This window comes from Mirounga leonina, unplaced genomic scaffold (genome assembly GCF_011800145.1).
Source record: "Mirounga leonina isolate KUSES-001 unplaced genomic scaffold, KU_Mleo_1.0 Mir_93, whole genome shotgun sequence".
NCBI lineage: Eukaryota > Metazoa > Chordata > Mammalia > Carnivora > Phocidae > Mirounga > Mirounga leonina.
Genome location: NW_023270854.1, coordinates 25,654,140 through 25,798,318, shown reverse-complemented (window position 1 = coordinate 25,798,318; position 144,179 = coordinate 25,654,140). Strand labels below are relative to the sequence as shown.

Here is a 144,179-nt window from a genome sequence, read left to right as displayed (position 1 = left end):
ATGTTCAAATTAGTGAGTGAAAGTTTAAGGAAAAAATAGGATATAGCTTCAAAATATCTTCCTCAAAATATTTCTTAATTACTGTGGTGGCATATATTCACAAATTCTTTGATACTCCTCCCTTCAGGAGGTAGACCTTAATTTCTCTCTCCATGAGTGTAGGCTGAATTTAGGCTCTCCTCTAACAAACAGACTATAAAAAGAGAAAAATACTAACTCTATAGTATAGTAGAGAAACCTGGCAGACACCACCTTAACCAAGCACTCAAGATTAATATTACCAGTAATAAGACATATTGACATCATATACCCTGTGATATGATGCAGTGAGAAGGACATGTCACCTCTGGGGATTCTTCCCCCAAATCTATAATAGCAGGCTACTTGTGAGAAAGCATTTTACTAAATGAACTTCAGGAAATTCTACAAAATACCAGACCAATAGTCCTAAAAAGTGGCAAGGTCATTAAAGAGAAGGACAGAATGGGGAACTGTCACAGATTAGAGGTAACTAAGGTAAATGTGAAGATTAATGCAATGTGGTATCCTGGATTAGAGCTGGAACAGAAAAAGAATATTGGTAGAAAACCTGAGAAAAATCTACCTTTAAGATGTAAAACATCTTGAGCATCAGGACAGAGTTATTCTACATCCAAGAGCTTAGTATAAAGCTTTCAACACTGACTTCTGGATGCATTCAAGCCAGACATAACCATAGTAAAAATAGCTGCCACTTGTTGCATACTTAATGTATGTCAGATGCTCAGTTCGGTGCCTTACGTACAATTGATCATTTAATCCTCTCCACAACATCATCAACTCCATCATAAGGGTGAGATGTTGAGCACAGAGACACACAGTAATTTGCCCAATGTCACACAGCTAGTCATCGCAGGAGCCAAGACTTGAACACAGGAAGTTTGGCTTCAGCACTCACACTTTCTATCATGCTTGGTCTGGGGGAATATTTACCAAATTATTGCCTTCGGGAATTAGGTAGCTTAGCTCTGCTACAAGACTACTTTGAATCATCAAAAACAAGAACTACAAAATACTGAAGGATGAAATATTTAGATAATTCTTTCCAAAGTGGCACAATCTATATCCTAATTTCCCTGGCTGTAGTCAGCCTCCAGCCGCCTCCTTGATTCCGCCCTCACTGCCGTAACCTGTACTCTTAGTCATTTAATATCTTTTAAATCAATCCAATTGTTTTGCTTAAGTAAATTATTTTAAAAGGAAAGTGACCTCATGTCACTATTGTAAATGGAAAAGAGTATCATTTACCTTAAGTAAATGGTAACCTAAAAATAAAGACCATAGAAACAAAACAATGTCGATAAATTACAGTTAGATGTTAGTGCCTGCCAAAGGCTCTGAGCCTCAACGAGTGATGTTCTCTTGGCTGAAGCAGGGGAGATTTAAGCAAGTGTTAGAGAGGTACCAGCACCAGAAGTAATCAAAAGAATTAACAAAAAACTGAAAAAAAAATTATTAAAGCTTTCTCTGTAATTTGGGATAAGGAGACAGAAACCCCAAAGGAACAACGGCTTAAGCAAAAATGGAAACTTACTTCTGTCTCACACAGAAGTCCAGAGGTAGTTGGACTGGGACTGGTGTGACACCCCACAGGGTCATGAAGAAGCGCGTTCTATTTTGTGGTCCCACCAGGTGTGGCTTACAAGGTCACTTCAAGGCCAAGATTGCTGCTCTGATACCAGCCATCACGTCTACCTTCCAGGGAGCAGCAAGAAGGAAAGGGGAAGAAAAAGGAACACTCCTTCTCTTTAAGAAAACGTCCTCACTGTGGCTTGCATCCTGTTGGCTAGGACTTAGTCACATAGCCAGGGAGCCAGGGAAAAGTAGCCTTTGTGAGGTGCAGCTAAGTGCCTAATTTTTAAAAAAAGGGAGGGAATTCTATCACTAGAGAAAAAGAGGGAAGTGGGTGGACAATAGCAATGTCTGTGATTTCATGGCTTTCCATGCTGCACCAGTGCGGACCCCTGAGTCAGCCCTCGGCCAGACTTGAAGCAGACTGCTCCACCTGCCTCTAAAGTTGGCCTTACCCCTGCTGCTCCTTTGGACACCCCCTGAGCTGAGGAAGGCACTTCTCTTTCCCCACGAAGGTTATATTTTGTTACTAGGCCCCTTGAAGCCAGCCCTGCCCTCTGGGTCCACCTCCTACAGGCATGGCATGATGCCACCACAGAGAAAGGAGCACTGCTTACAAAATCAGTCGGGCCAGGGCTTGCTTCCCGGCCGGGCCCCCGACTAGCTGCACCAGCCATCACTGATTCACCCTCAGAGACTCTCCGTCACTGAGCTTGACACCACAGTGCCAGAGGCAGAGGTCCTGGCCACGGGCTGGAAGAATCCATGGCCCCAGATCCAGTTACAGGCCGTAAGTAATTCTATCCCGATGCTCAAGGAGTCACACTTCTTACGGGGAAGGTACCCACGTGTGACACAAAGACATATTCAAAAGTCATTCTCAACACGAAGATATATACAGAAATTGCCAAGGATGATCTTAGCAACTGGCAACAAATTGGAGATGGAAACCCTTTCATAGCAGATGACCTTCAGTTATAACCCAAGGAGGGAGGAGGATACGGCATGACCAGGGGAGGGAGGGAAGTTAGGGGACACAGCAGTTGACGAAGACGGATCACAGATGCTGGGCTCCCACCACCTGGATCACTGAGCCTGAGGGCACCAATCCAGTGTAGGGCTGGGATCACGGGCTTTTAGAGCAGGCAGCAATCTGGGGGCCTCAGCCCAGTTGTTCTCCACCTTTTTAGAATCAAACATGCCTTTTAATAAGACCACCCCAAAAGACTTCTATTTGAAGAGTTGCTTGCCAATTAAATTGTACAAATCATAATTAATTCATGTTTCCTGCCTTTTTCACCTAAGAGGGTCCAGTGAGCATGGGCAAGATCACAGGACCAAGCTGGACTGACGGATGCCTGACAGGTGGGTGTCCAGCTCAGGCTCATGTTGGAGAAAAACCCACCACTTTATAAGGAAGTTTTAAACACCAAAAATAGCTGGTCAGCCAGCCCCACACTTGGCCTCTTTTACCTTCTTTGCAGATCACCCACCTCCTCCCAGTTTGGAAAGAGCTAATCCTCCCGTCCAAGCCCCTCAAGTTATTGGTGGGAAAACGAGGGCACGAAAGGGGATGTGGCTTGGCCAAGGCCACACAGCTCTGGATGGACAGCTGGCGTTGGAATACGTGTTTGTGGACCCCAGGGGCCCTGTCCTTCCCCCCTCGACATGCTCCAGCCAACAGCACAGCGTGGGAACCAGCTATGTCAGAACCAGAGTCTCAGGAGCGGGGGGGTTGCTCCCAAGGCAAGAAGTTGAGAATCATCCACACCCAAGGATACAAAGCAGAAAGGACGCCTGGATCAGAAGGCCAAGGCTGTGCCAAAATGCCGAAGGTGCCGTAAATTAAGCCGCCAAACATGCCAGGCTCGTTCTAATTACCCAGCGTGCTGACAGCGTGTCTGAAGGCTGCAGGCACTATGACGAGTCCCAGGACATTAACTTGGCTTGTTATATGATCTCGTACAGGTGATAAGTGGAAAGTATTGTTTTCCCCAAATACCGTCTAGATCCAGCTCAGAACAGACCACCCAGAAAGCAGTTGTCACCGGTCATGCTTAATAGAAGAATAAATTGCAATATGTTTTTCCTCCCAGCCCCTGACTCTCTCCTATAAAGCGCCAAACGTCCCGTGACAGTGTCGAGGCAATCAAGTGTTAGCTCGGTTTTCTTAGCAGCTGTGTGACCTTGAGCAAGCCCCGCTCTCGGGGGTCCCCAGTGCCTCCGTCATAAAGGGGTAATATTAGTCCCTGGATTAGTTCGCTGCGGCTGCCAGACAGACGGCCCACAGACTGGGGAGCTTTAGCAACAGAAGTGCACTGCCTCCCAGTGCTGGGTACCGGAGTCCAAGACCCAGGCGTCCGCAGGGCTGGTTCCTCTCGGGGGCGGTGGGGCGTCTGTTCCACGACCCTGCTGCGGCCTCCAGCGCGGTCCTGGGCCTTCCTTGGCTTGTCAACACATCACTCCGACCGCTGACTTCATCTTCACATGTTGCTCTCCGTGTGTGCACCTGTCTCCACGTCTCCCCTTTTTATAAGGACCTCGGTCATCTTGGAGAAGGGCCCACCCGTCTTAACCCGTTCCATCTGCAATGACTCCATCCCCAAATCGGGTCACATTCTGAGGTTCTGGAGGTTAAGACTTTAACATATGAATTGGAGGGGGGACCCCACTTCAACCCATAACTCTCCCCCTTCCCCCATCTCAGCAAGGCCCACAAGCATCACAGAAGGCCATGCACGTGACAGTATGTAGGGGTAGATAAAGCAGACAGGATGGAAGAGACCATGGGGTCTCTTCAGGCCACGGGCACCCCAGGGATGCGGCCGTAGCACCTCCAAGAGGTGGGAGCCTGGAGGTGCCAGGGGTTCGTGGCCATTCCGGAGCGCTCGGCAGAGAGCGTGGGTGGGCAGCGTATCCATGCTTCCCTGAAACTCTTGGTGTAAAAAGGGAAACCCATGAAAGTGTTTTCAGAGGCAGGGCCTGTCGGTTGGTCTGCAACTGGCTGGGGAGTCTTTGCTTTCTTTCCTGCCCCAGCCAAGGGTCTGCTGCGATCTACAGCAAATTTGCTTCACATAGACTCTCTTGGTGTCCCCAGTGAGCATGCACACACGGTAGGACTGAAACGGAAAGGACTGCTGCTAAGATAACTCAATCCCCCATGTGGCCCTTTCCTGCCGCCACAGAGAAATATGATTTGGTCCGTCTGTGCCAAGTAGCCCAGCTCAGCAGAGGGTGAGGGTCACCTGCCCCCCGGAGCTGCCCCTGCTCCCCTCTCCAGCCACCTGGGCCACCCTCTCTGCTGGCACTCCCTCCCTCCTGGCGCACAGAGAGCCGAAGGAACTTGTCCCAGGTCCCGCAGACAAGTGGCAGAGCCAGCGTTCAGACCCGGCCAGTGCGGCTCCTAAACAGCATGCTTGCATCAGACTGACACTGTGCCCTACGCAGACCGAAGGTCCTTGGTGTAGGATGTGGTGTTAAGGAAAGGACTTCACGGAGGGGCTTAGCCTGGGAGAAGTGTGGAAGTTTCCACTTTGTGCTTTAGATTCTTCCAACTAAGCTCCTTGAAGAAGAGGGGGCAAGTCCTGGGGAGCAAAGACTGAACGCGGGACAGGTGAGTCATTTGGAGTGGGAGGAGCTTTTTTCATTAATTGATCAATTTTATCGGAAATATCAAACATACGGACAAGCACAGACAATAAAAATCCTCCCACCACCTGGCTCTATCAGATTTAACACTAAGCCATATTTACTTCATATTTTCACTCCTAAGAAATGGAACAAGAGCTGAGCTCAGGTGCCCTGTGGACCCCTCCCGCCCTCCTCCTAAAGCATCCGCTGTCACGCAGTGGTCACTCCCGTGAACATTTTCATCCTTTCAATGCACACTTATGCATCCATACGCATTTTGTAGTACTGATCTGCAGGTCCTCAAGCTTGGTCCCCGTGGTGCCATACCGAACATTCCTTGCATGAATTGTTTTCTTCACTCAGCCTATGTCTTTGTTTGTAACAATGTTGATACGTGTGGCTGTGGTTCATTCATTATCACTGTTACATAAAGAGGCCACAAGGTCAAAATTTTATTTTCTGGTTGTTTCCGCCCCCCCCCCTTTTTTTTTTCTGTTGCACATGATCTTAGAAGAGGATTCTCTTCCTGACCAGACTCCCGTGCTCCCCTGTGGCAGAGACCGAGAAATGATGGATGCCTGGGGCAATGAGGCAGGGGCATCTTCAGCTCTTCTGGCTATCGCCAAACTGCTCGGGAAAGTGTTTCTCCAATTTAGACTCCCACTGGCAAACGTTTGAACTCACCACATCCTTGCCCACACTTAGTATGAACAGACTTTTCTGTTTTTACCAAGCTCATGGGCATGAAATGGTGACTCACGGGGATTTCAATTTGCATTTCCCCTTATTAGCAGTGAGATTGAGTGGCTTTTCACGGTTTTACGTTAAGGGCCTGAATCTTTAGGTATCTCCCCCTGTGAGGTTCAAGGGGAAGTGCAGAATAGCCTGAACTTAAATCTTTGTCCGGGTGCTCAGTAACTCCAGAAACTCTCCCAGCCCCTAGGTAAGATATTCCCCGTTGCCTGAATAGCCTGGCGTCTTCGATCTTGCGGAGGCTGAAGGGGAGGAGTGAGAGAGGAGAGGAGGCCCGTTCCAACCCATCCATTCACAGAGGCTGGGACTCCAGTGCAGCACCCATGGTGTTTGGGAGGGCAGACCCCTGCAGAGCTCCTCAGTGATGTACAGGAGCCCACGACAGTACCGGAACCTTCTGGAGAGAATGTAAACAAGAGAAATGGATCAAGAGACTGCTCCCCCCTTGAGCAGAAACCACAGGGAAATTCTGGGTGATATGCTCTAAGTAAACTCTAGGGAAATATAACAGAGGCTAGGAAAGTACACAATTTTAAGTGCTCGGCCCAATTGATTTTCATAAAGTCAATGTATTTGTGTAATCACCACCCCGATCTAGAAGAGAATATCACCAGCCACCCCAAAAGTTCCTCTCATCTACCCTCCCATCACAATTCCCTCTCCCCTCCAAGGTAGGGCTACATATATATTTTTTAGTCTGTTAGTCCGGCTGTTGGAGGGTAGGAGAACACAAGTTTTCTGGATCTTCCCTTGAATCCCACTAGGGGAGGTACCAAAAGTCTTAGGTCATCATAATACCATATGAATTTTTAAATATTTGAGCACAGAGCCTCCAAGGATAGCAAGGTCTCTGAGGTCCCTTGCTGGGGCCTACCGGAGGGAGGGAGGTTGGTGGTTGGGATAGGGCTGGAGCCCTGGGCTGGGGAGTGGCTCAGGGCAGTGATAATTTACTAACTGGGAGGACAGATAGTTCTTCTGACATGGACTTGCTCTGTGTGTAGCTGAGGCTCAGCAGAGGGTGCAAGTGAGAGCAACAAGGCCATTAAGAGGCCTCCGCAGTGCAGGTGAGGGAGGGCAGTGGCTTGGCATGACTGTGTAGAGAGAATGAGAGAAATGAATGGCTTGTCAGGATATATTCTGGTGGAAGAATTCACGGGATCTGGTGATGGATTGGAGGCGGGGGTAAAGGTGAATGAAGGAGGTGTACCAGGGTTCTGGTACATTTGCCAAGACAGAGTTGGCCCAGAGGAAGAGCAGAGTGAGGGTGAAAATCATGAGCTCTGTCTGGGACACATTACATCTGAGGTGCCTCCAAACCCAGCATGAGGAAATGTCAAATAGAGAATTAGAAATAGGGTTTTGGAGCTGAAAGAAAGATCTGGATTGAAGATTTAAGCCTGGAGTCATTGGCTTATGAAGATTGCTTAAGACCATGAATGTCAATGAGATTCCTAAAGAGAGAACCCATGGACCTAACCAGTTATTGTTAAATAGACTTGAAGTGTGTTAATGATATGAAGGCTATGTTTTTAAGAGTCCTTATCTTTTAGACAAATATACCAAACATTTACACATAAAATAATGGGTAGTATGGTACTTTACCTCAAAGTAAACCAGGGGAAGAATGACTATTATGAATATGTAGGCCTTAAGTTGGTAATTGTTGAAGATGGGTGATGAGTACCTAAGGGTTCATTATACTCTTCTTTCTATTTTTATCTATGTTCGATCGCTTCTCGGCCTTTTGGCTAAGATCAAGTGTATTTTTATCTATGTTTGAAATTTCCTATACTGAAAAGATTGAAAGAAAAACAAGGATGCAACATAGAGCCTTGAAGACCTCCAGCATTAGGCAGTCCAATGAGGGAACGTGGAAAAGCCTGTAAAGGAAACAGAGGAAGAAAGCCAACCAGTAGAACGGGGTCCCTGGAGTTAATGAGAGGGAGGGACCGGAGAAGGAGCGAGATGGCAACTGGCCTATTAGGGACTCAGAGGGCAAGTCGGACAGATGTTTGGTTGTGTCTGCCGGGTTTAACAACATGGAGGCCACTGGTGACCCCAGCAAAAGCAGTGCCAAGAAAGCAAGGTGAGGGTCAGGACCCCCCCTGGAGTGAACTGAGGATCAGGAGACATGGGAGAGGGCAGGAAGATGTGTGGAGAGCTCTTTTGACAAGCCTGATTGGGAATGAGAGCAGAAGGCGGGCAGCTGGGAGCAAGGTTTTCTTTTGCAACGGGAGCGACTGAGCATTTTGATCCAAGAGAGAAGGAGAAATCAAGACGCAGGGTGGGGTCAGCGAACCAATGGAGTGAGACTCCAAGGGACCCCTCGCCGCTTGTTACAGGAGGGCAGGGGAGAAGCCGGTGTGGACGAGGCAGGCTGGAAGGCTCACAGGCCAGTGCCCAGCTGGTGGCTGTTCTTCCCTTTTCCGGGAGCAGAACACTTGGTCCTCGGGTGCCTAGGAAGGAAGGGCACATAGGGAGGTTGGGGAGAGTGAGGTCTGCTTGAAACGGTCGTGGAGAATGCGCCGTGGGCAGGTTAAAGGAACCCTGCCAGACTGTCTCCCCCACCCTCCAGTCACCACTTGTGAATGCAGATCTTAATTCTTGTTTCAAACTCAGAGGGCATGACTGCTCACCAATGTTGCAGGAGGACCAGGAAGAGGGAGGGTCACTGCACTCGGGTTGGAAGTCACTGTGACACCGAAGAGAGGGGACCCATGCCCGAGAGCTGGAGGCCACCTCCGAACAAGAGACAGGGTCAGAACTGACTCAAGACAAGGCTCCAGGAGTGACGGATGTCCCCACGCTTGGCAATGATGTGTGAAAACACCGTAACTCCAAACCTGAGATATCAAAGAGCAAAGTAGCCACGAAGATCGGCTTGATTCCATATTTCAACAACTTGCCTTCTTCTGTTTATTTCACAAATAAACATTTTACTTTTTTCTCTTTTTCCATAAACTGTGTATTCATATAATCTGGCGGAAGTAAAAGAGATGGGTGACAGTTTCTGGTTAACTACTAGCATTTATCTCTGGCTTTTTCTCTATTGCTTCAGAAAATTGATCTTGACTTAAATATTTGTCATCACCTCCCCCTTTTAAAGGCTGATACATTCCGCAACTGGCGTCTCCCCCCAGATGGCAATGCATTTATTAAACCAAAAATGGTTTAGCAAGCCCGCGTGCGCACAATGCCCTGCACTTTCTAAGCCACGTCTTCAGCTGCAGCGGGTTGGAGCTTCATACAGGCTCATGCTCCATGCAGTTGGCAAGACAGGGTGGTGGTTCTTTTTATTTTTCATTTTAATCTCTACTTGCCAGGTGAAGAACATGGGGGTCCAGGGGGAGACATGATTTGCAAAGACGACCCGGCTTGTTAAAGGCAGTTTCCACTGGAGCCCATCATTGGGCTCCCTGGTCAGGGCTCCAGGAGTCAAGGGTTGGGGTCCGAGGGACGGAGAGGCTGGGGGGCCGGGGGCTGGGTGGCGGGAGGGACCCCAGGATGAGAGGGCTGACTGGTCCTCGGGCGCCCTCTCCTGGTGTCGCATGGTTAACCAGCCGCAGCGGGTTTGAGCAGGAAGTCTTCTTGTCCCCAGAGACAGCAGCCCTCCCACGGCCGAAAGCTGTGAAAAGCTCCTTCCCTGCCAGAGAAAACCAGCAGCCTGCCAGGCTTGGGCCATCACTTAGACGTGCTCCAAGTTAGAACAGAACTCTGCTTTTCTTGAGCCAGGAGGAAAGGGCCAAAGAAAACCCTAGTGGGACCCCCAGCCCCTCACTGCAGCCTACCCCTCTGCAGAGGGACAGTGACAGATCTAGTGACTCACCCCTCCCCAGGGAGCAGCCTGTGGAGGAAATGGCCCGGGAGTGCATGGGAGGAGCTCCGTATGGACGCACTCAGGAAGGTCCTGGTCTCCAGGAAGGAAAAACAGAAGGACTGAAATCACCATAGTTGGCAACAGTGCTATCTCCAGGGTGTGTGGGTGCCTGGTGAGCGGCTGACAGAAGGACGGCGAGGGCCTCGGCTGCACTGGGAGCCCGCTTTCCTGGCCACGCTGGGACGCCCCCTCTAGCTTGGTGGCGGGGACAAGGACAGACCCCCAAGGGGCCTGCCTGCTTCTACAGGCACAAGATCGTGGGACCACCGGGTCTGGGGTGATTTGCTGATCACACCTGTGGACAGAATCATTTAGATTTCACTTGTCCCAAGGCTAACATTTCTAAGGACTTTCATTTTGGACTTCTTACCAAAAGAAAAGTCTGAGTCCTGATTCTTCTGTGTCTCAAACCCCATCTTCGCAGAGAATAAAGCCTAAAGTAAAAATACAAACAAGGAAACAATGCAGACATTCAGAGTCATGCTCCCTTATCGCCGGAGCCCATGGAACCTCCGTCCCAGACCCTGGGAGACAAGTCTGTGTTGGCTCTCGCTGTTGGCAGGGCAGGACAGAAGAGCACAAGGCCAGCTGTGTGGGGCTCCCGAGACGCTCCGGGTGGTCAGCTTCTCATCCAAGACAGGAAAGTTCCAGGATGGAGCTCCTGGGAGGGGAGCACTCTGTCACCTTTCCTGGGGCACGAGGACGTGAGTGGACGCGGGGAGACAGACGCTGCGGTGCCCCGCACATGTCCGGAAAGGCACTCACCTCTTCCTGCGTTCGCACAGCCATTCCTTCTGCCACCTGAGGGCAGGTGCCGGGTGCCCTCAGGTGCCCGACGCCGGGCTGGGCTCCGGGGGAGATGCAGAGAGCAAGGGGACGGTCCTTGCCCATGAGTGGCTCCCGAGGCCAGAGCAAGCAGAAGCTTGAACAACCACCGCTCCGGCAACATGATGCAATACAGGCCCCAATGTTGTCCCTGGCCCTGGGCCGTGCTGTGGGAACAGCCCGCAGTTGCCCTGCCACTGGGGTATCTGCTCCCCCACCTCCTTCAGGGGCTGTTCCGACTCCTCTGTGCTGGAGGCCTTCCCTGACCACGCCCCACTGCCCCCTGTCCTCTCCCCTGAGCCTGCTCTATGTTTCTTCAAAGCACGTATTCCCACCTCCTGGGCTCACACTGACTGATCATCTCGCCCAGAATGCCGGTTCCATGAAGGCAGAGACATGTTCGCAGCTTGGAGTCCGCAGCTCCTGTGACGGGGCCTGGCACAGAAGCTGCCCAGTGCCTATTTGTTGGAAAGAAGGAAGGGGGGGAGGGGAGGCGGGCAGGGGCCGTGACTCTTCAACCCTGGCAGATCTGAGAAGGGCTTCCAGGAGGAGGTGGCCGAGGGCCGGGTCTTCAAGCAGGAGTGGGATTTCCCTGGGCGGAGAAGAGAGGCCAGGCAGTCAGGCGAAGGGAACGGCACCTCCAGAGTTAGGGAGACTGGAAGGAGCCATAGGCCAAGTGCGAAGAGCTTGGAGCAGAGCTGCAGCAAGGGAGGCCACAGACATAGATGGGACAGCTCCCGAACAGTCCGGAGGGTCAGGGCCGTGTCCTTGGGCTGTAGGGAATTGTCTAGAGCAGTTAAGCAGAAGACAAGGAAGGGCGGGGTGTGCTGGAACGGAGAGCTGGAGCCCGGGACGGGGACTTGTTGGCAAAGAACTACTTATTTAGCAGCTGTCAGCGCCAGCAGAGCGGGGGGACATTCAGGGGGCCGGAGGGTCCCGAGCACAGAGGCGTAGCCCAGGCAGAGCCTGGGAGGCTTCGTGGAGGAGACATGCTCTGTGCAGGCCTCCGGAGGCCCCCGGACCACACCAGAAGGAAGGTGACCTCTGGCTCAGGTGGGTCCGGGTGCCACTCGGTCAGCAGGGTGGGAGGAAGAACGAAAGGGCTGGAAGGAAGGCACCAGGGCAAGCTCTCAGCAGCTGACAGCCTCCCAGATGGGCATACTCACCCCACCCCGCCAAGACGGCTAACTCTTGCCAGGAAACCCCTGTGTAGACAGGCCCACACCCCAGCCAGCCTCCCCCTCCCTCCGCCTGGGCTGGCCTTGAGAAGCCTCTGCCCACCCCTTGCCTGGTGCCATCTCAAGGCTGGAGACTTGCCCCAGACACAACTCAGCCAACCACCCTGCTCCCAGGGCCCTCCTTGGCTCTGTCCCAGGCCAGGCCCTGCTCCCCACCCCACCCCCCCACCCCCACCCCCCCGCCATTTGGAGGACGCTGTGCTTTGGGTCTCTCCAGGCTAAGCGGAGCCTGGGGGAGAGGAGGCACAGGGGCTGGGTCTCCTCTTATCTTTTGTAGCTCCCTTAACTGTGTTGCTTTCTCCATCCCCTCCTTCCCACCCCCACACAGGAGAGCGGGGCAAGATGCACCCCGACATGGGCACCTCCCCCTCAAGACCCACCCACAGCCAACATCAGGCTCTGGAGGCCTTGCAGAACGACACAAACACTGACAATTAGCAAGTCCACAGACGTCACCCCACCCAACTTTGGGGAGTAGGGGAGACACATTATCTTATATATAGCACTGCTCCTTATAGCTCTAAAGTCACTTTTTGGTGCAAAAACATAAAAAATGTATTATGTATGACTTGATATCACATTTGTTATATTTAGATAATTTTTCAGAAAAGAAAACCAACAAAACCTCTCTGGGAAAAAGAAATTCTGTGTTCCCCCAATTTTCCAGGTTATTTTGGGTGCCTTCCTGGCTCTCCTCTGGCGAGCAGAGGGGTCGGGCCCCCTCTCCCAGCCCCAGGAGCCCGGCTCCGGGGGGAGGCGAGCGAGCAGCTCTTCCTCGGGCACACACGCCCCACCGAGGGGTGTCAGATTGATTAACTTCTTGACGGTAGAGAGCTCCCTAATGTTTTTCTTTGCAATGTCTCGGCTCTAAACGATCGTGACCCAAGGCAATTTACAGTTACTTCCATTTTTTGTAATGAAGTCTGATTTAATAGTTGGAATGGTTAATGGCCTCGTCTGTCACACATAATAAAACAGAGCCTAATTGTATTTTAAAAAGGCCCTTTTGGTATGAACAGAAGCAACAACTTGATTGCATTCTGAGAGAGGGTTTTGGTGTGTGTTAAGATGGCTTTCCCAAGGGCACCAGACACGTCGCCCTGGGTTGCCATTCACCCTCCCTCCCCCTCCGCTCCCCTCACCCATAGGCCTTGCTTCTAAAGGAATTTCTCAATTCCCCCAGCCAGTTAAAACCCGGGGCCATCCTACCAGCCTCCTCAGGACACCCGTCCTGGGCTCCCAGGGCCTTACACACCCTGCCATAATTATAGCCCTGCAGGCCCTCCCACGGAAGAAAATGGCCTGACACCCATTTTATACCTGGGAAAACTGAGGCTGGCTTGCCCCACTGGCCCCAAGCCCCAGGGCGGTGAGTCAGTGCCTCTGGTAGGCTCCGCCGTCAGCTCTGACCACCGACGCTTCCCGCCCCCCCCAGCCAGACAGCCCGCTGGCTCTCCTCCCTGAGGCAGCGTGGGGCCCCTGGGAACCAGGGGGGCCGTCCGCTCTGCATCCCTGTGGCTGACCCCCGAATGCAAAAGCCACAAGGACACAGAGGCAAAGAGAAGTGATTTACCCATGAGCACAGAGCTTGTTCAAAGGGACCTGAGGTGAAATTTGGGGTCCCTGAGCAAATAACACCCTTGCCTTTTATAAAATACAAAAGAAGGCTCCCTCCTTCCTGAAAGCCTGGAGCCAGGGGCTCATGCACCAGCCCACGGAGGCAGGTTGTCACAGGGAAGGGCCTGCACCATGCTGGGTGCACAGTGACCCTCTCCCCGGGACTGAGAGATAGCGAAAGGAGGACTGGACCCGGAGTCATGAGGCCACGTGACCGTGGGTGTGTGTTCCCTCCCCGAGGGCCAGCTTTCCCTCTGGAACACACGACCTTGCTCTTCACGCCTGCCCTTCCCTACCGCCCGGCCGCGGGGTTGTCCCCTCCAGGCCCCAGCCTTCAGTGGGAGCATGGCCAAGGGCGGATAAGGGTGCCAGGCGGGCCCACAGAGTCTGTCTGGAGCGACACCAGATTCCTGTGGAAGAAGAGCCCGGCCGAGGGGGTGGCTTGGTCTCACCGAGGCACGCACCCTGCGGTCCTGGAGATGGGGACTGTCTGGATATTCCCATCCTGCGTCCTGTCGCCTCTCTTAAGTGCTGGTGCCCAAGTGGAGGCTGAGGAGGAGCGTGGAACATGTGGGCTCTTGTCCAGTGTCTTTGGCCAGAAGGGTGGGTGGCTGGGAGAGTCATCCGGGCAGGACCACCGCTGTTCCCCAGGGCTGGCTGGGCAGAGGGCCTGCAGGCTGGTGCCAGAACCTGCAGATGTGTCTGCGGGCAGAGCCCATGGCTGCAGGCTCCCCTGATTCTCTAATAAGGGGGAGGGGGTCACAAGGATGGGGAGCCTTCTAGCCCCTTGCTGCTACTACGTATAGGGGGAAAAAAATGGGCTTGGAGTCGACCAGACTGTGTTCCCGCCCGCCCAGCTTCCAAAATGTGTGTTTGGACAGCCAGTGACCAGGACGTGGAGGGGATGAGCAGACCACACAGGACCCTCCGCACCTAAGCAGAAAGCCCTATGGCTTAGGGGCAGGTAACAAACACTTGGGGGAAATGGGGAAGGAGCATGTGCTCTCTCTCCCTCTCTCTCCCTCTCTCTCTCTCTCTCCAATCTTCAAGCTGAAAAGGACAAAACAAAAGTGAGTAGCAGAAATGGCTACAGCAAAGACTCTGCTGGAAAGAAAATTAAAATGAGCCCTTACGAAGAGAAAGCTTGATGACTCTCAATATTGCCAGAAGTTTCAACTGGGCACGGGGACAATTCTCCTCGGGGACATGAGAAGGAAAGATTTCCTCCCGATTGTCTCTGGCAGCCCTCCGGCAACTCTAAGTATAGTAAGGAACCTCAGGATGAATCTGGCATCTCCCTTCCTTCCCTCCTCACCCAGCCCCAGCCTCACGAAACACACCCGGTGTGTGTTGTCCTTGTCCCCTGCCCCCTGTAGCATGGCTCTCTAGGGAAGTCCCAGTGCTGGGTAAATCCAGCGTCCATCCTGTCTGCTCCTACACTTAGACAGGGAACAGAGCTGGAGAGAAGCACACAACCAGGCTAGATCAGTCAGCATAGGTCACGCTACGGTAACAAACAACCCCCAGACCTCAGGGCCTTGCCACTGCAAAGGCTCATTCTTCCCTCCGAGAGAACAGGTGCACTGCAGGTGGCTCTTCCCCGTTGCCCTCGCTCCGGCATCCAGGTTGATGGGGCGGCCTCTGTCTGGGACAGGGCCGGGCTTGAGGCAGACAGAGAAGAGAACATGGTGAACACTCCTGATGTCACAGAACTTCTGCTTCCCCTCCCAGGTCCCTGATGAGTGCAAGTCTCCTGGCCAAGCCTGATGTCATCGGGGCAGGAAAATAGGAGTTCTCCCCCAGGGAGTGCTTGTGACTATTTTTGCAAAATAATACAGCCTAGCCCACGGTGGGAGAACAGTCGCACTTGCAAGGCAGGCCACGCACCTCGAATGGGCTCTGGTGCCTCCAACGGGCCTCCATCTGCCCTGTCCATTCGTCCCCCACGCCCCTAAATCTCTGTTGGATGCCTTTTGCACGCTTCTCAAATGCCCGAGCCCCCTCAACACACACAATCCCGCTCTAGCTGATGACTGTCCTTAAATCGCAGAAGACACCTTTCAATGCTTTCAGCACCAAAGCGACCAACTTAAAGGCCCAAGCACGCGCTCCCCGCCTTCTCTCCCCTGTAGTCCTGAGCTCTCTGTGCGTCCATCCAGAGACTCTTCCACTGGGGCACCAGACTTCATCCCCTTCACCTCCTCCCGAACACCCCTCCGTCTCCCTGACACCCGCCCCCCAATATTTCCTTCTCCGCTGCATCATTCTCCTTAGACTCAAACATGCTGCTTCATCTCCATCTAAAAACACTCTCTTGACCCCACCCCCCCCCCCCAGCTCCCACCTCACGTCTGTTCCTTTTTATGGCAAAATTCCTACAAAATGTTGTTCTGCTCTGTCTCCAATTCCTCAGAGGCCCTTCTCTCTGGGCCCGCTCCACCACCCACAGAAACTGGTCTTCCTGGGCACCCAGCCCACTCCACATGGTTAATCCGATGGTCAGTCTGTCCTCCCCTTTCTCGGCCACCAGCAGCATTTGACACAGTCCTTCTGTCTTCCCTGAACCTTGCTCTCAGGGACAACGCTATTCCTTGCTTGTCCTATTCCACTGGTCACTTCCATTTGACCTCCTTACTAGTTTCAACTCATCTTTCTGACCCTTAAACTTCAGAGAATCCGGGACTTAATCCTCACCCCTCCTTTCCATCCACACCGGCTTCCTCTGTGGGCTCACAGACACACCACCTGCAATCCTGATGGTGTCTCCACGGACATCCCTGGCCCCATCAGCACCCCTGAACTTCAGATTCATCTGTGCAGCTGCCTGATCAATAGCTCCATTTGGACACAATTAAACATGTCCAAAACCAAACTCTTGATTTTAACCCCAAACCCATTGTTCCCGCCCCTGCTGTTGACTTAACCGTTGTCTCGGTTATTGGCAGCTCCATTCTTCAAGTTATTCGGGTCAGAAATGACAAGCATTCCTTGACTCCACATCCTCTAACTGTGCTCCCTGCTCCTGTCCTTGTCCTCCTCCAGGAGGGAGTGATTCTTTAAGTCGAAGTTAAAGCAAGGCCTTCTCTTCTCAAAATCCCCCAAGGCTATCACCACAGAGTAAAACCAAGTGTACCCACCATGACCAACAAAGGCCTGTGTGATCTGGTCCATTGCTCCTACCTCTCTGTCCCTCCAGGTCTGCACCTCAGCCATCCTGACATCCCAGAACTCACTAAGCAACTCCCACATGAGGCCTCTGCCTTGCTTTTCCCTCAGCCTAGAATGTTCTTCCCCCAGATATCCCCATGGCTTGCTTCCACGAGTCTCTGCCTAAATGCCTCTATATCAAAGAGGTCTTCCCCGATCATTCCATATAAAATAGGCTCCTCACAACTTCTGTCACTTTATAGTCCCCTGCCTGGCTTGATTTATTTTCATATCATTTATTACATGGGCCCCCCCCCTTTTTTTTTTGGCCTCTCAACTCTCTCCCCAAAATAGAATGTAAATGCCAAAAGAGGAGGTTTTATTTGTTCTGTTCATTGATGTAGTTCCAGCCCCTAGAGCAGTGCTTGGCATGGAGTGGGCCCCCAATAAATATTTGTTGAATAAATGAATGTGTAAATGAATCCACGGGGAAGATGGCAGAGCACAGAGACAGGAAGCAACTCACTCCCTTGCCACTCAGGGCCTAGGCTATTTTGAGACTTCTTTTTTGTGAGACATTAAGCTTCTTTACTACTTAAGCTATTCTGAATGGGGTTTCTGTTCTTTTCAGTCAACAGCATCCTAACTGAACTGCTGCCACATAGACCACTGGACAGGGAGCAAGAGTTCACAGGACCCAGGCGGGAGAATCCTGTCAGCAGCCAAGCTGAGTACAAGTCCATCCATGGCAGCATGGGGTCAGGGAGCTGCCACTTCGGATATGGTTTTAGAGGCCTCTCCCCCAGCTTCACATCTAATATGGTGGGACGGTGCCTCAGACTCCAGCACTATGCTAGCAGGGCACTGCAAAAACCCACAATCACCCAGAGCTCTGGGACCCTGGGTAAGGAGCTTGGAGAGAGAAAAGGTCACACTAGAACTCTGGTACTTTCCCCCTTAACCCCACAGAGCAGTCCCCTCAGCCCTGGTCCATTCTACCGCAGGGACAGATCAATGTCAGCCTCCTTCCAGAGAGAGATGGAGAAAGAACCAAGTAGTAGTAGGCCATCTCTATGGGCCAAGCATCCTACATGCATTTTACTATTTGATCCTCACCTGAAAGGGGGCATAGAGCGTGGGTTATCTCCTGACACTATACTTCCTTTCTGTACTGTTAAAATTCTCTTAAACTCACTCTGATCAGGCCTTCACCCCCAGCACCCCACCAAATAAACTCCTGTCGCATTTGTCAGTGGCCTCCAGGTTGCTAAACCCAGTGATGCCTTCTCAGTCCTCATCTAACTTGACCTCATAGCATCAGCAGTATTTGACAGGTTGACCATTCACTTCCCCCAACACCACATTCACCTGCTCTTCCTGTTTCCTTTCAGGCAGTGCCCCGTCATTCTCCTTTGCTGGTTCCTCTTCGTTTTCCCAACCTCCGGAAAGAGGAGTACCCAGAAGCTCAGTCCTTGTATGTCCTCTCTCAATATTCATACCACTTCCTTGAAGATCACATCCATCCCATGACTTTATATTTATCTACTGTTATAGACTGAATGTTTGTGTCCCTCCCCACCACCCAAGTTCATGCTGAAGCTCTCATCCCCAGGTGTGGTGCTATGTGGAGGTGGGGACTTTGGGAGGTGATTAGGTAATGAGTGCGGAGCCTTCATGATGGGATTAGTGCCCTTATAAGAAGAGGAAGAGACCATGGCCCTCTCTCTTTCTGCCCTGTGAGGATATGACAAGAAGGTGGCCATCTGCAAGCCAGGATGAGAGCTCTTACCAGAACCTAACCCTGTGGGCACCTTGATTTTGGACTTCTTAGCCTCCAGAACTATGAGAAATAAATTCCTGTTGTTTAAGCCACCCAAACTATAGTATTTTGTTATGGCAGCCCCACAAAGGCACCTGCATACTTACCCATCCAGTGTTCTTCATCCCTTTCTACATGGTATCATTTCCATTCTGATATCATTTCCTCTCAGCCTGAAGAACCTCCTTGACTATCTTTCCTTGTGTGGGTCTTGCTAGCAACAAAGTCTCTCAGCTTTTGTTTATAGGAAAATGCCTTTATTTCATATTCATTTTTGAGAAATAGTTTTGCAGGATATAGAATTCTAGATTGACAGGATTTTTTCTTTCAGGGCTTTCAAGATTCTTTCATTGTCTAATAACTTATTTTTCTGATGAGGAGTCAGTCATCATTCCTACTGTGGTGTGTCTTTTTTTTCTCTTGCTATTTTTAAGACTTTTCCCCCTCATCTTTGGTATGCTCGTTTAGCAGTTTAACATGTGTATCTAGTACTTTTTAAAAATATTTATCTTGCTTAGGATTCATTGATATTCATGGATTTGTGGGTTGCTGCTTTTGAGGAAACTTGGAAAATGTGGACTACTATTTCTTCAAATAATTTTCTGTCCTATTCTCTCTTCTGGAATTCCAGCTACTTGAAAGGCACACTTTTTGATACAGGTCACTGAAGCTCTATTCATTTTTTTTTCAATATCTTTTTCTCTGTGTTCTTCATTTGGATATTGACTGGTCTTCAAGTACATGGTTGAATCCAATCTTCTAAATTTTTGATTGCATATATTGTATAATCCAGTTCCAGGGTTTCCATTTGGTTCTTTTTTAGAATTTTCATATTTCTCCTGCAATTTCCCATCTCATTACCAACTAATCCATTATTCCTATTGGTTCTTCAAAAAACTTACCACATTTATCTTAGAGTCCTTATCTGCTGATTTCAACACCTGTGTTATATCTGTGTCTGCTTCTGTCGACTGATTTTTCTTTGACTATTGGCTATACCTTCCTATTTTTAAAAATTCCTTGTAATTCTGGTTTGTATGTTGGACATTATGAATGATTTATTGTAAGGCTGTAGATTCGGTTATCTTCCTCTGAAGAGTGTTGTGTGCTATTCTAACAAGCTGTTAAATTACTGGCACATCATCTTAATCCTGAGATGGCTTAACTTTAGGATCTGTTATGGTGGGTTTATATCAGTTTTGTCCTTAGTTGTAGAGTGAATCCCTTAGTCCTGGGATATAGCTTTACTTCTAAAGTGTGGGGCTTTCTGGAGTTTCCATGGAAAGTCTGAAACCAAAACCCCAGTAACTTGAGTGCAATGGGAAGCTGAAATTTCTGCTCAGTTCTTTCAGCCTTCCAGTTGTTGATTTCCTTGAGGCACCTTGGGGTTTTGAGCCCCACAAACACAGTTAAGGAGTCAGGCAAGGATTTGAGAAGAGTTTATATACAGATTATAGGGCTCCCTGCCCTACAACTCCCCCTTTCCTCCTCAATTTCCAGCTTCTCTAAAAGCCTTAGCTCAGTAAGAACTCTGCTTGAGTTCTTTCACTGTGCATTGTGTGGGCCAGTGAGTACCCTCCGCAAAACACTTGTATAAACGTGGTCTCATTCAGTGTGTTCCCTTCTCTCAAGGACCGAATCTCCTCTAGTAGCTGTTTGCGTTAGGTCACTCTCCCAATGCCTCCAGAGTTATCATTATCATCAGCACAAGAGTTAGTCTGCTACAGACTACATTACCAGAGGCTGGAGGTTCAATCTCTTGGCTTTAGATACTAGCTATTATCTGACAACTCTCAAATTTATATCTATACCCTTGATATCCAGACTTGTATATTCAGCAGCTTCTATAATGTCAAATAGGAATTTCAAACTATACATGAACATAAGTAATCCCTTGATCATTTCCCTCACAAAATTACTCCATCTATAGTCTTCCCCCATCTCAGTAAATGGTACCTCCATCCTTCAAAGCAAACTTTGGAGACATCTATGTTCCTCTTTTTTCCTCACATTCCACAGCCAATCCATCAGCAAATTCTTAAATGCATATCCAGAATGAAATAAAATACCTGAGATTTGCATAAAAATAAAATGGAAAGGGAAAGGGGTAAGAGTATAAATGAAACAAAATCAGCCACGAGTTGGTAGTTGTTGCAGCTGGTTGATGGGTATATGGTTACTTGTTATTCTAGTCTATCGTATAAATGTTTGAAATATCATATATATAATCAAACCACTTCTCACCACCTCTATCTTTACCACCCTGGTCCAAGTCCTCACCATCTCCTGCCTGGATTATTTCATATGGCTTCTATCCTTGCCTCCATACAGATATGTCACTCTCAACTCAAAACCCATCAATGGCTTTCAGGCTATTTACTTTTTAAAAAACCCACGAAGACTTAGAATAGTCTACAAGGCTCTTTGTTACCTCTCTGTGTTTATCTTACTCTTCTACCTTCTTGTGATAATTAGTTTGTAGAATGTCTCCAAATTTGAGTTTTTCAACTGTTTATCATGCTTAGATTCAGGTTATGTATTTTGGCAGAGAGCTGGTGGTGGCCGAGCCTGGGTGGCAATGTGAAAAGTCATGTGTCCTCCAGAACTTCTGTGTGCTACTTTCTCTCAAGAATGTGTCTGAAGAAGAAACCATGAATCCATCCCAGTGAAAATGCCTTTGTCAGGCCCAGAGAGGAGAAGGGTCTTGCCAAGACCAAATAGCTATCGGTGACAAGTGGGTATGAGACCTTAGGTATCCTAGGTTCCAGCCCAGTGCTGACTCATTTTTAGTTATTACGGTCTTGAAACCAAATCCCATCTGCTTCCTGTCCCACTCTCCAGGACTTTACCCTCCCACCGGCCCCACCTGTAACTACACAGGGAGGGGCAACACAGGTTCCATGACCTCTAGGGTCTTTTCTCTCTTTAGCCTTCCTTCTTGCCTGCTTTCCGCCCCTGCTGTGAAACTCAATTATCCCACCCCTCCTTCTCTGAGATCCCCCTACAAATATGCACATACATGGGCGCACGTGCGTGCTCACACACACAGCACTAATATTCAAGCTCTCTCCAGGACCACCACCACAGTGTCTCCACCCATAGGACCTCCCAGGGCGACCCGTTAGACCCCTAGCCTCTCTCTCATACACTCACCTACATCCTTTTCCACCCATCAGGCTCAAAAGTTGCCCATCCTATGTCCCCATTACTGTGAGTCCCTTTTGCTAACGGATCTAATTAATAACAACTCCAGCTTGCCTTGGTAATGGGGTGTTTGTTTGATCACTACCCTGGGTGAGAAGCATAAGGGGCAGGCTTTTCAAGCTGTCCCTTTCAGATCCACTGAGCACAGGTGTGAGGGCACTCCCTACCACCCCACCACTGCCCCTTAAGACTCCCAGGAGGCGACCCGGGTCTCTAGACCCTATGCTAGTTTGATGCTCCCTATCCTACTCATTCTTACTCTGATATTAAACTAAGAAGTCCATGGATGAATCCTACCTTGGCCCATAAATATCTGCATGTGAACCAGAGACTTTGGGAGCCACTAACAAGAATGACTAATTATGGGAATGACAGTCACTTGGCAGGCAGACGGGAGTGTTTTTCCTGGGACAGGCTTTCACCTAATTCCAAGGATATCAAACACATCTCTCCACTCTTTTCCTGGAATGTTGCTGGCTAGAGGGGTCTTGGGGCTTAGGTAAGATTTTGTACTCTGGGAATCTTCTCGTATAGATTCTGTCTTGCTCATGCACGGACAACCTCTCAATCCCATGACACCATGTACTTCGACCTCATGACACCATGAAGAAAAGTAGAATGAACAGACCTCAGTGCGGGCGAATAAGAAGCCACAGACCTCAAGGTGGAAATAACTCGCTGTGTGCTCACAGGGGCTTGGGCTCTGAGCTCTAAAGTCCCCTTCCTTTGTTCAGTGTGTTATACAGTGTGGTCACAAAGTAACACAGGCAACTATACCGAACTAAAGGCTTTATTAATAATTCAACACATGATATGTTCAATGACATTCCATGACATGTTTAATGTGCTGTTCTTCATTAGCAATGCACAGTTCAATGTGCTGTGCAAAGTCACAACCAACACCCTGCTCTAATGCAACATTCCCATCCACCCTTCCCAGTGTGTTCGTGACATATTGCCTCAGATAGTTTGTATCTCTGATTTTTCCTGAATAAATCTGTGGCTATAGCATACCCCAAAAGAGGCAGTCTCAAGAGGGCTCAATCTGGAAAAATAAATGAATGAATGAACAGATAAATAGGTGACATTATCTACATTTTCCAACTTGATGGCCCTTTTCTAGTCTCTAAAGCACTTGTGCAATCATTATCCGTTATTCTTGGTGTTTCTCTTCCATCAGCTATAGCCCGAGAAGAGAACCCAAGACTCACCAAAGAAAGTGCCCCGAATACAACAGCCCAAAGTGCTGCTCTGTCCGAAAAGAGTAGAAACCATGCAGATGTTGCTTCCTCCTCCTCTCTACAAAGCCATGTCCATCCTCCACCCTGAACTTGAGGCTGTTCTGATCACCAGCTAGCCGCATGTCTCTAAGGGAGATGAAACTGTAGAGCAAGGGAGGCTAGGGGAGCAGTGGGCAGGACTAAGGAGATGGGGAAGGGGTTCCTACAGGAAGACAGCTGGGAAAACACACCTTTTGACCCTCCACCCTTCCCATCAAACAGGGGCCAAATCCCCCAGATGGTAGTGAAGGGGCTGAGCAGAGCCAGGAAGCTTCTAGTTCAAATCCCAGGTGTGTCACTCAAAACCAGGTGACTTTGGGCAGTTACTTGACCTGGATGAGCATCTGTTTCCACACAGCTCCGTAGAGATACAAATTAGAAGACAACCTCTGCCCTCATGGAGCACAGGCAGTGTGACTTGAGTAAAAGTTCTTAAATCAATGGATCTGTTATTTTTCCATGAGAGATGCCCCTCAAAATAGAGACAGGCAATGCAGTGTCAGGATTGAGAGCTCAAGCTCTGACATCCAAAAGTCCTGGATTCAAATCCCCACTCCACCATTTACCAGCTGAGTGGCCCTGGGCAAGACGCTTGATCGGTGTGTGGCTCAGTTTCCCCTTCTGTGAAGTGGGGCCATTACTAGGAGTGTTGTAAGGACCAAGGGAAATCATGTAGGCAAAGCCCTTAGTACAGTGCCTGGCACACTGGCTACACCTAAGACTTATCTACATATCCCAGTGAGCCTTGCTCTCTGAACTTCTCTTTAAAGAATGGATATCAAATCAATTTACAAACCACAAGGAAAAACAGTTTCATTGCCTCAGTTCCACCTTCACTGCTAACACCAAACAGCACCTTATATGGTAATCAACCCAGTCATTTGTGGCTGCTTCCAACAGTCTGCCGCTGGCCCAGCCCGTGTGAAGAATGACTAAAGGTGTCAACGACAAGGCTTGAGGAAGAGTTCTCAGTAATGTTCTCAACGTTAGCATCACTCCACGGTACCAAGTACTGTCCTCTGGCCCCTCTGCGGGACACGGTGGTGAGTGGGGTGGAGACGCTCTGCACGGTCATGGAAATAGGCAGACTCTACGCTGCAGGTTCACGACTTCTGCGGTCTAATTTCCCTAGTCGTCCCTCTACCCCCGCCCTCCCCTAAAGCCTATGGCAGATGTCAGTTTGGTGGTAAGGGGATGTCACAGTGCTCCAGCCCAGAGGTCGGCAGGGCCAGTGGGGGTGGGGCGGCACTGTATTATCCCTCCAGTCTGGAAATCGAACCGGGCTGAGGGTGAGAAAAGCCGCAGGGGATTGTAAGTGAGCCTAGCCGGTCTAGCTTGGTGCACTCATGAAGAATGGCCCACCCCTGGCCCCCTTTCCCAGGGAGCTAAAGAGGATCCAGAACCAGAAAGACAATTCAGCACTTTTGTGTCTGTGCCAGGTCTCCCAGACTCCTCTTCCCTCCAGGTCAGAGCTCAAGAGCAGGGCAGTGACTCCAATCTTTTAAGAGCTTTGTTGGATGGCGTCCAATGTTCAGCCTTGTCTGGCTGTAATTCTCTTTAAATCTTCTGAGGTTTCCCCATTACTGAGCACTCCCCTGACCCTCTCCTTGCCTGATGATTAAGCATGAAGGGAGATGTTATTATTTTTTTTTTTCCCACCACCTACCTGTTATTTGGGTGGAGATTTCTTAATTCTTCAGCCCAAGAGAACAAGCTACCTACTTCCTTTTGATTCACGGTCTGAGACATACTTGGACGTGGAGTGGAGCAGACTTGCTACAGAAAACCTTTTAAAGAGAAGACTGAGTATAATTTAAATGTGTAATAGATTTCTATCCCATTTGCCAAAAGCCATCCTAAAAGGGCTGATACAGTCTGTTAGATGCTGCTAATTATACAGTGGAAACACATACCCTTATAGACATGAAGTCAGAGGGCTCCTGCCATCCCGACCTCCTAGACCAGTTCCCCTGAGCAGGGTCACAGAGAGGCCACTGCAAAATACCCCTGGCCAGGTAAACAGGGCCTATGGGATGGCCTATCATCCTGGAAAGAGGTTACCTGACCCAGGAATACCAGGAACCAAGCATATTCCAAACTGTATACTCATGAAAAGAAACCAAGTGGTCAACCATTCAAGCCCTGTCCCTGTTCATTCCAGAAGCTCTTGGGCTTTCTCCTTTTCCCCTCCTCCCTCTTCTCTGCCACTCACCCCTGCACCCAACTTCCTCCATGCTCACATTCCCACCGTGCCTCTGCTCAGGCTGTGTTGTCAGAGTCAAATGCTACCTCTCTCTGCCCACTTTGGCTTGACTTAATTTCTCCTGCTGGAACCCTCTGGCACTTTGTGCCACAGGCTCTGCTTTCAATCTTCTGATTCCACATGGCTTTATAACCTAAGTGGTTATATCCATGACACCTATCAAGGTCCTCCCAAGCAGGTAGTGCCTTTCTCTAACAGTACCCAGAGTGCTAGGCCCAAAATCAGTGCTTAAAAATGCTGGTTGACCCACCAATATATTTGATTTAGAAATGTAAATAATAGGGGCGCCTGGATGGCTCAGTTGGTTGAGCATCCGACTCTTGGTTTTGGCTCAGGTCATGATCTCAGGGTCGTGAGATGGAGCCTGGAATCGGCTCCGTGCTCAGCTTGGAGTCGGCTTGAGATTCTTGGCCTCGCCCTCTCCCTCGGCCCCTCCTCCCACTCACCCGCATGTTTTCTCCACCCCCGCTAAAATAAATAAATAAATAAAATCTTAAAAGAAAGAAATGGAAATAATATAACCCCATGCATCAGCAAGGGCAGCCATTGGGCTAACCCTTGAGGCTCTCACACTGTCATCTGTGCTCGGCATCATCTCCCTTGCAGGTGATCTGGGGGATGCAAATCTTGGTTTTCCTATGCTGAGACAACGTCTGTGCCGCCTTGTTCTCTAAAGGCAGTAACTATTGACCCAGAGGTTTTTCTGTTAGGATGAGCACTACCATCCTCCAAGAATCGTTGCACCAAGGGGCGCTCGTTAGGACCCCTGTGCAGTGTCTAGAGCTTCAAGTGAGACCAGTCTAACCTCTAGCCCCCAGACCCAAATGTACAACAAAGGAGGTAAGAACTAGTTGCTGTCTGCCTGACTTTCAGGGGCAGGGTGAGAACCACAGAGCTCACGGCTGCCCACGTGGGAAAGCCTCCACTGCTGACAGGAGCTGTCTCTGAAATCCGCAGGAGTGTTTCTGCACCCTGCACCGGGCCACTTCCCTTCCAGGCGCTAAACTGGGTTGGTCCCCAGTCCTGCCTCTCCCCACTGCTTCCACCCCAAATGCACATTTTAAGGCTTGCCAGAAGATCACAAAACAGAGAATGAGAGCGGCTGATCAAGACGGGATCTTGTGGAAGGCAAAAAGAAGGGGGTGTTGGCGGGGGGCGGGGGAAGCACACCGAACATTTCAAGGAAAACAACCTAAAAATTAATGGGCTCTCAGGAAAGGAAGGCATCGCAAGAAAGTCCATCGGGCTAGGTTTTCTGAGCACCTGTCAGTCGATCAAAGACATTCACTGGCTGCCTGCTATGCATAAGGCACTGCCGGAAATGCTGAAGTGGACGCAGAGATGGAGCATATATATAAAAAAGAAATGTTTGGGAAAAACTGATTTTAGCCTCTGCCCTTCAGGAGCTTTAACTCAGGTGGAGGCATCAAATCTAAACCGCTCTTCCCGAAGGCCCCTATACTTACCCACTCGCCGCCCGGGATCCTTTCTCACATGCCCGTGCCAGCGTCTCCCAGGGCCTCCCGTCGCCCAGGGCTCCCTGGCGAGTTTCCGTGCATGCGTCTCATGAGCATCCGAGCGCGCGGCCCGTGACTGCTCTGGGGGCAGGTCATTTCCAACAGCGATGGTTAGGGAAGACTTCACAGAGGAGATCAAATTTAAATGGGGGTCTTGAAGAACAGGTAAATTTGAAAGGCCGGAGAGCTTTCCAAGGCAGAAAGGAGCTCACGATTTCGCTATATGTTAGGCGCAGATAGGCCTATTTATAATGTGATAAATGCTCTCTCACCGGGATAAACAGATTCTGAAGGAAGTGCTGGGAAGGGGCCTCGAAGTGAGGGAAGAGCCGGCAAAGGTCCGTGGTGGGGGTGACATCGGAACACGGCAAGCTGTCAGGGGAAGGACTTTCAAGGTACTAAGACCAGAACAGGCAAACACGGAGGCTGGAAAGAGCAAGTCCGGGGCAAGAGTGTCTACGTGGGGCCAATACTTTGATAATATTAAAGACCCCATGTTCCTTGTAGATGTCTCTACCCACCGCCCCCAGTCCGTCCCCTAAAGCTAGGCCATGAAGATTAGTAATGGCATGAAAGGAAAGTAGGTATAGTAGGGTAACAACAGTCACTATTTAGCTGTGACCCTCAGAGTCTTTTATTATTTTACTATTCTTTGGCATCTCTAGGAAGATGATAAGGAGTCTTGAAAGTCAGGTCTTATTGAGAATGAAAAGGAAGTTTTACATTTTAAGAGCCCCATTCACATACTAAATGTAAAGCTTGGACGGCTGAATGTGCAGTTTGTCTCTAAGCTGTAGACAGAGGGAACTTAGCCTATGATAAAAGCAGAGCCCCTTCGTTAGGGAGAGAGTAGAATGACTCCTAAGACAGGGAGAGAGACACGGAAAGGAAGAGTAGGTTGTTAAGTTAGGACACCTGTGACTGCACCTGCATTCCTGAGGCCAAACCTGGAGTATGCAGTGGGGGGCGGGGAGGGGGGCATGGGTAGGGATGGAGAGTGAGACAGAAGTTGCACGCTGGGGTCATGGATTGCCTTCCTAGGCACACCCAGTATGGCACAGAGACACTAGCTCAGCACTGGTAGAGGGGATTGTCTAATTAGTCTGAGAAAATACTGTTGGCTTCCCCAAGCTTGAGCAAGATGTTCAGGATGTTCCAAAGTTCCAACCTCCTTCCCCACCCCTGCCCCCAGGGGCCACACTGATAAATGGTCCTAACGTTGGAAAATGGAGGCCGTCAAAAGTGGAGACCTCAAGACCAAAGGTGATGGCAGAGTTGTGGTCAGTGGCAGAACACGCCAAGAAGTCACCGACGTCAACCAGGAGATTCAGCAAGGACAGAGCCCGATGACAGAGACTGCAGCAAGACTGTCCAAGGACCTGAGCCCAAGCATTGGAGAACCCACTTCCCATAATCTCTACCCTCCCATCTGTCAGATGCCATCTCACGGAGGAAAAGAGGAAGAGGCTCCGAGAAGCTGAGCATTTCTTCTAAAGAGGCAGTCTGAAGCCCAAGACAGACTAAGAGAATGAGTTATCTTTGGTTTGCAAGTTTAAGGCCGTCCACTTCTTCCCACCCCCTCCCAAAGCTTGATGGTGCTCATGAGAGATTTTAAATTAGTGGCATGAAATGAAAAAACTGCAACTTTGTTTGCACAGTCTGAGTCTTAACGTGTGGGAGGTGGGAAAGGGAGCAAGGTCTGAAAACCCACAGGGAACACGGTCTCATGCAGTGGTTTGCTGGCTGACAATCACTTGGAGCTTTCTAAAAATGCAGATCCCACTGTCTCAATTCCAGACCTGCACAGCCAGCCAGAATCCTGTAGGGGAGGCCAGGGAGGCTGCATTTTAACAGCTCTCCTTGTGACTCCAATATGGAAAGCACAGTGAAGGAACCAGCCTGGGACAGAGCATCTCTTCCTCTGACTCTGAGGGAAAACAAGGGCAAACCACAGCAGTAAGGTGGAGGTGAGTGCAGTAAGGGGGGGTGGGGGAGGGGGGAAGGAAAGGGAGCCAGCTGGGATGAACTGGTCTCAACCCATTGGATCGCACACAGAAGAGACAGGAAGTAGTTTTGCAGGTTGTGAAGGAACTTTGTTTTCATTTTCCTGTTGTTTTGAAGTGAGAGTCACGGAGGCTGTGTAGGCTGTGGGGACAGGCAATGGCAGGGAGAATGAAAATCTGAGAAGGAATGTCTGATCGGCAGTGATCTAGAGAAGCCTTGCAGAACTAACTAGGGCTCTGAGCACATGGCTTAGCCCCGACATAAGACACCTTTTGCTCTGCCACCAGGCTGAGTAGGGGAGCAGGAAATGGTGGTGAGGAGGATGGGATTGGAGAGTCACTATGGGAATAGCAGGGGGTCACCTAGGGGATGGTAAAGACCCAGGTCACAGGGGGGCTTCTCAGAACCTGGAGACAAGTTCAGCTTCCTTGGAAAATGTTAGCTCCCATTCCACATTTAGTACTAAGATAAAAATACCAAAAGGCATTCTTCAGGGAGGGCAGTAGAGATGGGCTGGAATGGAAGGAAATTTAATTTCTTCTTTAACTGTACCTATGGATTATTTAGAAGTTTTGGTTTTTGTGAAAAAATGTTCTTATATAACCATGTAGCTTAAAAAAAATACCCAAAGCATATCATCACATTTTGGAATTATATGTGGAATGTATAATACTTCTGGGTAATACATTTTATAGGTTGGAAAAAAGAAGACAGATCTTGACTAAGTGCCTAACAATTTATCAAAATGTTACAAGGAAGTAATCACAAATGTTTTAATGTAATATTACTATCTGATCAACTTGGCATCTTTAATACTCCGTATGTCCACTATACTTTCTATACTCATTATATCTGAACACTTAATGCTAGCTGATCAATAAATCCTTTGGTTCCATTGCACACTTTTATTTTAGAATACTTAGACAAGACAAAGGAATGTTTTCTTCCAAATACAGTAATCAAAATATATACTCAATTTAGGTACATTAAAAAAAATCATGCATGAAAAGAATGTCTAAAATTTTTATATTTAATTTCAAACTCCAAATTTTTTTTTAGGATGCCTGGGTGGCTCAGTCAGTTGGGCATCTGACTCTTGATTTTGGCTCAGGTCATGATCTCAGGGTAGTGGGATCAAGCCCAGTGTTGAGCCCTGAGTCGGGCTCCATGTTCAGCGGGGAGTCTGCTTAAGATTTTCTCTCCCTCTGCCCCTCCCCACGTGCTTGCTGTCTCTCTCTCAAATGAATAAATCTTTAAAACAACAAAAAAAAAACAAAAAAACAAGCTCCAAATTTTTTTTAAAGACTTATTCATTTGAGAGAGAGAGCACGTGTGCTTGTGGGGCAGGGAGAGGGGCAGAGGGAGAGAATCTTCAAGCAGATGCCTTACTGAGCTCAGAGCCGAATGCAGGGCTCGATCTCACAACCCACGAGATCATGACCTGAGCCAAAACCATGGGTCGGATGCTTAATCGACTGAGCCACCCAGGCGCTCCACAAACCCCAAATTTTAAGTGGACCAACACAGATCTTTTGTGTTCCTCAAAGCCAGTAAAAAGAAATTATATTACATGTCCATTATGGCTTGCTGAATGGATTAATGTGTTTGAGAGATTTTTTCTTATGATTTCTAATAGCTTTCTCTAATTGAATGTGCTGTTAGAGAAGCTTCAAACACTTCCTATTAAATATATCTGCACATCCGAAGAGTGGAAAAAATATACACCAGTGTTTTTCCTGATTGTTATAATCCGGATTTTTTTTTTTTTTTGGTGGTCTTTTTGTATTTCACAAAAATATTGGGTGTATTAGGGGAAAAAAAAGATTTAAAAAAGTCCCCTTCACCGGGTTGCCAGTAAGACTACAAAATACCTTTGTGTATTTACATGAATGTGATAATCAAAAGGACTCCTGTGACCATTAAAGAGGAGTGTGGGGAAGGGGAGCCCATTTAAACATGTATTCAAGGAGAAATATTCAGTGCTCTGAAAAATGTAAATAAATGTTGGGCACAAAAATGCTGAAGGCTGAGGTCAACTCCACTTTCTCGGGCTACCAAGCATAGCCATACCACCGAAGAGATGCTCACTTCCTAACTTCCTCCATAGCAGAGACTCAGACTCTCCAGACTATTCTTGATTCATAATATAAAAATGTAAGATGGAAACAGGGCACGGATAATTGCAGTGTTTCCTTCTTAAAAATCTGTGTCAGAGTTACAACATACTGTGATCGTTGCTGGTGCATGATCATTGGTGAAGCTTCCCTAAAGCACTCCCCGCTCCCAAAGACGGCCACCACGGAGTACAGCAGGTGTATAGATACCATCTTTGCACTGAAGAAGTCCCAGAAATGTTCTGGAAGTTACGGTACTAATGAACGTAAATGCTTATCATGAAAATTTTCTCTGAAGTGAATGCTTCCTTTTACCTCATTTATGAAGTGGACTCTTCACATGCGAGGCTGAGCTTAGTGGGTGTTAATTCCAGTCATGGGATAGTGGCAGGAGCAACCCCAATGATCAACCTAGAGCAGACAGAAAATATACTCATTTGGTTCTAACTCACCTTCATGGTGTATGTTAAAATAGGCTTCTACTGAACGCTCCAGAAATTAAAAAACAAAAAAAACAAAAAACACTTGAACCAAGCAGACCCCGGCTTGGGATCTGTTCAGCGTCTCACACTTCTCTTCCCTGGCAAACAGGTTCACCAGTGGGACGACACAAAGCCCGGGTGTGGTGGATGGAGTGCACGGAGAGCCCCCATTCTTCATCCTTCCGTGTCACCGGCCCTTGGCCACTCCACTCCGCGGCCGAGCCCTGCGGCTTGCTTCTGGGGGGTGCCGGTCAGCAGGCAGCACGCAGACTTGCAAGGGGCCGTGGGCTAGCGGATGGAGGACGAGAGGGACATGGAAGAGGGCTGAGTCACTCCAGGCAAGGCCAACTCCAAGGTGAGCCGGGCAGGACAGGAAGGTCTGCCCAGAGCCACCCGGCCCAAATCACGGACCGGACTCCCGAACGAAGTAAACGTCTACTGTTGCACGCCACTGTTCTTCCTGTTTGTCCTGCATTACTTTAGGGGCAACAGAGAATTGCTACAGTAGGTTTTCATTGGACACCTCAGAGTGTGACATCTGTTGCAACTTTCCTGCGAGAGAGAGGAGCTCTCACAGTTCCCTGCTCCTCCCTCTGGCAGGCCCCGCAGATTCAGTCATCTGCGCCCGAGCACCGACTTCGTGCTGAGGGCTCCTGTTTAATCCTCACAGCCGCCCTCAAAAGTCACTTCCTCATTTCGGGGGATCTGGGGAAATGAGGAACTGGAGGCAGTCTGATGGCATGGTTTATCTAAAGTCACCATCCCCTGGCAGAATCAGGGCGCAAACCCAAGACCTCGGATTCCGAGTTAGTTACATTTTCCATGACGTCAGAAATGATAACCAAGGCTTCAAACCAGCAGAATGTTATTCTGTCCAAAGTCATTAAAGACAGAAAAAGTTTGTTTAAAGAACGCAGCGGGGGTTTTTATTCCATCATCCAAGATAACCGAAGTATTTGACCGTGACAGGGCGGTCTCCTTCAAGCATTCCACCCTTACTTAGCATTCCTGTGGCTTAAATGACCCTCAGGATACTGCTATTCCCAGCTGAGAAACACCCAGACCACCTGAATTATACAGAGCCTCTATTTCCCGCTGTTACCTTAAAGGATTTTATGTTCAACACCCCTCTTCAGCCAATCACTAAATCTGTAAATTGTAAATCTGAAGATCAGTTGTTTCTTGGCGGTAGTACTGATGAGGAAAAAAGCACACCCACGGGCAAATGTTAAATGAGGGAATGCTGGACACACAAAATAGGTACCAATTTTCACAGGTGATCTTTTAAAGAACGTAGTAACCACCCAGATTCTTAGACCTCTCTCCCGTTTGTGATTTCAGTTCTTAAAAAATATAGGAACAAATCAACGAAATATTCTAAGAGAAGGTAGTTTTTTCTAAGGGTTTACGTGCAGGGATTATAGGGGTAGAGCAGAAAAGGGGGAAACAGGACACAGAGGAGAGAATGAAGCTGACATCTGGCAGATGAAAATCACACCACGAGAGGTTATATAGACATTGCTAGAAACTCCAAATTTAGTTTGCCAAATCTCACTTGGTTTTATTAACGTGTTCGATTTTATATTTATGTAAAATTTAAGCACCTGGATACTGAAATGATAAAAGACAAGAAAATAATGCTTTAGTTAATAAAATAGTTAAGCTCTTTAGAGTATAACAGTTTGTCAGTGGTTGTCATTTAGAGTTTAAAAACTGAATTTCCCCTGCCTTATACTTCTTTATGCAAGTTACTTGCAGTGGAAAAGTCCCTTTTGACAACTTCAGAGCATAGGAAGAAACCAGGGCGGTTTGCAGGCCACTAATTCTGTTACAGATGAAAGCATTCAATTAGCTCTATAAAATTCAATTCCTTAGAAAATGTGTTTGTGATGGACTAAATACGTTTTTAAAATGTGCTACCACACACTATTATTCAAGATCTTGATTTAAAAGTTGGGACGATGTAATTTGTGGTTCTTGGGTAAAACAAAGACAACAAATCTGTTTTTTTTCAAGATAAAGATTTTCAATATAAAAAGGCAACCTAGAATACTTTTATTCCAGATGTTAAGCTAGGCTCGTTTAAATCTTACTTTTTCCCACTGCAGTCCAAACAGACAAGCTTCAATCATTTCAAAGTAGGTCATCATTTGCATTAAAATCTTATTTATATGGCATTTATATTTAAAAGTGGGATCAAGTCTAGTTTAGAGATAAGGTGTCTCATGAATAAAACTTGAACAAGATTTAAAATTGGAGTAAATTCTAGCTGAAGTTCAAGATAGGTGGTCTCAATGGAGAATCACTGTTGGGAAGTGGTTAAGGCCTCTGATGATGGCCACTTCTCATCAGAAAAATCTACATATACACAAAATCCTGCATAAGATTCCAAAGGGTTCTCCAGATTAATAATCTCTAGCTGTACGTGAGCAAAAAGCTGTTCCATCAATACACACACACACACACGTGTTTCAACACCCCATGCCAAACAAGCATCCCCTCTTTGGCTGGGGCCATGGCCGGGACTCTCCCATCCTTTGCCCCAGACGGCCTGCAAGGTGGCACAATCTCACTGTCGATGATAAAACTCAAGGTGCTGTACAGCTACCTCTGGCTGTTACCTCCTGGGACCCAGGCTCTATTACTAGGCGTGGGCTTGCAGCTGCCTAGCTTGTGGCTGTCCATTTTCTGCTCACCGTACACAGCAGTAGCTCAGCGGGGTCGTCCGGCTTTGGTGCACATTCAAAGCCGCAAGCATGTTTGGCTCCAAGAGTTCTCGAGTCCTCTCCATCCGTCCACAGTCAATGCATTCTTGAATACCGTGCTTCGATGGGATTTTGTCCATCCTCTTACTGCACATTATTCAGAAGCACCTCCTTCCTCGGCGATCATCCTTCCTAAAGGGCTTTAAACATTTTTTAAGCAATCTTACTTCCTCTTAGCAATAAGGTAGGTGCAGAGGCAGCTGACAAAACTACTGAAGACAGAAGGTAAATGTGGTGGTCAGTCACTATCTCAAACTCCATCTGCCCCATAACCGATCATAAGGTCACGTAGCTCACCCTGGAGCACAGGAACGCATTCTTGCTGCTTCCTAAAGGCAGGCTTAGTCTGTTGTGGCTTATCCCTGAACTTGTTACCCAGATGTGATTCAATGTTCTTGCCTTCTAGTATTGTGGTTGATTTTAAAAATGTAATTGTCTTCCTATGTGCAAACCAGCATGACATTTGCTTTTTTACAAAATAACCATTAGTTAAACCAATTCTACAAATATTCCCAAACCCATTCATCATTGCAGAAAATAGCTTTTAAGTAAGCCTTTGACTTCTTTTGGATTCCTACATTTGTGAATTTTTAATTTTCACTTTGGGCTCATCTTTATATTCTGATGAAAAGGATGAGTCTGTTAAAAAGGAAGCTGGACAACTGCCTGCTGCAAATAGGTTCTTGAGTAGCAAATGAACACGGTCTTCACCTTGGACGTATCAGGCGCTTAAAATGACCACACCGGAATACATCAGTTTGATGGTAACAGGACTGCTTCCAAACTAAAGGGCTTTCAATCTATTTTGAAGCAAGGGGGAAAAAAGGATTTGCCAAATGGGGATAAAAACCCAAACGTACCACATACATCCCCCCTAGTCTTCAGCCCCTTGATGAGTATGTGCAATTATGGACACTGGTTCTAATGAGAATCTCCTGGTGCAGAAAACCAGTTTCACAACAGGTTAATGAGCAGGAATGTTCCCAGGATGAGGTGACGGTGGAAAAGGATCTCCTCTAGCCATCTGTCAAGTGCAGTGATGCTGTAAGGTTCCTTTTGGATTGTTTATATAGAGTTCTATGGTGTGGAAATGTAAGTAGGGTTTGTTTACATAGGCTTTTACCAATGTACCATGGTTGATGAAGCCATGCCAGTCCCTGGGCCATTCAAGGCCAAGCAGGGCAGTGGATTTCAGCTTCTGAGGCTCCTTGTGTTGCATCCTAAAGTGTGTCTGTTTTCAATGATTTGAAGAAAGCAGTCTGCTAACCAGAGAAGTACTGATTCATCCAAGGAGCTGAGCTCTTGCAAGGCACAAAGGAATTGGCTGATCTAAAAAGTTATTTAGCGTTTTCAATTATTCATGTCAATATAACTAATTATGAGTAAGCTGTGTCTTACCTAAGATTTTTCAATGGAAATCTTACAAAAGTTTGTTTTGTTTTGTTTTTTGCTAAGAGTGTATTTGGAGAGTAAGTGTGAATTTCACCTTCTAGTCTGTTTTTGTTTGCAGCACAGATGATGTGTATCAGAGACCATTAATTTGGCACAAGCAGGCTCCGGAATAAACTAAAATGTGTAATTTACCAGCACTGTTGGGTGGCATTACCTGTGTGTTTTGGCGGGGGGGGGGGGGGGGGGGGGGGGTAATTAAGCAGTACTGTCTGTCTGCCAGGGAGGGGAGTAAACTTTTTATATAACACTAAACTTAAAAAACTTAAAAAAGATGATCCCTCAATATCATACTGCCAGTATGTGAAATACACACACATTTCTCTGTTTCCGTATCATTTAGGGCATGGACAGCAAAATGTAACCCCCTCTAAAAAAGATCAGTTTAAATTAAAATCAATTAAAACAATTAAAATTTAATCCCATAATAACATGGTAAACAACTCAAATGGCTTTTTCTTTTTAATGCTAGGAAAAATGTTCACCTTTCAATGGTGAAAGTACTGTTAACACAGGTAGAGAGCAAACAAGGTAAAAAGTGAAAGCACATACAGACAACACACAAATATATATATAAAAATTGACCAGAAATCACAGGACATTTAAGCAATGTTTCCTTAAGTAGAACTATTTTTTTTTTTTTTTTTGTACTTTAAATAGACTAAAATATTTGGTGTGGGCGGGGGGAAGGAAATCAGTATTTCGCAATTTTAACTTGAAAACCAGCTGCAATAAAGCCTCAGCTCATCGTTTAAAAAAAAAAAAGTGGAACCACGTCGTACTTTTGACAACCACAGGATTAAAGCTTACAAAGAACACATCTACCGTCTACATCACAGTGCACAGAGGATGCAGGCTCTGAGGACCACAGGCAAACAACAACAGACTCTGCATCCGGCATATTGCATTACAGAATTAATGCTCTATTAGAAAAATCTCACCTCCCGGGGTTGGTGTCCTAGCTGGTAAGCACCTGAGGGGTCGGGGGCCACCAAAACTGAGGGCACTGCTCAGTCTGGATCAGGACACCCAATTCCTTCACCTGCCATTGGCTGATGCATTCGGTAATCTCAATACAACATTCACTGAGAATAAACACTACATTCTGGCTTCCTGAGCAGGACAGTCTGGGGAATGTAGCAGAGGACAGAGCATGAAAGGCCAGATTTTCCCTCAAGCGAAAAGAAATCCACAATACCACTCAGTTTTTGCTTACTGTTAAAAAGTCAAACTTCAGATGAGATTTAACCCCATCAAGACATGATTTGTACTTCCATACACACACAAGTTCTGAAGAACTTCGCTATCTAGTTGCCTCTTCTCTGTTTCATTAAAGCCCCGGTTACCTTCCCTGGATTCCTAAGTGTTTGTCTTACCACCACGTTGGGTCCACAGCAGTTATTGGTTACGAATCTCACATTCCACCCACAGTAATAAGTGATTGGAGGACGCCTATCCAAATATTGGAAATGTTGACAACCCGAACACAGCTGAACGTAATTCCAACGATTACAACGTTTAAGGGAGTAAGGGTCAATCACAAAAACACCTAGGGTGACCCTTCCTCCCGGTGTGCCCAGGACTTCCCCTGGTTTGGAACAAAAAGTCCTGCAGCCAGGGAATGTCTCAGTCCCAAGCACCCCGGGGCCGTCGGTCACCTTGGGCGCACCACTCACTCTTCCCTTAGGATCACTAGGGAAAAGAATTCTCAAGAGCAGAAAGCTACCTATGCGGGCATCAGCTCAAAAAAATTTTTGAGGATGCTTACTAATGGCTAGCTCCTAGGAAGTCCACTCATACCTTATTTAACGGTGTCGATTTTAATAGTCGGTAGTACCCTAAGCAAATGACTGATCAGTGTATATAAAAGTTCATTCCTGAAACCTGTTTTCAGACAAATCCTCTAAAGGTCCTTCTGGTTTTGTCCAGTTATATAGTATTTCACTGAATCTTTTTGAGATTTTCAGAGCTAAATGAATAAATCAGTTTTATATGTCTTTTCATTCTCTTTTTTTAGGTGAAAACACTCTTTGCCAAGTATTTCCCACATTCTTGCTTCATATACTGAAAAGACTGCCAACTGGAGATATTCCCCTCAGACTATAAAGGCCCTGAATTGTTACTTTTAACAGCGTTCTGCCAGCAGGTCTGGCCTTGGGAAGAGATGGCAAAGAGTATTCTCAGATATGAACACTTTTATTTTGCCTACAATGCTGTGATCTAGTTCAACAACTGCACAACTGCTTTCATCTTACCCTTTAGTTTTTCTTGTTTTGCCCTCTTGTATAAAAATGGTTTGTGTCACAGCTTCACTATCACTAATAAAAAGATACAAATATTTATGCCTTAAAGGTCAGGGTCAGAAAACCAAAAATGAAGCCTGAGGTAAAGTTGGTCTAAAAGTGACCAATTTGGGTTCTGCATTTTGCCAGAAACAGGATTAAAAAAACAAAAACAAAAACAAAAACAAAAAAACTTATATCCATGCAGGTTACCGACTTGCTACATATGTGATTATTTCCCCCAATTTTCATTAATCTGTATGTATATTAGTTACATAAACCAAAAAATGACTACATTCTTAAAGCAGGTACATACACTCACCAGAAAAGCACCCTATTCTTTCTCACCAATGTATCTTTTTTTGTTTGAATAATCCAAGAATGTGAATGATGAGACTGACATATCTCTTAAGGGACTTACTGAAAAAAGGAAAATCTCTTTGGGAGAAAAGACTTTAGTAAGACTTCTATCCCTACAGACAGATGCTGAGAATCAACTTGCTGCTACGGCATTGTAAAGGGTAGAACTTAATATAGAACCAGAAATGTGGCAAGTTATCTAGTGACTAACAGCATAAAATAGCCAAGAGCTTTAAAGCCACAGAGAGAAAGAAGAAAAGTGGAGTGTGAGATGGAAAATACATAGTGAAGTATTTTTAGAATTCTAAAACTTCACTTTCGTCCTTTTATCAATATATTATGGATTTCATGGTTCAATAAATTATCTTTAATTAGAAATAGGAAGTAAATGCCTAACCCCCCACCCAAAAGAGCAAACTGAAAATGCTGGAGAAACTAAGAGCTTTTTTATTCTTTCCTCTTTTTTTGGAGAGTAGGACATCATTTTCCAGGAACTGTTTTGAAGAGAAATCTAAAAGCCCTTTGTCTGATATTCACGAATCCTTCTCACTGCCATTAGCCATTAGCATTATTCTTCCAAGGGCCCTTACATCTCAACCAGTGGCTGAAATTTGGGGTCTATTATGGATCTCATGGCAGCAAACCAATCGATGCTGAAGTTAACCTAGGCTAACACACTCTGGTCAGATCCTCTGTGAATCAGAGATGACCCAAAGAACTTTGGGAAATCCATTTCTGTTGAGTACAGCTAAGAAAATTAGATCTGAACCACCTTCGGCCAAAACTACAGGACAACTTGACTTGGTGGTGCTACTTCCCACAGTATCTTAAGCAGCTTAGCAATCTTAAACCAAGAGGAAAAGAACAGGGAGAGGCAATCCAACATTTAAAAAAAAAAAAAGTTAATGCTAAACTAGTACCTTCCAGAGACCACTGGATATGTAATAATTTAATGAGTGGGTGTCTGTTGCCGTTTTGATGTTCATGAATTCCAGTTATGATTCTTAATTATCAAGCTGCCTAAAAATGGCATACTAACTAAACCACCAAATCACGACTCTGGCAGAATAAATAAATTACTCTGTGAAGATCTGAAAGGAAAACGTCTGCAAGCATATTAGGAAACTTTTACTGAGATCAGAGATTTAAACAACAGAACCATTCAACGGTGTTAAAATGTAAGCAGATAAATGACCCCTACTGTTCAGGTTTTTCTAGGAGTGTGTATGTATACATAAATCCATACACATGTTATACAATTTATTTCCTACTAAAAAGATTTAAGGCAGTTATGCTATATATATAAAGTTACCTATAATATCAAGAAATTACATGGACACATTAGACAAGTTATCATAAAGGCTATGATGAGGCTGTCTGTCTCTAGTATACCTGACATTTCCTGGTTGAGGCTCCAAACACAGGAATGCCACTCCAGGAGATGGTTTACCCCTCAATCCCCACGCATAAAAGGTAGTCTGAACAGATAAAATAGTCATGAAAACTTGAAAAGGAAGATATAAAAGGAACTCAACAGTAGGATTCTGACTACCTCTGGAGACCACTCACTACCTTCATTACTCTTGATTGTACTAAACACAACAATCCAATATGCTCCAAGGTGGAAATGGGCTAGTATTACAGGAAAATCATTAGCTGCAACTGCTGGAAAAGTTCCTAATCCTAAACATAACTTAAAATACAATCTATAATTCATGCCCTTTGTTAAGTCACAAAGACATTTAACTGGAGGGAATTTCTGAGCCATTTGTAAGATTTAAGTGACTGACCAAGTGGAACAACATCTACCTTCATGGTGAAGAAATTAGGACCCTGGGTATGAAAAGCACCATCCTTTTTGGTCTTTAGTAAAGTTCAATGGAGAGAAACATTCTGATGTCTGCAGATAAAACATGGTTGGCAAGGAAGAGGGCAACCAGCAAGACCACAAGGGATGCAGTCTGTTATGAGAAGGGGAGGAAGAATACAGTTGTTGATGAATATCAAGAATTTAGCAAAGTAAAGCTCATCAAGCAAAGAAACTGGGCAATAATTTGTCATGTCTGAACCATCGATGAGTTAGAGCAGAGTAAGAGAAAGGATCATGTGTTGCTTATGTCCACAGACTACCTAGTTATCTAAAGAGATACAGGAGAAATGGTGTGGAAGGGGGGCAGTCTGTGAAATTATCATGTGCAGCTACGAAAATATCTGAACATAAAGACAAATTTTAAGTAAGGTGAACATTTTCTGTGTTACTTTATAACTCACCATCAACCAGACCAGGAGAGTACTGAGTACTGAATAAATGCTCAAGTGTTTAATTATTAAATAATAATTTAAAAAAGACAGAAAGATCTTCAAGGTGTATTTGGACAGCTTTCGGAAGAGGTAGAGAAACCAACTGGGCATATATAATCTTTTACTTGATTTCAATTAGCAAGAGACCAGACTGATTGTTTTTCACCTTCAAAGTCTTAGTCTTGATTGAAACCAACCTAAAAGGCACAAATAAATTGAAATTAAAATTATTTTGACAAAGGAGGAAAATCTGGTAAGTTCGAAGGCAGATGAATCAAGCAAAACTGATATGGTTTAAGGTTAAGAAAAACGCTAGATATTAAACAATTTGCAATTATGTACTTAGAATAAGAGTGCCGAATAAGAATATTTTTTCAAGAAAAATTAGGGAGATTTCCTTCTGGCAGAGTGAAAGGTCCTGAGAGAGGAGTAACCCCACAGCTTGAGGGCCAGGACTAAATCCTAGCCATCTTTTCATTACTCAGCACCTAGCACTGTGGCTGGGTAAAGGGCAGACATCAATAAATGTTTACTGAATGAATGGATGACATAATGTATAATTAGTATAACTGGTCTAGGTCGAACCTCATCAGGAAGGTTCCCTGAAGCAGGAGAAAAGAACACAAGCAGGGTTGTTCCAAAAGGTGGGCCAAAGTCCACTCATGTGTTTTAATCCTAAACAGTGCGTACACAGACTTTTCAAACTTTTTTTTTTAAGCCGTAAAACTCTTTTTTAAAAAGAAATCTATATAAACTCCATTACAGAATAAAAACGAAGCTGCCACTGGTTAAACCAAAGTCAATGGGAACATCACCAGCCTCCGATTCCCTACGGCGGCTCTCAACGGACTTGACTGCAACCACCGTCCATCTTAGAAATGTGATGGAAAAACGTGTTCACTCAGTTCTCACGTGAAACCAAGAAAGTTACCAGCCCGGTGGAGGGGGAATTCTGCATAATGCTGCTCATTTAAATAGAGACAAAATTCAACATGGAGAACTTATCACTCAGAAGAATGGAAACAACCCCAATAACGGTGGGGGGGGGAGGGGAATCAACAAAATTTAAGCTGCAGTAGACAAAATAGAATGCAAGAAATAGCGTCTCCTAAAAAGGCATGTAAGATTACTGAACACCAGTGGAGTCAACTGCTGGACAGGTGTTAAGTGCTCAGTATAACAGGTATTTCCAAAGAGCTGAGTCCCAGTTTAATACTGTAGGGATGAAGCCCAACACAGTTGTAGGGGCATACCACCGCTGGAATGCTGTCCTCGGCACTGCTTCGCTAAACACCTCCATCCAAGACTGACTAACTGCCAGGCCCTTCTGCCACTTTCAGAGTTTTCTCCGCCCCCAGCACTGTTCCCTGACATCACTGCAAGTTCTCGAGGAAGTTAAAGCCTTCCAAAGGGCAGAGGCTGCACTGGCTCTCTCCAGCCGGTCTGACAGTAGTTATCCGTGGGACACAGGAAGCCATCTATCACGAAGTAAGGCCACCCTCAACTATTACATATTGTAGAACCCTTCTGGTCCCCAAGTTTGGATCTGGGCAGAGACTTCTGTGTAAGCATGAAGACCTAATAGCGAGTTTCCTTCACAATGAACCTTGGCATTTGATGCCTTTCTCCTTGCCGGGAGTGCCAATCTCCCAGGCTCTCCCCATGGCCTGCTCCCCTTCTCACGTCAAATGTCAGCTCAAGCATCACTTCCTTAGAGAAGCCTTCCCTGCTATGCTCCACCACAGTTCCCTGCTTATCTCCTTCACAGACAAGTGAGCTGATTAAGGGTTATAGTAACTGATGTCTCAGCCATGGCCGGAACCGGATCGAACTTGTTCACCTTGACCCAAAGCAAAGAAAGTTCCTGGCGCACACAAACAGGTGAACAGTAACTATTTGTTGAAAGAATAAAAAATTACTATACCAAGTCTGCATGACCACATACATGTACACACAAATATAGGAAAATGGGGGGATACCTAGTAGAAAACAATCAAATGCTGAGAGTACTGAAAATGATACAGTAGAGACAGCTGAATATGGTTTCAAAGAACAAGTACCAAAGGTATCTATCTCCAAAAATCTGAAAATTTACTAGGAGGGGGTCAGGAGTGGCTATTTCCCTTTTCTCAAGAGATGAAAACAAGAACTATTTAAACGGCAGAGTCAACATCAGACATAAGGATTATTTGCCACCGAGTGGACTACCAACAGAGCTTCTGGAATCTCCTCTAGCCACAGAGCATAAAATGTCATTGGTTATAATAGTCAACCACACATTCAGGATTAGTTAAGAACAGCTCAGACTGTAGGTAATTATAGGCTAAAAAACTTGCTCAACTCCTTCTCCCCCAATGTTTAAAATTCTGAATTCATAATTATGTAAAATAACATAGATTTTACAAATTTAATACAACATACTTTAAAAACAGATGGCCCTTATCTGCTGATCATACCTCAGCATCACTTTTGTAGGTATTCTGCAGAAGCAATTACATTTACAAAAGGTCCATTTCATAATACAATCCGGTAATGGAATCAAATGAAAACTCAGAGAGCACTAGGTCTGCTATTGAAATATTTTAAAATAGCTTTTAAAAAAGACTGTTTATATCTATAGATTGGCTTTAAAAAAAGGATAAATATACTGAAGTAATTGTAGCATTTCCCTGAAAATAATTATACTGCCATTTGTGTTTTGACGAGGTGTCAGGATCAATCGACAGACTGCTTGGTTACACAAGTCTATTACTATCCGTTGAAATCTGATGTGAGACAAAGGGACTTACCCCGGAATGAACTCGTACTGTGCCCCAGAACTAACTGCTGCTGGCAGTATCCGAGCCACCATGACTAGTGATGGATGTCATGCTACACGGTTTTGGTTATCAGGGCAAAAGTGGGAATGGAGAAGAGGTCTGGAAAGATTTTCTGCAAAGTTTCCATCTAGTGAGATTTAGCAGTAAATAACACAAAATGAATGTTTAAGACCCACTGAACACATTGAGGTCAAGGATTTCAAAAGTTAATCCACTTTTCTTCCCCCAAGGGTTTATTTTTGGTAAAAGGCAGAAAAATTAGTTTTTCTACAAGGGAAATCTGCTTCTAAATGATAATTTGAAAATCTTGATATATATTATATATTAAAAAAGACGCACAAAAAGAACGGAGAAGTGGGAATAACAGATTAGGTACTGTAACTTTATAAAGGCTTGCCTAAATCAAGAAGCAGCACACACACACACCGAATTTATGCGAACTAAAAATGTATATAAACAGCACAATACCGTGATACTGGATCATGATACATTACCTGTACACAGAACTACTACTGTTATTAATAAACCTTTGGGACACTCAGTTTTATGCCCAACAAGACATCCGTGAAGTCTTTAAAATCTTCTCTTTCTGCTGTATGGGAGGGTATTTCTAGACACTAATTTTCCCATCTAATATTCGAATATAGGAAACTGATTCCACAAGGTGCTTTAATTGATGAGACCTCAAGTGCTGTTTTCTCTCTTGAATTTTTGGACAGTAAACAGTCCATGGGGACCACACACAAATACTATGACAGAAGAGTTGTTACATTAAGTCTTTTGATGGGACTTGAGTGGTGACGAAGCTTTATGACATGCTCGAGCAACGCACTGAAGGGGATCCCATCTGAGTTAATACTTTGTCCAACCACTGTAGAGGTCCATTCAGATGAAGCTCAATCCAGCAAGGAGTGCTCGTTACCGTCTGCCTTCTATTTAAAAGAATAATACAAGAAAAGAATTATGAAATTAAAAGACCATGGCGATGTTTAGCGACAGGCATTAAGAATTTAGATAAATTAAAAGGCTGTATATACTAAAACCAACATTCTTTTGAACAAGTATTAAGTCAGGATAGCTATTACTTTGAAAAGTATTTAATCCTCAAAGTCTAACAAAATATTTCTAATGACTTTTTTTTTTTTTTTTGCTTTTAAAGAAATTAACAAAAACATTCTCTTCTCCTCAAATTAAAATTAGGAGGGTGACCTGGCTACTTACCATCCAAACTGACACACCTTTAAGCGTGAAGAGAGTCACTAATGATAATCAGGCTAGGACAAGACTCAAACCAGGACTGTCCTAAGCAAACCGGCAGATACAGTCACCCTACTTACTAATCAACCACAGAGCAGAGGATACTCAAATACCAAGTAAAGTCTAAATGGAACAGGGTTCAAATTTCAAGCATACCAAAAAAAAAGAATTCTGACCGAAGCTTATCACAGAATGTTCAGAGCTAGAGTTCGGCTTTCCCTGACTAAGCCAATGAGCAACATCCCCGGCTTTTAATAAGAAACACCTCTAGTACTTCGACATAATGTGACTGTGGGAACTACAAACTGTTCAATGACATCCTGTCACTTGCACGTACTGATCTGCGTTCTGCCTTATTACATACAGTAAGTCGGTGAGTCAGCTTGCTTCTTCAGTGTGACAGCCCTTCAAGCAGGAGAAAAGGCCATTATCAACTCTTCATCTCCAAGTGACACATGTTCAATAAAATTTAAAACTGTATTTCAAAGGATGTGGTTTTCTCTAGTCAGCGCCCCACTATACCCTTCAGAGTTTTCAGTGTTCTCTAGCCAACTTCCAGTGGTGCGTGTCTGACTTTCTGTGCCTGAGAACTTCTCTGCTCTGGCCACGTGTGTAGCAGACTACAAGTGCTAGGAAATGAAGCTCCCCGGTAGCAGCCCCCACCCAATGACACGGGAACTGGCATTTAAATGCCCAGTTTCCTTTCCTTCTGGGTGGGAGAATTCTGCATGTTCGTTACTGTTTCCCATGTTTTCTTAGGGGAATAGCTCTAATGACCCACCCAATACAGCAGATGGCTTAATAATGCTTTTGGCTGCCTTCCCTCCCCTACCTCACTTCCCTACTTCCTCCTTCCTTACCAGTGCTTCCTCCATTTCCTGAATAAACTCCTTGCATTTGAATCCTTGTCTCAGGGTCTGAGACATACACTGTGAGACATGCTGATATGCGATCATTTCTAAAACATGATACGTGGAACATAAAAGCACAACCTCAAATCTGACCCGCACAAACTCACTACCTTATTTTGATTTAGATAGTACACTTTGGTTTATGCAGCTTAAAATTGCACCAGCACATTTCCCAAGTTAACTCACATCATCCAGGAGGCAGAGGCAAGACTGACCCTTATCCATCTTCCCCTTCTCTGTTCGTCCTGTTGCTCCTCAGAGAAAGTTCCTCCTGCCTTCTAGCTCTCCCTCAGATCAGGCCTTCTGCGGGCTTTTGCCAAGATCGCTTTTAATTCTGATTCTGTCATTTGCTGAATTCTGCGTATTTCTCAGTTTGTCTTCAATCAGATCATTTACTACTAGATTAGCTGAATCTTCAGGACTAATTCTTAATCCAGGCCACTGAACAGGGGAGTAGGTTTCAGAAGGCTGTCACTCTTTTTATTTGGGCACACAAATGCACCCGAGACATTATTTATCCCCTACCTATTTACTCATTTCAGTACTGACTCACTTAACTCAGGTATCTTTCTCACTTAAATATAAATTCTTGCACATCTATATTTCCTGTTTACTACATTTCCTGATCTTTATATTGGCAAACATGCTGGTATTACAGAAACTGAAAAATAGTTTTAGAAATCTACCCATTAGCTCTACCTCCTCCGCTCCAGTGTCATTAAGGACAAAAGGTTCCTGGCAACCACCAAGAGTTCACAGATCTAGAAGTACCTGACATTATTCAGATCTGTAAATGTTAAAGGAAACTAGTTTATTACCCAAAGTAGATATATCTCTAACTCTGTATACCAATAAAAACATATTGTATATTACTGCTTCTCATAATTACAGATTTTAAATTCTCTCTGGCTTTAAGAATGGCGGAGTCTGCAGTGCACAAAGGGCAGCACCTCTCTCCACCAATTAAAACTGTCCTTAGCAGGAGAGCTACAAACAGACGTGGAATTCTCCCCGCAGTTCATGTTTAATTGCACTAAATTTCTACTACCATGTTCTGTAATATTCTCATCTCGTGAAGAAAAAAAACAACGTGTGACCTAAACGCCTGGTATCAGATAGTACCATTTGAATCTAATTTTTAATATCAACTCAGGCCAATTCAAGTCCACGGCAAAAAGCAACTCTGCATTCTTTAAAGGCATCATACCTCAAAAGGGAAATGATTAAATGAATTATTCCACTAATGTAACATCTATATTCTTGTAACTTGGACAAAATAATGACAAGTCTTCAATCTAGGATAAAAATATATAATACAATATATATTTTTATAAAAGTATTCAACCAGCAGACCTCAAGTCTCACCCTCTCAAGAGGCACACACCTCCCAAAATTTGTTGAAGATAGAAAATCGAGTCCAAATGAAATGAAATACATTCTGAAGGGCCCAAACTGCCAGATGAAAGAGGAATACTATTGCTCTGCCTTCATATGCAGCAGGTGCCCAGAGAGTAGCAGTATGAGCTGGAGAAGGACTAAGTATTTTATTTATAGTTCTGGCCTTAAAGATGCTAAGGAAGTCTTCCCTTTCTCTGATGTGGAATCCAATCCATTGTTTAATATGGCACTAACCTAACCTATCTTATCCCCTGATGACAAATTAGCTTCTGTAGAACTCAATTATGTAACTGTTACTACTATCCTTGGAGAGGGTGTTAAGAGTCAAGGAGAGCTTTCAAGTCCCAACCCCACCACTCACGAAGTGTCCTTGGGCAAATTATCAAATCTTTTCTAAGCCTATTTCCAAATAAGTATTAGTTTGAACCATTTTTTGCAACCGTATAAAAAAAGAGAGCACAGAAACAGTAATTCTTAGCCAGGCTGAAATGCATGATGTACTGCATTGAAAACACGGCCCAGTGCCTGACGCGGGACAAGTACGCCCTTCTATCTACCTCTCAACTTTATAGTCAGCTGGTCTCAACTCAGCTGTCCAGCCGTATTCTTCTTTCCCTTCTGAGCTCCAGTCAAACTGAACTGCATTCTCGTGTCAGGATGGTAGCTTCCCAACCCCTCCTGCCTAACTGAAATGCCACGCATCTTTCAGAACCTAGATCGTGTGCCGTCTCTACCAGAAGCCTTCCCAGAGCCCCAGTGAAGATGTCTCTCCTTGCATGAACTGACATACGCCTTCAAATATACCCTTTGATGGTATTTCACACCCTACATTACGTTTCAGTAATGCACGTCTGAACAGGTCTTAAATCTGCCTTCCGCAATGCCAGCCCAGGCATTTGCAGGAGTTGTGAGTGCAGAGACCTCCAACTCCCTTTTGTTATTTTGCATAAGCTCTGCTGACTCCATAACCTTAAGGAAAACAGATACATGGGAACTTCAGGAGATGGAAAGAACTGAAGAAAAAAGAATTACATTGTGGAAATTTAAGAACTGAATATGTATTTCATACCGGTATTCTGCTCCCCACCCTTTCACAAAACTCATTCTTATGGTGCACATTCTAGTTAGCTGATACACGGCTTCAAAACCCTGATTAACAGACTGAGCCAGAAGAGCAGCAAATTCCTGGTTGTTGAAGATCTTCAGATTACAGCCTATGATTGAAAAAAGTAAAAACTGTGTAAAAAGAATATCATTGTAAGGCAGTAATTTTTAAAGGGCAACAGATCTTAAAAAATGAGCATGCAAATCATCCCCCGATTCCTAAAATTAACTGCAACTAGAAAAGCTCAGCAGGTTGACAGGATGGGTCGACTGACACTGGTGTATCCATACCTGGTGGAATTTTACACACTGTTGCGGGGTGCCACCCGTATCTCTGATTGCAGTTGGGGCTCTGCACAAAGATTGCACTATCACTTAGGCACTCAGCAAAAACTTCTCCACCTATGTAATATAAGCGCACTCCTCTCCCTAAAACAAAATACATACGGGATTAGTTTTATAACATTTCCTGTTTCAGCATGACTTTGGAAGAGTCTCTTCTTGGATGAGTATTAAAATGATGGAAGCTATTTTGATAACCCTTCCCATAGCGATGCTTTTCTGAAGCCTAACTGTGAAACACACCACTCTATATTTTTCCAAGTGTTTTTTAACAAAGAGTTTATTGATTTCCAAATATAACACATGCTTATCAAAAGTATTTTGACAATGCAGAAAAGTACACAGCTAGTAAAATAATTTCATACAAATTATGTATTATTTTAAAATAAGTAAAAGAAATTGAGTTAAGTTTAAAGGAATTAACTCTTTGGGTAAATATGCCTTCACTATAATAAATACTATTTCCTTAACAATCCCACTAAGGTTAAGAAAAAAAGCAAATAAAAATCAAGACATTGGAATCATTTGCCCTTTTTAAAATTACATATTAAGGTGACAACTAAATCCCTAGACAGATAAGCAGAATTAGGTAAGGAAAGAATAAGCTGGAAGATTTTAACAGACTTCTTTCAGAATCTAACAAATCAAATACATACAAAATATTAGAGACAAAAGGATTTAAAAAAGCCAACCATGAAAGGCAGAGATCTAAGACAGCACCTAAGGTTCTCACCCCTGGTGTGTATACATCTCTATTAGTCAGTCAAGCATGAATCCAGGTGCCGCTGTTAAGGAGTTTTTCCAGATGTAATTAAGATCTCAAATCAGCTGACCTCAAGAAGAGGCGATTCTCTCTTGGTGGGCCTGACTTAATCAGGTGATATCCCTTAGAAAGGACTGGGCTGTCCCTGGTGAAGGCGGATTCAAAATGTGAGCGAGCGGGTTCAACAGCAGAGATTCTCCGTGGCTCACTGTGAAGACTGAGGGTCCATAGGGCAAGGAATGCTGGTGGCCTCTAGCTGCTGAGAACAGCTTCTAGCGGCCAGGCTGCAGGAAATGAGGCCCTTGGGGCTACAACTTCAGGGAAGTGGACTCTGCAACAATCATGAGCTCAGAAGAGGACCTCAAGCTCCAGACGAGAACACGGCCCAGTCCACACCACGGTCTCCCTTTCTGAGACCCGGAGAAGACTCCTAACCCATGCCTGGACTCCTGACCCGCAGCAACTGTGATATCACAACTTTGTGTAGTTTCAGGCTGGTAAGTGTGTGGGAACGTGTTATGCGACACAAGAAAACTAACCTACAGTCCAGATTTAACACATAAACACAGAACCTGACACCCACCTCTCCTGACCACAGACTATTGTAAAACCACCAAACATGTCCTTGACCATCAGGAAAAGATTAAATCCAAACAGGAGAGATTTTCCAGGCTATAGTCTCTGATCAAAACCACCCGATAAGTTAGAAATCAAAAGTAAAAAGACAATCCAAGAATTACAGCAATCTAAGATTGTGTAGAGAAGTATATATGGAAGAGAAAACCTTCTGTTATCTGTATGCAGAACCCCAATTAAAACACAGGCAGAAACAGAACTATTTTAGTTAAGGGTCGGGTGAGTATTCGGAAGCCCTCCTTACCCACAAGACACCTAAGATTACATAAAATTTACACACCACACAAGATCTGAGAAATTCCACACAGAGCCACATCACAGCCCTGCGTAGAATCACACTTGCTGTTTAGTGACCAGCATTATTTCTCACAAGAAGCGATGGTTAATTCATCAGAAACAGAAGCAAACTACGGTTAAAAGAGGTTCCTTTAAGGTAATGAGAACTATGTTCAGTTATATTAGTGGCACTCAAACTTTTTTTTTACCTCACTGCCAAAAAAATACTGGAGACCCCAAAGAGTCGCTGTTTATGTGGATTGCATCTATGGAAACTTACCACACTTGATATTAAAACTGAGATTCAAAAAAAATGTATTAATTCATTTAGAAATCTAAATAATAAACCTATTACATATTCATGTAAATAACATGGTTATGAAAAATAACAATTTCCCCTCCCCCCCAAAACTAGTGAGAATAGCAATGCTTTACGTTTTTGCAACTCTAATGCCTGGCTTAACAGAAGAGAGTTGGATTCTCGGCAGATCCTACATGTAGTCGCTTGCAAAATCACGTCTTGTAGCTTCTGGAATATTTCACCGTACATTCACGAGTGAATGAGAGTGAAAAAGGCTAATAGGATCTTAGTAGCATTATGAAAATAGTTTTGACCTCACAAACGTGCTAAAAGGATATTGGGACTACTACCTTTTGAGATCCCCTGATTTATTTTTTCGACTACGTATTAAATAGCGGTTCTTGTTTAAAATCTCTTGCTTCAGATTAATGGTGAGCGGATTTAATTACTTAATATATGAACTCACGGGAGGGAGAAATACTAGGAGATGTCAACAAGCTGAAAAAAAAAGTCATGATTTGTTAAAATTATTATTCTGAAATCTGAACACGACAATCCTAAGACTGGTAGAGACTCAGCAAAGTAATTTTAACACCTTTTTTTAATTGACGGACCTCCCAGTATCAAGGGTGCCAAATACACAGAAGCCAGCGGCAAGAGTGGGATCTGTGAAAGCAGCGAAGCCGTGCACGGACAATGACAGACGAGGCAGGCGACTGCACACAAGCCCTTGATGCGGTAAACCACATGGTGCTCCCACTATGAGTATGCGGCATCGGTTCTTCACACAAGGGAGAAACACATACCTATATGTCTTCTTGTCATTTCTACAGTCGCATTTCGGTTGACGTTGGAGAGCAACCCTAGGCAGAACCTCTCTGAATTGGATGGATCTGTGAAACCGTCTACAGTGAGTGAGGGCTGTGACGCGTGGAAGGTCTCGCCGACCCTCTGGTTTAATTCATAGTATGCTATTGAACACCAAAATGCAGGTTCTGAGTAAGTAACTGGCTGCAAATCTGGGGAAAAAAACCAAACCCATAAAAGCAAGAAATGTTGTGTGAACAGTTCAAGCCAAGAAGAGACTGAATATCATCAGCTATCTGTACGTGCTCTACCCCAGATTCCCCTGGCTACTGCTCAGGAAGCTGACTTAACATCTACACCACAAACTCCGGTCTCCATTAGATCATACCAGATTTCCAATGTCTCAGATTTCCCCCAACTCATACAGTCATCTAATCTTCAAACATCTTCTTTAGACTTTACGGTGGCTCATGTTCTACTAGTAGTTTTATCCAAGTTCATGTTCAAATATAAAACCATCGCAGGCAAAGTACATCAACTTGCATAATAAAACTAATTTTGGGGTAGGATGAAGTGGAAGAAAGCTGGAGCAAGGACTGGACTTAAAAGCCAAAAGATAGAAGAAAAATTCTATCATAATAATAGGATACAAAATACGACATATTTTTGACACTGTCTATTTTAACAGGAGATTCTCTGTGAGTTACCCTAGTTACAAAAATAGAAAACCCACGCATACACAAGAAACAGCAAGTAATAAAACACAAAAAGCATGCAAGTGAAAACAGAATACGGAATCAAAAGAATTTACATATTTAATGGGAAAACTAGGGCCACATGAATTTAACTTCTATAATTTTGATTAAAAGACACAAGGAGGGGTGCCTGGGTGGCTCAGTCAGTTAAGCGTCTGCCTTCTCAGCTGGGAGTCTGCTTCTCCCTCTGCCCCTCTTGTGCTCTCTCTCTCTCCAATAAATAAATAAAATCTTTTAAAAAAAGACATAAGGAATATCATGAAAAATATGAAAATTTTTCCTAATGTGTGTAGAAACCGAAGAGACATTGTGAAATACTGAGGTAAACTGAAGGCCAAGAATTAACTACACAACGTATACACACACACACACACACACACACACACACACCCCTCTCCCATCCCCCATACACATGTGTGTGTATACATACATATACACATAGATATACACTTCATATTAATAACTGCTATTACAAAATACATCCTAAAATAAACATACCCATATAAATCTAGCCATAATAGGTCGTAACACTTTCCATGAAGAATATGATTTCCACGAATAGAAAGATTAGGTCTGTATGCTCATCTATGCCAGGAGAAAACAGTTTTAATAGTATTAAGGCAAATTACCATTTTTAAAAAGCACAAATTTGAACAATCATTTGATTATTCATTGGGATCCGCTTCTCATATATATGAAAAGTAATTATCAGAGAAGACATATAATTTACTCACATAGTGTAAACCGGTGGGGGGAAAGAATTTGCAACTTACCCAAACTATGATTAACGGGGGAAAGAGTAGTAGGAGATAGTTCTGCTGGAGATCCTGAAACAAAAGGATTCGATCTTATAATAGATGTGCAAGTATTTCCAGAACTTCTGACCAAATAATAAATAAATGAATAAAATGAGGATACATCTGGTTGTAATTAATGATCACAAATAATACAGATAAGTTACATCCTAAGAATTCAAAATACGCAAGTGCTATATGGGAATTTAATTTTGAAGGTTTCAGTATATACAAGGTACAAAAGAATATAAACAGTCCTGGCTTCTAGCCACCCAGTTCCCCTTCCCAAAGGCATCCAGTGTTGCCAGTTCTTTGTGTACTCTTCCAGAAATATTCTATGAACCACACAAGCAAATGTATTTTTCTGTACTCCCCCACCTTGCTTTTTATATACAAACAGTAACCGTTCTGAACTTTGCTTTTATTCTACTTACTGATTCAGGAATGCTGATGTGTCCTTATTTCTCTCTCCCTCTCTATATTAGCCACATAAGCTTAAATTATGGTGTATTATGATCCTATATTGATAGATACTCAAGACTATTTTCAATCTTCTGCTTTATGAACCAAGATTGCAATGACTAATCTTGTACATTTTGCATACTTTCAATCCTATCATTCTCTTAACAGAGAAACCGCCAGGTCCAAGGGCTATACAACCGTGATTTTGATAGATTTTGCCCAAACTGTCATCTATAGGGGTTGTACCAGTTTGCAGTCCCAGTAGCAACTGGTGTTACCAGGATGAATGGTGTTAGCTCATGTGTTAGCACTAGCACTGATCGGTGAAAACATGGTTTCACAAGTATAGTTTTAATTTGTATTTCACTTATAAATGACATGGAGCAAGCAGCTTTATACTTCTTTATATTGCAGTTCCTTTGTGTGAATAGTCTCTTGGCTCACGTTTCTATAGTGATGTGGATCACTCTTCTCACTGATTTCTAGAAGGCTCTTTATGTACTGGGGTTATTGGTCCTTTTATGTTATGGGTTGTTCATATCTCTTACGACTCTCTTCGTAATTTTGATTAAGCAGAATTAAAAAAACCTTTCATGTACTTTATCAATCATTTTGGGGTGTCACACTTTGATAAAACGGTCATGACAGCTGGATATTCTTGACTGACTCTTAACTTTAAGGAGATACTTCTAGTGTTTTCCCATTAAGTATGACGTGGATTTGGGGATGAGAGATAAAATTCCTTATTTAGCGTTTTTGCATCAATAATCTCAAACAGGGGTGCCTGGACAGCTCAGTGGGTTAAGCATCTGCCTTTGGCTCAGGTCATGATCCCGGGGTCCTGCGATCAAGACCCGCATCGGGCTCCCTGCTCAGGAGGGAGTCTGCTTCTCCCTCTGCCCCTCCCCCTGCTCATGCTCTCTCTTCTCAAATAAATAAATAAAATCTTAAAAAAAAAATCTCAAAAATACTGGTCTACAGATTTACACTGTAAGTGCAATGTTACGCTGCCTCAAGATGACAATCTAGAAGCTTTATGTCTTTTTTATGTTCTGTAACAGTTTGGCACTGTAATAAAACACTTTTTAATAGTTTGGTACAATTCTGTGCAAAACTGTTTGCAGTGAGTAATTTTCTAGGGTTTACCCTAGGACATTGCTCTACTTCTTCTATGAAAGTTCACTGTTAAGATATTTTCTGGAGTCAGTTTTGGTAAATTATATTTCTTAGAAAATTACCCATTTCTTCCAGTTTTGGGTAAACAGGTTAAACCTAATCAAGAAAGTAAGGGGAGGGGGCAGAAATACATAAAATAAGAAAAAAGAACAACCACACACACAGAGAAAAAATAGAATTATTCAGAGACTACTTCACTCAATTCCATGTAATTAAATTTTAAAACACATTTGCAGCAAATGTTGTTAATTAATGTAATTACAGAATACATTGTTTTCTGATCATCTTTTCTACCTATCTTCGGAAAGTTATGTAAAAAAGCATGCATACTTCAAATATCACAGCAATGGTGTGGCTGTAGACTAAGACAGGTCAGACCCCCACCGCTACGCCCACACTGCAACAACCATGACGTAAAATAGCAGGTGACACAGGTGGAATGGCAACCCCCAGATAAACAGATGAATCAAAACTACAGAACAGGTGATAATCAGAACAATCTTCCATAAGAAAATTAAGTTCTTTTTTTGTTCTTCAGTTTGAAAAATCTGTTGGCAAGTCACAACAGGTCCAACTAAGAAAGGTCAAAATATATTTAGAACAATGAACTAAAACTCACCATTTCCTGAAGCTGATATAAAATAAACAAAGCTACTGTGAGAAATGGAGGAAACTGCCCAATTATTCACATCTCTTAACTATTGATTCCTCTACTAAATACTTATCACTTCGCAGAAGTGACCAGTTAGAATTACAGATTTAGAAGAATGGTTCATTATAATCACACATAAAATTTTAAGAAGTTAAACAATTCATTAGAAACTTTTTTTACAGATGCAGGATCTAGTTACAATGTAGCTGTTAAGTGCTGCCTTGTCTTTGCCCCCTGCTCAAAATAAAGCTGTTACCTTTCTAGCCCTGTCCGCCATGGTGCTTAGCAGCCAGGGATGCATGGTCTCAGACGTGTTTACCAAGTAAAACACTGACTTGAGGGGCGCCTGGGTGGCTCAGTCATTAAGCGTCTGCCTTCGGCTCAGGTCATGATCCGAGGGTCCTGGGATCGAGCCCCACATCGGGCTCCCTGCTCAGCAGGGAGTCTACTTCTCCCTCTCCCACTCCCCCTGCTTGTATTCCCTCTCTCGCTGTGTCTCTCTCTGTCAAATAAATAAATAAAATCTTTTAAAAAAAATAAAAAAAATTTAAAAAAAAAAGAAACTTTTTGTACAAAGAGGCAAATTAACTGATAATTAACCTATTAGTTACTCATATATTCATGCAGCTACTGAAGTCTGCAACTTCTGGTTATGAGGAGTAAGAAATACCCTAGTATTCAGGCAGCGATTACTAGAATATTGGCAGTTAAAACATCTAGAGGAATCCTTGTGTATTTTTGTATACAAATTTGCATATAGTTGTAGAATACATTTTTCTTTTTTCTTTTTTCAAGATTTTTAAAATTTCTTTGTCAGAGAGAGAGGGAGAGCTTGTACAAGCAGGGGAAGCGGCAGGAAGAGAGAGAAGCAGGTCCCCCACTGAGCAAGGAGCCCAACACAGGACTTGATCCCAGGACCCTGATGAGCCAAAGGCAGATGCTTAGCTGACTGAGCCACCCAGGCATCCCAGGAAACATTTTTCAATGAGGAAACTTTAGGTCAAGGGGAATGTGTATTAAATTTTTATAACTGCCAAAGTACCTCCCCAAAATGTTTAGTTCCACCAACAATTTATGAGCTAGTGTTTCTTCACACCGTGTCACTAGCTTCTGATATTTGCCTATTTGACTGATAGGGTGAAAGAGACTACTCTGCATTTTTTAATTTTTATTTTTGTTGTAAATGGTACATTCATATAGTTTTTGTCCATTTTTCTATTATTTATTATTTTTCTTCTTAACTTGTAAGTGGTTTTAAATTTTGAAATCAATTAGACTGGCCATTCGTTTGCAAGTATTTCCCCAAGTTTTTGGTTTCTTTTGATATAGCTTTCAAGGGGACATTAAATTTTTTAATCAAACATTACTTTTTAGCAGTTTTAGGTTCACAGCAAAAGTGAGCAAAAATTACCAAGACCTCTCATATAGCCATGTACACATACATGTATAATCAATCTCCCCTGCAATGAGTACCTAGCACCACAACGGTTCTTTTATTGTTATCAAGGAACTGACATCGACACATCATTATCACCCAAAGCCCATAGTTTACATGAGGGTTCATTCTTAGTGTTGTACATTCTATGGGTTTTGACAAACATGTAATAATACCTATTCACCATGTAGTATTATACAAAATAGTTTCACTACCCTAAAAATCCCCTGTGCTCCCCCTATTCATCTCTTCCTCCCCTCTGACCCTTGGGTATCACAGATCTTTTTATTGTGTCTATAGTTTTCCCTTTTCCAGAATGTCATATAGTTGGAATCATAAAGCATGTAGCCTTTACAGACTAGCTTCTTTCACTTGCAATATGCATTTAAGGTTCCTCCACGTCTTTTCATTACTTGGTAGCTCATTTCTTTCTAATGCTGAATAATATTCCCTTCTCTGGAAGTACCACTGTTTATTTATCCACTCACCTACTGAGTGCTTCCAAGTTTTGGCAATTATGAATAAAGCTGCTATACACATCCATGTGCACGCTTCTGTGTGTCCATACATCTTCAACTCATTTGGGTAAACACTATGAGTGTGACTGCTGGATCATACGGTAAGAGTATGTTGAGTTTTGTCAGAAGCTGCCAATGTGTCTTCCAGAGGAACTGTACCATTTTGCATCCCCACCAGCAATGAATGAGAGTTCCTGTTGCTCCACATCCTCACAAGCATTTGGCATTGCCAGTGTTTGGATTCTGGCCATTCCAAGAGGTGTGTTGGGGTAACATTTTAAATTTTATTTATTCAAATTTGTCAGTATTTTCTCTGATGGTTTTATATGTTACATATTTCTTGCTCAGTTTATTTTAAAAATTCCTCATTGTCATGTACTAAAAATTATAGGGTTTCATTTTTTACATTTAAGTGTTTGCTCCAAATGGAATTCATTTAGTATGAGATGAATTACATGTTTAGCATTTAATTTTATAATTTTTTTGAGGAATTTTAAAATTAGTAGGAATTTCCTAAGCAAAATTAATGGCTAAAAATATATTAAGTTTGAGTAAATTAGCCAACCATAAATTAATAGCACACAAGTGAAACAATAAAAAGAGAATTATTCTTTCAAAAGGCACATACAAAAGGACTTACAGGTCTTAAATTCATTCCTTTGCTTTCCTATTACAGAGAAAATCCTAAAGAACTGAACTTATCTACTATTTTGTTCTTAGACCAAAAAGGCTTAAAAAGCAAGCTTTAAAAAACCTAATTTACTGAGTAGAGACCCATCGCTTTCACAGACCTTTCAGAAAACTGGGAATCATGCTGGGGTACTCCTTCAACCTTGCCCTACCTAATCACCAAGCAAGTCCTACACCTCAGCAATGTATCTCAAAAGCATCCAGAAACCAGCCAGAGAAGTCTACTGCAGTAGTCAGGAATAGGGTGTCCAGAATCTCACATCCTAGGTGCAAATTTCTGTCACTTTTTAGCTCTTTTTCTCTGATGTCCACTGCAGTGTTGTGTTTTTATTTTTAGTTTTTATAAACACTGACCCTTTTAAAATTAAGAGTATAGTTATTACTAGATGAAGGAAATTACATGGAATGCTTATATTTCTTTGTTTTACCTAACTTTAATTTTTTATAATAAACATCCACTTGGTATAGAATTCAAAATGTTGCAGCATAATTTCATCTGTAAAATACTCTTTTATTTGACGTAGAATGGTAGAAATATTAGATAAAGCAAAAAAAGAAAAAAGAAAAAAAGACGTTATATGTAATATGTCAATTCCAGCTCAAAAAATATACATTTTCCTCATGTTTCTTTATTACGTGCTATGCATTTTCAAATTTTCAATGAGCATGAATTCTGTTTATAAGAATAAAGGTACTTTTCTTTTGCTTTTATTAATAACTTCTACAGGGTTTCCCTTATAATTAGAACGTAGAAGACTGAGAAAAACCCTGGCTCCCAAAATAACCATAAGAAAATACTGGAAACACTAAAACAATTTTATTTTTCTTTAGAGTTACCAAAAAGCTGTACATCTATTTAAGTCGAAGTGAGCTAGTTTGCAGAGGGGGATGAAGTCTTCCTATGGAAGCAGGGAGTGGGGACCATCTTCATCACTGAGAGCGCCTGCCAAGTCTGGACACAGACACACAGGACTGGGCTTGTCAAAGGAAAAACCAACTAATATTCTAATGGCCAAGCGCAGGCAAATGGAATCTGAGAAGCCCAAGCATGGGCATAGTCCTCCTCTTCATCAGCCAATTCTAACCTGAGTTAGCCAATTCTAGCTGAGTACAGGGTAGCACAGGAAGTTTGGGGAAAGGCTGGAAAGCAGTGAGAGATCCTGCAGTCTTGCCATACCCGTATCTAAAAACCTGCTGAGGTAGGAGGCTACCCCTACCTTCAAGCCTGTGGTGATCTAACATTAATTAAAACATCAAATCATCACCCATCCAACTCAACTCCTAATCATGTGGAAGAGATCAGATTAAAAGGGGAAGGCTTTCCAGGGGAGAGTATTATCTATATTACTCTCTAGTATTATTTTAGACGTAATACCCAGCATGCAGTTAAAAAAACAAACATGAGACGTGCAAAGTAGTAGGAAAAACTGACCCTTAATGAAAAGATAGAAGTCAACAGAAGCAGACTACATATGAAGCAGGTACTGGAATTACCAGATAAAGACTTTAAAATGGAAATTGTAAAATTAAAAAATAGATAATCTGACATGAATTCACTGAATTGGCTTAACAGCAGACAAAAAGCTAGACCCACATATAGACAATGGAGCCAAGGTAAATCAATGGAGAAAGGAACGTCTCTTCAACAAGTAGGGCCAAAACAACTGGACACATGTCTAGAGGAATGGAAGAAAGGGCAGAAATGGTAAATATGCAGGTCAATACAAAAAGTTACTTTTTAATCCTTTAAAAATTAAAAAAAAAAAAAAACCTCAAAGTCTAAAGCAAAAATAAGATACTCTGGGGTTTATACACACAGATAAGTAAGACAAATGACAAGGGCAGCACAAACAGGCAGGTGGATGGAATTAGTGTCATCAAATTCTTACACTGTGCATGAGGTTGTAAAAATATTACAACTTAACAACCTAAGCAGTCGATGATGAAATTGGGATATACGCTGTAATCATGAGAACACTCACTGAGAGAACACTACTAAGTGGTACTGTTAAAAAGTCAAGAGAGTAAATAGAATGGATTCAAACATAAATATATTTGATTAATCTAAAAGAATTCAGGAAAATTAAAAACAGAGGAACAAAAACCAGATGGAACAAATAGAAAAGAAACAGTAAAATGGTAACCCAAACTCAATGATATCAGTAAAGACACTACATAAAAACAGACTAAATATTCCAATTAAGAGAGATTGATAAGGACATGCGATGCTGTCCAGAAAGAACACATTTTACATATAAAGATACAGACAGACTGAAAGTATAAGGACGAAAGCTATAGCATACAACCACTGAAATAAATAAGATATGGTGATGTGAACAGGAGATACATTTTGCAACAAGGGTCAATTAATCAGAAGGACATCATCATTCTAAATGTGTGCCAGTTAAAGACAGAGATTCAAAATACATGAAGCAAACACTGACAGGACCAGAATCAGAGCTGGAGACATTAACGCTGCTCTCCATTACTGAGTACAAGTAGAAAAAAATGAGAGGATTAGGAAGATCTAAACACCACCATCAAACATGCCTTAAGTGATGTAGAGAACTCAGCAAGTGCAGAACAGACATTCTTTTCAATTACACATGGAACTCTTCTCAACACAAATAAGACATATTGTGGCATAAAGTAATTTTTAGCAAATTTCCAAAGACTCACATCATGCATAGTGTATTTTGGACTGTAAGAGAATTCAGTTAGAAATTCATGAAGTATCTAGAAAATCCCCACAATTCTAAAAAACCAGAGTTTAAAGAGAGTTCCATTTTGTTCTAAATTGGGGTCCTACATCAGTTAGAACTTTCTTGCCATGGCACCGAGAGAGGAATGGACAGCAGGTAGAAGACTGGTAGTTAAACCAACTTTTAGCATCTCATGAATCAAATATGCACATTATCACTGTAAGAAATAATTTGTATGTATCATTTTGAAAAAGTAACAGAATTAGAAATATTAGGTTAGGTTCAAAGCAAGCCCCCAAACACTGAATCCATTTTAGTTGAGTCCACTTACTCTCCCCTTCTCAAATTTGACCCTTTATCATAACCACTGATTATCTCCACCTTATTGCTCCTCCTCTGTGTCAGCTCTATGATCAAGTAGGGATTTGTGCACTAACTGGAATCCTTGTGGCCTTCCACGTCTGGCTTCTTTCACTTAATACAATGCTTTTGAGGTTCATCTATGTTGTACCATGTATCAGTACATCGCTTTTTTTATATGGTTGAATAATATTTTGACATACAAATATACCTCATTTAATTTGTCCAGTGATCATCTGATGCACAGTTGTGTCGCTTCCACTTTTGGACTAGTATGGGTAATACTTAAGTGAACATTTGTGTACAAGTTTAGTGTGGAGGTCTTTTCAATTTTCTTGGGTATATACCTAGGAGTGAAACTGCTGGGTCATACTGTTTTTCTATATTTAACTTTTTAAGGAACAACAAACTTTTCCAAAGCAACCCAACCATTTTGCATTCCCAACAGCAACACATGAAGACTCCAACTTGTCTACATCCTCACCAACGCTTCCACTGTCCTTTTCTGATCACAGCCATTGTAGTGGGTGTGAAGTGCCCAAGTACCCAAGTGAAGTGGGCACTGTGGTTTTGATTTGCATTTCCCTGATGGCTAATGATGTTGAGCATCTTTTCTTGGCATTCACTTTTAAATGTCACAGTGGCAGTGGTCCATCAAAAAAGGAACATGGTTGGTTCAGGAATACCGATCTTTGGCATATACGGGTGTATTAGGAAGATATATTTAGAAAGCCAACTATCATTTGCAGTAAGACATCTGCATTAAGATGTACATGTTTGATTTCCAGTCATCATTAGATTATCTACATTTATTGGTTATTTACTACTCTGTACAGTTACAAGTATGATTAGCTACAGCAGAAGCTTCTTAATCTGGGAGTCTAATAATGGAAAGATTTAAACAACAGAATTATTGTAAAAGCCAGTCCCCAGGCCCCCGCCCCCGCCAGTATTAATTCATTTAAAAATAACTTAGATTATCATAACTACAGAATGCTTTAGTATAAACTGTGTAGAAAAGCTGATAGTGTAATTTGACAGGCTGTGATATTCAAGTATCCAATCCTTAAGATTATAGACAGTGTGGAACACAGCAAACCAGACAATTACAGTGACACCACAGCTACCTCACTGGTAACCTAATTAGTTCTGGTGGATTATACATTTTATTAGATAATAACTGTTTTAAAGCTTTGACGTGTGTAATATTTATTACATGCTAAAACTTTTTCTCCACTGTGTCTGGAGTGGATAGCTAAAAGTTAGAAATTAATTGAATTAGGTCAGGTACAAGGTATTTTGTGAAAACAATCTACTATCATTCAGAACACACTATTAAGTTAAAGGAGCACTGAAAATCTGATCCTTATCCCCCACCTCCAAATTTCTCAGAAAATCTGTTATTGGGCTCATTATGGTTTTTCATCACAAAGACATATTTATTCATCGGGTAACTAAAACTTTGAACAGAAGCACACAATACTTAAACAGAAAACTACTGGAGTGCTCTCAAACTTTCATTTAATCTAATGAGAGAAAATCATAACAATTATTCTGCAGAGTAGCATGGGTAACTTTTTCATTGATAACAGGGCCCTCCTTTGGATGGTTCAAATATAATTACGTCAATATAGAAGGTTCTTTTTATGATATATGTCCCAACTTCTCCACACTGAAGACTCAAAATAATACTTGTGGGGTTTTAAAGAGGGCAAAAATGTCTATGTCATTACTGAGGAATTTTGAAAAGTTAAGTTTTACCTGTATCCATACTTTGGTTCAACTGCTGATCACTTGTTTCTCCATCCTCACTGATATATCCAGGAGGTGGCGTTTCTACAAAAGTTTAGAACAAATCAAGCACAGGTGCAACTGAATGAATCTCACCACTTTCCTCCTAGCTACCAAAGATAACCAAAGAATCACTCTGAATAATAAATATGAGTATTATATAACATTATTATAAAACATAATATTTGGTACTGAGGACTTATGATCCAGGTTCTGATCCAAATCTTACAGGTGAGTCCTTAAAGCCTACTTGTAATATAATCAAGCTCTCTAGGCATATTTTCTTAGCTATTATTTACATATCTGGCTCATTCCCATATGTATATTTTCTGGAGCAAGAGCCAAAAACAGAACTTCCAAGATGCCTCGGTTCTGAATCAGTATGCTTCAAAGACATTAGTACCTACTTTTTTCTTTTTTTTAAACTAATGGCCATCATGGATGGGTACATCTAGGAGATGATTAAAGAACACACAACGCACATGAGATTTCGGATTACAAAGTAAATCGGGCTTACCTTAGGTTCTATGGGGCAAAATATGGTAATATGTTTCAGGAAAGGTCTAGTTTGAATTCCACCTAAAAAGTACATTTCTCCAGGGATTTCTAACCACTAAATCCTGAGTGTTTGAAGGAGAAATTTAAATTCAAACACGGACTACTGCACAAACCTGAGGCAAAATACTCCCTGAAAAAAATACTCTAATGTGTCATTTCCAACATGCTTAATGAACAAAATGTTTATATTCAAGAGGCATCTGAACAGCTGAATAAGCTTCATGTAAAATAAATACATGTATATAATTTTACCAGTTAGAATCTCAAGGAAGAAAAATAAGTGATTATCAACAGTTTAGCATTTTCATGGCTGGGCAGTTTGAAGCAGTTCAAGGTAATGTAATTACCAAAAGGGAGAGGGAGACATGTGGGTGAAAGGGCTCATTCGCTGAACCCTTCACACTCTCCCTTCAATAAGCTAAGCGCAAATCTGAACCTAAGTAGGGAACTCTTCATTCAGTGTCAGTACCCCAAAATTGTTACTGAGGAAATTCTAGGAATAAAATAAAATACCTTCGTAGACTCAAACAATAAAGAACACAAAAACAAGATTAATATGTATCAATATGTACTATCTTAAAGGTTAAAGCTAACAAAATTAAACAGGGACGTTTTGTCAGTTTAACCACCCACGTCTCAAAGGTCTAAACAGGAAGAACTACTGAACTTTTAAATACTTTATCCTGTTTTACTTTTCTCTGTTATTATCTGTAAAATAATAAAGCTATTAAGCACTTTGGAGAAAATATTAAAATTTCTCTTGAAGTGGAACAGAAAAATGAACCCTTGGCCTGAACTGTCAGTTGACGCTGGGTAAAGCCCCATTGTCTGGAAAAGCAAATAGGTGTGACCCACTTTTGATTTTGTACTTTATAAAATAAACCAAATCTAAACAAATAAAGAAAGGAAGATAAACCCAAACATCTCCACAAGTAAAAGCCACTAGCCACTTTGATTAACATCCTTCCATATAATTATTGGGGAGGTGTCTTACAAGACTGTGTGCTGACACCTTGGTTTCCTGGTATTGTTGAATAACACAAATTCCCACATCAACGACTTAAAGTGCACCCCCCACACCACACACACATAACTACCTCCGGCTAAGGCTTCTCCCGAGCAAGGGCCTGTTTCAGTCCTGCCCCCCACCCCGTTAGTCCTCATACCCCACCTGCTCTATACCCTTCCCTCCTAACTTCTCAAAAAGTTTGTTTCCTATCAACCAAAAAAAAGTCTTTAACCCTCTTTTGGAATAAAATAATAGTTAAAAAAATGCACATTAAAACAATCAGGAAACACTTTCTACCTTTAAAATTAGCTATTTTAAAAAATCCTTTTTCTTATGTTTTTAAAATTGTCTTCAATAAACAAGCATTATATCCATGAGACACATTAACAAAATCTTTTTTTAAATGTACTTGAAACTAAGTTCCTTATATATTTTCTGTCATATTAAAAAAAAAAAAAAAAGAGTGGGGTGGAGAAATATTACAAAAGGAGAACAAAATTGAGACACTAAAATATCCAACGTATAGCTCAATCCTCATCCTAGTATTTTATCTTTAGTTTCTGCTAGGAAAAAACCCAAAAAACAAAAAAGGGAAACACAAAGTAAGAAAATATTAGTTGTTCTTCTAAAAAACAATAGTGAGGGGCGCCTGGGTGGCTCAGTCGGTTAAGCGACTGCTTTCGGCTCAGGTCATGATCCTGGAGTCCCAGGATCGAGTCCCACGTCGGGCTCCCTGCTCAGCAGGGAGTCTGCTTCTCTCTCTGACCCTCCCCCCTCATGCTCTCTATCTCATTCTCTCTCTCAAATAAATAAATAAAATCTTTTAAAAAAAAATTTTTTTTAAATTAAAAAACAATAGTGAAAACTAAAACTGCATCATGGAATATTATTACTAGGTCACATAATATAGTAATTAGAGCCATAGTAATAGTAAAGTATAGTAATTTGAGAACCATGTGGTTGAATTCATTTATTTTTCAGCAGAGGTTCCTGAGGCCCAGATGAAAAAACTAAATTAGAGGATTTCTGATTTTCAGTACAGCAGTGCTGCTACATCTTAGGAATTCTGTCTCCTATGGGAATGCTACATTTCTCTCAAACATTATCAAACTATCTATGAAAATGATTATTGGGTCGATTTTCAGTGACACTTGTTTTAGGAATACTTTTTTCCTGTACCACTTATTGTGCTTACATTCTGCCTCTCTCTTAGCTTCAACAACTAAGACAAACTTACTAAGACCTTTTCTTTTCTGCTTCTCACAGTACTTTGATTAAAGCCACTGCAAAAGAAAATGAAATACAAAGTAAAACTTTTCTCCAGACAAAAGCGTTTAAAGTACGACGAGGCTCATACGTGTCACAAAATCATCAACCCACAAAGTAGATTTTTCTATTCAAAATCCAGAAGCCCTTTAAAAAGTCAAACCACAATTTACGAATACTTGACTGTTTAGGAACAAACTCTGTATCTATCCCAATTTTCAGGAGATTCGGAAGGCAAAAATACCTGGGATGTAATTGCTCTGGGGCTCGATGCCCGCTGGGAAATTAGTGTTTTCTGGAATGGAGTGGGTATAATCGTCCAGAGGAGGCAGTTCTGTCAGGATCTCAGGATGCCGCGGCACCAGTACTGGAGGCAGAACTGGAAGAGGCAGAGGGGTCCACGTCAGCAGCAAGGAAGCAGGGATGGGCGCTGGGGGTGGGGGACAGACCAGACCTTCGTCGCAAAACTTCACACACACACGAAAAGAAGAAAGTAGCCTGCTTAATTTTGAAAATTTAGGGCTCACCACTTTGGCATTATACTAGCTACTGAGAAACTGACAAATCTGATTGGTTTTAACTTGCCATGTAGTCCAGAATCTAAATTTCCCATTTATCCTGTACTTTGACGAACAAGGTCATTCTGGTGATATTATTATTACCCTAAGAGTTCATAAATCCCCGCTGGAAAAGGTGCAGAAAGAGCTGTGAAGTCCGATTTAGGCCATTTCTAAAAATATAGCTGTCTTCTCTTTAAAAGTTTCAAGTACACAGCTAAGTAAACTAAAAGTCTTGCCATGAACTTCACTAGGCTGCTTAGATGCAATCAATACCATTAAAGTACTTCAAAAAGATGCTCAAAGAACAAAATGACTCAACACAGCTCAGGCAGCAGACAGGTAAAGAGGTCTATCAGTTTAGTTCCAAGCAGACTGGGAATCTGGGGATTAGAATTTCCTAGATATGTAACTCTGAGGTCAAACAGTATGCTCTCCCAAGAAACGGACATATCTGACCCTCTAAGGGTTTATTTTTCCCTATTTAAAACATTTAAGAAGTACTTTTAATGACTAGCAAATCATACACTGTATTTTTAGGTAATTTATTAGAATTTTACACCAAAGTTTCCCAGGGGCAACTGCCTATGAGTACCTAACATACTTAAGGTCAAGCATTAAATTTAAAACAAGGAAAAAAAGCCCCAATTTTTCTACCTGGTGTCTCAACTCTCTGGTAGTGGTAAGGGTTTACACATACTTCATCCTTTTTAAGATTAAAAGCATATTCGCAGTTTTCGATCGCTTTGAGCTCATGGTGACTGTGAAGGTCAGGCCAGCGCCACAATCGGCAATATATGACGTGTGGCAGTCCTTTTCGATGAGACACTTGTAGACGGCCATCCAGAGACCTGTTGAGAAGCAAGGGGAAAGAAAGGTGGGAACTTTAAAAACAAAATAGGCACAGTCGACCGGGCTAAATTAATACAATAAGAGCATAAAGAAAGGAATGACAGACATCTAGTTAGTTTCAGTGAGTACAAGGAAGAAAAATGCACTATTTAATGGGGCTGCTAGAAAAGTAAGCAGCAGCCCTAGCAGATGTTTCTCATAAATACGCTACATAAATGACTCGGACGTCAATGAGTGGCTAACCACTTGGGAAGAAACTGATGTTTAAAAAAGGATCATACAGTATACTTGAAAAACTTTTTGCCAACTTCTATCTTGAGTAAATCAAGCTCTTACTTAGGGATGCTCTGGAGGGCATTAATACTGTAGGTGACTGAATTATCAAAAAAAGGAACTAGTGTGAAGAATGGTAAGTACCAACAATGATGTAAAGTAACTTACTCAAACTAATGTAGCCCATTACCCACTTGTGATTGTTTTGAGTACCGAGGTGTAGTTCTATAGCTCACACAGTAATGCAGATGGTGATGAAATACAATGAGATGAAATGGACAAATACCAATATGCTCCAAAAGAGAATAAGGTGATTTAAAAAAAAAAAAAGAGAGAACATAAAATGAGTTAGCCTAGCGTTAACTGTGATATAAGGGGTTTAGTAAATAACTATGTATTTATTAGTATAAAGAAGAGGAGATTTAGATGACAGCAAGAAATTTAGCAAAAACTGGTTATAGATCTACTTCAAAATTAGGCCAACAACAGATTAAAATCTAATCTCAAACTCAAATGAGAATATAGTTATCAAAGTTCCTATTTTTTAGGGGATGCAGCAATTTAAAGAAGATTCAAAACTAAAATTTCATCGATCAAAACATCAGCTGACACATTTAATATATCGTTAATACCGGCAAGCAGGTATTTTAAATGCCATGCCTTATTTACATTAAGGAAACATCCTAGGCAAAATGATACTGAGCAACCCATAACAGGTCTTCCAAAACGGCCCCCCGCCCCAAGATTGCTAGGATTCCATAGAGGGCAGAATATTCACCTGGTTTGTTCAGAGAAGCTGTAAAGGCCTGTTGTATCCCACTGATCTATCGTATTTGGTGTACTCAGTCCCCAAATTTCAGAGCAAGTGCTGTGCATAAATTGAAAAACAAAAAATTGATGTGAACATGGAAGCATGGTTATTCAAAATACCATGATGTAAAACATGGAAAATGTACAGAATACTTCCTTCACCCAGAAAATATATATATCGCTTCACTTTTTCACGGGCTTTTAGTGCTAGTTTCTATATTTTCCATATGAAGGAAGCCAATAAAATGGAACATGTGACTCCAGATAAGTTATGATTATGTTTTAAAAATGTGAACACCAATGCTCTCTAGCTTCATGAAATCATACCTATAATGCCCTTTCCAATTTCCTCTACTCACGACAAAAGACTAATACCTGTGCCTTTGGCCCTACTGAGAGTGCTTCATTTAATAATCTTGTTTTTTTTTTTGTTTTTTTTTTTAAAAAACTTATCTAAAACTGGATGTCAACTGGTCTTTTCAATACAGGAAAAATTTCACTTAAGTTAGATTACATATCCACAGTTAAGATTTTCACATCATTTGTTTGAGAAATTTATCTATTCAGTTTTACTACTACTACATAGGAGAAGGAAGTGCATTCTGAAGTCATTCAAACATAGCATACCACCTTAAAAGCTTTAAGAAATTGCTGTGAGGACTAAAGATAGGTGAAAGCACCAAATTCTTAAAAAATGACATGAATATGAAAAATCACCTATATCTAGTTTTTCAAAATTCAATACACCTGAAGGACACAGACCAGGAAGACCTCAAGCTTTTTCTTCCACATCTCATGCCAGACCATGGGCTGCCCTGAGAAGATTCTCCCTACTTCCCTGCCATGGCTTTATGTCACAGTCACTTTTCATTGTGGGAGAAGGAAAGAAGGGCTTCAAAGGCAGTCTGGAATGGACCTTTTGCCTCTCAACAGGTCTCAGGTCAAAAGTTGCGCTTTTTACAATTAAAGTCAGAAGGTAATTTCTGAAACAAACTCAAACTCCATTTCTTACATCTTACAAAATCATCAAAATTTCAAAGAAGAAGAAGAACCATTTCAATTTTTGGAAATAAAATCAAACAACTGATTAAACTCCAGATGTACACGTTGCTAATGAACTGAGTCAACATTTCATAGGACACTGTGGCAAGAGCTGTCTTCCTGTGGCCTGGCAACACACCTCGAAGGGGCTGCTGGGCCACCGCAGAGCCACCGGGCTACAGACACATTTCATGCCATGCCCTGGCGGCTACAGCAGCCAGACTGGACGATTTTTACAAATGCATTTGCAGACACTACCCAGCATCCTCTTAAGGTATTTTATAGATTCTCTTGCTTCTTAGGCTGTAGAAACCTTTCATTTCCCAAACAACAAAAGTCAGAAAAATCAAGAAACTGGAGGATAATGTAAATCTTTTCTTTTTTCCCCAAAGATGTATTGACTAAAAAACCCGTAACATACACGGTTCTTTTATTTAAGATATTTATCAATTATCTACCGAAAACATAGAGCACCAAGTTGTTTAAATCACAATAAAATCAACTACATTCTAGAGTGTTATGAATCTGAATTTAAACCTCAGAAGGGAAAGTATACAGCTTACTCTTCAACCTTTGAAAATAATTCGAGGAAAATGACTAACAAAAGATTAGATCAAGGGGCTATTCTGCTCTTATGAACGTTTAATGAAGATTTCACTCAAGTAATTCTGACACGGACACAGAACCAGAATCTAAAAGAGAGCACAAAGAGCTTAAGTTGGGCTTGAATCAAGCCTTGAAATATATCAGACAATAATAAACAGTCCTTGTTCAGAACATGCAATCAATCTAGAGGCAGGCTGACCTAGATCCCACCCCCAACTCAGCCACTTTCCAACTTCCATCACAGGGTATGGATAAGCCTCAGTCCTACTGTTTACTGTAACATCCCTCTCCAAATTAAAAGAGTTACTTAAAAATATTAAATTCGCTTCTAGCTAGTAAAATTTTTGCTTGTTTATTTAAGAAAAATGTCTTTTTTTAAAAGAATAAATTTATAACAAAATACACAAAGCACCTGGAATAAATGAAAGTATAAATGTGTCAAAATTACCCAAAGAAACATTTTAATTATTACTAAAGAACACAAAGGCAAAGTAAGCCAAGAGAAAAGCATCTATCTTCCTATTCAGGAAGACATCATAGTGATATCAATTCTGCCAAAGTTATGCATTTCATGCAATCTCAATACAAATCCCAGACAAAATTACTCCAAATATAACATAGCAAAATAAATAAGAATGACCAGGAAAACTTTAACAAAGAAGAGTAGAAACTGGCCCTACCAAATTCTGAAATGTTATAAATTCTCAATAAAAACAGTATGCAATTAGCAAGAGTACACAAACAAAACAGAAGTCCTGCCTGTAGAGCAGTCTCAATTAGGCGAATCTTCCTTCAGATAAAAATGACAGCCTCTCAACAAAATATAATAAAATCAACTATTTGAAAACAGTGGAGAGAGACCAAAAGGACAAAAATCAAAAGGAAGTCAACCTTTGTAAGGGGGGAACTATACTGGATGAGCCACATTTAGGTGGCTTTGTATCTAAGGACAGCCCACAGTCGGGAGCTTGGCAGGACATCTAGACCTTAAGCAGAAAACTGCAGTTTGACTGACTGGCACAAACAATCAGAGAATGGACATGGGGCTGCCAAAGAGGCTGGAAAAAGAAGGAGAAAAATCTTGTAAGAAGGAGTGACAGGGGGAAAAATATCAAAATATGAGTGTGAACACTGCCCAAATCTTTGACTGACCTCTCAACTACATATATGGGAGAGACTATACAGCCTGCTGAAAACTAGCACTTGGAAATCTAAAAGAACAAAATCCTGAAATCTCAGCTGTTGCTTACATCAGAGGCAAACAGTTTGGAGTTTTGAGGCTGACCAAAACTATCTGCTAGAACAAAAATCAACTCTTCAGAGGAAGATAGCAGTTTAGAGTCTCTAGAATATTTCATCCCAAATTATCCAGTACAAAAAGTACAAATTACTAAACATATGCAGAAATAGGAAAATGTTACCCCCTAGTCAACAGAAAGAATAGCCAGTAGAAACAGACCCCCAGAATGAAATAACAGACAAGGATTTTAAAGTAACTACTGTGAATATGTTCATGGACTTGATGAACAGATGGGAATCTCAGCTGATTAATGGAAACTATAAAAATGAATCAAATGGTAATTCTAGAACTGAAAATTATAAAATCAGAAATTAAAAAATTAACCTGACGGTTGGGGGAAGACAGAAGAGTCAATATGAAGATGAGTCAACAAAAATTACCTAAGCAGAAGAAGCAAAATGAAAAAGATTGAATAACAAAATGAACAGTCTCAATAATGTACAGCCCAAGAGGAAGCAAAAACAAACCAGAAGAAATATTTGAAATAGTGACGGCTGAAACATTTTCAACTTCAGTTGAAACTAAACTCATACTTTAAAGAAACTCAGTTAATACCAAGCAGTTTAAATACAAAGAAAATCACACTTGGGCACATCATTGTCAAAATATTAAAAACAAAAGATGAAAAGAAAATCTTCAAAGTGGTGAGAACCACAAAAACTCTTGGCATAAAGGACTCCATCTAAAGCCCTGCACTAAGAGACTTGATTAAGCTCTAGCCTGGCTTCTAGGAGCCTAAGGTCAAGTCCCTGGTAGGATCCAGACCCTTTTGAGTTCCTGTTGGGGAAAAGGTCAAGACGGCCAAAAGAATTTACCATTTGTTCCTGCCAACACTTGTCCATAGACCCCTGACCTCCTTTTTTAGCATTTACTTAAAACACTTGCACTTGTAAATCCTTTCCCAGTCTCTTTGAGATGTACTGTATGTCTCCTACAGCTCAGGAGTCTTTTCTCAAGTACCTGAAATCTGTTCCTTTGAAATGTAATCAGTCATCAGAAAGGGCAGATCTGTCTCCCAGATTACCCTCAGAGGGAGGGCAGAAGCCTAACTTCGAGAGAAACGCCATTTAGCAGACACAGATGGCCCAATCACACTGATACTGACCAACCCTCTTACCCATTTTTTTGCTAATTTTTCTCTTCCATGACTCTGCTCAAGCCTCTACTCATTCCCCCAGCCCCACTCCCATATTTTCCCAGTCACCTCTATGCAAATCAAAATTGAGCTCAGCTCTTCTACCACCATGATTACTGAATAGTCTGTTTTTACCACCTTTAATCAATGTCTGGCTTTAACTTTGACAGTAGCCAGAGTAGAACAATCCACATATGCCGAGGAATGGATACATGAGTATCAATTTCTCATCAGAAACAGCAGAAGCCAAAAGACAATGGAACACCTTTAAGGAGCTGAAAGGGGAAAAAACCAAACTCAACCTAAAATCTATATCCAACAAAAATATCCTTCATATAAGAAGTCAAAACAAAAACATGTCCAGGTAAACAAAAACTGAGAATTCATTTGTAGCAGACTATGCCCAAAGAAATGCTAAAGAAAAGTTCTTCAGGGTAAAAAACAGCAATAGATGAAAACTCTTAAGTCACTGAGAAAAATTAAGAGAACTAGAAAGCATTAAGTATGCAGATAAATGTAAAAGACAGTATTTTTCTCTTAATTTCTACAAAAAGGAGATGGCTATTATAGCAAAAATTATAACTCTAAAAGTATGTGGATGCAATTTGTATGACAACAGCCAACAGAAACAAAAGGATGTGTTAAAAACAGCTACACTGTTGCAAAGCTAAGGATTCATATTGTCACTGAGAAAGCAACCCCTGCCCAAAAAAAGGAGGAGGGACATAGCAAAAAAAGCATAGAGAAAATTAAAATGAAACACTAAAAAATAATTAACCCCAAAGGAAGGAAAGAAAAGGGAGAAGAAAAATCAGATGATAACAGAAAACAGAGAATCAAGTGTAAAGAGTAAAACAAGAGTAAATCCACCACATCAATAATAACATTATACATAAATACACCACACATTCCAATAAGTGGCAGAGACTTGTCAGAATGAATACAAGATGTAAAATATCTACAAAAAAGATGTACTTCAAATAGAATACATTAGCTGAAAATATAAGAATGGAAATACACAGTTCATGCAAGCAATAAGCTTAATAAAACATAGTATCAGAAATAATAAGGCTTTAAGACTAAGAATATTACCAGAGGTAAAAAGAGACATTTCCTAAGAAGGTCAATTCATCAGAAAATATTAACCATCCTGTATGCATCTAAAAATACATTTCAAAAGACATTAAACAAAAACTAACAGATCTAAAGGATGAAATGAACACATCAATAATCAGAAACTTCGGTAACTCTTTGGATAATTAGACTGCAAAAAATAAAAATCCATCTATCATAGAAGAGCTGCACAATACAATCAACCACCTGATCTAACTGACATAAACAGAATCCTTTTCAAGTATACATGGGACATTAAGAAAAAGAGAACCAGATATTGGGGCCATAAAAAAAGGGTCAATTAATTTTAAAACTTTGGGATCTTATAGATTCTGTTCTTTGGCCACAAGAGAAATTAGAAACCAATGACTGAAAGATTCTTAGAAAAGTCCCAAATATTTGGAAATTAACAACACATTTCTAAATAACCCATGGGTCAAAGAAGAAATCACAAAATAAATTAGGAAATACTTTCCATGATAATGAATCTACGATACAAGAAATTTGGGAGGGGATGCTAAATCTAAACTAGTGCTTAAAGGGAAATTTATTGCTTAACAACTACATTAGAAGGAAGAAATATTTTAATGACCTAATCAACAATGATATGATTCTAATTAACATTGTACCGGAGGTCCTAGCCAGCACAATATGGCAAGAAAAAGTGAAAAGCAAAATTGGAAAGGGAAGAAATGAAACTACTTTTCACTTTTCTTTTTTTGAAAAAAGCCAAACTCAAAGAAACAGAGAGCAGAATGTTGTTTACCAGGGGCTGGAGGGTGGGAAAAATGGATATAGCTGGTCAAAGGATACAAACTTACAGTTATAAGAGTTATAAATTCCGGGGATCTAATGTACAACATGGTGACTATAATTAACAATACTGTACTACATATTGGAAAGTTGTTAAGAGAACAGATCTTAAAAAGTTATCTCTCCCCACACAAAAAAACGTTATGTGAAGGGATGGAGATGTTAACTAACTTTACTGTGGTAATCATTTTGCAGTATATGTATATCAGATCATCACATTGTACATGTTAAACTTACATGTTGTATTGGCAATAATCTCAAGAAAGCTGGAACAAAAGCCCTGCTTTTTTTGGACAATGATATAATTGTTTATATAGAAAATCTCTGAAGCAACTTCTAGAACTCATTAGTAAATTTAGCAATGCTGCAGGATGTAAGGGCAACTTATAAAAATCCATTATATTTCTATATACTAGCAATAAACAATTTGAAAATTAAAATTTTAAATTCCATTTACAATAGTGTCAAAAAAACAAAATATTTAGACAAATGGTTTAAAGCAAAATATACAAGGCCTATATACACTAACATCTGAAAACTGTGCTGAAAGATATTAAATAAACCTAAGTATACAAAGAGATACACTATATCTAAATATTAATTACTTAAGATTTCTATCTTCCCTAATTCCCTAATAATATTTGGTCTATTTTTTTTCCAAATCCACTGCAATCATGATTTCAGCAAGGTATTTTTATAACAATTGACAAGCTGGTTAGAAATGCAAAGGATCCTGAATAGCAAAACAATCTTGGAAAAGAAGAATTACAACACGGGTGAGATGTATTTATCTCAGAAATACTTAGTTGGCTAAAAGAAGCTGAACATAAACGACTAGATATTGAATGATTCCATTCACATGAAGTTCTAGAAGGGGAAAAAAAAAAAATTGAAAGCAAAAAAAAAATTCAAACAGTGGTTGCCTCAAAAACCATTGGGAAAGCACAGGAAAGAATGTTCTGGATGATGAAAATGTTCTATTATCTTGATACACTGTAAACGCATTTGTCAAATATCATCTTATTGTGCACTTATGATTTATGTACTTTGCCATTTGAAAACTGTACCTTAAAAAACTAACAACAAAAACCCAAGAAAAAAACCCAAAAGAACTCAATTAGACAAAACTCAGAATGAAAATCAGCAACAAAAAAATATTCATATAATAATTTAGTATATGATAAAGCTCCCTATGAACTTATAGGGAAAAATCTCTAAAAATCATATTAAGTGAAAAAAGCAAGCACAGTATGTATAGTAAGCTACTCTCTTAAAAAAAAAAAAAGAAGTATCTATGTATATGTGTATGCCTCAGGACACACACACACACACACACACACAGACACACCATGAATGGGTTATCTGAGGTGGAGGAGGGGAAGAAGACTTTTCAATGTATGTTTGTTCTGTTTGTATGTATGCATGCATGTCTATATGTGTATACATATACAGATTTTTAAACCATGTGAATATATTGTCTTTTTCCAAAATTAAACAAATGAAACAAAATACTGCCACAGAATTAAATGCAAGTCAAAACATCTTGACATTTCTATAAAAAGATATGCTTCTAACCTTAGATAACTAAGCATAAGAAGTACAGACTGTTATTTCCTATTCTGCGTCATTTCAGCTCACGTTGGGCATTACTGTAGGAGACGATAAAGTGCCAGTGAGAGTCCTGTTCATTTTCCTCTGGCACAATGTCTTCTCTAACATAGGCCTTTGGAACCCATTTTCTTCCACATGCATTTATGTCAATAGCCCCTTCCTAGCCACCTTTTGACTTAACTACTATTTCTTTAGGTATGCCTACCAATTCAGGGCAATTTTTAAGACCTAGCAATCTAGGGGATTTAAATCAGGTGGTTTTAATCACCCCCTCCTTCCTTAAGCATTGATTTTCTATAACCACATTTTATTTTGCCCGTAAGACCCTGAGCTCCCAAAGATGTCTGTATACCTACCAATGAGCAACAAGGAAGACTAAATTAGTATTTGTTGAGCATAAAAACTGGATCACAATACTCCTAGTCACACTAAAGCATATATTTTAAATAACAGTGCAGAAAAATGGCTCTCTCAGGTTTTCAGTTTGTTAGTAAGGAGGGGCAAGTTACAATTTCAAGTATGGACAGTTCCTGAAAAATATTAAAAGAAACAAATGCAGGGCACCTGGGTGGCTCAGTCGTTAAGCATGTGATCCCAGGGTCCTGGGATCAAGCCCCGCATCAGGCTCCCTGCTCTGCAGGAAGCCTGCTTCTCCCTCTCCCCCCCCACCCCCCCACTTGTGTTCCCTCTCTTGCTTATCTCTCTCTGTAAAATAAATAAATAAAATCTTAAAAATAAATAAATAAAAAAATAAAAGAAACGAATGCAGGAAAAATGTTAAAGAAAGAGCACTAACTGTAACAACTATATGAAAGCTCTTTTATACATTCCCTATTCCAATAAATCTAGAATATCATCTATTTAAAATACATTATTTTGTGTTAATGTAAAAGAAAACACTTCTAATTTTATTTACAAGATGCATCCCAAAGTGAAAATATGTTCATCTTAGACTCAGTGAAATATGTAGTAACAATTACTTTCATGCGTTAGCGACTACGTGTCAGGTACCGTGTAAGACTTTACATCATGGACCTTTGTAATAACCTGCAAGCTATGTATTACTATTTCATTTTAAATTTGGGAAAACTCAGCCTCAGAAAGAAAATAAAATACCCTCACCAAGGTCATACACCTAACAAGTGGCAGGGTCAGGATTCTAATCCACATCTTACCAAACAATGCTTTCCACTCTACAAAGAGCTTTCTGAACTTTTACTTTAATACCAACTACACCAGCATTTCTATGACTAAAGCCTAGGGATCTGTGGGCACCTCAAATATAATACTTTTTTCAAGGGTCTGTCTGGTTCCTACAATAACTTGATACATTTTTATTGTGAGAAAACAGTAACTTCCATATCCTTCCGTATCCTGGGTCACTGGATAAGCACCAGTCTTTACTGCTTCATCACGGCAGTGTCTGGGCTTGGGTCTGTTACAAACACCTCAGTGCCAAGGGTAAGTAGAGAGATTGACTTAACATGGAAATGATGACATCACACCATTTGAAAGGCCAAATGAATCAGGGTGTGTGCTATTTAAATGTTTAATAGTAGTTGCAGAGAAAAGAAGTAGAATTTAGCAACACAGAGCACAGGGTAGTACACGGACCTCAAAAGAACCCTAGTCATGGATAGCATGCAGTACCACAATCACAAATGGAAAAAGAAAATCAGTATTAACAAAAAAGGCATCATTTGTTAAAATGACGTTAGAATTTTCTTAGTTACAGAGCTCAGTATAAACTAGCCTTTTCTGATAAGCTTAAAGTTTACACTAAATTAGTTTTTTTTGTTTTTTTTTTTAGAATTTATCTGAGAGAGAGAGCACAAGAGAGCTCAAGCAGGGGGAATGGCAGAGGGAGAGAGAGAAGCAGGCTCCCCACTGAGACAAGGGGCTCAATCCCAGGTCTCTGAGATCATGACCTGGGCCAAAGGCAGACGCTTAACAGACTGAACCAACCAGACTCCTCACTAAATTATGTTCCTATATATTTAAACACTATTAAGGCAAGCCACAGAAATGTCTGTACATTACTTGAATGTGAAAAGCATCTACATGCATATCAAACTGTTTACAAGTAAGAATAATAGAGGATAGGTCTGAGAAAGCTAAACTAATACACACACTTGGTGAAATCAACAATATATCCCGAAGAAAGTACTGAGTTTTATTATTAATATTATCTTAGCACTATCCCAAACACATTAGCTCAACACTTCCTAAATTTATTTGACCATCTGACTTCAAGACATTCTAAAAATTGAGTACTAAAAAATATCATATTAATGGTTAAAAACATGAACTTGTCTCAGATAAATTCTGACCGATCAAAGCTTGATATTGTTCACTAATGCAATTAACATAGAATATTGCAAACATGTTTAAATAGGATGTAATAGACCATAAATCATCTACAATGCTGTCTCTGCATCAATACACAGATGAGCAAGCATGCCCATTTGAGAATCTCATGCAAAGTCCTGCAGTCTTTGTATGGAACACAATTTCTTACAGGCAGATTATCCCCTAGCAACTGTGTAAGCTTCTTGCATATACTGACTGAATCTTAAAAAATCTGGAGAAAAGAGGTTAAAACAGCTATTACAATCATCAGGACACTAAAGTGCCAAAAAGTTTGCGTGGCATACAATGTATTACTGATCACTGGACTAGTCAGATAATTAGCTAGGTTTACTTGCTAGTAAGTCTGGCAGAAATTCTTACAGAATTTCCCTAGTAATCACTTTTTTTTTTTTTTAAGATTTTATTTATTTATTCATGACAGACAGAGAGAGAGAGAGAGGCAGAGGGAGAAGCAGGCTCCCGAGAAGCAGGGAGCCCGATGCGGGACTCGATCCCAGGACCCTGAGATCATGAACTGAGCCGAAGGCAGATGCTTAACCATCTGAGCCACCCAGGTGCCCCTTAGTAATCACTTTTATAAATAGCAGTAAAATTAACGCTTAATGCTTTTCTTCATCTAAGAATAAACTGACCTTTGAAAACCGAAGTTAAAATTTTAAGTCTAGTGTACAATTTACCAACTATATACATGCAGAGGTATTTTCTATACACATCTACATTAACATTTTGTACTTCTTTCAAACAGACATTATGTTTGTTAATATACCGTCTATATTAAGGACATGTATATTTATTTATATACTTGTTATCAGGAGACAAAAGAGAAATGATGAAAACTAAGTTCACGACTGAAGGCTCAGACCACAGAATCCTATAAACTATGAGTTTTACTGTTCTTGTCATATTTGCATGACTTACTGCAGCAGTTCAACTACCAGTGTCAAGTAATAAACCTTACACTGTTTTACCAATTTATTATTTTTCAATACCTCCTTGCCTAAAGAGTATATTTCTTCTACAAATCAAAAGGAGTAAGAATCCAGCTTGTCAAGATTATAAAGCATGCTGAACACTAAAATTAAAGGGGTTAACAAATTAGCAGAATGGTATCAGCAAAAGAAACTTCACTCGAGGCTCCAGCTCTTGATTACAGATATACTCAAGAAATATGGACTTCATGGAACAATCTGTAACTACCCATCTGTAATTATTTCTCCTTACAACAAAACACCCCTTTCATTTCATATGTAACTAGCAGGGACTAACATTTATATTTTAAATAGCTCAGGAATCAAGAACTGATCGTTGTAATAAAAAGACCATGTGTCTCTGTAATTACACATACTATAACTGTGTACTTCATCACCACTCTGCAGCTAAGGGGTGGGAAACAGAAAAAAAAAAAAGAAAATGCCCACCTCCAGATTTTTTTTTTTTTTTTGCCTTCCTTCTATCAGAAGCTTTAGGAACAATCTTGTCCTTAACAAATCAGCAAAGGGTCCAAGTGAACAATTAAGAAATTTTCATTGGTTGGGGCGCCTGAGTGGCTCAGTCGGTTAAGCGGCTGCCTTCAGCTCAGGTAATGATCCCAGGGTCCTGGCATCGAGCCCCGCATCGGGCTCCCTGCTCAACGGAGAGCCTGCTTCTCCCTCTCCCTCTGTCTGCCGCTCTGCCTACTTGCGCTATCTCTGTTAAATAAATAAATAAAAATCTTTAAAAAAAAAAGAAAAGAAATTTTCATTGGCTACAGAAAACTTTAAAAATTGCCAACACTTAGGGGTGCCTTAATTAAGCATCTGACTCTTGATTTCTGCTCAGGTCATGATCTCAGGGGTTGAAAAATCGAACCCCGCATCTGGGTCCACGCTCATTGCAGAGTCTGCTTAGAGATTCTCTCTCACCCTCTGCTCTTCCCCACCACACGCATGCGTGCTCTCTCTCTCAAATAAATAAACCTTAAACAAAAAAGAAAGAGGGGCGCCTGGGTGGCTCAGTCGTTGGGCGCCTGCCTTCGGCTCAGGTCGTGATCCCAGGGTCCTGGGATCGAGCCCCGCATCGGGCTCCCTGCTCAGCAGGAAGCCTGCTTCTCCCTCTCCCACTCCCCCTGCTTGTGTTCCCTCTCTCGCTGTGTCTCTCTCTGTCAAATAAATAAAAAATCTTTAAAAAAAAAAAAAAAAAAAGAAAGAAGAAAGAAAAATTGCCAACACTTATTTTAAGCATTTGCTATGTACCTAGCATATCAAAGTGCTTTACATATACTATCTTTTATACTCATATCAACCCTATAAAGTGAATTCACATTACCATTATTTTCAAATAAAGAAATAAATGTGAGCAGTTAAATAACTCAAAAGGTCACAGAGCTATTGAAGTAAGAGCCAGGACTTATATCCATTTCCGGCTGGCTTAAGAGCCTAAATTTTTCAAGGTACACACTTTTGCAGAATTATAGTGTAAATGAATGATTTCAAACTTTTACAGTAGTATGTACTGAGTATATTTTCTTCTTTTCTGTATTCTTAATACTCTGGCATTTGGGGCCTTGATGGGGAGGTTGTTCCTCCCAGGGCTAATTCCTAGAGATAGCAAGAGACTCCCTGGGGAGTGCACCTTTCTCACATAAAAACCAACCTCTCCAGAGCCCATACCCCTAATAAACTCTCACACATCATGCCAATATTCCTCCTGCCATAAATCACCCTAGAGCTAGGTACTGGACAACTAGGAGTGACCCCTAGTTCCAGAGCCTGATGAAATTATTCAAGCTACCCAAACCTAATCTCTCTCAGTATATCTACCTGGAATTGCCCATTCCTTCCCTGGAAAATTCCAACAAAGGTTCTGGGCTATGCTTGGTCCTTGCCCCTCTATTTATCAACCCACCTTATTTTTTGATATATTAAAATTTAAGTTGCAGATTCCTCAAAAATAGACACTTAAACATACATATATTAACTAGAATTCATTGCTCACTTTTTTTTTTTTAGGTAAAATTACCTAACATGAAACAAACCTTAATGGTGCCATCTTGTTTTATCCGTTGCATAAAATGTGTTAACCCCCAACCCTGACAAGAATATCCACCCAGAAAGCCCCTAATGCCCTTTTATCAGTCAATTCCTGCCATCCCCTCTCCCATCCTGAGGCAATCATGGATCTGTTTTTTTCACCATATCTTTAATCTCTTTTAGAACTTCTGCATAAATAGAATCATACAGTATATTCTCCTTTGGGTCTGGCTTTTTTGACTCAGCATAATGATTTTGAGAGTCACCCATGTGACTGAATGGTGCTTGGACTTTCCATTACATAAACAGACCACAATTTGTTTAGTTATTTTTTACCAATGGACACCTGACCTGTTGCCAGATCTGGGGTATTATGAATAAAGCTGCCATGAGCATTCAAGTAAGTGCATGCCTTTTTGTGGACACATGTTCTGTCTTGGGTAAATACCTAGAAGTGAAATTCTTAGAGGTTATTGGGTAGACGCATGTTTAGTTTTAAAAGAAAGTGCCAGACCTTTTCTCCCAAGTCTAAAGTACCATTTTATATTCCCTCCTTCAATATATGAAAAGTTTCTGGTTGTTCCACAGCCTCCGCAACATTTGATGTGGTCAGTTTACTTAATTATAGCCATTCTGGTGGCTGTGCAGTGGTATTTCATAATGGTTTCAATTTGCATTTTCATGATGACTAAAAATATTGCACACTTTCCACTGGTTTACTGGCCATTGGTATGTCTTCTTTTGTATCTAAATTTTTTCCCCATTTTTAAAATTAGATTCTGAGTTCCAGAAATTCTTTATAAATTCTGGATACAATCCTTTTGTCAGAAATGTTTTGCAAATACTTTCTTCTATTTTGTGATTTGCTTATTCATTTCTTAATGTTTTCTGAGATCCTTTTAGTATTAATGAAGTCTAACTTATCAAATTCCTCCTACCGCTTTCTATATAAAAACCACAATAACCTTTGCCTATCCCCAACTCACGAATATATTCTCCTATATAGGCTTTTAGATGAGAACTATGATCTGGAATTTTTTTTTTTTTGAATGGCATAAGGTGGCATCAGAGTTCATTCTTCCATATGGATATCCAGTTCTTCCAGCATTATATGTTAAAAAGACTTTCCTGTCCCTATTGGATCACTTTGGCATCTCTGTCAAAAATCAAATAACCTTATCTCTTTGGGGTTATCTATTCTATTTATCTTTTTGTTTTTATGCCAGAACCACACTGTACTGATTACTGTAGCTTCATGGAAAGTCTTAAAGTCAGATAATTTAAGTCCTCTTTGTTTTTTCTTCTCAAGATTGCTTTGGATATTCTAGGCCCTGTGCATTTCCATGTAAATTTTAGGGTAAGCCTGTACATTTCCACACACATGAGGAAAAAAAAAAAAAGCTCTTTAGGGAGATTGATTTGGATCAGACTAAATTAGAAGAAATTGACTTAATATTCCTGAGTGTTCCAACTCATAAATATGTCAATTTATTGCATGGTAGTTCCAACATGTAGGTCATCTCAGGGTTGGTCTCCATTGGTCTCCTATTGAGATAGGGTCACATTTTCTTCGTTCTTCATATGTTGAGTAATTTGGGACTATATGCCGGACACTGATTGGTATGTGACAGAGATGCTAGATTCTGTTATTTTTCTCCAATAAGGGTTAACGGTTTTTGTTTTGGCTGGCAATTAATTTGTTTGCACTTAAACTGCAAATTCTGTCTTTGAACAATTCAAATCCATTTTTTACCTTTAACTAGGCTGCATGCACTAAGTCTACCCTACAAATGTGTGGGTTCAGGGGTCAGCCCAGTGATTTTGGTGACGTTCTTAAGCAGAATCTGGGACTCTCGCATTCTGTTCTGTAGCTCTTTCCTTGCTAGGATTTTCCCCTCACTCTTCAGCCATTATGGTTGTCCCAAACTCCAACCTCTGGTTTATCAGGACAGAAAAAGTGGGTTTTGGAATGAAATTTTAGCTACTCTGCACATTCTGCATGGATTTAAAAAAGCTTATTAAAAACAAAATTCACCTTTTCTTCTAAGAGTCAAATCTCCTCCAAAAGAAGTCTATTTTTGTTTACTCTCTAGTGCCCTATGTTTTTCTTTTTATCTTGTGCAGTTTCTAACTGTAATCTGAGGGAGTGGCATTCTGGTAAAAGCCTGTCTATATAAGAATTCTCTCTCCATTCATCTTTAATTTCCCTCATCAGGGTTTTGAAATTTCAGTGTAGAGATCTTGTGTGTCTTTTAAAAATTTTATTGAGACTATTTTTAAGTTTGATACTATTCCCAGCACTGGTTTCTTAATATCACTTCCATATTTATGAAAAAATGGATTTTTAGACACTGGATCTGTAAAGTGCAGCCTTGCTAATAAATTTAATCATTTGTTTTAGATGTTTTTGTAGATTGCTTTTAAAAGGTTTCTTACATGATCATGTCATCTACAAAAACCAAGTTTGACCCAATCTTTCAGATCTTTATGCCTTTTACATTTCATATTCCACTGGCTAGGTCCTCCACTAAAATAATGAATTGAAGACACAAGAGTGGACAGACGTCCTTGTCCTGATTCTGATATTGGGAAAACACTATTTTATGATTCTCTCAGCTGTCAGTTTTTCTTAAATGTCCTTTATCACACTGAGGAAATCTCTTGACATTTCTAGTTTGCTGGGGGTGTTTATCATGAATGGATGAATTTTGTCAATTGCTTTTGACCAAGTGGGGTGATCTTATGCTTTTTCTCCTTTGTTAGTGCAGTGAATTACACTAATTTTTGAAATTTATAAATTAAACTTGCATTTTTGGGATAAATCTCACCTGTGACGTATTCTTTTTATATATTGCTGTTTATTTTAACAATTTTTTGACAAATATTAATCCATAAATTTTCTCCTTTGGATGCTGTCTTTGCCAAGTTCTGGCATTGGGGTTATGTTGGCCTCATAAGAGAACTTTTTTTCTGAGTTTCTGTAAGACTGATATTATTTCTTGCTCAAATGTTTGAAATTACCAGGAAAGCCACCCACACCAGTAGTTTTCTTTGTGGTAAAGATTTTAATTATGAATTCAGTTTTCTTTTTTTAAAGATTTTATTTATTCTTCTGAGAGCGAGCGAGCATGAGCGGGGCGGGGGGGGCGCACAGAGGGAAAAGCAGACTCCATGCTGAGCAGGGAGCTCGACATGGGGCTCGATCCCAGGATCCCAAGATCATGATCAGAGCCAAAGGCAGATGCTCAACCAACTGAGCCACTCAGGGACCCCATGAATTCAATTTCTTTAATTGATACAGAGCTACCCAAATCTTCCATTTCTTCTTTCATCAGCTAGGATAACATTTTTTAAGAAAGTTGACCATTTCAAACTTAATAGCATAAAGTTATTTAAAATATATGCATATTAGGCTTTTAATGTCTGTAGGACATTTCATTTCTAACAGAGGTAATTTATGTTTATGGTCTCTATCATGTTCTTTCTCACCATTAGTCTAAGAGGGGTTTACCAACTTACCTCTACTGTCTTTCTTCTAATCACGGATTTCTTATTATTTTTTTTCCCTTCTACTTACTTTCCATTTTCTTTGACTTTTGTTTCTACTTTCTTACATGAAGTCTTAGGTAAGTTTTCTAATATGGTTATTTAAAGCTATAAATTTCCCTTTAAGCACTGTTTCAGCTACATCCCACATATTTGATATGCTGTAATTTCATTATCACTTAGTCTGAATTATATTCTAATTTCTCTCATGGTTTTCTTCTAAATAACCCATGGGTCAAAGAGCTGTGTCGTTTAATCTCCATTTTTTAAGATGTTTTATTGGTATTGATTTCTAATTTCATTCTGTTGTTGGCAGAGAATATACTTTTTTGATTCAACCTTTTAAAATTTATTGAGACTTCTGCCCTGCAAATAGTCTTTCCTGGTATAGTTACCATGAGCAATTGAAAAGACTGTATTATACTGATATTAGATTTAGTAGTCTATAAACATCAAGTCAGTGGTTAACAGTGTAATCTAGATCTTCTATGTCTTTACTGATTTTTTGGGGCCTAACTGAACTCTCCAACTGTAACTGTGGATTTGTGATTTTGACCCATTAATTCTTCCAAGTTTTACTCCACATATTTTGAAGCTTTTTTATTAAGCAGGTACACATTTATGTTTATGGCTTCTTGATGTCAGCACTTCAGAGAGGTCATTTTACAATGCACGTATCAGCACTAAGCCCTTACACATATTAAATCACTTGACCTTCCAACAACCCACGAATCAGGCACTGTTATCCCCACTGGACAAATGAGGTAGTGGAAGCACAGAGGTAAAGTCACATGTCATCATGCAGCCAGCAAGTGGCCAGAAGAGGTTGCATTCTTAATTACCAACGCTATTCTGCCTCTTATATAGTTATTAAAAACAAACAATAAAAACACAGCAAGACAAAACTAAAAGAGTAACTTTAGTATAGTATCCCAGATAAGTAAAACCTTCATAGAATGTGCTTAATTATAAAAATTAGAGATTTTGCGATGAGTTAATTTTCTCAGGAAAAAAAAAAAATTTTTTTTTTTTTTTAAAGATTTTATTTGTCAGAAAGAGAGAGAGAGAGAATAAGCAGGGGGGAGCGGCAGGCAGAGGGAGAAGCAGGCTCCCTGCTGAGCAAGGAGCCCGACACGGGACTCGATCCCAGGACTTTGGGATCATGACCTGAGCTGAAGGCAGATGCTTAACTGACTGAGCCACCCAGGCGTCCGGGGGGGGGGATTCTTTAGACAAGTAAATTGGCACAGCCACTCCCAAATCAAAATAGGAGGAGACAACAGAATCCCTATGGTCAAAGTCCTAAAAGGATAAAATTGGTAACTCTTATTCTTCTTTGGTTTGGTATAGCTCTTAGAAGCAGAAGGACCAAGTAAGGACTGAAAAAATATTTCACCTTTACCTCTAAATGTTATATTGAAAACACTACTTTGAGACCTTGCTAGATGTTCCAACTGCCTTTGAAAAACACCTCCCACACAAATAAAATAGTCCCTATCACTGAAGTCCCTACAATTGATTTTAAGTATCAATTCTAGGGGGGCCTGATTGGCTCAGTCAGTTAAGGGTCAGACTCTTGATTTTGGCTCAGGTCATAATCTCAGGGTTGTGAGATCGAGCCCTGCATCTGGGTCTTCAATCAGTAGGGAGTCGGCTTGAGATTCTCCCTCTCCTTCTGCCCCTCCCCCACCCCCTCACATTCACTCCTGCTCTCAGATATATAAATCTTTTAAAAAAATTTTTTTTAATTAGGTATCAATTCTAAAAATAGTTGCTCAAAATATTTCAAGTTCATCCAAAAACAAACTTTTCACTTACGAAAAAAAAAGCTAATAAAATGGGCTCAGAATATTTATTTTAATAATGTAGCTAACAGATTTTTGAAATTTTTATATATTCTTTTAACAATTAAAAATGTATCCTAAATGACAAAAAAAAAATCCTAATGGAAAATATAAGTACGTATCATTCCAATCTTTTAAATTAAATAGATAAAACAAGAATTAAAATACAGAATAGAATTCTGTAAAAACTCAACTTTCTAAGTCATACATTTTTGTGGTGCTTGTATTTGGTTGTAAAGAAAGGTTTTTTAATCTGACATTTTTAAAAATTAGCATCTATAAAATAAAAATCAACTCACATTTGTAAACACTTTGAAGTGGACAATATGTTTTTACATGAAGAAGTTATAATGTATAGGTAATACACATAGACAAATGTATTACTTATAACTGTTAATGCAAATTATAAGAGCCATCACATAAAAACAATGAGGAAAAAATTCTCTCAAGTTCTTAAAATATTTTTCTTTATAAATTTTGTTCAGTATCGAACTCTGAACTTTCACACTGTCCTTAACACAAATATAGCCTCCCTTCACCTGCTCTCCTGCATTAGCCTAGCAAACTTGGAAGTAAACCAAGTCAGGGAGAAATTATATCTTCTTACAAACATATAAAGTCATACAAAGAAGCAAAGCTCATAAAAGAAAAAAGTATGGGAGGAGGGAATTAATCAAAAATCTTACATAGTTCTAATGTAACATTATGCATGATCAGTTTCCTAAGGGCCTGAAGACCACCATTCCGCAGTGCTTCCCATAATGACTCAACAGGAGAGCTACAGCTGGATTCTGAAAGACTAGTATAACTGTTTAAAGGGGGGGAAAAGATGGTAAAAGAAGGAAACTCCAATTATAATAAAATCGCCTCTTGGGAAATAAAGCCTCATTGGAAAATCTGACAGGTATCATGGTCAATTACATTATGTTCAGAAAAGAAGTTCATGCATTGTGAAAATGGTAATGTACCATCCCTCCACTCTCATATATTCTATCCATCGCCAGCCCCACTAACCTTGGACTCCCAAAAGTTTTCAAAAACAAGAACATAGACGGCTTCTTCGACAAGCAGACTCGGTGAACCCCGCCCACTCTCACGCCCTTTCATACTCCAAAAAGCTCTCGTCCACCTGCTCTCCTTCCAGCAGTCACACTTTGGAATGATCCTAGGGCTGCTCGAGTCCTACTCAGATGTATGGAGTAACAGTAGATCTCTTCAGAAACTAACATGTTACCCTGCTCAAAACGAAAACTTTATCCTCCCAATCTTGCTAACCCCACCTCCTCCGGGACTCTGCAGCTCTTATTTTTAAGAGGGGGTTTTAGAGGAAAAAGGAGCAGCCTTATGGGGCCGACCAGATTGAGAGCTGATGTGACAGCAATGTGATGCTGACGTCCTGTGAGGCTCAGAAGGCCAGTGCTGCCTCTTACCTGCAGTCAGCTCCTGGTGCAGGTACTTCCCTGGCTGGTCTGCCTGGGCCACTGCAACACTCCAGGTTGGGCCTCTTGATCATTTTGAGACAACTTCAACTACCTTAGTGTAAAGTCTGGACCTTGGGAAAACTGGTGCATCTCTGCTCCATCAAACTCTGACCATGCTGGCTCTTCTCACTGTGCCTGCTCTTCATTCTACTGATGCAGGGGCAGCTCTATCTGGCCTCTCACTTGTTAGCCATTTTCAGGTGGAAGGCAGGTACCAGTCTTTTTATTTCCCAAACCTCAGCAAGTCAAATGGGTACGTTCTCCTGAAGCCCCTCAATGTGGACGAAAGAAAGGGGAAATGCCACAGCATATACTGCGTTCTGCAAAGAAATTCTCATATGGGATCCCTCTTACAAGCTCCTGCATTTCTTCTATATAGCCTAGAAGTGAGTGATGGGTTAACCATAGCCACAACTGTCTCTGGAATCCCGTCTGCAAGTCCTGCCGCTGAATGGTCTACTGCACCTCAGTGTTGAATATAGGTTACTTGCAATCTACTGATCTCAGATTTGGGGGTCTCTGAATAAATACCAGAGGCGTCCCCATTTGAACATTCTGTTACAATTCTACTTCCAGGGGTGCCTGGGTGGCTTAGATGGTTAAGCATCTGCGTTCGGCTCAGGTCATGATCCCAGGGTCCTGGGATTGAGTCCCGCATCAGGCTCCCTGCTCAGAAGGGGGCCTGCTTCTTCCTCTCCCTCTGCTGCTCCCCCTGCTTGTGCTCTCTCGCTCTGTCAAATAAATAAATAAAATCTTAAAAAAAAAAAACAAAAAACAATTCTACTTCCAGGTAAGATAAAAGGTCATAGCAGGCTAATGTCACTGTTGCAACAACTAGAGGAAAAAAATAACAACAACAACAAAAATTGTGCAAAAAGACAAGGAGAGCTGCTAACATAACCAGAACAGAATGAATCAAAGTTGTAAGAAGAAGAGGGCACCTGGGTGGCTCAGTCGGCTAAGCGTCCGCCTTGGGCTCAGGTCATGATCCCAGGGTCCCAGGATCGAGCCCCACATCTGCCCCTCCCCCTGCTCGTGTTCTCTCTCTCTCAAATGAATAAATAAAAGCACACACACACACACGAAGGAGAAGGAAAATATTCTAGGTGAACTGAGGACCTCCTGTCATTCCTTTCCCAGAGCTCATATGCAGATTCTAGGAATAGGATGAAGGTCAGGCTTGGTCTGGGAAGAGAAACTCTACTGAAGAAAGTAACAAAACTTTGAACAATCACAGGATTCTCCTCCCTCGAAGATGTTTGCCAGGGGCACCTGGGTGGCTCAGTTGTTAAGCGTCTGCCTTCAGCTCAGGTCATGATCCCAGGGTCCTGGGATCGAGTCCCGCGTCGGGCTCCCTGCTCTGTGGGAGGCTTGCTTCTCCCTCTCCCACTCCCCCTGCTGTGTTCCCTCTCTAGCTCTCTGTCAAAAAATAAATAAAATCTTTAAAAAAAAAAAAAAAAAAGGTTTGCCAGATTGTAAAGATGTAATCCATAGGAGGCTCAAGAGCCAAACTCAAACCATGGAAAGAAGGACAAAAGTGAATCTCCCATGGTGTTTGTGGCAGGTGACAGAGGCCTGCCAGGCTTTCAATCACAATCCCAGGGAAGCCCTATTCAAGGAAAAGGTACGAGCCAGTGGTAGACTGAATCACAATAAATGGCAACCGAGCCCCAATCCTGCTCAATCCCCACTTAGATTAAGGGGATCAGCCCCTCTATCCACCTGACATAGGAAAGGTCAAATACTTTTTGGGGAAAGCATCACTTGCAGCACCTGTCATTCCCTCATATGCAATAATATGCCAGACCATCAAAACGACACGGCACATGAAGAGGCAGGGAAATACAATAATCAAAAGAATGAACAGACCATGATGGAAGCGGGTTAACAGATGATCCAGGTATTAGAGTTGGCATACGGACTTTAAAATAACTATCATAAATATACTAAAGAAAATTCAGGAAAACAGAGATGACGAATTTCAAATGAGAGTTGGAACCTACAATATCAAAGGAACATACCAAAACAGAAAAATACAGTATTTTAAATTAAGAACTCACTGAATGTGTTTAACAGCAGACTAAACACAGCATAAAACAGGATCAGTAAATGCAAAGTTAGGTCAACAGAAAATATCCAAATTGAAAAAGGAAGGAAAAATTAGAGTGAAATGAACAGAACATAAGAAACATGTGGTATCCAGTCATTTTAGCCCAAGTACCACAGAGGATTTAAAACCAGATTGCAGGATATCCTAAACTGGTGTTTTACTATTACTTTCCATCTCCATGGTCCATGTGTGGTGCTTTCTATTTCAGGTTCCTTAGCTGGTGGTACATTTACTTGTGAATCACTAGTGGGGACCACAGAGGCCTGGAAACACTCTACCGCAAGACAGGAAAGAGAAGGAGTAAACAGTACGGTTAAATGTTGTCCCCAATAATTACGATCTTCCCAGAATGTGGTTAGTAACACAGAAACGGTCTGGGCAAGCTGGAATGGCTCCAGATACAACTGGAAACAGACCAAGGATGCTGGCAAAAGAAAAAATGGTTGTAATTTCTTAAATGCCTATTATCTTAGCTAGGTTGATGAATGTATTCTTTAAAGCCAAGACAGTACATTAATAGGGCAAGAAAAGTGGAGAGGATATTTAGTGCATCAGGTGTTAAACATTACATTTACAGAGATTAATTAATCTGGGTACAATTCAGTAATTTTATGAAGAGACAAAATTCCTACAGCAGGGTGTTTTCCCTGATAAGGTAAATAATAAAAATGTCCTATGTAAGAATATATCCTCTACACAAAAGAGCTCTCAATACCAGCATCCTGCAGCAAGAGCATCCTCAAAACACCTAACTGTAAATGTAGGTACGAGATAAAGGTTAAAGCATCTTTCAAACTTGTTTCACAGGGCCCTACACCTTCCTCAGAAGGGCTTGCACAACTTACACACAGAACACACAGAAAATGACAAACTGGAGGCTGATAGAGGATAGCTGTGACCCGCAATTGCAAAGTTCTCATTTGTAGCTATAAAAAGTTTCACTGTTCTGATTTTATGAATAAATGTTATACATTTGAATAAACTATATTCTACATAATGCAATGTCACCTGGCAGAAACTTCTTCTAAGCATAGACAATACAATTTAATGTCTACAATTTAAGTCCTCTTAGAGAAACTGGAAAGAGAATGAAGACATGGAATATCTGTGAATAGTTCAAATAAATCACATTCATGATTATAGAGCTTCACAATTCACAAACCAAATTTATATTATTTCAAAGGACCCAAAAGTAGTACTGAGGAAATACTCAGGCAGTACCTACCACCCCTTTTTCACAGATGAATAGTAAAAAGGAGTCACGTGCCTCAGGATCCACATTCACCCAGGACTGAAGTGGACTCAAAAACAGGTTACCAAACCTCAAATTTAGAGTTCTCTCACATTCTCTCTCGCTCTCTCTCTCTCTCTCACACACACACAGAGATACTAATAAGTTGTATGTACCTATCTATGAATGAGGGAGAGAGGATTATTCTTACTCTCTTCTGAAAAATTAAAAGGAACTAGTTTAAGAAGAATTGAAGAATACCACTGCTTGGGTTTTTTAAAAAGACTTCTCTTTAATTCTTCCTGGGTTATACAGAAAAGCAAAAGAGTAGGAATATGAACTTAGAAATAAAAGTTGACAATCCACATTTACTTTAAGTACTCCAATGTTTAAAACTTTAGAAGATGGAAAACAAAACCAAAAATCAGTAACAGCATTAAAAAGAAACATATTATCCTGAAAGGATACATAAAAAGTGGGTAATACAAGGATTTCTGAATAAAGTGGGCAAGGAGATGGGGGACACTAGGGTAGGGGAGACATTTCCCACTGTATCACAGGTGGGTGAATTCTGAATCATGTATACATACTACTTTTTGTTTTTAGGAACATACTTTTTGAAGGAAAATACAGATATAAATGTATATATTTCTAAAAGAATGTTAACAAAATGGAAATTTAATTGCCCTTTAACAGAAAAATGACTTCAAAGGGTAAAAAAAAGTAAAGACAAGAACAGTTTAAGTACTGAAAAAAAAAAAAAAAAAGAATAGCTTAAGTATCACCCAAAAATCCTATTTAAACATTTAATTGTGCTGGCTATAAAAGTAAAAAACTTTTATATATATATATATATATATACACATATACATATTAAGAAAAAACTATAGGACATTCCTTTTTTTTAGATTATCCATAAATAACCACTATTAACAATTTGGTGTATTCTCTCTAAAGATTCATGGTTAAGTGTTAACATTTTCAGAAGTATGTTTTATCAAGTTAAGAAAATTTCTATTTCTAGTTTGTTAACATGAATAAATATGGAATTCTATAAAAATCTCTTTCTAGAGGGCACATGGTTGGCTCAGTCAGTCAAGCGTCGGACTCTTGGTTTCGTCTCAGGTCAAGGTCTCAGGGTCCTGAGATCCAGCCCGGCAATGGGCTCCATGCTCAGCACAAAGTCTGCTGGAGATTCTTTCTCCCTCTCTCCCTCTGTGCCTTCCCCACCCCGCCCATGTGCAAACTCTCTCTCTCTCAAATAAATACAATCTTAAAAAAAAAAAAAACCTTTCTAGATCCATCAAGATAATCAGAGTTGTTCTTAAATAGGACTATAGAGTATCTATATTAATACATTTCCTGCAGTTGAATCATACTTGCATTCCTGCAATAAACTTTTCCTAGTCATGATTTTGTCACTTTGTTTTTAGTAACTCTAGTTTCTGATATTTATTTATAATTTTTCCATCTATTTTTATAAGTAACACTAGTATAAACTTTTACTATTCATGTTCAATTCTGGTATAAAATGAGCTGGTAAGTTTCCTTTATTATTAGAGTTAAGAAAACTAAGGGTCAGGATCGGGATTTTTCTAATTCTTTGCTATTACAAACAAAACTGAAATGAACACCAGCAATCTTTGACCATATTCCTGACAGTTCCCTTAGGATGAGACATCAAAAATGTGATTTCATGGTCAAAGCACCACCCGAGCCCCTTATAATTTATGTTTATGAAAATGAATTCTTCATTCCTACACATTTACATATAATGGATATTATAAAATTGCCATGTTACACCTCATAGGCCCTTACTTTTAACTTTAGAGTCTCCAACCCTACAGCAGTTTGGATTTTGCTTTATTGTAGATAATACACACTAAAAGCTTTTTCTTCTTCTGGTTGATTCATTACCCAAATATCAATGCCGTTCTCATTTCATGACTGAGTTGTCTTCCATTCCTTGGTCTCAAAAATGTTTGAGATATAAAAGCCTCATGAAGCTTTATTTGTACTATTCAGCTCATTGCAGCTTGACAGGTGAAGTTCTACCAATGAATCACTTTGTGTCACCACATTCAACAACGGGGAAGATGTAGTGACATGTGTGTGCTAACTAGTTTCTATCCCTTCAGAGACAAAACTATGAAGGCTGAGTAATTATATGAGGGGTGGGAGGGACATGGAGCCAGGGCTGTTTCTGCCCTAAATTTAGTCTCACTTTACGATTAAAAGAAAGGGGGTCGAGGGTGAAGAAACAGTTAACAGTCAATACAACAGATATTTTAATAGAAAACATTTGCCATTTTTAAAAATTAAGTAATTTATGTTTCATGTTCTTCATCAGATGAACTTATTTGTATTTTTGGGTTTGTAAAACCTTAAGATTTTTTATTAACAACTTTCTTGCAATTTTAAGTACATAAATTTATACAGTAAATCCATTCTGTATCATATGTTAAATAATTTTGCCTAAACTACGGTTTGGATTTACCCATAATGGACCTTTCCTGCCCCCACTCCCCAACCACTATTTAGTAGTTAAGAAATAACTAATAATCTAACACACATTAACTGTTCTCCTACTAAAAACAAAGCCAACTCTATAAAATATATGGGACCAAACCACAGTGTAAGAAGCTTAAACTTCTTGATAGACAACAAGCGGTATTAACAAATCTACATTTCTTACCCAAAAATCCTCCAAAACACAAAAAAAACACCCACCAAATTAGACAAGCCAAGTTTCCAAGCTTCAAAGAACTTCTGACTGTAAAAAACATAATAATGGTCAACCACCACTTGACTTTCACTGTTCAGGTAAAAGAGTAAAAAAAAAAAAAAAATTGTCTTTAATGATCGAAAAGCCCTAGAATACGGAAAGATCTTTAAAAATAGGCTATAAGAAGAATGGAAAATAGGAAAAGAATGTTGACCAAGGTGACCTGCACATATCTGAATCATCGGGCGCTACCTACTGTAGCACTGTCTCCTTAAAGGAAGGGATGGTGCAGCTCTCCTCTCAGCTCCGCTCAGTCCAGAACCACTGCAACACAATGGCAGCCTGAGGCGGGCTGCACAGAGCCGTGGCTCCCCGGCTCCTGGCACACACACAGCTTCTCTGGAGGAGGAAGACAACCTACCAATCGGTCTCCCTGCGCCCACTCTCGACAGTCTCACAAACCATTCTCCTCCCTGGAGCCACATGCCAAGCTGAGACTCTTCGGTGACTCCACCTTCACCCACGCTCAGGTTGAGGTGCACCTTGTGGTTCCTTACCACCTACACAGCCTCAGCCGGGCCACATCCCGCCTCCGCTTTACAGCCTCCCAGGACACCAGCCAGCTTATCACCCTTCAGCAGTGCCCCCTCAGCGTCACTCTCAACACTGCAGGGCCACTGGGAGAACCCGGCCTCTCCTGACTAAATCCCTCCTTTATACCCATTAAGATTCAGCTCTGGGGGCGCCTGGGTGGCTCAGTTGGTTAAGCGACTGCCTTCGGCTCAGGTCATGATCCTGGAGTCCCTGGATCGAGTCCCGCATCGGGCTCCCTGCTCGGCAGGGAGTCTGCTTCTCCCTCTGACCCTCCTCCCTCTCATGCTCTATCTCATTCTCTCTGTCTCAAATAAATAAATAAATAAAATCTTAAAAAAAAAAAAAAAAAAAAGATTCAGCTCTGGCATCAATCCTTTTCCAGAAGGAAACTCTCCAAAAGCTGCAGGGTGGGCAAAATTCTCCTCCTCTGGACTAACTCCCTGAGCACACATCTTTCTTAACACCTACACTACTTATGAAATGATCTTCTTTATTTTGTAAAGTTTATCTCCCTTACTAGAAAGCAACTCAAGAGCAAAGACCATATTTTAACTCTAGCGAGGAAGAGCATATCACACATGTAGTGGGTGTTTTTAATAAATGTTTACCGAACTGAAATTCCAGGCACTATACAATGAAAAATTAGCAAATGTAGCTTGACTTATTCTTAGCCAATTCATTACCAAGTCCTGTCAATTCTACTCCATCAAATCTGTCCACTTCATGTGTTAGCACAGCCACCGTGCCAGTCTACCCTCCAGCATCTCTCATTTAGACTACTTTACTAGCCTCCTGATCTCCCTCCTTCCAGACCCACTGTCCAGTCTACTACCTACATACACATACACACACACACAGCCCCCACTTCTTAAATAAAAAAAAAAAAAACTTTAAAAATCCTTTTTTGCTTTCTATTATATTTAGACTAAAATTCAAACTCCCACTGTGCCTTACAATGCCATATTATCTGACTCCTTCCAAGTTTTATACTCATTTTGTATTCCTCCATCTCTCCTGGGCTCCTTTTAAAATCCTCCAATACAGTAAGTTATTTCTCATCTGACTGTCTTTACACTAGCTCCTTCCTCTCCTAGAAGACTCTCCCTTCAGCTAGCTGCTACTTCTCAAAGCTGTTTAAGTGTCACAATCCAATCCAAAGCAGCTTTTTTATCCCTCAGTCATGGCCTTCTTTGTACTCATTACCATCTCAAATTATATCAATTTGCCCATTTGCTTAGTAGATCTACCAGTGTAGATCTATGCCTTAGAAGAGGAGGAACTGTGTGTGTGTTGGTCAGACTGTACCCCCAAGGGTCTAGAAATAGCGCCCTGCATTCAGCAAGCCCTCATAAGCATTTGTAAAACAAAAGCATAAACAAAAAAAGTGACTCTTATTTAAGATATACATGAAACAAGTAAAATAAAAGAAATGGATAATTAACCTACCAAATAAAGCAGGAAACATTCTACTGTTAGTATCTGCGAATAGATAGGCTGGTGTTACTGGGATCTAGTATCAACAAGCATCCAGACTGTATTTTCCAAAGCTCACTGGAAATCTGTCAATCAAGTAGCATGGTTTCATGTGCTATATGCTAGCCGACATGTCTGACACCACCAGAAGTCATTTTAGAAAATGCTATATGCTGCCACTCCCCAAAACCCTGTCATGTCCACCAATAGTAGTGAAACACTTAAAAACCGCTTGCTACTTTGTTAAAGAAATGGCATTTCTGACAGTGGTACTTATCTACAAGTAATTAAATTTACACTGATAAAACTTCAACCTCTTAAGTAACAGGTCCTTCTAAGACAAGAGGTAGGTAGGTCTTTGCGCCAGGTTCTAACTCTCTGGACATCTAAGAAGCTGCCCCCGAGACTGTTCTTTCTAAGAAGTAAAGCTGCAACTCAAAACAAAAATTATATAAATAAAATTCACCACAGTGTTAGCTGCCTCTGTTAACTCTTATATTGACTGGACTTTTGACCAAGGTGGGAGAAAACTCAGTCACCACTGCACTATGAGAGGAAAAGCCTTGACTCTCTATTCAAATGCTGTGCAATCACAGAGATGAGGATAAGCTGCAATGAAGCACTTAGGCAATGAGGGTAAATGAACGCAGTGAAGATAAAACAATACAACTAAGTATTTTATTTTGCTTGATTAAACTTCATTGTTCAAGAAAATGACTTGTAAAACAAACAAGTCTTAACTAGTCAAACAAAACTGAAACGCCAGGTTAAAAAGAGTGGTCATATGTTTTAATAATCACTATTTACAGGTGACTTGACAGTAAAAATTTCAGTAACTTTCCTTTGGCTTCCTTTAAGCAATTTTCAACAGAATGACCACAGAAGTTCTGCTCTATGGACACTTACCTTGGTATGGTGACACATTTAGTATTACAATTTTGAGTGGTGATGGCTTTCTCAAGCTCATCTAATCGTCCTGTTTTCTTTAGCTTCTTCACCAAACTTTTAACTGCTTTCTCACACCACTTTTCTTCTTGTCCGTTCTGCTCTCCTCCGCCTGCTCCTCCAGACCCACCAGCTGATTTCTTCCATCCCAGCAGCCTTTTCACAACCGGTGGAGTGAATGGCAAGATGGACGACATGCTCTTACCAAAGGCCGCAACCCGCACTGAGAGAAGACGTTCCTCTACCTAACCTAGAAAAGATACGGAAGGGATCGTTTAGAGGCTAACTTTAAAATCCAGTCATAACCTCAACATTGTCTCTAAAGCAAATTTGAAAATGAGACAAATTCAGATCATCAGAGCAGACTTTCAGAGTCATCTTTTTCTCCCACGACAAGGTCTTTATGACTTTAAAGCAATTGTGGAAATAAACTCTAAAAAACAAAACCATGTTATAAGTGGACAAATACAATAATTTTGCAAGTAAAATCTTTACCAACACTGGACAAACTTACCACTACAAATACTACTTCATTTTTAACTTTTAATAGTGTCAATAATTAAAATATTTTCACCAAATAATGAAAACCAATTCACCAAACATTAAAACTTTCACCAGAAAGTTTTTCTCACTTTTTAGGACACTTAAAATATTTTTAAAATGTATTAAGTCTACTCTCCCTGAAGTTTCAAATTTTCATAACTAAGCATCATAAAGTAAAATCTAAGGTTGTAAGAAGGGAAAAGGCATCATGTGTGAAGTAAACAACAAAAAGTAAAAAGTAAAAACAAAAATTAAAAAAAATAAAGGTAAATACAGTTTGTGAAGAAATGGTTTGGTTCACTTTTATGATCCCTTGAGAAGACTTTAAGTTAGGCCTCTTTTCAAAAATATTTTTTCATTTTTATCTAAGTAACAAACAATATGTGTCCTAACTAAAGTCAAATATATTTCCTCTTCTCATACTGAAGTACAATTCCTTAAAATCTTTTAACTTTGACTCTTGCTATTTATACTTCAAGTAAGAGGCTCATGATGGTATCCCTTGAAACATCAAGTTTAGGTATTATCTACTGTTTTTGGAAAATGAGGATTTACACGACAACTGCTCACTTTCCTCCAACCTGAATAAATTATCTCCCAAAGGTAGTTTTGTGTCTGATGAGACTGGTAGTAAACTACTATATAATCTTCCCTTTTTGTACAACTCTTTCTTTTCCCCAGTTAATGATCTCAGTTTTTCATGTGCTTTTAGTTTTCTATGTGCCTACCAAAAATTCTCCCCACACTCTTCACAAGCCCCGTAATTAAATTTTAATGTGGATGACTTTAATCTCAAAATAAGAGACAAGATCATTTACCACTTGAGGATGGAACTGGAGAGCTGAGACTTGAGAAGAATGAAGATTTAGAAATGTAGCTCTAAGAAATACCTACAGGGGCACCTGGGTGGCTCAGTCGGTTAAGCGTCTGCCTCCGGCTCAGGTCATGATCCCAGGGTCCAGGGATGGAGCCCTGTGCTGGGCTCCCTGCTCAGCGGGGAGTCTGTTTCTCCCTCTCCTTCTGCCCCTCCCCCTCGCTCCTGCTTTGTCTCTCGCTTTCTCTCTTTCAAATAAATAAATAAAATCTTAAAAAAAAAAAAAAATCAGCTAGAATGAAGCAGATATTTCCAGGCTACAAAGTAAAAGGTGTAGAGGAGCCCCATTTCTAATCAGGATGTAGAAATGACAACAGACCATCATTTCACCCTAACAATCAAAACAAGCCAGATAAGGCTACAAAATCATGTTTTTTCTGAACCCATCAGAGTTCAGGATGCAAAGTAACCTCAGTGGAACTAAATTCCAGAAGGTGCTGAGCTGTGAAAAAGAGGACCACAAATGGTTTCTTACCTGGTGGAGCAGCTAAGGAGGAAGAATCCCACCCCAGAGGAGGGTTAGGAGAAACCAACCTACTCTTTTTTTTTTTTTTTAAAGATTTATTTATTTGAGAGAGCGAGAATGAGAGAGAGAGAGAGAGTACATGAGAGGGGGGAGGGTTAGAGGGAGAAGCAGGCTCCTCGCTGAGCAGGGAGCCCGAAGCGGGACTCAATCCAGGGACTCCAGGATCATGACCTGAGCCGAAGGCAGTCGCCCAACCAACTGAGCCACCCAGGCGCTCCCAACCTACTCTTTAATAAATTTCAATAGCAACATGTATGCTGACAAGACATACTAAAATCCCGAGGATTTTACAGAGCAAATCTGTACCTCCCAACCACTCATTCCCACTACACGCTTGTCACAGTATGCCTAAGGTAGGGAGAGAGGCCTAGAAAGCTGAGAGATGCCCTAAGAAAACTTACGGTCTCCCTCAAAGGCAGGCAATCTGTCCTCTAACAAGGAGGGGAAAGAATGGGCAGGACAAGTGAGAGAAATCAACCCAAGAGATCTCAGACATTCAGCTGCCAAGGGCTGAGGTGGGACAGCAGAGCTAAGAGGAAAACTTCCACCCAGATACTCCGGACACTGACCTACCAAGGCTGGATTAGGGAAGGGCTACTGCAACACACCCCTGGAAGGTGTTACTGGCAGAGACATACCTCACTCTGCACAGAAGCGTGGGGTAAGACTAGAGCAGGAGGAAATCCAGAATGACCAAGGGACTGACAACTGGGCTGTAAAGCAGAGAAATCACCCCAGGTCAAGAAAGCTGAAGGCTCAGATACACAGCACAAAGAGGTAGCCGGAATTACACTCAGACAACAAATCTTCGGGAGGCAACGTCTCAATCCTGCTCTCAAAACACTTGAACTAAATCAGTCTAAAGTTGCAACAAAACCCTGAACTAGCCCAACAACACAGTTTACTGATTTAACCCCACCACCTATTAAACTAACACAAGAAATGACAGGCAGTTTTCTGGAAGTAAATACTATTTACTTCAATCTGTATGGTTTTTATACAAATAATCACCATTCAATCAAAAATTACAAGATACAGGGAATAGCAAGCCCCAGGCAAAAGATGAAATTATGAATATAATCAGATTAGAGAAGGCCCAGATGTTGGAATTATTAAACTGACTAAAACGACTGAGACAAAAACATTAAAGGACCTGATGGAAGACACAGACAACACACATAAAGAAATGGGAGAATTTCATTATAGACACTGAAGCTGGAAAAAAACCAATCACAGGGAAATATTAGAAATGAAAAATACAGTTTCAGAAATTAAAAGATTTCTTTAGATGGATTTAATAACAGTCAGTAATGAACAGTGAACTCGGAAAACAGGTCAAATTAAAGTACCCAAATTGAAACACAAAGAGAAAAAAAAAGCATGAAAAAAAAAAAACCAAAACCCCTGAATATCCAAGAGCAAATGTCTACTGGGTTTAACTGGAGTTTAACTGGAGTCCCAGAAGGAGAGGAAAGAGAGACTAGGGCAGAAAAAAATACATGAAGGCATACTGGCCAAGAACTTATGAGAAATGATGACAGGTATCAACCCATAGATACAAAGGAAACACAGTCATAGTCAATGGGCTGAATGTTGGAGACAGAAGTAAAGATAAAGGCTGAGTGTCGGCTAGGATTGACAGTTAAGAATTTGTGGAAGATCCAGACAGAAGAAAACTGCACTCATTCACAAGCTCTTCTCCAAGGGCTTCAACTGAGATCTCTTCAAAGACTGGCATGGAGCAAGAGATGGGAGACAGCTCTTCCCCCTTACTGGTATCTCCTATGAAACAAAAGCCTTCAACTAGGAGGGGAGAATCAGGAAAGCCTTCCACACCCAGAGCCCAAGGGAAAGAATGGAGCAAAAGCTATGGTACTGTTGGGGGAGGAGGAGAAGAAGGGGGCAGAACCTACTTGCCCACCTACCACACACAAGTCTTTCACCATGTAACAATAACCGCAGTCTACTCTGCTAGAGGAAGGCAGGAGACACTGCTACCACCAGTCCCAGACAAAGATACACTGATGCTAAGGAATGAGTAGAAGAAAAAGCAACCTGACCCCGGCACAGGAGCAAGAAACTGGCTTGGACCCAAGATCCTGCACTAACACAAAGCAAAGGTCTGCTACTCCTAGATGGAAAAATCCGTAACAAATATTAGCAAGTCACATTCAGTAACATATACAGAAAAAGTAATATCATCACCCAGTGGGGTTTATCCCAGGGAGCAAAACTGACTTGCCATTTAAATTAAAAAAAAAAAAAAATCAAGCACCTTATTTATAGTGTATAGGAGTAAATCCTTATGATTCTCTTAACCGATGCAGAAAAAAAGAAAGCATTTGACAATATTAATTTAATATCCATCTATGATTAAAAAGTCTCAGCAAACTGGAAATAGAGAAACAGAAAAGAGGAAGAAGTTCTTTATTCTGAAAAAAGACATCTACGAAAAACCTAGAACTAGCAAATATGTAATGGGTGAAACATTAAATTCCCCTCTCCTTATTACTGGAAATAGGACAAGGATGTCCACTGTTGCCATTTCTATTTAATAATGCACTGGATGTTCTAGCCAGCACAGTAAGGCAAGAAAGAGGGGGGAAAAAAAAATGAAGGCATAAAGACTGGAAAGAAAGAGGTATATTCTCTGGTGATATGACGGTCTCCATAGAAAACTGCATGGAATCTGCATGGTAGTAAAGTTGTTGTAATAAACCTATACATTTACTAAAAAAAAAAAAAAAAGAAAAAAAAAGAAACAGAAGTATAATTCTCAAAAAAGGACTTGGGATTCTCAAAAGACCATTCTCAAAATGGTCTCCCAACTGAAGATATTTAGGCCTTGGTATAGTTTGCTAGAAAAAAAATGGTCACAACCTAATGAATAATCCTATTCATTCCCTCAAAAGGGAAGAACAAGTAATGAGGTTAAGGTCCCCCAGCCTCAATTCAGGAGACTGTCCCAAGGGTCTCAGAAGAGGCAATATAGTATGCCAAATTTCATAAACTGATTTGGCCATGGATACACTTTTTAAGGGACATCTCCTGGAACTCCCCATCACAATGCCGCCCAGGCACTCTTGATAGCCCAGCTGTGGTTTAGACACTAAAAATTTGAAAGGAGCCAATAAGCAGGATTATGTGACTTTCTTTAGCAATACAGCAGAACTGGTGAGAAAGTGAAGTTCGCTCAGAGCTAGAGATCTGTAGGGTAAATAAAGAACAGAGAGAACTTGAGAGTAGCCCTCTTAAGCTGTCCACAGTGGTAGACTCTGCCATAATACACATCAATAAGCACTCTAGTACATAAAACTACAACTTGACAAATAAAGCAAACCCACAAAATTCCATCAAACACACGTAACAATCCACCAAAGTCGATGTTTGGGACTAGCAGGCAGCAAAAGATATAGCTGGCTACCTTGGGCTTCTGCTGAATTCCTACTCTGCCACAAGCATGCTGAAGGGGAGCCAGTTGTATAAACCTCAGTACCAAGTGATATAGTCTTATCCGGGCATGGAGAATATGCTTATTAATTCAACCTTTAGAAGGGAGAGGTAGCACAAAAAAGACACCAGAGCAGAAGCCTGAAAAGACAGAGAGGAGAGAACATCAGGCAGAAAGTTCAGCACGTTTTCTGGAGATAGGTAGCATTTTAGGAGTTACAAAAAAATCTAGGTATTGCTACAATATGGGGTACAAGGAAGCAATGCAGTGGGCCACTGGGGAGAGGAAAGCCGGCTCGGATTACAGAGCTGGACAGAAGTTAGAGTAGTATTCCTTCAGTTATCTGTGAGACGATTCACCCGTTATTGACCAAGTGGATGTAGTCATTTTAGGGATAAGGAGGATTCGAAGACAACTACCACTAAGGAACATAACTGAAGAGCATGTGATGGTAGACAAATCACCATCTGGAACAGAGAAAGAGAAGCAAATCTGAAGGCTGTTACAGGGTGAGCATTATACAGGCCTTTATGTAAGTCACCGTGATCATCACATGATCAGAAGACCACAGAGGCCCGGGAGAGGGTAGTCAGCACACACGTAAAAGTGTGCCCAAGCAAGGCAGAGACACCTAGTCCTGCTGAAAAACAGAGGCAGCCAGTCTCCAGGCGTGGTGTCTTAGGACCCTCCAGGTCCAGTTCTGGCCCCACATCAATTTTAGCCTTAGAACAAAACTCTTTGTGCATTCCATGAGGGATCCCTGTTCCTTGTGAAAAACTGACAGAACAAGCAAAATACAACAAGAATTTATCTAAAAGTGTCTACACCTTTGGTTCAATTAATTCATGTATGAGAATTCAACCTAAGAAAATGAATAAAACTTAAACTTCCGTATAATCAGCAACACTGAAAGGGATTCTCAGCAGTAGGAAGAATCTGAGCAACAGGTTCTCTGTGATACTTTTGTTAGGAGAAATGTTTCTTAGGAGTTCAGATGTATTCTTGGGGACCTAAAAGTTTTCTATGAAACCTTTTAAATTTTTTTTCTTCATGGAAATAAACACATGAAAAGTTTAAGTTTACTCTGGGTCATCTGAGTGACCTCATGGCCTAGTACAACCACATGATCTCAGTGTCCCATGTCTTAGAACAGCACTTATGACCACTTTGGAACGATGTAATCACTGAAAAGTTACCAGCCTCAACTTGTCATGTCTCTGTAACCATGGCTGGCTGACACCTGGCTAATTATCTCTGGAGAATTTTTAAATTATTCAGTAAAATATTTTTCAGTAATGCTGATAATACATTTCAACCAGTTGAGCGTTTTAAGTAGCTAAGATATATTTAGCCAACAGTCTTGAAATAATAGACTGAATTTAAGTTTTTACAAGGAATCCATGTCAATATGCTCCAAGCTGAAGATGAAATGGAGTAAGAAAACTAGATTTATGATCAAGTTATTGAAATATGAATGAGTCATTTGCAGAATATACAGATTTCCTTCCGTAGTGTGGCAGCAGGAGCTGAAGTTAGAATTTTTTTTCAACATCTGCAAGAACTGAAAAACAAGTTCAGATACTAATTCTGTTCCTAATTTCAGCAATAAGTGAGACATACAAGGCAGGATTCATTAGAATAGGAAGACCTTATCTGTACAGCTCAGTAAGAAAGCTTATCAAGTGATCAGTAAAATTGGGATTCAAAGATTACTCACTGGAAAATTTCAGTTAAGTAAGAGGTCTGATTATCCTGAACTCACAAATAAAGCCTGCAAGTTATTAATCATCGTATAACATAATTTTACAAATAGGATTCTCTACATTATTTCCTTAAACTACAGCTCATGTTCTTTGTAGTCTTCAACCCTGCTGTACTTTGCTTCTTGTTCTTATTCTGATATAAACCCTATCACTGACATGTATTAAAAAAATCTCCAAAGCCTTACGTTTTCTCACTTTCATATACCTTTACAGTACACAAGTTTATACTTTAGAATCTTTTATGATTCACTTTGCTTCTTTCTAAAGAAACCCCTTTCTGCCCCCAAACACAGTAGAAAACACTGAGTGCTTACTCTATGACACGACAGGTTAGTCTCAGAGTCCAGGTAAGCATTAAACTCAATTCTCACAAGCACCCAGCAGGGTAGATACCCTTATTTACAAATGAGGAATCTGAAGCATGAAGGATCCAGATCTTACAAAGATACTCCTCCCTAGATATTCTTGTGGACATTTTAGTTCTGCTTTTCACATTTAGGTTTCTAATATACGAGGAATTTGTTTTTGGTTAAGGGCTGAGATAGTGACCTAAACACCTCCTGGAAGGATAGCCCACTTTGTCAGTGCCATGTACTAAATAGTTTATCTTTTCTCTGGTAATTCACGCAGCTCCTGTCACTACCTAATCCCTATAAACCAACGTCTGATTGTGGGCTTTGTATTCTGTTCATTGTACTTGTTCAAACCTACACCAGTATCACGGGATTTTACTTACTCCTGCTTTCTAGTAAGCTGATTATCTGCAGAGTGAGCCCCTCTCTTATTTTTCAAATTGATGTTAGTGATCTTAAGTTTAGTTTAAGTTCCACCAAAACTCCATAGGATTTTGATTACAAGTGCAATGAACTTACATTAATTTGTGAAGAACCAACATATTTATAATACTAAGTATCCCTATTAATGAAAATGAGATGTTTATTTATTTTGGACTTAATATCCATCAGTAAGTTGTATAATTTTCTCTGGAAAGGTCTCACACATCTTGTTGAACTTACTCTCCCAAATAGCTTGGGTTTTACTTATGGTGTTTATCTTAAAAAGTTAAATATTTCAGTCATACCAAAAAAAATATGGAAACACCCTTGGGCCTCCCACCTAGCTCTGTCAATTCTTAACATTCTATGGTATTTGATCAGCTGTAAGAAATAAGACATGATAGATGGATATAGCTGAAGTCCCTTATATATACCTTTCCATTCCCATTCCCATTCCCCTCCTCCTTGCTTCTCAGAGATAATCAGGACCCTGATTTTCCCCCATTGTCACCTAATGGTTTTGCTACATATTGTATTCATAAATCTTTGCATTTTATAAATTTCTATGAAACTTTAATACTGTTCATGTCACATTGCTTTTTTTCACTATTATTACTATCCATGCTGATACAACAAATAACCTTGAACTCTAGTTCATTCATTTCAGCTCATACTGCATTGCACTGTGACTATTACAGCTCACTGTCCATTCTCCTTTTGATTCCTATTTAGATTGTTTCCAATTCTCCAACCTTACAAGCTGCCATGAGTAGTGTGATGTATATCCTCTTATAGGTATGTGAGAGCTGTTTAAGGGCAGAAACTTTCAAACTTCTTGATCAAAAAAGAAGACCCAGGGCGCCTGGGTGGCTCAGTCGGTTAAGCAACTGCCTTCAGCTCAGGTCATGATCCCAGGGTCCTGGGATGGAGTCCCACATCGGGCTCCCTGCTCTGCGGGGAGCCTGCTTCTCCCTCTCCCCCCACCCCGCCCCCGCTGGTGTTCCCTCTTTCGCTGTGTCTCTCTGTCAAATAAATAAATAAAATCTTTAAAAAAATAAAAATTAAAAAAATTAAAAAAAAAAGAAGACCCACAGTGACAAATACATTGTACACTGCAACCTAATTCTTGGTCTCTCAATTAAAAGAGGCATTTTACTGTATGTTATCCTCTGCTATTTCTCTAAATTCAGGGCCGTGAACCATTGGTGAACATGAAATCAATTCAGTTAATTCTGAAAAATATCTTTCAAAAAGCGAAAGAAAAAAATAGGCAAAAAATAATAAAACTCATAGAGTAAATAAGCCAGAATACAGTAGAAAACAGAGTACACTTATTTTAAGATTTTTACTTCAGTTTTTGTCACATGTAAAATATTATTTTCCCCCAGGGTCCATAAAAAACATATGATAGCCACTGCCTTAGGAGCTGCATAGGAGCACATCCACTTATCCTTTACCAAATTCAGTCAACCTGATAAGAGAAATTGTCATTCCCACCAGGGAAGTAGGAGTTCCTATTTTACCCAACATTTGACATTATTTGGTACCTCGAACTTTTTCCAAAAGGATGGGTGTGACACAGAGGGTTGCTGATGTTTTGCACTTCCCTAAGAAGTTTGAGAATATTTTCACGTTTATTGACTTTTCAGGATTCTATTCCTTTGAATCATCTGCTCATATTCACCATCTTTTCCTTAATTCACAAGGTTTACGTATTCTGGATGATAATCTTTTGTTACACATGCCACATATCTTCACTCAGCAAGTTACTTTTGATGGCTTTTTATACTTAAGATTTCACTTTAATGAGCTCATCTTTAATCAATATTTTAAATACTATATTATGTATACATTGGGATCTTCTTAAAGATCCTTCCGTATGTTGTCATCTTTTAAAAGTCATAAAGTCTAAAGTTTTGCTTTTCATCCTTGTAACTTATTTTTGTGTATGCTGTGAGGCAGGGATCTTCCCCTCCCCAACAAAGATAACCAAGTATACCAGTACCATATATTGAATCTTCCCTAGTAATTACAATGCTACTTGTTTTTCCAGGCTCTTTTTTTTTTTTCTTCCATTAATCTATATCCGAGGCAAATACCATCACCTCGTAACTACTAAAGCGAAAGAATATGTCTTGGTATCTGATGAAGTGAATCCTCTTTCACCTCCTGGGATTTTAATTGGAATGACACCAAATATATAAATAAGTGGAGGAAAACGGACATGTTAATGATAGTGTCTTCCATTCATAAACACTAGTATGTCTGCTTAAAATTTGAATTATAAGGGTGTTAAAATTTTCTCCATTAAGGTCTCACACGTTTCTATTTTTCCCTAGATATTTTGTAGTTTGTGTTGTCATTTTAAATAGCGACTTTTTTTTAAATTTTGTGTCTTGCTGGTATACAGAAATGCATGGTTTTTACATACTGTTTAAAAATCAACTTTATTGAGGCATAGTTTACATAAAGTAAAATGCACAGATGTTAAATGTATAGTTTGATGAGTTCTGACAAATGTATACATCCATATAACCATCATCCCAGAAAGTTTCCTTGTGTCCCTTTTCAGTCAATCTACCTTCCTCACCCCAGGCAGTTACTGATCTGATTTCTATCAAAGTAATTCTGCCTGTTCTAGAAACTCATATAATTGGAATCATGCCTTATATACACTTCTGTGTCTGTTTTTTTTTTTTTTAACCAACACTCTTTATTCAAATTAAGCAAGTTCTCTTATACTCCTAAGTTTTCTAAGAATGCGTACAGAATTTAATCATATGCTTTTTTCCCCTTCAACCATGAAGATTATCATATGGCTTTTCTCCTTTGATGTGTTGATTTCATTTACGGGTTTTCTAATGTTTAATCATCTTTACATTCCTGAGACACGCCCTTATTAGTCATGGTATTTTTTAAGCAAATACTAACATTTTACCCAAAATTTCTATTGCCACGTTCACTAGTGAGATGTGGCCTGTTCATCTCCCTTTGCATACTACACTTGTCCCACCCAGAGTATCAAGATTACAGTAGCCTAACAAAATAATTTTTTGTTATTTTCTAAAACATTTTGTATAAAACTGGAATTACTGACTCTTCATAGTTTTTTTTTTTTTAAGATTTTATTTATTCATTTGAAAGAGAGAGAGAGAGCACACACAAGCAGGCAGAGGGGCAGAGGAAGAGGGAGAAACAGACTCCCCGCTGAGCAGGGAGCCCAAAGTGGAGCTTGATCCCAGGACCCTGGAAATCATGACCTGAGCCAAAGGCAGACGCTTAACCGACTGAGCCACCCAGGTGCCCCTCTTCATATGTTTTATACAACTTGTCCATCTGGGGTTTTCACTTGGGATTTGGGTTTTTGGTTTTGGGTTTTTATTTAATCTTATTTTGCTGTAGGTAGATGTCTAATTTAAGTCTTTAAATTATAATCTTGTCAGTGGGTGGCTCAGTCAGTTACACACCTGCCTTCTGCTCAGATCTTGATGCCAGGGTCCTGGGATCGAGTCCCCTCACTGGGCTCCTTGCTCAGCGGGGAGCCTGCTTCTCCCTCTGCCCACCACTCCCCCTGCTTCTGCTCTTTCTCTTGGACAAATAAAATCTTTTAAAAAAATAAATAAATTATAATCTTGTCAAGTTTCTTACTCTTAAGCCAATTTTGTGGTCATTTACTTTGCAAGAAATTGTGCATTCTATCTGTTTTCAAGTTTAAAGGCAAAAAGCTCCACAGTGTTCTCAGTTTTTAAATCTCAATTTGTCTGTAGTCATATCCCTTTTTGATTTCTAATACATTTGCGCCCTTTTTTCCTCCTCTATCAATCTTGGCAAATGTACCTTTCACTTAGTTGATATGATTAAAACTTTTTTTCACTAACATTTCTCAAATTTATTTCTTTTCTTTTCTTTTACATTGTATAGTTAGCTCATTAATTTTTAGTTCTTTACTAACAAACATCTCCTCATGAGTGGGATTAGTGTCCTTATAAAAGAGATCCTAGGGAATTCCCCTGCCTCCTTCCACCATAGGAGGTGAGCAAAAAGAAAGGTATCTATGAAGTTCGAGGAAGCAGGTCCTCATCAGATACCAAATCTGCTGGCACGCTAAATTTGGACTTCCCAGCCTCCACAACTGTGAGAAATAAATTTCTGTTGTTTATAAGTGTCCCAAGTCTATGGAATCCTATTACGGCAGCCCAAGATGGATTAAGACATAGATTATGCCTAGTGTATATATTTTTTATTCCTTTACTTTGAAACTATGTCATCATACTTTTAGGTATGTCTACTAATAAAAAGCATTTAGTTTTTTTGTTTGTTTGTTTCATTCTCTTTTACTCAGCAAGCTTTACCTGAAATTATGTATTAGGTTTATGAAAATACTTCGCTAATTTTTATCATCTTATTTTGTGTTTTCTAATTCCCAAGCATCTTCTTTGCTTTTTCCCTCCTCTTCTGCCTTCTGTTGGAATGATCAAATTTATTTCCACTTCCTCATTCCGATTTGAAGTTATACATTCTAATTCTTTCAGAGGGTTATCCTTTAAAATTTAATGGAAAACTTTATTCAGTAGGTTGCAGGTGAAAACAGCAGCCTATTAAAAACCATAATAAAAGAATTAGAAAAAGCAAAAAGAATCTCATGAAGATAGAGAGAAGAGTTAAAAAGAAAACAAGCAAAATTTTGGTAACTGGAAAACAAATGGATGAGTAGTCACTGTTGAACAGATCAGAGAACTACTAACTCTATGCGAGGTGTGGGGAAACATCCTGATTTTCACAGCAGAATCCTCAAAGGGTTAAGTAAAAAAGACAGCACCAGTCACAGCAAACACTGAGGGCTGAGAGAAGAGATGAAATAGGCAGGATTGGGTGAGAGTTATTTGAGAAGCAATTGACATCCTCAGACCCGCTCCCCCACTTTGTCACGGGGTCCTGTTCCTCTCCCTCTACAGAAGATTGAATGTTCTCAGTAGAGAGTAGAACATTCTCACTGGACTAGAAGACGGCCTGGGAACCACTAGGAAAAGAGAGGGAGTAAAGGAACAGGGGGAGTACATTGTATGCTAAATATGGACTCCTAACCCCTTCCTCCACTGGGTTCTGGCTCCCAAAATACTAGCAGCCAGACCTTTACCCATTTAGTCAGATCAAGACTCTTCTCTGGGGTACCTGACCAAACCCAGGAGGGAAGACGTACAGATACTAATACTGAGAGTTTACCAACAAACAGCCCCCACAGATCCCTCTACAATGAAACTGAAAGGAGACAAGACTCACCCACATGCTCAGTTTCCAAGCAGTTTTTTGGACCCCTACCTTTGTAATTAGGGATGACTCTCATTACCTAAGGGAAAAATGGCTAAAAACAGAAAAATATAACTCAAGAAATCTGAGACCATACAGAGAAAAAAAAAAACATTGTAAAAATCATCAACACAGCTATAGAAACAAGAGAGAGCAACCCTGAAGAGCAGCTTGCTTTACAAAAAACACATTCAAAGAATAAAAGAAGAGTTCTAAGATAGCGTGATAGCTTTTGAGAGCAGAAGGGGGGGGGGGAGGCATCAATAGAAGGGTTGAAAAGTAAGGCAGAGGAAATCTTCCAGAAGGTAAAAAACTGTAGGATGGAAAATAGCAAAAAAAAGTGAAGAAAACTGGAGGACCAATTTAGGAGGTCCAATATCCAAACAGGACTTCAAAAAGACATCAGAGATTGCCGGGGGGGGGGGGGGGGGTCGTCAAAGAAATCTAGATATAACCTCTGAATTGAAAGATGGGAGTTTCCAGATCTAAAGGGCCAATCAAGGATCAAGACCTCAGGACAAAAGAAGAAAACATACCCACATCCAGGCTGGTGGGGGTGAAACTTCAGAATGCTGAAGACAAAGGAAAAGCCTAAAGGCTCCTGGGAGAAAGAGCAGGTTATTTAAAGAAGAATCAAAAGAACTTTGGTTTTCTCAAGAGTAACACTGTAAGTGAGGTCAACAGACCGATGCCTTCATAATTCTGGAGAAAAAAATTACTTCCAACCTAGAATTCTATTACCCAACCAGGGCAGAATAAAGGTATTTTCAGGCATGTAACATCTCCACATATTTACTCAACACATTCTCTCCCAAGGAAAGTCTTGAAGGGTATGTTTCATCAAAAGGAGAGAGAGCCAAAAGAATAAGAGATCTAATAAAGGAGAAAGTGAAGAACACTGTAAGAGGACAATGAAGAGGAATCCCAGGATGTCAGCCATGTCCTAGGTGTAGAAGCAACCAGTGCAAATTAGAGTAGGTTCAAAAACAGAGCCAAGAATAATGTCAGGCTTCTCTCCAAAGTGCACAATGACTTTCATTGATGAGACCCACAATGATCATGGTAAATGGATGAGTAAACGAGACAGTGAAGAACTGCCTGATATGTCTCTTTTAACTATCATCTTAGCAAGAGATTTATGCTCCCACAGACTACAATGCAAAAGAAAAAAGACCTGCCTGAGAAGAGAAATTCTCATATATTCCTACATGTTTGTATCCACATGGAATTTCTTTAGGCCAGTGCTGCCCAACAGAAACAGGATGCCATCCACACACGCAACTGTAAATTTTCTACTAGCCACATTAAAAACCTAAAGTAAAAATGTTAATTAATCATTTAAATAATTTAATTTATCCCACTATATCCAAAACATTATTTCAATGTGCAATCAGCATTAAAAATTAAAATACATTCTATTTTTTTGTACTGTTATAAATCTCCTGTGTATTTTACACTTGCAGGCCATATCAGTTCTGACTAGCTACATTTCAAGTATTCAGTGGCCACATGTGGCTAGTGGCCACATGTTGGACAGAGTAGCTCTAGAAGGATACACAAGAAAGAAGCTCATTAACGGTGGTTCCATTTCTGGAAAGTGGAACTGGGTAGCAGGAGGTAGATCTTTTTTTTTTTTTTTAAGATTTATTTATTTATTTGAGAGACAGAGCATGAGCTGGGGGGTGGGGCAGAGGGAGAGGGAGAAGCAGACTCCCCATGGAGCAGGGAGCCAGATGCGGGACTAGATCCCAGGACTCTGGGATCATGATCTGAGCAGAAGGAAGATGCTCAATGGACTGAGCCACCCAGGCACCCTAGCAGGAGGTAGATCTAAGGGAGACTTAGTTTTCACTATTTACTATTTTGTTCCTTTTGAATTTTGCACCATGTGCATGTACTACCTACTTAAAAGAAAAAAAAAAAAAAGGAATAAAGTACATTCCCTAAAATAAATCATACAAATGTAGGTATCCTTTAACCTATTTCTAGAAATCTACCTCATGCATGTATAGAATGATGAATAAACAAAGTTTACTTGTTGCAACACTGTTTTTAATACCACAAGACTAGAAATAACCTAAATGTCCATCAATGGACAACTGGTCAAATACATTAGAGGCACCCATTCAAAGAATACTGTAAAACTGAAGTAAAAAGGTACTTATTATGTCCTGATGTGAAATAATCTACAAGATACACTGTTATGTGAAATATATGACCATTTGTACTAAAAGGTAATATATACACAAAGTTGCTCATATATGCACAGAGCTTCTGGAGCATTACACAAAAACCTAGAAATGCTACTAGCCTTTGGAAAGGCAACTGGGTGGGGCAAGGGACAGGCTGACACAGACTTTTCACCATAAATCCTTTTGTACCTTTTGAATTTTGAATGACAATAATGTGTTACCTATTTTAAAAGCCCATCATTCTACATCTAGCTGGTATCTGCTTTTTATTTACCATGCTTGACCTTCATATTTAAGTCCATCTATAAAGACTAGTGGTTACTACTAGTTCCTTTATAGAGGTTTGAGTCTTGTTTTTCCCAGAGGCCACAGATGTTTTTTATTGGAATAGTTTCTATACACACACACACACACACACACTCTCTCTCTCTCTTAGCATATAGTTCCCTGAGTCCTAGCATTACAACTCTATCCCTAGATGCTGGATTCTTATCTAGTAAATTCCCCCCAAACCAGTTTTTCCTTAACAAAGACTGATTTCCAAATTGCTGGTACCTGGGAACATTTCTCTCCCTCTTCTTTCCTCTCCCTCTCCCGCTCTAGATCAACTATATACATAAGAGAAATAAAGTCCATCATTTCATTCAGTATTTGTAGCAGGTGGAATGGGCCTAATCTGGGTCTGTTTCAGCAGGCCTGTGAGATTTTTAAGAAACCTAGGTAGAGAAGAGTATAGTCAATAGTGACAAACACTGAAAACAACAGTATAACTGAAAAAGACTGCTAAACTTGGCTGTTCAGAATTCACTGGTGACTTCTGAAAGGGAGGTAAGAAACGGAATATGAAAGAGTGGCAAAAAAACATTTCACAAGGTTCAAGTCTAGAACAAAGGAAGTGATTAAATATAGAAAACAAATGCAGGTTTCAAATATCTTCAAATTGCAAAGACAAAATATTCCCCAAATACCTATATGAATTTTTATTTCAGATGAAAATCAAGTTAGATATTTCAACATAAAACACTTGAAATGTGATGGTACTATCTCAAAGAACACCTAAGGTCCTTCTAGAAATAGTGTAAAATCACTATTAGATTTTTGGCAATCCATGTTCAAACGTATACCACAGAGGTAGAGAAAAAAGCAAATTACTAATGGCGTGGATTTTTACAATGGTTTTCGTCAAAGAAATGAGGATCATAGAAAGCATTAAAAAAAATAAAGATACATAAAAACTAACTGAAAAACAGATTTCTCAATTCTCACTGTTACTATGCTTTTTTCCAAAGTTGTAAGCTAGTAAGGAAAGACACTGCCATTGGAAACCTAAGGTGGCCCCACGGGATGGAGAATGATGGGCGCCTTTTAAACTAAAGCAAATAGAAAACATTCATGTATTCAGTGTTATGGACTCTCAAAACCTAATGTGAGAGCTTGAATTTAACCCTGAAAGTAGGTCATTAGTTCAGTGCAAGTCCACATTAGAGGGAGAGGGAGAAGGGAAAATAGGGATTGCTGTGTAAAGAGACTGACTACCTGATCTTGGGAGTTCTATTCCTTTCACCTTGAATGAGTTGTATGGAGTCTATAGGTCTATAATCAGCTTGTAAACATAAAATTACATGCTGGTTTTATCATTTCCAGATTATTTTAAAAAAAAAAGGGGGGGCATCCAATTATTAGGGGACCACACAGGCCCAGGCCCATACTCAACTCAGCACGAATATTCAGTACTCCAACTGCCCTTCAAACTCCCAGTCTGTCTTGACCTGCTGAAGCAGCCACTTCAAGTGGGTACAGTCCTCAGGCTGTGAAAGTGTAATCAAAGCCAAGTCTAGAATAAGGTTGTTCCACAGAACTTTCTATTAAATTAAATTTAACATTTACTTCCTCAGTTACTGTAGTCACAGTTCCAGTGCTAAATAGCCACATGTGGCTAGCGTCCACCCTGTTAGTTTGGGTCTACAGCCAAAGTTTTTCTCCACGATCTATTATTCTTCAGTGGAGCTCCAAAGGCTTCCTGGGAAGAGGAAAACCAAGCAGGCAGGGCTTCAGCAACTGTCCATTCCCCTTACATTTTGAGATTCTGCAGAATGTTTCATTTTTATTTATTTATTTTTTTTGCAAAGCCTTCTGGTTGTTGTTGTGTGCATAGGTGTTTGTGCGCTTTCAGTCTGAAAACTGCGGGTTTAGAGCAGAAATGACCAACGTACAAATCACAGGCCAAAGGTGGACCCTCCTGATACTTAAAACATTTTATAAATAAAAGTTTAATTGGCCAGTTTACGTGAACTACACCCTAACCACCTGTCTAGGAAGTAAAAGGTTGGTCTAAACATGGAAAATTTGCATTCACTGCCACAGATAGAACAGCTCTAGTCAACAAAAAAGTTTCCATAGTTCATTCAAATCAAGGGAGAAAGCTCATGGGTCCAGCTCCCATTGTAGCATTTATCAGGAGTTTATTCTGTGAACTTTGCAAATCAGATTCACTGCCCCACATTTTGTAATGAAGGATGGGATTAAGATAGAACCTTTCCTTCATATTTACAAAAGCTTAACGATTATCTCTTTACAGAATTGTTGGAAGAGCTGAAGCAACATATGAAAATGTACTCTACCTTAAACACGGGCAAATTACAGGATCACAGATTTCCCATGTTACTTCCTGAGATCCAATCTTTTTTGAATTCAAAGACTCAAGGTAATGAACTTGATGGACTTCCAGTGGCTCCCCCATGATTATTCTTCCTTACTAACTGAATACATTAAGCCTGAAACTATGCCCTCCCCCTACCAAGTTAGGAGTAGGACACCAGATTTAAGGAAATGCAGGTTTTCAGATGCAAACTGGACCCGTGGACTGAACAGATAGCAACCAGGGTCTACACTCACTTTCCACTGTTTTCATCTTGAGGCCAAAGTAATTTCAGATTTTGAAAAAGTACAGAACTACCCAGGAAAATCAGTGACCATTTTATAGTAAACTCACAAATTTTAATGGTATTAAAATCACTGATTTTAGGATTTCTGTTTTCTTACAAGCACAAACTAAAGACAGATCTAAATTACCAGGCACCGGTTCCACCGTTATGGCTCCGATGCATTAAGAGGAACCCGTCCACTCTAGAATGTAAGGCAAGTATGTAAATCACAGAATTACCCTAATGTTTCTGGCTATCTGGCCAAATCGGAGGCAGTGTCTAAATTCAACTAGCTTGGCAAAATTATATTCTCCCCACATGAAATTACTGAAATTGAAGCTGAGAGCTATCCTCGATCTGTCTATCTAGAATCAGCACTGAAATATGTCCTAATTGAATATATTACAATTATAACAATCTGGAGTAATGATCAAAATTGATCAGAGACAAGCAATAAGCCTCAAACTGCATTTTTAAATGAGTAAGACTGAATTACTTTTGTACTACTGGGAAAAAAAAAAAACCTTTAAAAAATAGCTAAGGCTATGTATTACAAGGTCAACAATTAGCATTTAATAGAGTATATGATTTAGAAAGTTAACTCAGAGGTAGGAGGGAGAATAACCCCCCCAAAATTATTAAGGCTAATACTGGGTCAAACTCACACACATAAGCTGCAAGAAGCCCTCAAGAGACAGACTAGCCAACTGTCCACACTTGTTGGGTTCTCAAAATCTCTAGCACACGGTCTTAAAGCTAGAGTGAAACATTTTACATGACACCGCTACAGACTGACAACTTACTCTGAAGAAAAGGGGTGGCATGGGGTGCTACACCCCTTAGATCACCTTTCTTTACTACTGGCCTAAAATGAAAGGCTTCTCAGACCGGAACTGTGGTGCTGCTCTAAATGGCAAAACAAATGACAACCATGTCGGTCATAGTGGGCACTGTGGATCTTTCATGAAATAAGTCATTTGAGGGGCGCCCGGGTGGCTCAGTCGTTAAGCATCTGCCTTCGTTCAGGTCATGATCCCAGGGTCCTGGGATGGAGCCCCGCGTCGGGCTCCCTGCTCGGCGGGGAGCCTGCTTCTCCCTCTCCCTCTCCCCCTGCCTGTGTTCCCTCTCTCGAAGTCTCTCTCTCTGTGTCAAATAAATAAATAAAATCTTTAAAAAAAAAAAAAGAAAGAAAGAAATAAGTCATTTGATATAGCACAACGTTCTATCCCTTTAGGAACATTTGTTAATCATCCTGAATAACAATCTAAAGTATACCATGTAGATTACTGCATTCTTAAAAGATCTTCCCAAATATGGTTTAAGCTAATTGATGAACATTCATTACTACACTTTCAGGTCTGGTCCTGTACTGAATGGTCCAAGACATGCTAGTTAGGCTCTGAATATTTGTTTTGTGTCTTGTAGATTAACTCTATTATCCTCACCAGGCTGTTATCTGTTTTTTCTTACAACACAGTAGGCTAACAGTTCTCCATCCTCCTACCCCACCCCCCACTACACTCCCCTAAACCTCCCGCATTACCCACAATCTACTTCTTTCTAATCTACTGTGGGCTTAGAAGCTAGATAACTTTGTTAGAAACATCTGAAATATATGCCAACAGGTTCTGATGAAGGGTCTCGATGGCTCTCCTGTGACTAGAACTTTAGGTGTGGACTTAGGACAGTTTACAGCTATTTCAGGCCTTTTTTGCTTAGTGTCTGGTTCTCAAAAGCATTTTATAATAGGTCAAGAATAAGAGTGTAGGCAAATCATCTGGATTAGAAAGAAAACAACTAAAAGCCACAAGGAGAAGAGAGCAAGAGATCATCTGGGAGGACCCTATGTCTGAGGCAAGTTCTAAGTATTTCAATCACAATCATTTAATCCTTGTAATAACGGGAAGAGGCAGGTGTCATTACCTGTTTTCAGTCAGAAAACCAAGGCTCATGAGTTAAGTAATTTGCCAACATAGTAACTGAGAAACCAGCCATTAGCCTAGGCCTGACTCCACAACCCATGGCCATTCCACTACATGGGACTAGCCCAATCCTTATTCTTGATGCAGCTCAGTTTCTTTGCACTTTACTTCCAATTCTTTCACTGAAACCTGTCCGATGCAGATCTGCTTTCTTTCTTCAGCCAGTTTCTAGAACTAAAGGGCAACATATAATCAAACTAAGGCCTAATTAAGCTTAGCTCTACACGTGTTCATCTGTCCAGCAACAAGTATGTTTCTGAAAACACTGGCCATATCCTCAGTTTGTATAGATTGTGAAAAAATGGTGACAAGTCTCCCCCCTCCCGCCCCCAAATACAGACTGTTCCCAGTTACACTATGAGTTAACACTTGACATCTTCCCTGGTGATGTCCTCTACATTCGACAGAAAGCAATGCAAGCATACTTTAGGAACTGGCTCAGTAATGCATCACAAGCTCCCTCAATTTGTACAATAACATGATTTTCTTACTCTGAAGACTGGAGGGCAGGCAGAAGATAGGAGTTGTTTCCACTTTTCTAATTCCATTAAGGAACAGGGGTATACTTGTTCCTTGTTAGATCCTTTATTACTGAGTCCAGGGCCTGACACAGCAAAGGCTATTTTATTTGTTGAATAAATGAATAAATGCTACTTGTTCAATAAATACAAGTTATTCTGTTGAATAAATCTCCTGATTGCTTTTGAAATCTTTGGATTTCTCATTTCTGACATACCCTTGCAATACTTGGTGGAAAACAGTTTTCATCTTATAAAAACTAAAAAGCTTAAAACGGTTCCTCTCCTCCCATCAGAAGACAAGGTATCTTAAAGACATGCCCCTCTCCATCCTCTAAAAATGACTCTTGTCCCAAGAGCATGAATAAGCCCCCATCTGCCAGACTGCACTAAATACAGCTTTTATATGCATTACAAAAACACCTGTATAAAAAGCTGCTACAAAACAAGGCCTTTGGAGTCCTAAAGCACAAAGCCAACAGAATGAAAACTAAACAAGAATAAAGAGAGCTTTCAGACATTTATAAAAGCCAAAACTGAAAATATTTGCTCAATGTAAAAATTTAATGGGTTTTTGATCAGCAGGTGATGCAGCTCGACTGTTTTTCACTCACACATCTCCCCTCAACACGAAGTAAAAAGATTATAGCAATAGGATTCTAATATTTACAATATGAAAATGAAAAGGGGACCTTCTGCCATCCTGAAGTAGAAACCACCTTTGTTCCTATTAAAGAGAATGACTGCTGAAATATACAAAACCATCCCCAAATTCCTACTTAGTTAAAACACATACCAGGCCTGACAAGCCACAAACAACAGGAAATTACCCTGCATGGCTTCTTATAAGACTGTTATTACATGAACCTTACAGACTGTGTAAAGATGTGATCACTTACTTACTAGGCACAGGTAAGTTACAACCATGAAAAACCAAACTTTTGCTGAACACCTACAATGTGAAATCACTTTAGAAGGCATAGCTACAAAATACAAAAGCGACTAAGAGCCATTTCTTCCTGAGCAAGCCCAAAAATGGATGTTTCCAATCACATTAATAAAAATTTGCCAATGGACTACTTTAAACTCAGTTTTAACATTAAGAGTACTAAGTGGGCATTTGGACTCAAAATATCCTTATCTACTACCACAACTAATTTTATGGCAAAAATCAGGGAATTTAAAAAAAAAATCAGTGTTACTTTCTGAATTTAATATAAATGTTTGCTAATTGACCTTCTGATTGAGAAAAACTCCACCAATATCCTGTATGTTGTTTAAGGCAAATGAAAAAAAATCCTCAAAGTAGGATACATTTATGAAATCCATTTTACATTATTTCTCCCATCTGTTACATTTACTTCACTTATCTCTTTATTTACATTAAACTCCTCAAACTTCATTTAACTATTTAACTTACACTTCTATCTAAGGAAAACTTTTTAAAGGGGGTCAAAACTAGAATAGCAGCAAATGTATTTTCAGAGTAATAGCAAATTTATTATCTTATTCGGCTCAAGAAAAAAACATCCTTACATCAGAAGTACAGTACGGTTCAGTTCATATAAAATCAGAAGAGAGCAAATGAAAAGAAACTAAGATAACAGAATTATCAATAATTCTATAAATTAATTCAAATTTCTGGGAGCTCTTTTGAAAGATGGAATTACTCCAAGTAGGTTTGCGTGACCATTTATTTATTAACAGTTACTCTTCGTGTGTCACTTTAGAAGTCTAAAACAAAATTTAGGACACTCCAAACTGTAACAAACAAGACACGATTCTGATGGAAAATGCTGCGTCCAAACTCGTTTTACCGGGAGATGCTTTTTTAAATAAAGGTTTAATTGACAACAAACCAGTAGTATTTAGCTCTTAAGGGGTCAAGAGGAAGGAACAACAAAACCAACCTAGGTATTGTTTTTCTTTTGTTTCGGATCAAAAGGAAACCATAACCACAGAAAGGTTAAGTAAGTAAAAGGCCAAAGTACCCAACCCCAAGGACGGTATCCCCCAAGAGAGAGCAAAACAAAGTTGCAAATTTGTAAACCAAGTTTGAAATACGTGAAATCAATTAGCGTGCTTTCTAAAGGCGTGTGATCAAAACTAATAGGCTCCACTCACAGAGCAACTTTCACAAGTGAGCGCAGAAGGATCTCGACAGAGTTATCAGCCGTGTGCGTGCTTGTGTGAGAGTACACACAAGCAATTCAGACCCTGGGACTAGAATGGTTAACAAAGGTTACAGGACAAAAAAAAAAAAAAAAAGTGGAAGCAAAGTATCGCACGCTCCTAACACGGCTTGCCAACAACTCCCGAAACAAGAGCTCGGTCCCTCCGGCTTTGAAAATCAGAACAAACTACTAAGCGTGTTCGCGGCGGAGGGGACGGGCCCCGGCCGGCCCCCGCTCCCGGCCGGGTAGCTCGGGTGCCGACCCCTTCCCCTCCGGCCCGCCTGGCCCCACGCCCCCGCGCCCCGACCCCGCCACACCCCGGCCCCCCTGCCCCCCGGCCCCCGTGGCGATGTGACGCGGCGACCCTCGCCGACCCTCGCCCGAAGCAAACACACCCCTAGCCCCGAGGGCCCGCCGGGCGCCGCCGGTTTACCTGCACCGAGGCTCCGGGTCCCGCCCCGTCAGAGCCGGGGGTCCGGGACCTTTTGTTCCTTCCTCTTCCGAATGGGATGAGGGGCTGGGAGGGGAGAGGGGAAGGGGCGATTGGAGGCGGAACTGAAAACACTCTCGCGGCCGACCGGCCCGCCCCGCCCCGCCCCGCCCCCCAGCCACTGCCCGGCCCGCGGCCCGCGCGCGGGGAGGGGGCGCAGGCTCGGCCACCGCCCGCGGGAGGGAGGGGGTGGGGACGCGCGTCCCGCCGCCGCCGCCGCCGCCTCTCCTCCCCTCCTCCCCTCAGGCGCGCGCCCGCCCGCATCCTCCACCTCCCCCCCCGCCCGGGCCGCCCGGACGGCCGAGCCCTCCCCCGCCGCGCCCGCCGGCCCACCTCCGCTTCCGCCCTGCGCCCTCCGCCGCCGGCCGCAGCGGCGCGGCGCACCCACCTCCGGGCAGCTCTATCGGCGCTCGCTGGCCGCTGGCTGGGAGCTGCTCCGCCGCCGCCGCGGCCGCGCGGTAGACCCGCCTCCCACCCCGGGCCGCGAGCCCCGCCGATTCGCCGGCGCAGCCCCGGGGCTGGCACCCTGCCGCCCGCTGATTGGCGCCCCCGGCCGCCCGTTAGGGCGCGAGGCACGCCGGCCGAGCGCAGCGCTCGGCGCGCACGGAAGACAGGGCGAGCGGAGGAGGGAAGGAAGGAGGCCAAGCGCCCGGGAAGGGCCGGGGCGCGAGCGGGGCTCGAAGAGTCGCGGGCCACTACCTCCCCACCTCCTTTCCCTTCGGCCGCCCCGCCCTCCCGGCCGGACCGGCGGCGCCCGCAGCCAATGAGCGCGCGTGGTGCTCGGGGTGTGAGCCGCGCGTCGGGGGCCTCGAATCGGAAGGGAGACGTCGCTCGCTGATTGGTCCCGCCTCCCCCGTAGAGCGTGAGGCGAGGCGCGGCCGGGCGGGAGGGCTGCCGGGCGGCCGAGGACGAGGCGGGGTGGGACGCTCATGGTTTCGGTTGACTACGTCTCGGGCGCGCTCCCACGAAAGGCTCTGGGAAGGGAAGGGATGGGGGCAGGCGAAGGGAAGGCACGTAACCTGCCGCGCTGCCGACCACCCGTCCCTCATCGGCTCGGCTCGGGGTCCCCTCCCCGATCTCCTGCCAGCGCCATTGGGTGGGGCCTGTGGGGGCCGCCGCCTAGTCCACCTTCCGTACTCTGGCCGGGAGTGGACACGTGCTTGTCCCTGGGGGGGGCCCGAGGGCCGCCTCGAGGACGGGACGAGCTGGGGCAGAAGAGGGGTCCGCAGAAGCCGGGGGACCCGACCCAGCCTGGGCCCGCCCAGAGGCGAATGAGTGGGCGGGGCCCTCGTGGTGGTAAACGGGGCGGGGTCCGAGATGTAAATAAGCCCAAGCGGGGATCTTTCATGGGTATTATTAGGAGCAGGGTAGGGGATGCCAGGTGTTTTTGAAGAACCGGAATCTTGGTTTTGTCTTCGTTAAAAATGGTGCTAATAATGCATGCTCTGAAAGGTCCTTGCGAAGTCTAAAAGATAAGCGCCTAGCACGATACTTCTTAATTGCTGGGTTGTCTTCCCTTCCTCTTAAGTTTCTCCAATGTTCGGGCGATGTTCTTAGGCCCCAACCTCGCACATCAGCGATACAAGGCCCTAAGCTGCTGGCTGCCCAAAGCTGGTGGATGGGTATCCACACTCCGGTAATCTTGTGGCTTTTACCCTATGGACGCTCAAGCGTCTTCCGGAAACACTGAGCCCAACTAATCACATCAGGTATTTATTAAGCACCTACTATGTTTGGCAGCGAACACCGTAGAACTACAGTTGAAAAGAAACTGAGGTCTTAACACAGGTAGTTGGTGCCAGATACAAGACTAGAACACAATTTTCTTGGATCCCTGGCCAGCAATCATTCCCATCAATCTTTACTTCGTGGGTTCAGTTGGGAACTCAAGATAAACTAGGGAAGTGGCACTAGCAGTACAAATCTGTTTACTAACGGGTAATAACAGACGGCCATTTCAAACAGCAAGAGTTCCTGAAGCATATTCGACGAAAGCGTCCCTGAAGAGAGCACCTCAGACAGGCCCAGAGACATATTTGGCCATTCTCGGTGTCTCGCAGCTTTTCCAGGCTTCCTTTCAAAATCTTCATTTCTACCATCTCTCTCCTCAAATATGGAAACCCTGGGGTTAGGCAGATTGTAGTTTTGAATGCTGCTCTATTCCAAATCTGGGAGCTTTGACAAGTGGAACTCACCTGCAATGATAGCTGTTTAAATATAGTTCTGTGGTGATTAAATAAAACAATAAACATGAATAGCATTGGGCTTTGAAGTTAAAAGAAAATCAATAATCGTTATCATTTCTTCCCTTCTGTTGCTTTCGTGGGTGTGTGCTAAGATGAACCTACTCAGTAGAAATCCTTCCTTCAAAAGTTTACCTCTGCCGTGGTTTCTTCCATTGTCCGGTTACAGTCAGCTATAGTCACCCCTTTGAAAAAAATCGCTTCTGAAGGAGACCCAGGAAACCAATTGGTGGAGCTGTTCCACCTCCTAAGATTTCTGTTTCCACTCCCAGAGACACCAGGAAGGATAGTCTAGGGCAAAGGCTGTTCAATTTAGAAGTAGGAAGGCTGTTTTTGGTTTTTAGTCCTTCTTCCTGCAGACACAAGCCAACAGTTTTAATATGAAATAACTTATAAAAAGCTTACCCAGGATCACACAAATCTTTTCTCCTTTGTGACCAGTATGTGCATTTTGGTGTCCGCATGTGTGGGTGAGTAGTAGAAACAAAAGCAGGACTGGCTGGAATTCCAGAAGAATCTCCCAATATGGGAGTTTGGTGCTTTGGGGTACATTAATTCAATGGATAATATGCTTAAGGTCTACGTTAGAGCATCTCTCCAAAGTGTCAGAATTTGGATTCCTAACTCTTCCATTTAGGAAGCTTTCCAGGATTTCGGATTGAGGAAAGGGGAGGAGGGGGCAACCTGACTACAGTGATGTCCCCAAAGGTCTTAGAAACAGGAGCATGCCCTACTGCCCCCCTCTGCGAGAAATGCATCTAAACCAAAGTGGGTCAAGACAGAAACTAAAGGCAGATGGAGAAGAGATTGCTGTGGTGACAATCGACTTGGAAATCCACTTGGGTACCTCAAGACAGACCTAGATAGACAGGTCGCTATTGCATAAATTATATTGAATGGGTCTTATTTTTATGTGGATAGACAACAATTTAACCCTTCATTACACATGACCTCTCAAAATCAAAACAAAATCAATTCAGAATCAATTTAAAAGTAGTTAAATGTACTGGAAAGACCTATAGGAAAAACAGTAATGGTGGTTGCTTCTGGAAAGAGATCCATGGAGTCATGAGTGGAAAACTTAAAATTTCATCATTAATTCCTCTGCAGTTTGAATTTGTAGAAAACATATCCTTGTTGCAATGATTTTTCAAAAGATGTAACTCCTATTCCATATCCTCTCTGATAAATCTATAAAGCCCTTCCTGGTTACCCTGGCCCAGAGAATCTATCACTCACCTCTGAATTTTCTCTCATGGTCACAATGACTTACATACCATGACTTCGCTTTGATTAATGTCTTGATCTGTTAGTTTAGTCTTGAACAGTTTTTTAACTTCTCATGTGTCTGTTTTGTCTCCCCGTTTAGATTGTAAATTCCTGAAGGACAAGGACAGCATCTTGTTCCCAGCTGTCTTCCCACACTCTAAGATAAAAAATACTAAGTAACTGAAGAAAGGTGAAATACAGCATCAGGACAGCAGAAACATGCTCTGTGTGGGTCAGGGGTCTGTGGGCGTTCTACACAGCTTTGCCCCATCTGTTCAGTTGTCCTCCATACAACTGTTGAGTAGGTTGTCAGCATCCAGTCTCTATATTCGCTCATCCTGATGGAACCAAATTGCAGTGAGCATTACTGCACCTTAAAGAAAGATCTGATTATTTGCAACCAAAAGGACACCTATTAAATGAGATAACCTAAGTAAAAATTGTAAGGAATAGATGTGTGGGGTTATTTTTGTTGCAAATGATAATGAAGAAATCCAACACCAGCTGGATTTTTATCTCAATATAGTGAAATGTCATGTTTTAAATGAACTTATGTTGAAGATGCGTATACCTGCCTCTACGCGGTCCATATTGACATGCTAGTTTTTATTAAAAATAAAAAAAAAATTTTTTTTAACATCTGATGGGAAATGCTGGAGACAAGTATAAAGTATGTACAAGAACAAAGAATTAAATTTGACATTTAGCTGGTATCTGTGATGTGCCTATCATAAAAGCATGTTGGAAAATTCTCATTTCATGGCCAGAATCTCTCAAGAGAAAAAGACATACCATGTAGGGTTTTTGAGATTTAAAGAGAGAAAGGAATTGAGAAGTTGGCTCTGGTTGAGAAAAACATAGGTAGTGAAAACTAAAGTTATATATCTCATCATTCTCCAGGCATCTGATAATTAATATTATATTTCTTATCTATACATTTAAAAGCATAAATAATCATTGGATTAATTAGTTATTGGGATAGCTAATCCAATGATTGCTGAACTATTACTTGGTAAATTATAATACAATTTTAATGCAATGAGCACACCCATAAAGCATTTAAGTATTATTTGAGATCTACATATTTGGGGAAAAAATAGACAAAGGCCCATCCATGTCTAAACGCTGAAAGAACAATGTACAAATTATTTGAAGTTCTATTGTAAAGAGGGATAATTTGGTAGTCATATGTCAACAATAGGGCCTTATGCCTTGATTATAATTGTCTGTGACAATATTGACTGAGCCAGGCTGCTGCTAGGCAGGGTTAGTGTATGAAGGTATAATGCTCTTGGAAAATTTCAAGCATGTTAGCATAATTGCTCTGATGAAAAATGAAGAACTTATTTAACATAACTGACTAGAGTAGACAATAGATGCATAATCAGTGTCCAAATGATTGAATTAATGAGCCCCAGTTGTTTGTCCTTACTGTAAACAGTCCTCAACTATGAAAAAGACATTTTGCTGAAGGACTCTGACAACTGTGTTAGCTGATGAGTGGCCAGAATATCATTAATGGTGGGAAAGAACCAACTACTATTGGGTCCTAAAGATATCAATGGTGGATTTCAAGGAGTAAATTATTTAGCTACATAGAAGTTTCATATCAGCTCCTCCTTGCCTTCATACAATCATGGAGCCTGATCAAAGCTCTTATGCTTAGATAAAGAAACCAAGGCCCAAACTTCTTCAAAATCCTATGGCTGCTTAGTGCCAGAAATTATACATGGCGTCTACCTTTCCTGCTCTGACACTCCACTCATTCTTTTCCCCTGGCCCTGGTCTGTACCCTCACCCATGCCTTCGCTACTCTCCCCAACCTCCCTGTTTCCGTTACCTTCTGTGCCCATATCCTGACCAACTATTTCACAGCGAAAATAGAGACAAATTTCCTGTCCACACCTAAACCCCTAGCACTAGACAATATGTCTGTCTCCAGATTTATGCTTCCCTCCACTTCCTGCTCCTCCTCCTGGAAAAGGCTTTCCCTTCTACCTATTCTCTGTTCCCTTGACCACCTACTCTAGGTTAGCGCACCACACACAGCCCCAAACACTCACACCTGCCACACTATCACATCACCTAATTAAATTTCTCTTCAAAACTTCTCACTGTCTGGAATTACATCCACTTATTTCTGTGCTGATTTATCATTTGTCCCTTCTTCCCACTAAATGTAAGCTCTGTAAGAGCAGGAAACATGTCTATTTTGTTCACCATATTATCCCTAATGTAAGCATACACGGAGGCACTCAATAAATATTTTTGAATAGATGGATAATTTTCACTCAAGTTCACTCAAACTTAGCACGTGAAAACGGAAGTCATCATCTCCTTCTGTTTTCCTCTCTCAGTGTGTTTTAGTCCACTTTCCTGGAAAATAGAGCTTGATGCAAGGATGCTGATGTTTTATTTAGGAGATACTATCCCAGGGCAGTGACCAGGAGAGAAAAAGCAAGGAAGAATGAGAGTCATGCTTAATGATGCCTTACTATGCTAACCACTGCTTCGTGCTAAGCCTTGAAAAGATACAGCCAGTCTCTTGACAGGTGCAACCACTCTTCCGTACAGGACATCTCCAGACAGACAATAAGGAAAAGTCATGTCTTAGAACAGTTTGAGAAAGGGAGGAATTTTATCTTCATGTCTCCTGTCTCCTGTTGGTCAAAGCTTGTCCCACAGGGAGCTCACTTTCCCATACTTCCTACCGTGTTGTCCATATTCTTTGATAGCCACTCGGGAAGCCAAGTGCCCTGCCCTGGAGTCCAGGAGTGGCGTGAGGAGACTGTGGGTATGTGGCTGGTTGGTCTCAGTCAAACCACCAGGGACTTAACTAAGTCACTCATGGTGGCAACTAAGACAGAGAAGAGGCCCAGAAAATCTGCGAAGACACATAAATAGAACCTGATATAGAGCAAAGGTAGGACCGCAGTAAAGGTAGGACCAGGTCTGTTTTATTCACTGAATCATACCCAGCATGTCCCACAATTACTGCTGATTAAATTTTGGTTGAATGAATGGATGCATGTATAAATGGCATCATCATCTACTGATTTATTTAAACGGAAACTTTGGAGTCATTGTGATTGTCCTTGCTTAATTCTTATGCATCAAAATGGGGACAACATTCCTCCCGGCTCTAATTCCTTAATATATCTCAGAGCAATGCCTCGTCTCCACGCTTACGGCCTTGATTCAGACTTCATCATCTTCTGTTGGAATTATTGCTATAACTCCTTAATTGGTCTTCCTGTCTCTAGTCTCACTCTCTTCCAGTTCATTCTCCTCCCTGCTGCCAAAATTTGCTTTCTTTATAGCATATTTTCCAAATGCAAATCTGATAATGTCACTATCTTGATTAAATTGATAGTTTTCCTTTTTTTTTTTTCCAGGATAGAATCAAGACGCGTTAGCATAGCCTAAAAATCCTTCATGATCTGTGCTAGCCTAGTCCCTTTAGCTTGACACCTCACCACTTCCTACCTTGCTCCTTCTACCTCAGCCAGACTGAATTCGCAGCAGGGCACCAGGACGTCTCACTCCTCAGTCCCTGTGCTGTGCTCTTGGTTCGGTCTGGAATACGTATGTGCCTGATGAGCTTCTACTTATACTTCAAGACTGTTTCCCTGAAGCGCCATTCAGCCACTGCTGCTTCCGTCCGTCCCTCCACCCACCCACCCGGTATTCATTGTAACAGACTTAAGAGAAAGGGCACTTGTGAAAGGATATTGGCTGGCTGACACTTTAGCTGAGAAGGCTGCAGAAGCAGGCCAGATGATAAGCAAGAGCAAGGAAGTCTGGGCAGCAGCTAGGGTCACAGCCAAGATTACAGCACCATATGTTGAGGGAGGTGACAATTGCTGCCACCACCATTCAACATAGGACCCCTCAGCCCACGCTTCCAGGTCAATGGCACTGGACTCTGGCACCACCTACCACTGGCACTACCAGAGCTGTTGCTCCTGGAACCAGATGTCACCGCAGTGCCTGTTCTTGCCATCAGAATGGATTCTGCACCAGCCCTGCTTTGCATTATGAGAGCTTCTTTGAAGCCTGGGGCAGATCCATTAGGTTTAGGTTTACCAAGCTTAGCATATGTTTCTTGCTCGAGTTACACGCAGGGCTGGGCAAGCAAGGAGCTGAAATTTTTTTTTTTTTACACTTCTCTATTGTAACTGGGATCTGCTTCTCTCCAGTAATCATTAGATTACCCCAAACAAAGAAAAGTGGGTCAGATGCCAGGGAGCCCCCAAATGGCGTATGTTCACCATGTTCTCAAATTCACTCAACAAATAAATTGTACATCTGCCTGGGCCAGGTTCTCTTTGAGGCACTAGGGATGCAAAAATGAATAAGGTGACCACTTCACACCCACAAGGTCCAAAAGACAAAAAAAAAAACAAAACAAGCATTGACAAAGATGTAGAGAAACTGATGGGAGGAATGTAAAAATGGGGCAGTCACTGTGGAGAACAATCTGGTAGTTCTTCAAAAGATTAAACAGAGTAAGCATATGACCCAGCAATTCCACTCCTGGATATACAACATAGGGGAGAAATGGCAACATATGTCCCCTCAAAAACTTGTACACAAGTGTTCACAGCAGCATTACTCATAAAAGCCAAAAGGTGAAAACAACTCAAATGCCCATCAACCCATAAATAGACAAACTGTGACATGTCCATACGGTGGGATATTATTCAGCCATGAAAAGGAATGAAGTTCTGGGGGCACCTTGCTGGCTCAGTCAGTAGAGCATGGGATTCTTAATCTCAGGGTTGTGAGTTTGAGCCCCACATTGGGTGTAGAGATAATTTAAAAAATAAAATCTTTAAAAAAAATGCAGTTCTCAGACAAGCTACCACAGAGATGACTCTTGAAAACATTATGCAAAGCGAAAGGAGCCAGTCACAAAGGGCCACATACTGCATGATTCCATTTATGTGAAACACCCAGAATAGGCAAATCTATAAAAAGTAGATTAGGGGTTAGCTAGGTCTGGGAGTAGAGGGGGGCAGGATGGGGAGTGGCTGCTAATGGGTATGGGGTTTCTCTCTGGGAGTAGTAAAAATGTACTATAATTAGATTGGGTGATGATTATATAAATCTGTAAATATACTAAAAACTATTGAGTTGTATACTTTAAGTGGATGCCTTGTGCAGTATGTGAATTATGTCTCAATAAAGCCGGCTTCAACAAACAAATAAGATAGAAAGGTCTCCCTTTTCCTCAAGGAGCTGACTAGCTCCTTGGACAGCAAACAATTAATGAAGAAACAATACAACTTCAATTAATGGCAAGCCTCTTCCTCACCCCTACCTCTTCCTTCTTCATTCCTCAAGAGGGAATAGGTTCCTTCCTTCCTGTTACAACACTTATTAAACTTTTGCATCATCGTTCTCTGAAAAGTGAGACACTTGAGATAGAGAGTCTGTGGGTCAATGGGACTAACTTGCAAAGCCTGGCATACAGTAGGCTTACAATTGTTGTTTGTTGAATGGTGAATAAATGACAGAGTCAGGACTAGAATGTGGGTGTCCTGAGTCCCAGATCAGCACTTCTTCCAACTAGACCAAGCACATCAGTGCCTGAAATGAAGACTCCCCAAATGTGACAGCTAGCCAGGAAGAAATCCACACAAAAGCAATCACGTTTTCTACAAGCTGTCAGTTTCCAGGTATGTGTTTATGCTTTACATTGTAAACATAATTTTGCTGTTTCCTTCCTAATTATGCTGTGTCCTTTGAATAATCTTTTTTTTTTTTTTCTTTTTTTGAGAGAAAGAGAAAGCATGTGCTGGTGGGGAGGGGCAGAGGGAGAGGGAGAGGGAAAGAGTCTGAAGCAGGCTCTGCGCTTAGCACAGAGCCCCAGGCGGGTCTCGATCTCACAACCCTGAGATCTTGACCTGAGCCCAAACCAAGTCTGACACTTAACCAACTGAGCCACCCACACGCCCCTTGAATAATCTTTCCGCTTACTTCCTACACAACTCTCTCTCTTGAGTTCATTATGCAGGATCAGCTTCTCTGGCATCTTTAGCATCTTGTAATTGTGACTTCTTACCAATTGCCTCATCGACAGTGAGTGGGGCTTCCTGGCCTATGCACACAAGGTTGAAAGGCCTAAGTTGTAGAAATTTGGTTTTTCACTTACCAAGAAGCAGCAGGTAGAACTATTACAAATAAAGATTACTTAGAAAAATAATTTTTTACAGCCTACTGAGGTATAACTTTGCAACAAATGTTCCCTACTACTTTTTAAAAACTGCTTTATTGAGATATTAATTCACACACCATATAACTCACCCATTTAGGCTCTACAAGTCAATGGTTTTTAGTATATTCACGGAGCTACATAACCATCATCACAATCTAACTTTTGAACATTCTCATCATCCCAGAAGTAAACCCTATACTATCAGAGTTCACTCCCCATCCTTCCCCTTACTCCAGCCCTAGGCAACCACTCATCTACCTTTTTGCCTTTATAGACTTGCCTGCTCTGGACGTCTCATGTAAATGGACTCGTACAGTATGTGGCCTTTCATGACTATTTTCTTTCCCTTTGGTTGTCATCAAGATTCATCCATGTGGTAGCATGTCTCGGGATTTCATTCCTCTTCATGGCCAAATAACAGCCCATGTGTGAATACGCCACTCTCTGTTTATCTACTCATCGTTGATGGGCACTTGAGTTGTATCCACTTTTCGGCTCTTATGAATAATGCTGCCATGAACATTCACGTGTACATTTCTCTACTACCTTCTAGATCATAATAACTGTATTCTAAAACGTCCTCCCCTATGATGATGCTGTCTCTAAGCATGCTGCCTATCAGTTTACAAGATTCTGCCAGGCTTTTTCACAAAAGATTCTTAATGAATATTGAAGGGCTGGCAAACATAAAACTTTGCTGCTCTTGGAATTGGCTGCTGATATATAAAATATTTTAATGAAATAATAAAATGATGATCTCTCCAGTGACATTTTCTGACTTCTGTTCAAAGATGCCAGGGAGCCAGGTTTTCCCTTCATTCAACAGAGTTATGTGTTCTGGAGAATCTATCTACTGTGCATTAGGGAATGTGCACTGTGTGGGAAGCAAAATCCTTGCCCTGCAAAGGCTTCTATGGTGTTAGAAGAGAGAGATGGGGGAAGGGGCCCCTCACCTAGTCCTGGTGGTCAGGGTAGGCTTCCCAGAAGAAGAAGTAACTATAGCTTAGATGGCACAGCTAGGAGTTTGCCTCATGAAGAAGACAGAAAGCAAAGGAAAACACAGACATGAGAGGAGCACGTGTGGATGGGAGAGAGGAAAGAAAAGAGAGAAGGGAGGGCCTAAGGGGGTGGGGGGAGAAAGATGAAACTGACTAAGGCCAGAGGAGCCACACTATTCAAGGTTTTGAATGCCAAGTAAAGATCCACAGCCTGAAGGGGAAGTGTTCAAAATTCAGCAAAATTAAACATTCACTGGGTATTTGAACCTCTACAAAAACAAAGGCAAGAGCTTATTGAAAAATACACAGTGTGAACAAGGACTCATGGATTGCTACTTTTTAATCTTCTTATACGATGCAAATAGTTTTCTCTTTTAATCAAACTTTTCAGATTTGGAATCAATTTGTAATAATAGTGATGTTTAAAATTATTTTATTTTATTCTTTAAGAAATGTGTTTAGACCCTCCTGTGTACAAGAGATCACTCTGATCCCTGAGGCCATAAAATGGTTCATAATCTTGGCTTCTTAACTTCTAGGCATGATGTCGTCAACCAAGTGAGACACAAGAAAAGAAAAAAACCCACAAAGAGATTTTATATATTATATATATTTAAGGAATGATTTATTTAGAGGACCAAACATTACATTATGATTCAAAGAGTATCAGCACTAATCTCTCTCCTTAGCACAATTATAATTCATACAATTTTTTTTTAAAGAGTTCTGTACCAAGAGACCTTTAACTAAGAGTCTCTTAAATACTTTTGCTTTGGAAATCTTTGTATCCTCTGGTCCAATTCAGGATGGAACACTGGGGGTATCATAAGTAAGCATTTATTAAACATTACAGCCAAAGTACTATTCTGTGGACTGTGAGAACACAGAGAAATGGCAGGCATGGTTCCTTCTCTCAATGAACTTCAGCTCACCTGAGAATACGGGAGGTGGTGAGAAGGCCAGGGGAGGGAGGAGAGTGAAACTTTATTGTTAGTGCTCTCACCGTGCAAGGCTCCTAAAGCTCATGGTATCTCACTTCATCTTCAAATGACCCCCAAAAGAAGGAATTTTTCTTATAAACAACAAAATCTCCAGAGAGGTGAAATAATGTGCCTAAAATCAATAAGTTACGGTGGACATTTCCAATTGAGGTACAAACCAGGAAATCCACACCAAGTGCAGACATGTGGGCAACCTCCTAGTTCAGGTGGGCAGGGATGGGGGTGAGCTCTCTCATAACTGACCTTCAGGGGTCTCGTTTGCCTCTCTACTCTTTAGCTCTGGGGAAGGTGATGATAAAACCTGAGGCTTGGCCCGCTGGTCACCAGGGAAATGAGGGTGTGTTTCTGCAAGGCCTTGGTTGTACTTCTGTGCCTGGGGGGATCACAGGGGCAGGCATGCTGCCGTGCAGGCCCAGGCTCTGCCCCTGCCAGCTAAGCCTGTGTGAGTCCCCAAGATGGGCTGCATCGTGGGGTCCAGAGGACTTTGGAAAGTGGAGAGGTTGAGAGGAAGGACAAGGGTTGCAGCTGAGAGTAGAGTGCTTTTGCCTTCAAATAAGATCAGTGTAGCTCAGAGGGTCCAGAAAAGAGATGCCAAGTAGCCAGGGGGCTGCATTTCAGAGGGGCTGGGAGTGGAAGTGTCCCCAGCAAGGCTTACGGAAGACTGAGACAGTCAAGCTTACTGATGCCAGGGAGTCGGTATTGTACTGTTTCTGCAGGGCCTGAATGAGAGTTATTCCAAAATATCTACTAAGCATATACTAGGTGTCAGGTGCTATTCTAGATACTGGAAAACATCAAAAAGCAGTACATGAAACTAACAAAAATCTCTATTCTCTCAGTGCTTGCATTCTACCTCGGGGGGGGGGGTGGCGGGGACAGAAAATATGGAAACTGACCAGTAAATATCAGGGGGTGTTAAGTTTGGTGGAGAGAAATAAAGCAGGGAAGGAGAACAGGGGTGGAGGGCCATTGCAGTTTTTAGTAGGTTGGTTAGAAATGTCCATACTGAGAACAACTTTACATTGGAACTAAGACTTGCAGGAGGTGATGGAGCCCACCATGTCCTGCTGGAGAAGGAGGCTCTCAGGTAGTGGAAATAGTGAGTACAAAGGTCCTGAGGCAGGAGAATGCGAGGGACAGAGAGAGCAAGGGAGAGAGAGTGGGGAAAGAGAGGGATAGGCCTGTGTTGGGGATTGTGTCTCCTGATCTAAGTAACGTGAGAATTTCCAGCATGTTCGGCTGTGAAGTTGCAGGTGTGGAATAAGGGGAGAGTTGGATTAGCCAAGGTGGGTGGGTTTTTGTCATGTGAAAATAAAGAATTGGAAGAGGAGCAAAAAAGTTGAGTAATTACAACGATGCATTGTCCCAGTTATTACTGTTGTGTAACCAGCCACATCAAAACACAAGGGCATAAAACAATCACAGATCCTGTATGTTGGGAATTGGGTCAGGACACTGGGGGTGGCTTGTCTCTACTCCACGATGTCTGGGGTCTCAGCTAGGAAACTCAAGGATTGGAGAGTGGGCTGACTCAGCTCATGCTGGCATCGTCTGGAGACATCTTCACTCTGGAGAGTGCTGCTGGCTGCTAGCCAACATAGCTACCCAGGGTCTCTTCATGCAGTCCAGCTTCCCCACAGCCCAGTGGCCTCAGACAGCCTAGGCAGGGTAGGAAAAGGAAGTATTGATAAGACAGTGAAAGGTGATAAGATCAATGGATTGGAGGACCCAGTGAGGTCCAAGAATGTTGGAGTAAGGGTACCTGAAGTAGTGATTTGAGAGTGGGACACTTGAAATTGGGAATATGCAGTTATTGGTGAAGATAAACTTTAGTGTATGACCGCAGGAGTGTATGACTGGTGAAGCGGAGGGTAAGATCATCGCAGGTGGAGAGATCAAGGACCTGAGAGGGCAAAATTACCTATAGAAGAGTGATTGTTTTTTATTTGCCTTCTACCTCTCCTATAGCGTTATTCTGAAAATTAAATGATGTAATCTACACAAAGGTGGTGGTACAGAGCTTGGCACATAGTAGGTGCTTAACAAATGTTAGTGGAGGTCCACAGTGGGCATATAATCCAAATCACACCAGCAATCCCGCCCAAGGATTGTTATAACTCAGTCCATAAAAGAAGCACTCTCTTTCCTCTTTGGGTGTAAGGTTGGAAGGCTGCAGCTGCCCCATGGAGAAAACGAAAGGACTTAGGGCAACATAAAGGCAGAGGAGAGAGAAGATAGAGAGAGGATCCTGGCAGTGTTTGATTCCCTCGAGACAGCTGTCTCTACAATCAGATCTACCCTGCCTTCTCTACAATTATTCGCTTCATTTCAATAAGACTTTTGCAAAATCTTTAATTTCACTTTGCTTAAGCCAGTTCGAGTTGAGTTCCTATCACTTGCTACGGCAATAAGAACAATAAAATAATTGGTAAGGGAATTCACCTCTTGCCTCATGCTGGCCAAAGGGATCCACTACAAAGTTCATACATGGAGATCTTTTCAAGCCTAGAGAGAAGGAAGTATTGTAAGGTTTAAAGAATATCTGAGGGGGCGCTTGGGTGCCTCAGTTGGTTAAGCGACTGCCTTCAGCTCAGGTCATGATCCCAGGGTCCTGGGATCGAGCCCCGCATCAGGCTCCTTGCTCCGCGGGAAGCCTGCTTCTCCCTCTCCCACTCCCCCTGCTTGTGTTCCCTCTCTCGCTGTGTCTTTCTCTGTCAAATAAATAAATAAAATCTTAAAAAAAAAAAAAAAAAAAAGAATATCTGAGGAAAACATGTACCTGAGTTTGTCTCAACTCAGCCATTTGCCTGCTGAGTGGGCATTAAGTCTTGACATTTCATTGGAAGCCTCTGGAAGAGTCAGCCTTCCTAATTTATGCTGTAGCAAAGTTGTTGAAGACTTTATCTACCTCACCTCTCAGTGTCTTCTCTATGATGCACACAGGAGAAATTTAGAGTTTGTGACCAAAAATCTTTACTTTTCTTAAAGAACTGGCAAGGGTTTTCTTTGTGGAAAGAAAGAACTAAGTAATCAATTATGTTTAGTTGGTGACCAGGTGACTTTGGTCACCTGGAAGCTCAGAGCCAAGAATACGGAAAGACTGTAATCATGACATGTAATATAATCCGCATATGAGAATATGTGAATTTTATGTTTTCCTACTAATCTTAATTTCTATTTTAATTTGTACTTTCTTTACTACTTACTTATATTTTACTATTTTATGACAAGTGTTATATAAAAATTCCTCAAGTCATTTAGGGAATAAAGCAAAGGATAAATAAATAAGCACACATACTAGTATTCAACCTGAGAAATAACCCTTTGACTCTTTACTGTCAAATGTTGGGGTTAAAATTTCCAGTGGAGATGGCAAATCTGAAACAGCCCCTTTACTCTAAAATATGGCAGTAATAGATGACTATAAAAAACAAAACTAAAATAACACAACTGGGTTCACAAACAAAATAAAAATTTCCATGACCCAGAAACAAAATAAAAACATCATCAAGTAAAGAGGGCTGAAGCCATGGCTCCCTGGGCTTCTGGTCTAGAGACATGGCATGGCTAGCAGTTCAGTGCCTGTAGAATAATGGGGACCAAATGTGCTCCACAGAAGATGAAGTATTAAAGCCAGAAATACCTACCTGACCATTAAGAAAGGCTGGAAAAGAAAACTGTTTTTGGCTAATGTGTGGGCTTACAGCCTTTATAAAGGCAGAAAGGAATTCTGGGGGAGGTAGGAGACAGAAACACAGTCCCACAAGCAGAAACTAGACCAAGGTGCCCACTGGCCTGGTGGTTGATCTGAAACATCCTCAGTATCATCATAGAGCAGGAACCTCCATCCATATATATATAAGGTCTGGTTCTAAACTCAGATACCTGGGCAAAGGTGGGCAATACTTATAAGAAGCATTCACAAATGAACTAAATAGAGCAGGGAGAGAGAAATGAATCTCCCTCTCCAAATGAGTTTACAAACTAAAATTACTGCATTTGAAGAAATCTAAGGTTAAGAAAGACTGCAATCATGATCAGAAATTAGAAATACACATTTGTTCCATTAGGAATAGATTTTAGAGGTATTCTAAGAAAAGACTTAAACATAAGTATGTTTAATATGCTAAAACCAGGTACATAAAAATAAAGACAAAAAAGCAAACAGGCAGAAATAAGAACAGCTCTACACAATGAAATTGATTAGAAATTTTGAAAGAAAAATAGATTTTGTAATTAAAAACTTACTAGGCCATTGGGCACTTTTAAAGAGCAACTTAGTGGGTTAGATGACATTATCACAAAATTCACCCAGAACACGAAGTGTTAAAGAATAGTTAAGAGACATGGAGAATAAACTGAGAAGCTACACAATACATCCAAAAAGAGTTCCAGATGAACAGAATAGAGGAAACGAAGGAGAAACAATAACTGAAGAGGTGGCAGCTGAAAATTTACCAGAATTAAGGGTTGTTACTTGTCTTTGATTTGAAAGTACCAAGTACCAAGTAAGAAAAATGAAACTAAATGCCCACTTAGAAACTTAACAGTAAGACTGCAGAACATCAAAAATAAAGGAAAAATCTTTAAGAATTATTAGAGAAAAAGATAGATCACCTAAAAATAAATGATAGTTAGATTAAGAGCAGGCTTCTAGTTGGCAACAATACACACCAAAAACCACTGGATTAATAACCTCAAAATGTGAGAAAATATATTTGGCAAGCTTGGATTTTATAACCAGCTAAACTGCAATTCAAGAGCTAGCAAAATATAGACACATACACATAATCTGAGCATTTGCCACCCACAAATCCTCACTAAAAAAGAATAATTGCACTTTCTGATTTAAGGAAGTAAGAAATGAAAAAGAGGGGAAAAAATGAAAGAAAGAGAAGCAAAGCCAGAGATATGAGAAAAAAGTTGTGAGCACAGAATGAGAAGGTATGTTTTTATAAATTTAATAAGAACCTGGCTGCATTAAAAATAAAAATAATGGGTGATATATGTTTACAAAGGGAGAGTAAATTGATATTCTAAACAATAATAGGAAGATTGGGGACACACTGTTCAATAGGTAAAGTGTATTCATGTTTGTACCATCTTTAAAGAGGAATAGAAATATTGGCCAATGAGTTAAATATGTACAAATTAAACATTTAGAATAACTGCTATAAAGAATAAAAATAATACCTAGAGCTTCCTAAGATGGGGATTTAAAAATAGAAAATTTTATCTATATACAGAAGTAAGGAATGCAAACAGAAAGCAAAGAGGAATATGGTAAATAGAAAGCACAAATTAAGATGGTAGAAGCAAGTTCAAATATATCAACAATTTTAATATATAGAAAAGGATTAAATTTACATATTAAAAGGCAGAGATTATCAGATCGGATTCAAAAATCTATCTATGTGTTGCTTATAAGATACACCTAAACAATCCATATAGAAAAGTTAATAAAAGGATGGAAAAAATATACCATGGGAATACTATCCAAAAGAATGTGAGGATAGCAGTAATGATATGGAACAAAATAAAATGTAAGGCATAAGGCCCATATAGGGATATACCACGTAATGATAAAAGCAACAATCTAACAAGAATATATATTAATCATGATCATCTAACCACACAGCCTTTAAATATACAAAATAAAAACTTGTACATTCACAAGGAGAAACTGACAAATCTGCAGTCGTGGTGTAAAATGTTACCTGCCTCTTTCAGAAACTGCTGGAGTGAGCAGACGAAATAATGGAAAGAGTATAGGAGATTGAAATAACAGCATTAATAAGTATGATCCAATAGATTATTTAGAAACCCTGTTGGTTGGGAGATTGGTTTACAGGCTCTTTTGGAGAATACTAGAATAAACACTCACGGGTTTGAGCTTTGGGACATGGGGGCATCCTCAGGCAGCACACCAGGCCTCACTGATTCTGAATTCCAGGGCAGGGTCCCAGAGGTGCCCACTGTAGGGCAGGGACCTAGGGGTGGAAGCTCAAGACAGAGCCTCCTGGCTTGACTGAGCCACTTTGGGCAAATCACTTTGATCTTCCTAAACCCCAGGTTCTTCTACAAAATAGAGATAATAGTAAGACATATATCTTTTGTTTTGTTATGAAAATCAAGTTGTTGGTTAATGTCTATGAAAAACTTAACAGAGTGATTGGCCCATATTAAGTGTCTGCTATGTGCAAAGCATGATGGTAGTTGTAAAAATGACAAAGACAATGACATAGAACCTACCTTTAAAGAAACAAGATCGGGGCACTCGGGTGGATCAGTCAGTTGAGCATCCGATTCTTGGTTTTGACTCAGATCATGATCTCAGGGTCATGAGTTGGGCTCTGTGCTCTGTGTGGAGTCTGCTGGAAATTCTCTCCCTCTGCCTCTCCCCCAGCTCGTGTGCGTGCTATCTCTCTCTTGCTCTCTCTCTCTAAAACAAATGAATCTTTTAAAAAATAAATAAATAAAATAAGTAGGATGGTAGCAATGGTCCAGCAACAATTTACTTCATCGTTTAGCCAGACAAGCACATGCTTTGGTATTAAGCACACCCAGCTCTACCATTTTCTGTCTAATGTGCCTTTTTTTCTATTTGTTAAATTGAGATAATAATAGTACTTATCAAATGGGGTTATTGGGAGAAATGATTGGAATAATAATTAAGCATAGTGTTGGACATGTCTACAATATTCAGTAAGTGGTTATTTATATTACCTATAGGATTCTGTAAAGGACAACTATTACCATAAATAATATTAATAAGATTAAGTAGTAGAAAATGATGTAGAGTTATGATAAATGAAGATGAAGAAAAGACCAAGGGATTTGGTTGAGAAATGTATCTCAATGTCTCCAAGTCCAGATTGACATCAGGAACAATATGATTTGGTAGTAGAAAAGTATTTCTCTTCCCTCAGGCCATCATCTTTGATGTGATGTAGGATTATCAACTTCAACCACTCACAATTTTTAATTCCCACATAACAATGGCCACATCATAATTCTCTGACAAAAGCCAACTGATGAAAGCATAAAAATCGATAATTAGGGATCTTACTTGGATTGGTGAGGAGAATCATGTTACCAAATACTGCCCGAAGATTAATCTTAATTCTCTAACACAGATTATTGCATTTCCTCTGTTACCAACACTTTCGCATTCATTAATTTTGCTCTTTGGGTTGCACAACACCTTTCTGAGGTACATCTGAGCACATACGATTCACCCCATTTTCCAGAAGAGTAGATAGAGACACAGAGAGTTGACGCACCCATCCTAAGCTAGCTATCTAATTACCTAAGGCAGGTGTCATGCTAAGGTGAAGCCAGGACTAGAACCCAACTGCCTGCCCAAATCCATTAAACTAGGTCTCTTCCTAAGAGAAAGAATATGGGTCAAAAAACCTTGCTTGGATAGCACAGAGGCCAAAGAAAGTAGGTCAATCAATTCAGCGAGAATGTTCCATACTCAGACTAACCACCTAATAAATAAGTCAATGTATTCTTTTAGCAAATAGTATTTACCCTGGCTCTGGGAACACATGGAGCCTCCGTCATTAACCTATCAGAGTTTAAATTTAGCAAAGATGGAGAGTGGAAGCAAGGAATTTTTCAAAGGAGAGAGAAATGTACAACAGGCTCACAAAACTGCCATAGCGGTGTAGTAGAAAATTAATGTATCACTTCCCCAGCACATCCCCTTCTTTATGAAACTAGACCCCCTTCTCTACAAACTGCTCCCCTTCCACTTATAATGAGCCATAGGGGCTGCCATATGCTTCGATGACCTCAAGCCCAAGGCCATAGTTGACTGGCCCAACTTGTGCCAATCAGAACCTTACCCATGGCCCCACCACCAGCCCATACGGCGTCTTTGTGGAAATTAGAAAGAGTGCCCCTTCCTCAAGACACTTTATGCCCATCTGTGAGAAAATTGTGGCAATCTACGACGTGTATGGTGTGAATGGCACTTTTGGGTTTGTGGGGTGGCTCCCTATGGCAGGATTTTTAAACTTCAGACTGGAAACAGTAAGACGTGTCTCTCCAGTAGCAGAGATAATAACACTCAGGAGTGTAGGACAGACATCGACTCTGACACATGGAGAAGGCTGGTGTGCAGTGAGACAGAATGACGTCAGTGTGTGGAAAGACGCCAAAATGCAGAACAGAGGGAGATGGTTCTGGTCATATTTGGGGCTATGATTCCAATTGTTCCTGGAGGCTCCACTGTATCCCTGCCTCTCTCATTGTTTGGATGTTCGACTCTTTTTTTTCCACAAGCCAAAACATTCCTCTTTTTTGCTTATGCAAGATCAAATAGAATTTTTTTTGTGACTTGCAACTAATGCAGCTGTGAATTTAATTTCACTAATTTCCACATCCCTCAATTTTAAAAGCAAATTGGGGGAGAGCACATTAGCTTTAATCTCAACTTGATCGAGTATGATTTTCACACAAAGGGAAACAGCTCTGTTTCTATCTATTCCAACCCAGTAAGTAGTTTCTCATTCTATGTCCATGCCTAAAAAGAAAATTACATGTTGGCTGCCCGCTTTAATTGTTTGTAATCACTGAAATTTGCAATGCTATCCTGTGGTGTGTTCTGAGACCTCTCCTCATGGGGCATTCTTTCAGTATGGTTTTGTTGTAGCTGTAGCAATTAGAAAATTGGGAAATGTATAAAATCCAGAGGGATATCAGTTTTGGCATTTCTTTCCTTTAGTCAATGTCTTCAGAAATGTGTAAGGCCCTAGAAAAAATTAAATGGAACCATGGGCTTTGCTACTGAGCTCATCCTGTTTATACAGAGCTCATCCTGTTCCAAGAATCACTCGTTAACCCCATTGGTGAATCTAACTCTAGGGGCATCAGGGTCCGATGAGTCTCTTCCTGGAGGGAGAGGAAGACCACTGGGTAAGTTTAAAGGTCAGTATCATTAGTGGGCCATCTACTTTCCCAAGTGCACATGACCCTTTCATAGGCTTCTCTTTGTCAGAGTGGACTGTAATTTACAGTTACCAACAGATATGCAGGGCAGGAAGCTGAAACCTTATTTGTGCACGTGCACACAGCAATCGATCAAATGCAACTATAAAGTCGTAAGGCTAATTTTAAAGCAAACATAGCATAACTTTCTCCACCTTCAGAATGCTTCAAAAGTGTATTTTCTCTTTGGATATAGGAAGGAGCAATTTGGAACCCCATTATCTAGCAAATAAGGTGGGTAATCGAGCTGCAGTATGCCATTTTGAGTCCCCAAAAAAGTGTTAGTAAGTTATAAGACTGTTTTTTTTTTTTTTAAAGATTTTATTTATTTATTTGACAGAGAGAGAGATAGCGAGAGCAGGAACACAAGCAGGAGGAGTGGGAGAGGGAGAAGCAGGCTTCCTGCCGAGCAGGGAGCCCGATGTGGGACTCGATCCCAGGACCCTGGGATCATGACCTGAGCCGAAGGCAGACGCTTAACGACTGAGCCACCCAGGCGCCCGTAAGACTGGTTTTTCTATGTGGCTCAAGAGCTGTTTTCAAAAACAATTTCCAAAGGAAATCAGCAAAGAACTTTTCAGCGATGGACGCATCCTTGAAATAATGATGTGGTCTTCGAAAGAGATTACGTAGAAGGGGAACCACTCCTTTGGATAGAAGAGGCTGTATATGCTTACCAGTCAAAATAAGTTAAGTGGTGAAAAGCATAAACTAATACATCTGCACCAAATATAGCAATATAAATATTTATGTTTCTAGAATATTCACCAAATGATTCTGGAAAAATTGGCAACTTAAAAAGAGTCAAGTTAGAGCTTCACCTTACACTATAATCTAAAATAAGTTCCCAAAAGGGGCGCCTGGGTGGCTCAGTCGTTAAGCGTCTCCCTTCGGCTCAGGTCATGATCCCAGGGTTCTGGGATCGAGTCCCACATCGGGCTCCCTGCTCGGTGGGAAGCCCGCTTCTCCCTCTCCCGCTCCCCCTGCTTGTGTTCCTGCTCTCGCTGTCTCTCTCTGTCAAATAAACAAATAAAATCTTAAAAAATAAATAAATAAATAAATAAATAAAATAAATAAGTTCCCAAAGTATTAAAAGGAAAAAATAAAATCCTAAAAATTGAGTGATTGAAAAATGTGAGAGAAATATAAGTGAATATTTTAAATGGTCTTAGGGCAGATTTTCTAAGCAGAAAATTATGAAAGAAATAGAAGTGTAAGAATGATATATCTGTCTACATAAGACATTTTATAAGACCAGATGCATTTTATAGGAAATGTTATATTAAATAATGTTTTTCCTAAATGTTTGATCTTACTAGTCACCAAAAAAATTGCACATTAAAAATTTTGTGACTGGTGTAATATTTCCAAGTATATTAATGTGCTTGTTGGCTTAATCATCCTATGCATTTAACTTTAATTGGCCTGTGAAATCCATCTGTGTTGGGTGGTGGAGGGGATGGAGAGGAGGTGGGGGCCTAGAGGGTAGGAGGGGCACAGAGAATGCTTAGTGTAAGAAAAAGGAAGAGTTAATAATTTGCTTTTGATATCCAAAATCGGGTTTTATACCAGGAAAAAGGTCTTGAAAGACAGACTTTGTCAGGAAAAACAGGATTTCTAAATTCCTGTAGCTCCTGTTTAACCAGATTAGAGACTAATCCAAGAAGGCTCAGAGCATACAGTTTGTTCCACTGTAGAAAAATCGTCCACCTCTGCCTAGGATGGCTGAACTCTGAGCTCTGCTGGCTTGGGGACAGAGAGGGTATGATACGGAGACAGCGGGGAGTCCAAAGGCAGACCTGTTTTGCTTGGGTGGGAAGAACACAGGAGAAAGACTGGTTTTCCTCTCTGCTCATGCCAGGCAGGCACTGAAACATCCAAACGAGTTTTGAGAAGCCCAAGGCCATTGGAACTAGCTGCTCACTGCTACAGATACAATGTATGAGAAACCCTACCCATGGCCCCTTCAAGTCCTGAGAGGCGCGGAGGTGGGACGGGCAGGAGAAGGGCAGTTAGACAAACCATAAGCTCCTGGTTCCCCAGGGTCTGCTTGCTGCCAGCCAAGGATCCGCAGGAAGCCAAATGCCTTAGTGGGGAATGCAACGGTGTTGGCAGGGTCAGGGGACGGAAGAAGCAAAGGGGGGCTAAATTGCTTGGCTCATGGATGGAACAATGGTTGCTAGCACAGAATCCCAAGAGGCTGGGTGGGGACAGGTCCCCTCAGCAATACCGGGTACAGGTAAGAGATCACTCTGATCCCCAAGCAGCGGGCACCTTACGGGGAATTGATCTCTGAGAAGAATTTATAAATTGAAAGTACATGTTTAACCAGAGGACAAGGGGATGCTGTTCACTGGCAAATCTCAGGGCTCCCACCATCTAGGGCTTATAAGGAATAGCAGAGTATTTTTAAAGCACAATGAAGCACCAGTTTCTTAACACAACTAAGTGTAGCTTGAGTAATTCGCCACCCTGCTAACATGGTACCTTCTTTTTTTTTCTATCATGAGTTTTATTTTCCAATTTGTTTTTCTATAAAAAGCATGTATTGCCTTTGAAATACGATTACCTTTCTACAAAAGCATGCATTACCTTTGAAGTTAAAAAATACAATAAATGTTTTTACAGATGTTTGTATATTAAACGAGATCAGAAGAGAACCTAGGGTGGTGTTTCAGTTAAAATTAGTTTCTGTAACGTTAAGTATACAATAAAAATTCAAAGGTTAACAAAGTTGGCCTTCTTGATTTCGTTACACCTTACCCATATGTGTATCTTTCAGCGTGTATGTGTGTGCGTGTGCGTGTGTGTGTGTGTGTTTAAGATGAAAATGAGCCATCTTCTGCGCTGATTTTCAATCATCTGTATTGTGGAAGTCCAACACACCCTTCCTAATTAAGCATATGCTTACTGGGATTAAAGCTAGAGAAGAGATTTACCATCTAACAAGGCTTGCTCGGCTCTGAGCACCATCTGTGCGGTGAGCTGTGCCTAGAGCAGCCTGGGACGGAGATTTGGTGAGTTCACTGGAATCTGGTAAAGAGTCTGGTGAGACTCTGACAGAAAACAGGATATGGTAATTCTCTCGAGGCTTAGCCCAACTCAGCTGTGGTTTCCTTGATATGCTCTCTGATTTCCCAAGACCAGCCTTTGGTTTTTATTGCCCTGCAGTG

The 144,179-nt window shown here is 41.4% G+C and overlaps 1 protein-coding gene and 1 non-coding gene across 5 annotated transcripts; one reads left to right on the top strand and one right to left on the bottom strand.

Annotated features, from left to right (window-relative positions):
• Nucleotides 1-38,713: 38,713 nt before the first annotated feature.
• SMAD2 (SMAD family member 2) lies at nucleotides 38,714-120,807 on the bottom strand. Of its 4 annotated transcripts, none has more exons than XM_034996038.1 (12): nucleotides 120,667-120,805; nucleotides 120,222-120,305; nucleotides 96,720-97,008; nucleotides 67,781-67,870; nucleotides 66,535-66,728; nucleotides 65,565-65,699; nucleotides 62,458-62,532; nucleotides 52,681-52,734; nucleotides 51,152-51,364; nucleotides 48,319-48,456; nucleotides 47,993-48,137; nucleotides 38,714-44,289 (listed from the first exon to the last, which is right to left on the bottom strand). In XM_034996038.1, the coding sequence occupies exons 3-12, from the start codon at nucleotides 96,953-96,955 to the stop codon at nucleotides 44,166-44,168; spliced, it is 1,404 nt and encodes a 467-aa protein (XP_034851929.1). In that variant the 5' UTR covers nucleotides 96,956-97,008; nucleotides 120,222-120,305; nucleotides 120,667-120,805; the 3' UTR covers nucleotides 38,714-44,165. The 4 variants fall into 4 exon arrangements, with proteins under 4 accessions (XP_034851929.1, XP_034851932.1, XP_034851930.1 ...); XM_034996041.1 differs by having other exon boundaries at nucleotides 51,152-51,316; nucleotides 120,667-120,804; XM_034996039.1 differs by lacking the exon at nucleotides 120,667-120,805 and adding an exon at nucleotides 120,612-120,627.
• Nucleotides 55,174-55,304, top strand: LOC118004797. Its single transcript, XR_004677686.1, has one exon. It is a non-coding gene; the product is annotated as a small nucleolar RNA SNORA63 (small nucleolar RNA).
• Nucleotides 120,808-144,179: the final 23,372 nt, after the last annotated feature.

Bases quoted from the DNA above. Each gene is read 5' to 3' on its own strand.
- SMAD2 (XM_034996040.1), bottom strand. From the start codon at position 96,955: ATGTCGTCCATCTTGCCATTCACTCCACCGGTTGTGAAAAGGCTGCTG. The intron at 67,871-96,719 runs GTAAGTGTCCAT...ATTTATGCACAG, and splicing joins AAATGTGTCACCATACCAAG to CACTTGCTCTGAAATTTGGG. The intron at 65,700-66,534 runs GTAGAAAAATTG...TGCCTCTTCCAG, and splicing joins CCAGAGAGTTGAGACACCAG to TTCTGCCTCCAGTACTGGTG.